This window comes from Solanum verrucosum, unplaced genomic scaffold, assembly GCF_900185275.1.
Source record: "Solanum verrucosum unplaced genomic scaffold, falcon-dt-bn FXZP01000102.1, whole genome shotgun sequence".
NCBI classification, from domain to species: domain Eukaryota; kingdom Viridiplantae; phylum Streptophyta; class Magnoliopsida; order Solanales; family Solanaceae; genus Solanum; species Solanum verrucosum.
In genome coordinates, this window is record NW_026019930.1 from 4,107,624 (window position 1) to 4,251,802 (window position 144,179).

Below are 144,179 nucleotides of genomic sequence, written 5' to 3' on the forward strand. Positions count from 1 at the left end.
ATATAACAATAGTTGTTCACTACTAATTTGACACATGGATTAAGAAACAATAAATAATAGAAATGATTTAATATTTATAAGTCATCTACACATTGAAAAATAAATAGGATTTAATATCAATGGTAAAATAGGCATAACATGATAAATTATTCATTGATTTTATAAATTGGACAAGTATAGTTAAACATCTCAAAATAGTATAGTGGACAAGTAAATATGAACGAATGGAGTATTTATTTAGACAATAGAAACCTTTGATTACTTTATTAAAATGTTCTTTTATGTAATTGTTAACGGAAGGGAATTATATGTACTTTCTTTCGAATATTTCTACATATTTAAAATGTTAATAATATGATATAATTGAGATTTTGTTGAAAAATTGAGTCATAATTCTTTACTATATAATTAATAATGTAAGTTCATACCACAAAATATGGATACCAAACTAAAAATGTCTAACCATATTAAATGATGATATAATATTTTCAAAAATCAAAATTGTTAATACCGATGTACATCCCTGCCTGAATGAGGTACATTTTATTTTCTGGTTAATAAATATTTTAAATTAAATTAAACAAGAGAAAATAATGGAGTAGAAGGAAAGGAAATTCTCCTAATAGGACAAAATACTATTTCTGGTTCAAATAATGACTTTTTTGATTTATAAAGATGTCGGTCTTTTGTCTGTAAAAAACAAAAAACTAAGATTTCCTTTCTGACATTCTCTTTGTGTCAGGGATGTGGGCATACGCCACGTGTACATAATATACCTTAGATCGTCGAATGTAACGAACAACGACCGTAACAGGTTCGGGTCAGTTTCCCGAATCCGGTTCATGTTTCTCTTACGACTTTCATCATCAATGGCAATGATCATCATTTTCATTGCATTTTCTTAATCCCTAAATTCTTTCAATTTTTCATTCAATTTACTGTCACTTTCCCTTACTCTAAATCTTTCTTAATACAACAATTTTCTTCCTCATTTCTTTCAATTTAAACTGAGCTGCTTTTATTTTAACAAAAAACCCAGCTCCCCATTGATCATCGACCCTGTTATTCCAAATGTCGTATTTTTTGAGGATCCATTGAGACATTTTAGCGATCAATTGGTGTGCATTCGGAAAGTTAAAGGAAACCCAAGAGTTTTTTTTTTATGCGATTGATAGAGAAACGGCGCCATTAGATGGCGCTGTTCAGACGATTCTTCTATCGGAAGCCGCCGGATCGGCTTCTAGAGATCTCTGAACGGGTCTATGGTATGTTTTTTCTCCCCAAATCCTGTTGTTTTTTTGATATTTCTCTGTTTTTTTTTTGTTCATATGAGAAGGTGTTCGATGACCTACATTTTTGCAATAATTTTTTCGATTTTGGTTGAAAAAGTTCATTTTTACAGAAACAGGGAACTTTCCCGGGAAAAAAATTTCCAGCTGTTTTAAAAACAAATGCTTATATGATCATATTCATATCATAGTTAGCTACATTTCGAAATGTTTGTGGTTGAGTTTAACAATGAGAATATCACAAATTGCTTAATGAGCTGAAAATGAATATATAGTTTTTAAAAGAATACTGAAAATCTGATGCTCCATCATTTTGGTAGTTTGCCTAGCCATTGTGCTCAGTTGTAGTTACTGTATTTTTTTCAGAATTCTTTGTGGCCATGATTTCTTTACTTCTGTTATTTCTTTTTTCAATCTGCTTTGATATGCTTTTCTTTAAGCCGAGGGTCTATGGGAAACAACCTCTTTACATCCCAAAATAGGGGTGAGGTTTGCATATGCTCTACCCTTCTTAGACCCCGCTTGTGATATTTTGTTGTTGTTGCCGAGCTATTGTGCTCTGTGGCTTGGAAGGTGAACTTCCTTTTACAATTTTGAGTGATATCTGTAGAGCTTACTATCTTTATCAACTTAATGGTGGATGTAACTCGGACCAATAATTTGTGTGGTTGGTTTTATGACTATTGATGCTTTTCTGCTTTTCGTTTTGATTCACACATTGCAGTGTTTGATTGTTGCTTCTCAACGGACGCATTGGACGAATATGAGTACAAGACATACATGGGAGGTATTGTAGCTCAGCTGCAGGATCATTATCCAGATGCTTCTTTCATGGTTTTTAATTTCAAAGAAGGAGATCACAGGAGCCAAATATCAGATATATTAACGCAGTATGATATGACTGTCATGGATTATCCTCGGAAATATGAGGGGTGTCCTGTATTGCCACTGGAGATGATCAAGCACTTCTTGCGATCCAGTGAGAGCTGGCTTTCAATCGAGGGCCAACAAAATGTGCTGTTGATGCACTGTGAGAGGGGAGGGTGGCCTGTACTTGCTTTCATGCTTGCTGGTCTTCTTTTGTACAGAGAACAGTACACCGGTGAGCAGAAGACTCTTGACATGGTATACAGGCAAGCTCCTAGGGAACTTCTTTATGTTTTATCACCTCTGAATCCACAGCCATCTCAGCTTAGATATCTTCACTATATCACCAGAAGAAATATTGGCTTAGATTGGCTGCCATCAGATATACCTTTTGCTTTAGATTGTATTATACTCAGGGTCCTTCCTCAATTTGATGGTGGGAGGGGCTGCCGACTGATGGTTCGTGCCTATGGTTTGGACCCTGCTTCACCGACGTCCAATAGGAGTTCTAAACTCCTCTTTTCAACTTCAAAGACAAAACAACATGGTCACCTCTACCGACAGGTAATGCTAAGCTTCAAATGTTTGAGACTTACAGGTAATTAGCTGAAATCTGATGTATTCTGCTGACTTACCCTCCCCAGGAAGAGTGTGCACTTGTGAAAATAGATATCCACTGTCGTGTTCAAGGAGATGTTGTTCTTGAGTGCATCCATTTGGAAGATGATTTAGTTAGGGAAGTAATGATATTCAGAGCTATGTTTCACACGGCATTTATTCGCTCAAATGTTTTGATGTTAACTCGTGATGAAGTTGATGTCCCATGGGATGCAAAAGACCAATTTTCCAGGGAGTTCAAAGCAGAGGTTTGGTATTTATTCCTCTGAACTTGGCTCTTTTTTCATTATCCTTTAACAGGAACTACAGGAGTTGAGTAATGCTCATTACTGTACCAGGTACTCTTTTCGGATGCTGATGCTCTTCTACCTATTATCACTACTGAAGCACCAGATGAGGAAGATAATGAGACTGAAGGAGCTTCACCGGACGAGTTCTTTGAGGTGGAAGAGATATTCAGCAATGCTGTTGATGGACAGGATGGAAGAGGGGAATCTGATGCCCATTCAGTTCAGGACAGTATGCAGGATGATGACAACATTGAAATATGGAAAGAAGAGTTGGAGCATCATGCCTTTCAAGACTGTGCATTTGTTGAAGGTAATCGCAAACTAGAAGAAAATATGGATTCTACTCAACAAGCATCAAAAACAAATAGTTTAGGGGATAAGGACAACTTGATAAACTCCGAGGCTGTTATTTCTGATGTTTCTAGTCACAAAGACTCAGAAGCAGAAACACCGGGGGAAAGTGTCATGTCACAAGAAGGATATAATAAGCAAGATGTAGAAGGCCCCTTGAGACAGGAGAGGCAGGGCTCACAGTTTACAGCTGATATCAATAAGGGAAAGAATGAAAAGGCACTTTCATCTCTAAAGAAACAACTAGCATCCAACTCCAAACTTGCTGTGGATGGGATTGGACCTAAAAATAAATCTAAACAGAAAGAATCCCTGGGAACTCTGTCGCGACTAGCAAAGCCAAGTGCAGTGTCTCGGTGGATCCCTTCTAATAAAGGTTCTTACGCTAATTCAATGCATGTGGCATATCCAGCATCAAGGTATAAGAGTGCTCCACCTGCGCTTGCTGTTACAAAGGATTCTCAATCTGGGTTTAAATCAAAATCGCCCTCTCCTCGAGCTTCTTCAGAAGCTAAAATTCTAGCTGGAGCAGGTCGTATTCCAAAGAAACGCTCTTCATGTCCTGCATCATTAGACATGTCAACAGTCAAGGACGCACCTGTTGCAATGACCTCTTCATCAGAATCAGTTGAGAGTCAGGCACTTGACCTTCAGGCATCCCCTTCAAGTCCCCTACCTTCATTTCAATATCCAAGTACTTTATCACTTGAATTGCCTCCTATTCAGGAAGTAAGTACTAACACGCCAGCTTCTGCAACGCCACCTGAGTCTTCACAGGAAGACCATATTATAACTGCTTCTTTGACCCACCACTCCTCCCCTCCCCCACCTCCCCCACCCCCACCTCCGCCTTCTCAAATCCTATCACGTAATCAAAATGTCAAATCCTTATCACCACCCCCACCTCCACCTCCACCTCCACCTCCACCTCCACCTCCACCTCCACCATCAAACAGCTTGAGAAAGACTCATAGAGGTAGCTCTCATAGTCAAAATGTCAAATCCTTTTCACCACCACCCCCGCCTCCACCTCCGCCTTCCCCTCCATCATCAAATGGCTTGAGAATGGCTCATATGGGTATCTCTCCTCCCCCACCTTTACCACCCACATTATCTACTGTACTGAAAGTTGGTAGGGTATTGTCACCAACCCCCTCACCCACTTCTTCGCCAAATGTGGCTTGTGCAGCATCCTCCTTGGTAGCAGTAACTCCACCTCCACCTCCACATGCACCCACTGCACCAAAGCTAGAAAGTCTTAGAATATCCACTCCACCACCACCACCTCCTCCCCCTCCCCCTATACCTGCAATTTACAGTGCCCCTCCACCATTTCCAATTGTGCCTGGAGTTTCTTCTTTGCTAACAATGAGTGCTCCACCACCACCACCACCACCACCACCACCACTTCCTTCTTCACCTGAGCTACCTTCTTTACTTGGTGCTTCAGCTTCACCTCCCCCACCTCCTGTGCAGGTTTCTCCTCCTTCACCACCTTCACAGAATGATTCAGTTCCACCTACCTCAACTCCTTCACGAAATGCACCTCTACAATCTTCGCCTCCACCAAGTCCACCTCTATCTACACCTCCACCTCCACCTCCACCTCCACCCCCACCCCCACCTGTTTCAAGAAATTCTCCAATGCAATTTCTGCCTCCACCTCCCCCTCCCCCCCCCTCCACCAAGAAATGATCCGACCCCAACTCAACCTCTATCTCCACCTCTACCTCCACCTCCACACCAACCTGTTTCAAGAAATTCTCCGATATTAATTCTGCCTCCACCTCCACCTCCTCCACCCTTACTTCCTTCAAGAAATGTTTCAGCACCAACTGTCCCTCCCCCTCCCCCTCCTCTTCCTCCACCCCTTCCGTACAATACTCCACCTTCAATTCTTTGTCCTCATTCTCTTTCCACCCCATCTTCTTTATCTAGAGCACCACCACCACCTCCTCCCCTCCTTTGCATGTTGCACCTTTACCATCTCCTCCATTATCAGCAGCTCCACCGCCTCCTCCTCCTCCATTACCAGGAGCTCCACCACCACCTCCAGCTCCTCCTCCCCCACCTTGTGGCATCCTTCCAGTTCCTCAACCTCCATTCTATGGCGGCCCACCAGCTCCACCACCTCCCCCTTACGGTGGCCCATCAGCTCCTCCACCACCCCCTTACGGTGGCCCACCAGTTCCTCCACCTCCCCCTTACGGTGGCCCACCAGCTCCTCCACCACCCCCTTATGGTGGTCCACCAGTTCCTCCACCTCCCTCCTATGGTGGCCCTCCACCTCCTCCACCTCCCCCTGGTGGTGGTCCTCCACCACCTCCTCCTCCCCCTGGTGGTGGAGGACCACCTCCTCCTCCTCCTCCTCCCGGCGGAGCACCACCTCCTCCACCACCTCCAGGAGGTAGAGCACCGGGTCCACCTCCCCCACCACCTCCTGGAGGTAGTGCACCTGGTCCACCTCCCCCTCCTGGAGCTCCAAGAGCACCAGGTGGTGGACCTCCCCCACCACCACCATTTGGCGCTAAAGGACCTGGGGCAGCCGGCAGAGGACTTCCTGCTGGGAGAGCTCCAGCACTTTCACGGTCAAGATCTAATTTAAAACCATTGCACTGGAGCAAGGTAACCAGGGCACTACAGGGAAGCCTATGGGAGGAACTGCAGAGACATGGAGGGCCTCAAGTGTATGTTCCATGCTATTTTAGTTTGACAGTGCTTATATTCAACTCAATTGAAATACTGATAACTTTTGCTCCAAATCAAGTGCACCAGAGTTTGATGTGTCAGAAATTGAGATTCTTTTCTCAGCCACCCCCAAGGCAAGTAGTGCGGGTAAATCTGGAGCAAAGAAGAAGTCTGCTGATTCTAAGCCAGACAAGGTTCAACTGGTAATTAATACTATTCAATGCCTTTCTTCTAGGAACCATCTGCAAAGAATCTAACAAAAAAGGACTGCTATTTATTTTGTTGCTTTATTCTTGCGGCCTCTCCTGGTTCTGTCATGATTATTTCTTTTTTTTCTTTGCCAGATCCTTCTTAGATGATTGACTGTAGTTTCTTTCTATGAAAATTTGACATTAGTTATTTTGAGGAACTCTTTTTCTTTGTTTTATTTCTGTCTCACATGAATTCGTCTTTTCCTAATTACTTTTCTTTGTGTATCTTCGGTAGGTTGACCTAAGAAGGGCAAACAATACAGAGATTATGCTCACAAAGGTGAAAATGCCACTTCCAGACATGATGGTTAGTTTAGTGCTTCTCTTAAATATTTTCTATTTTCTTTATTTTTCTTTTTTGAAGGCCTGTCTCCTTTGTTTTCACAGAAAAATAACTCCCTGTCTTGTTGCGCATGCCCACACACACAGAGGGGGTTGGGGGTTAAGTCATGCAATCTAACTGAATAAGATAGTGGGATTCTATATCTTTGTTTAGGATAGTGAGAGTCTATATCTTCAAATTTTCTGAATTTCACGTCTTTCAGCTCACTTACAAGTCACAGACTGCACTGCAGGTATCAAGTTTTAAACTGCTCATGGCTAATAGTAAAAGGGGAAAGACCGATCCCTTGTCAGTGACCTAACTCAATTATTTGCTTCTTCCAATATCCAACTAGTTTAAACATTTCTTCCAGATCACATCATAGAATTCTAGAGGAAAAAGAATACTAGTGACAAAAGGAAAGCTACCTGGTCATGTAAGCATGGTTCACATAATTCAGACTATGTTTGGGTTATACAGAAAGAAAAACTGATATATTTTAAATGTGTTTGGGGTGCCCAGTCAAACTACCCATCCTTATCAAGTCTAGTATAAGAGACCATTCATTTATTTTTCCTCTTTTCCTTTAAGCTTGAAAAGAATACAGCAATACCTGTAAAGTAGGGGGAATAATTGATATAGATGGGTATTAGCTCTTAATCCAACTTATATTTGTTCATTGGAAAGAGAAAAGAAGAATTTCTCAGGCTGTCGGAATCCTCAGCCTCGGAATGAGGTTGATATGTTAATGTGGAATCTACTTTGTTGTTAATTAGACTTCTCATTGTGGTTCAAATGGTCTAGGACCCCACGCAAGATGATGATAGGACTTTCCTTTCTTCTATTAGTTCTCCTTCATATTTCTACTTTTTCTTTCAACTATTTTGGTCCTTTGATATACAATGTGGCAAATTGCGGCTACATTGTGTCCTTCTTTGTCAAGGTGTACTAGAAATGTGTACAACCTGAAATCAGGGTTAAAGGAGAACAGAAAATAGAGTTAGAAACTTCCTTTCCTCCGTGGTTGTACACACTGGGCTCTAATTCCCTTTCTCTTGAATATTCTTGCTTTGTCCCTTGATGATTTCGGTGTAGAAGGTTGAGGTTTAGAGAACCCCTAATTTTCAAGAAAAGACAAACTTTTATCGAATAAGAAACAGGCCTAAATAAAGAAAAATGCATATCAAGCATGCATATAGCATACCCAACTGGTATTAGATTGGGGCCAAGCTAATTGATTAATATTCATGCTTGTCCTCTAGTCCTCTCTTGTAAAATCAATGACAATGGTTCTGTTATGGCCATAGGCAGCTGCACTGGCAATGGATGAGTCAATTTTAGATGCAGATCAGGTGGAGAATCTGATAAAATTTTGTCCTACGAAAGAAGAGATGGATCTTCTTAAGGTAAAGTTTACTGATCTGAAGATCTTATCCGTCCTGACTTTGATTTCTCGTTCTTTTCTGCTCCTCTACTCCTTTCAGTCTCCTCCCTCTCTCAGTTGATATCTCTGAAAAGTATTATATATTCTTACTTTTAAATGATTGTTTACTAATACAACTACTCAGGGTTACACTGGTGACAAGGAGCTTCTGGGAAAGTGTGAACAGGTTAGACCATCAGTTTTATAGTTCCTATCTAATCACTGCATGATGATGATCTTTGTTTTATGTCATATTTTATAAATGCCTATCGTTTTAAAGTTTTCATCTCTCTTTACTATGATATGTTGTCATGGTTTCTCTATGAAGTTGGGATTGTTTCAGGAAGCATTCAACCATATATTTTGGAACTGAATTTGGTATAAAGAAACCTTTCGTAAACTAAGCCTCTATTTATTCATGATTTTGGGAGAAAGGTTGGCGAACAAGGCTTAAGTAAGAATTTTCCTGTGTCCACTAAGGGGATTGAATATGGTTACATATTTTACCTATTTGGTCTGGTGACAGAAGTTTCAATTTTTCTGAGATTACTTTTCATTAATGAACTAAAGCATAATAAACTTTGTTGGAAGTAAACAAAGGAGTTTTCTCCATTTTGATGCTGAAATCTCCATTGTGAGTGTCAACCTGTCTGATGAAAGAATCATTTACCAAATTCAGTTTGAAACAGATGTCATACAAAGCTTATAACATGAATGAAACAAGAGCTCCTTATGAATTCTAATATTCTGATAGAAAAATTAAGGGCCCTATCCTGTCTAAGTCTAGTATGCATCCGTGCATCGTAACGACCATTATTTGGTCCTAGCTATTTCCTCTCAACGTCTGCTGCTGGTCTCTAGCCTACTGCCGCATTTAAAAGTTTTTACCAACTTCTGTAAAAGCTTTCGGATATGTGACAGTAGTAGATTGTCTATGAGTGTCATAGTGAGAGGGAGGAAAGAAGAGTGTGTCATGTTGATAGGGAGTGCAGAGAATATAAGAGGAGGTGGAAAGCAGAGAGCTAATGAGCATGTTGCATGAATTGGTATTTCGATAATAATAATAATAGAAAGAACTAAGGAAAAAAAGAACAAAAAAAGACCGAAAACGGGTTCTTTGATCTAGAAAATATTTGAACAACTTTGGCAACTGGTAGAATAGAAAGGAGGCCTACACAAATTTGAGGGAACAGAAGAAAGAAGAATGGAGTTGCTTTGACATAGTTTAGAACCTGCACCTCTGATATACTGACATCCATTGACCATTGTGCCACCTTAGTATAATTGGAAGTTGGTCTTTTCCCTTGGCTAGTGAGAATATTTTAACCAGCACAGAAAGCAATGAAAATTAACAATATTAAATAATAAAGTTTGTGAAATCTAAACTGACGAGATCTCATTGACCAAATTTTAATTGCTCAGGCAGTATATGTAGTTCTGACTAAATGATGAACTTATTGAGTTCTAAAAAAATCATTAACAACGGTAGTGGGCTTCCCCTGGTGAAAAAAGATTAATTAATTTGAATCTCAATGTTTTAGAGATAACTGAGTTGAGAGGCCATGGCAGGTGACAGATATTCATGATTATGACGACTTCACCAATGTTAACACCTTCTTATGATTGAATGATTAGAGTGGTCAAAGTCCAATTTATGATGTACTCCCTTGTTCCATTATCACGTTTGGGAAATTCTTGTAAGAATTGTTTCTTTTCCCTGCCATTGGTGGTCTTACAATTTCAAGATTCGAGGAATAGCTGATACTTGCTTTCATTTTACAGTACCTTCTAGCTTAGATCCCATGCTTCTCCGGTGTTCCTGATTTTACCTTTGACTGTCAGTTCTTTTTGGAGTTGATGAAGGTGCCACGAGTAGAGTCGAAATTAAGAGTGTTTCTTTTCAAGATTCAGTTCAAGGCTCAGGTTTGTGTGCATCTAGAGATCTTCTGTACTAAAGTAATTTCTGTGTCATCTAAATTTAGTTTCGTTTCAGGTGACAGACTTCAAGAAAAGCTTAACCACTGTGAACTCTGCATGCGAAGAGGTAATTTGCTAGGTTCTGCATATCTTTTCTTTGTTCTTTCTTTTTATCTTATTTTTAACAAAACTCAATGTGCATGTAGCAGGTCCGAAGTTCTTTAAAATTGAAGGAGATATTGAAGAAAATTTTGTTTCTTGGGAATACGTTAAATCAGGGAACTGCCAGAGGTAAGAATTCCTGTTTTTAAAATGTCTCAGTGAGCATTACTTAACCCTTTTCTTTTTACAACCATTGATGCCCATCATGTAGGTTTTCAAAACCTTCAACACTATCAAATATAAAGTAATGGGGAAACTTTTATTCTAAATACAATAATGGATTTATTTTTTAATGTTGCAACTGGGACTTAATGCTCTTTGGTTTTGGGGAAAATTCAAAACAATAATTGCTTGTTGCTATAATGGGAAATAATTTTTTGATTAATTCAGGGGGAGTTTGGTTTCAATTTTTTATATCATTTTCTACCTAAATAAGTAGCATAAGCATTGACCCTAAGTATGTTGTTTGGTAATCAAAAATTAGTTGAGGTGTCAATATGAATCCTCTATATCCATTCTTCTCCATTGGAGTCCATTTAGTTTCACGATCAGAGTGCAAGCTAAGAAAGTTAAGCCACATTACTCATTAATTTGATATCCTTTGCAAATTTTTGGAAAGATGAATTAATATTCAGGATGCTAACTCATAGTTTTGCTCCAAAGTTAGTCAATTTTACCATTTTGGGATCTGGAAAGCTTAGTGTAAATTCTTATTTTGGAAATATAATCAGTGTTTTATGAGTATAAAGACGAGTATGATTATAATTACTACTGTTTCTTGCACTAAGAACATTATGCTTTATTTATGTGGCTGAATTAGTTCGACGGAACATAAGACCTGATTTCATGTTGAAGTTTGGGTCAACAAAATTTCAAGATTAAATTCCATGTAATTCTTTACTCCAGGTTCTGCCATTGGATTTAAGTTGGACAGTCTTTTGAAGCTCGCTGATACACGTGCTACTAACAACAAGATGACACTCATGCATTATCTTTGCCAGGTACTGTCCGTTTCATCTTTGCTGTTTCCAGAAAGGTTCTTGTGTTCACATGATTCCCCTCTGTTTAATTAATTATTTTTTGAGACGGTAGAATAATTTTATGATGGGGGAGAAAACTCTTGCATGCACGTGGCATACCAAAAAGCAGAGAATCTACAATAAAATATGATTCTCTACCAAGATACCTCAATCTTCTATACAAACTGGAATCTCATGGATGCACGAAAAGGAAATTCAATTGATAAAGTGAAATTGCTGTTACACAATAAATGAATCAGCTGGTCAAGTTAGCTAGTTTTGCCTTATGAGTAGTTAGTTATGCTGTTGGATTAGTTAGAAGCAGTTAGCAAGATAAGATTCTTTCTCATTTCTATATAAGGCATTGTATCATTACAGATTGAATCATCAATTGAATATACAAGTACACTTTCCGATGGAATTCTATTCTTCATCTTCTATCTTTTCATCCACCATAGCTGAATAACTCGAGCTTCTCCGCTAAGCTCTTGTCCAGCTGCTAAAACCTCGGATTCCTTTGAGAATCCCTGTATTTTGGCTAACAATTGCGGATTCTTTTCTGTCCATGAGTTTATTATGGATGAAACTTCACTATAAAAAGGCCACTACACTCCTTCCACCTCCCAGAATCCTAGTTGTCATGCTATATTTGTTTATAGAACAACTCAACCATATTTTGGAAGGTTCCCTCTAAACTTTCGGTCCTTTAGTCCAGTGAGACTCCCGTTCGTGTAACTTCTGAACCTGTTGGACTGTCGTCTCTTTTTTGCTGGAAATGCTATAATTGTTAGGCATTGTGAATCTCAATGCATTATCTCCACACCACTTGTGCCCCCAAAAATTAACCCTGAACCCTTCCCCTGCCATGTAAGTGACTATTACTGAATTTTTCCCCAATCCTTCAAAATGTTCCTCGCAGCCAAAGAGGAGTGTATGTTTTATCTTGTCCTCCATTCTCCTTTCACAAACCCATATTTTCCCTTTGTCATCCCCATCTGTAGAGTCTTCTCTCTATCTCGACTTCAGCCATTTCCCTAACAAGGCCTTGTTAACAACCCGGACATTTTTCACCCCAAGGCTGGACGAACTCTTTGCGTCATTATAGTCTCCCAACGAATCAAGTTAAACCTCCTAGCGTCATTTTCTGAGAACCTAAAAGTTCCCTTAAAGTCATTCCAATTCACCTGTAATGCTGGTTGGTGCTTGTAACAAAGACATAAAGTATGTGAAAATGCTTAATCGTATGCTCTTCATTAGTACTGCATTTCCTCATTTTGACAAATACCTTGTTTTCCATCCTGAGTGCCTCTTTTCTACTTTTTTTTCATCACTGGATTCCGTGTCGCTTGGTCCTTGTTGGAACACCTAGGGCAAACCGATGTAGCTGCTGGGAAGAGCTCCAAACCCAGCAATTAAACACTTGTAATAAATTGCCGATGTTCTCAACTTCACCCACTAGGATGATCCCACACTTTCTAAAGTTGATCTTGAGAGATGACGCCACCTAAGTTACCACCTGTTATTGCTTTATCCATCATTTTTCTCAATGCTTCCATTGCCAAGATGAAAAACATAGGAGATAAAAAAGCATTATTAACTGATTATACTATGTGAGGTTGTCATGTTAACATTATCTCTCTTTTCTCAGGTTCTTGCTTCCAAGACACCAGATCTTTTAGACTTCCATGAAAGTCTTGTAAGCATGGAAGCTGCATCAAAGGTTATCTATCTACCTATCTCTTTCTGCTGATACTTCTTTAATTTATCCAGATTAATTAGAAATTAGTTTATCCTTGCAGATTCAATTGAAGTCTTTGGCAGAAGAAATGCAAGCAATCATCAAGGGGCTGGAAAAAGTTAAGAAGGAACTAGAGTCATCCGCGAATGATGGCCTGGTGTCTGAAATCTTTTGCAAGGTAAGACGGTGCTTGTAAATCTTTCATAAATGATGTCTCAGTTTTATCTGAAATACTGCATTTTTGGACTTCCTAGTTTTCTCCCTCTTCCTGTAGAATTGAAAATTGGATCAAAAAGTCTTTTTTCTGTTGCAAATTTTCCTTTACCAAGAACAGCCTTTCATGTTTGCCCCCCCCGCTCTCTCTCTCTCTCTTTAGAAGGTCCATTTTTTAACCTTAAAGCAGATCAAGCTTTAATAAACAGTTGGCACTTGAATTACTTTAAGCAAATCAAGTCGACCTCTTATGTGATATGTGAGAGTTTTCATTGGTCAAAGTGAAAGTTGGTAATGAGGGATGAGTTGTTTGTCTCATTATATGGTCTTGAGCAATTCTCACCTCATGAACTAGCTTTTGGTTGAGTTAGGCCCATGGTCCATTTTCTTCACAAACGCCTTGGTCTCCCTTTAAGTGTATCGTTTTTACAATTATTCACCTATGATAGTTGATAAAATTAAACGAAGCTTTATGTCTCGATCAGTCCCTAATGGTTTGACAGCAGGATGAAAGTTGTTGCTGTTAGTGAGTAATTTTTCTTATCTGTCTTCACTGACGTATCTCCCCTCTTCCCAAAAAAGAGGGTAACAGTATTCTGGAGAAGTAAAGCACTGCTGTTTGCATTTGGATAGGAGATAACAAAGAATTGTGATTGTCATTTTCTCCTCCTACTTGATTGATTGATAGAATAGTCTTTTAGCGTGCAGCTGCATTTTGATGGACTAGCACTATTTGGCTTTCTCATGTAGTATATCTTTACCTTTTATCATTTTCTACTTTCTTTCCTTCATTCGGTAATTCATTTAACATAAGAGTTGATAGGATTCATTACCATGCGGCTATTAAGTTGCAATCATTTCTTAACTTGAAATTAGTATAATCTGCGCCATCTTTTGGTCCTTATAAGTTTGATTTTCTACGTCCGGTAAACCAGACCTTAAAGGAATTCATTGGTGCATCTGAAGCAGAGGTGGGATCTCTCCGGGATTTGTATTCTGTGGCGGTAATTTCCTTTGCATTTAGTTACCTCTTTGTTGTATTATGTTACAGCATCAATTTCGATAGTGTCAATGATATGTTTTATGGTTGTACTTGATGCACAGGGCAGAAATGCAGATGCACTTGCACTATATTTTAATGAGGATCCCGCCAAATGTCCATTTGAACAAGGTAGCATTTGTACAAAATATTTTATCCCCTCATTGGCCTTCTGGTAACAAAATTGAGCTGATGAAAGTGGTCCCCTAGAGTTGTGAACTTTACATTGTTGCCTTTGATGTCCTTCAGAGTAGTACTACCAAATATGAAAACATAGTAGGTGCATTACAGGCACGCGACTGCTAATTGTCTTGGAAATAGAAACCTTTTCATAATATACTCTGCCTGTTTCAGAGGAAGATAATGTTAGCTTCTATTAAGACTATGCCAGACATGGATCTGCCAACAAGATTTCTAAGTTATCAGACTTGATAGATCTAGCATATGTGGAGATGTTTCCTAGTAGAGGTTTACATTGTCAAGGGGTGTGCCAAACCATTCGGGGCATACTGTGTATGGAACTCAAACTATCCTTTCTAGTTAAAATGAGCTAACATTAATCAAATCAGCATTTGACTAGTTTGTACCACCTGGTATTTAAGTTACATGCAAAGAGTTTACTAGAGAAATTCTGAATTTATGTCGGCATTGAATTTTATTCAATCCGGTGCATCTTATTCCATATATGCTTCATTTATGCATCGTTATTCTCATTTCTGTGCTAGTGCTTTTGAAGGTTTGACTCCTAATTGTTTGTTGTGTGGTATCTGTTTCATACTTTGCAGTCACTGCAACCCTCTTAAATTTTGTGAGGTTATTCCGGAAAGCCCATGAGGAGAACTTGAAGCAAGCTGAACAAGACAAGAAGAAAGTTCAGAAGGAAGCCGAAATGGAGAATGCAGAAAAGAAGCAGCTTAAAAAAGAAGGATGAGAAGTAAATGGGGATGATTCATGCTTCAGGGAATTTTTGGAGTCATGTGGCCTCTGTCTGTTGGTTAACTAAGGACATTGGTCTTAAGTCAAACCATAAGCCTCCAATATTGATCTATCGGCTTTGGCTTTCTCTGGGCTCAAGAAAGAACGTCGAACATTAAAGCTCGTGAACCTGCAAATAGCAGAAGTGCTTTGCAGAGGGAAACTGAAAAGGACACATTCTTGTCTGGGCTCTTGGAGTGCTTTGCAGAGAGAAGCTCAAGAAAACACACTGTCGTCTGAGCTCTTGGATGATGCAAGGAACCCGTTGGTCCAATAATCGATCGCCTGGATTTTGTTATTGACGGGTGATCATGACTGCCGTCCGTCCTGGAGCGTGTGCTGCATGATTAAACAGCGAAATGCATCTAAAGAATGTAAATTTGGGTATGCATTTGTTGAACATGCACGATGGAGTCGTTGTCAGTGCAAATGTAGTTACTCAAGTGTTGGCGTGTTCACTCTGATGGAGATTATGCCATGCAAAATGTAAATTGGAAGTGTGACATGAATAGTTTGTACAAAGCTCAACTAACCCCTGTATTTAGATCTCTAGTTGATTCTTTTCATTGTAACATAGAAACGGGTTCCTTGTCAGGGGAATCCAACACGGAAAGTTGTACAGAAAGCATAGAAGAGGATAGAAATAGGTATTTTTAGCAATAGCAATGTAACAATATGTAGGCTGTAGGATTAGTTTCCCACCTTCCTTGGAATCAAATTTTGGAAAATAATATGATATCTTCATTCATTGATCTTGAAGTCTTGTTATTTTTCATACTTGGACGTCCACGTGTTACTCAAGAACACCTTGTAATCTTGATAATCTACTGTTTGAATTTCCAATATTTGGAAGGAAATTTGCCACTTTGTTGATCTTCTTGAAGCTATATTTACTCCTGTAGGAACCTATATTTGGACGAATTCACATGAGAACTGAATAATACATGATACAGAATCAGTTGAATTACTCAGTAAATTCAAGAAAGCTCCTCTAAGTTCTTTATCAACAGTACTGCATGGTGATCTCTGTCTTCAATCTCAATTTGATAAGGAAAACATCCTTCTTCATCCATCTGGCAACTCGTTTTACAGCATTCGAAGAAAAGACAGCTAGAAATGGTATCAAGAACCAGAAGAATGGCATACAAATAAGCAATGAACATTCCTTCCAAAACAATAGCAGAAAAGCCTGTTCTTTTATGATGATAAGCTTTGACAATTCTGTATTGGTATAGAACTTCAACTGCAGCCAAGGCCAAGTTGAAAATCAGGGCTAAGGATAATGCTGTTGCATTTTTCCCTTTGATTAAAAAACTAGCCTTGAGAATTGCCATATACCCTCCTATGTTCTCCAGTCCTGATAATACCAGTGCCAAGTTGCAGATGATCAAAGTGCTGGCTAAAATGATCGAACAAATTATTGCTCCTGTTGCTGAAATAAAGAGAATGGATCTTGGAGATGAAAGGTCAAATCCGTAATTAAAGATATTGAAGGCGAAAAATAGGAGAGTAAAACAAGTTGCATTTGCTGAGATGATGACTATTGAGTTGCAAAGTTGAGTGAGAAGAAGGGAACTGTAGAGTGAGCAAAAAGAAGAAAATGCAGGTTTCTTGGATGATTTCTGATCACTGAGAGCTTCAACCACGGATGCCTTTGCGAAAAGAAGAGAGGTAAGGGTGAAAGGAAATGCAAGAAAAGAGATTGCAAAGGTTTGAGAAAGCTTGGAATTCAAAAGGGTGAAGAGTTTTGAAGAGGATGGTAATCCTGCTTCATCAAATAGAGAATGCAGGTGATCATGGAATGCTCGAAGGAAACACGTTGAGGGGACGAATGCTTGTAGAAGAAGAACCGAGGCAGCAAAAGGGAACGCGAGGACTGCTGCTATTGTAGTGTAAAATTGGTAATTCTGCAGGAAGATAAAGATTGATCTTCTGATAATCTTGCCAGTCCCCTGCATTGGAACAGATGAATAGTCTTTCATATTGGTATTATTGAGGCAATGGAGTAGGCAATGATGTTTCCTCCTCTGTTTCAGAAGCAATCTCATTCTTCACAGTAGTTAAGAAAGAGATTTCTTTGCAGATGCAGTAGAGTTGTTTCTGTTTTGTTTTGTTTGGGCTCATTGTTAGTTTTGTCCTTGTGATCTCCAAAACATATCAAGTATTAGTTGGCTTAACTTTGTATTTAAAAAGAAAGACTGCGGTGGGGGTGGGGGGAGGTTGGTGTAAAGAAGGGACATTACCAAAGACGTGAAAAAATAGATAACATCATTAACAATGAGAACCTTAGCAATGTTTTTGGCTTTTCTATTGTTTTGCTTGCTGATGGAAAAGATAGGCCCTTTTAAATGGCTTGGAATATACTTCAACGTACAATGAACCAACTATTTATATAGGAATCATTTAAGGTAAGGGAACACCTTTACCTTCATGCGCTGACTTCATTCTAGCATATATAATAAGTAAACTGCAATCTTATTTCTCCTGCTAATCTTATTTGAAAAACAAAACCATCTTAACTGTGATGATTAATATACACTAAAGGGTAGGGTTGTGAAAGAGGACTTTGCATGATCAGTGTGAGAGAAGCGTTTATCCCATGGACAAAGCAAGCATGATGAACAAATTGGGGAAGCACCACAATGACAAAGAAACAGTCATTTCTGTGATCGCCTGCCGGTCAAAAACCCTCTGAGGTTTGTGGCTCCACAAGCCAAACCATTTGATGCCAAAATATAACAAAGAGAGTGATCCCAATGCTTGCATTTCATGACTAGCTAAAATAGGGTATTAAATCCTGTCCTTGGGCATTCAAAATAGTTACTAACCATTTATTTGGTCACGCCAACTGCTGAATACATATTGCATTATGAGATGAAACAGAACTTAATCATTACAACAAAGTCTCAGAAATATCTAAAAGATTACCATATGATCAGTCTATTACATGCCATCTCATTAATTTCATATGGTAAACTTCATGAAACTTCCCTCAGAGAATGTCAGTGATGTCGTTACTTTTTGCACTGTGAAAGTGCATTGTGCTCTGCTTCCCTCGTTCCAACATGGATCTAAGAACTTTTACTTCCAGGGACATAACATGGCAAAACCATAGCACCTGCCACACATAAGATCTCATGTCCAGGGTGCTCTCAAGAGTTTCCACTTAAGCTCTAAATCACAGGACTGAAAGTGATAGGGAGCAGGAATAACATTCAATCTCATTGCACACCCGATAGTGCATGTAGGCCACAGATGCCGTTGATTGGCAGCGGAAAGCAAGCTTGTGCCATTTGTGTGCATGTAGAACAAGGCGTCATTCTGCATTCATCCATGAGCGTACATCTCCGTCCCAGGGAATTCTGATAATACAAGAGAAAACTATCACAAAGTTGCAATCAACTGAGTCCAGGGGCGTATCTAAAGGGGGTGCCATGGGTTCACGTGAACCCATGCTCCCCTCTCTAGATTATATATAATAGTGTTATATTTTTAAGAAAATATTTAAATATAGATGTGTGAACCCACGTTCAAAGTATCATATAATAATACGATGATACTTGGGTGCACCTCTCTAGGTGAGGACAAAAATTTAAATCTTATATCTATCTTGTCTTTTTGAATAACACCTCTTCAAGTGGTTATCGGTTACACTTTTGGCTTTTCAACTAATTCTTCTTTTGTTTTTTCCTTTAATTTTTGAAAATTTTCAAGCGTGTTACATAAAATATTCCTAAAAATTTTAGCATGATAAAATTCTTATATAGTTAAATTAAATGTGTGCATTAAAATTTAAAACGAGTAGTATTATATATTTTTGACCTATAATTTTTAAAATTTAATGGTTCATATTAAGAACCTAAAAGTCAAACCGATCAAGTTTATACTTAACATTCATTTTTTCGTAATTGTGCACCCATCTTACCGAAATTCTGAATACGCCTCCATGTTCACAGATCATCCTCGTGTGAAGAATCCAAATATTCTATTTGTACTTCCTCCTCTTCCTCTTCTTCAACATCGTCATTGCCTGCTGAAGAAGGTTGCCCATTGACATCTACATTCACACCATTGGCCTTCCTTACAAACTGTCCCCTCAAACGTGGTCTCTGCTCTGCCAGTTGCTTCCGGTTAATATACCTAATCTTCTTGTCAAAACATCTTTCCTTTCTCTTCTGTCTAAACTTCATCAAAGCTGTCTCTCTTAGATCAACTTTGCTCACCTTGATTTCAGCAGAAGATGAACTGCCAAATGAATGCCACGGATGTGCTGCTGGCAATTGACCTGGTTGAAAGCACATGCCGATCGGGTAGAAAGGATGTGATGATATTCCATGCATATGAGGATATCGCGGCATATAATTGTATTGAGGCAACATAGCTGAATTAGCATGATTATGGAGATGTTGCAGGCTCTCGTGATAAATTTGAGTTGATGGCATCATGACTTGATTCATTACTCCTGAAATATAATAGGGATAAGGAGTTTGTGCATGAAAACTGGAAACACCATGCTGAGCCTCATTTTTGAGATGCATATGCACCTGAGAGAATTCCTCCATTTTTGAGTTCCTGTGATGTGGAAATTCCTGTGATAAAGGGGGAGTACATGACCTCTCAATAGATAAAGACTTTGGAATATTGTTGCTTTTTGGATAGCCATCACCTTGCAAGTGACTTTCTACATCTCCAGTGACTTGTATGTTAGTATCAATGTGTTCATGTCCTCCCAATGAAGTCTTTTCTTCAATCCCCAATTGCTGAGGCACACTTCCATGGATAGAGGTTGGGCTTTGGCCATTGCTTTTCGGCAAGCTTGACTTGACATATGTAAAGAAGGCAGAAGACTCACCTATCTTCAATTCACTCTTCTTAGGAAATAGTGAAATTTCTCCTGTTAAACATATGCATATGCCAGATGAAACTCATTTGAAGATATAGAAAAGTTGCATCTCTCAAAAAGTATTCAGTTTCTATAAGCATATAAAGCAAGACATATCACCTAGTAATCAATTTTAGAACCTGTTAAATTGACTGACACAAGAATTTCGTTTCACGTGATTATAATCCAAATAAAACCAGAACACATGGAACAGCTACTACCATCAAGTTGCTTACAACACTTCACTATGTACAGGCATTTCTACATCAGTAAACAAGAACTTAATAACTGCTCTAATATGCTTCATATGGAGTATAGCATTCTCTTAGTATCTACCTCAGACTTTTGGCACGGTATTATAGCGCGTACTTATCTATTTTTCCTGTATATATGCCAAATCTACATGCTACATAAAGCTTACTTCTGCTTTCTTATTCACTCTTAGCTTTCTTAGGCATGCCTTGTAACTTCTAAATAGTATAACTTCAAACGCAAAAGCAACAGGAAAAATACTCAAGTTCCTAGAAACTTAGATAACAGTCAAGGACGAAGGGAAAGAAAATCTCACTCACCACCATTTCCAACAGGCTCAATATTCATTACTTATTACAGTTTTTTTTTTTTTTTTTTTTTTTTGGGGGGGGGGGGGGGGGGTAAGACACTGCTGGAAAGGGTTTTGAGCCATATAACAACTTGACAACTAATAGCTATACCTTCAAATATACTGTTGCGTTCTCTATCTTATAGGGTCGAGTAAACATGACATAGTGGAAGATAAGATTATATTATCCAAATGAAATAATGTCCTTTTCAGTGATGATGATTTACTTATTTGTTTTCTAAATGAAGATTGTTCTCATTTTCATCAACTATCAACATGTAATTTTAGATAAATACTTCCATTAAGATCTTCAAAATCATGTGAACCACTGACCTGTCCTTTGATCATCAGTTCCTGGTGCATCAGGCTGATGCTCAAATGGAACTACAACTGCAGTCTCTACGGGAGCAGCATCAGTTGAAGGAATAGACTGAAAACATAGAAAATGACAGACAATAAATGCACAAGATACACATGTTAGTTCAACAATGTTTGATCAAGAAGCAACTTTGCCTAACAACATTTGTCATCTGTAGCTACAGAACACGATCTGTCACTAATACATTTTGGACTAAGGAGCACTTGGTGATTGCTGCTCAAAATAGAATGTATTATCCAGGTATTGGGACAATAGAACTGCAAGTTACCGCAATTTATACAAAAGGTGCATTTATTATCTGTAGCTACAAAACATAACTTCTCACTAGTAGACCTCAAGGAGAAACTGGTGCTGCTACCAAGAATAAAAGGTACCATCCATGTTTTGGGATATCAGAATTGCAAGTTACTGCAATTTATATTAGAAGTCTTTGACTTTTTTTTAATTATAATAAGTCTGAGTTTTATCCACAAACACCCCAGAACATGTCATTTTTGAATGAAACATCCCTCACAAGCTAACCCTAATATAAGAATGTACAACTAGCAATGAAATATGAACTGGCTGAATTACCAAAGGTCAACAAATTTTCTATCAGTTTATCTAGAGGAGAAAGCAGTGTATCCAACCTGTAGATTGCAGGTATTAATATGTTTAACACCCTCCCCCTTTAGGAAAACCCCAAAATAAAAGGCATACTACCACTTCATATATGCTTTTAGCTCAGCTTTCCACTCTCAAGTCTTAAGTGCCGAAGCTTGACATTTTAGGTTTCTAACACCAAGGGATTGGGGGGCAGCTACGTTGGTGAGCACCCTGCCTTTCACATTGTAGGTGGAGGATTCAAATCCCATCAGTAGAGTAGCAACCTCTCCCCTTCCCCCTTTCCCTCTCCTTCCTGATGTACTAAGAAAATACCAAAAAAGCGAAATTTTAAGACCCCAAAAGAACAAGTCATGAGATGGCATTCATCAATGATATTAGCATCTTGAATTTTGGTGATTACATAAAAGTGCTAGAAAGGCTTTCAAAAGTAACTTTAAAAGAACTTGCTTCTCCACCTTATATCTTGCTTCTTCTTGCAGCATAGTAGAGGGACACATTTCTGGATTAATACACTTCCTTGACTTATCGTCGGTGTCATCCGATAAAAGAGTAGTGCTATTTGTATTAGGATCACTGGGCTCTGATACAACCAAATTGAAGTCATAACTTAAGATGTTCTTCTCTGCTAGTCCGAGCTGTACATGAAACAAAGCAATATTAAATGATTATTGCAGAGATGTTGACATAGAATGTTTGAAGATCACAAACATTAAAAAGTGGTACAAGGATAACTTCATTCACATGCAGCCTAAATAACAAAAAAATAAACAACAAAATGGGTGAGGGTTCCAACATTGTTTCCATTCATATTAGAACAAGCAACAATAAATATATTTAAACCTATGAGGGAAAAGATATTCATCAAAGATTTGTCCATATCAGTCACTCTCACATGCTTCCCTACCCTAAACTTCCAGATATCCTTGCTATAAATAAATATTTCAAGTAAAAATAAAAAGATTTTGAAAAGCAAACAGTAAAACAGAGAAAAGATTAAGTGATTGAATAAGTACGTGCCATTCTCCTTCTTCTCCACATGTGTGTCCACAAGTTCAATAGCTCATTAGTTCTGAGAGGCTTTACCAGGTAGTCAGCTGCTCCAAATTTCAGGCACTTGATAACAATAGAGACTTCATCTTGTGATGACATCACTACAAAAGAAAACGAAACAGTATATTTGACCACACTCATAAGTACATTTCGAGGTAGTGTGCAATTTACAGAAACTTCAGCTTACTGATCACTGGAATGCGTCGCAACTGCTTATCCCTCATAATGTACTTCAACATCTTAAATCCTTTAGACATAGGAAGGTCAACTTCTGAAAGGATGAGATCAATATGAGGTCCTTCTGCATTCAATGCATCAATCACCTGTCTGGGTGACCTCACTGATATCACTGCAATGCAACAATCATCACAATTAGTCATAGGATCATTAAAAAGCTGAGTCTAGAACTACTGTGTAGCAAGCAACTGAAGATTGAACTAACATCAGAAAACAAGAGTAACTTACTAACATCAACTCCTCTCAGTCGCCCCTAATCCCCAATGTTTCCCTCTTAAGGCTTTCTTCCATTATACATTTTTCCTTTTTCTCCTTCATGTATTTCTTTTATTGTTTTTCTCCGGGTTTTGGGAGGGAAGGGGAGGAGAAAAACTCTGGATATTGAACCTCTAACAAGTTGCAAAACTAAACTTCCCCCATATTCAAACAAAAATCTAGAGTAAAAACCTTGAAAACCAAGGTTCATATCCCAACAAAGGTGACACAAGGTGAATTTTTCTCATCTGCCTAGCAACCTAGCTACTTGATGTGCTGATAAGAGGTGATCAGTTGAGGTGCAACCTAGCTAGCAGAGACACGTCGTTATCAAGTTATACAAATAAAATTAAAACTCTGCAATAAGTTAAAGAGGAGAAATCTTCTATTGCTATCATAATGGATCATAGGTTATTCGAAAATGAATAGAATTTGTGGGAGAACTACAACGCTTTGTGAAGCTTACTATGCTCTAAAACAAAATTCATCCCAGAAATATATTATTTGAAAATTTTAAGTATATCCTTTGGAAATTGTCCCTATGCAATGCGTAAACAATTGCACTGACTGACTAAGACCCAAAATGCACCACATTCCTACGTTGACAACCCATTGGATTCAAATAGAAAGAACACATATTCCCCCTAAAATGACAAAAGACAGGCCGATGGGAGAAGGAACAAAATACATGGAAAATAATCTCACGCTTCAAACTTAAATTCAAGTCAAAGAAATCATACTCTGAAGAGTGCCTAAGGTGCTTAAAACTCTTTGACCCCCGAAGTTGAAGTATCCTACTTTCACGCAATTCAAAGGGGGCTATTTTTTAAACAAATAATGCAAAGTGACAAAGTCAAAAGATGCATTAACAAAAGAAGGCAAGCTCAAGCAAATGATATCAATTACCAATCTGAATTTTATCACATAAAAACTAATTCAGAAACTACAAACACCACAATGTGAATTAATCATTAGAATTGGATATTACCTTGATAAGAACATTTGCACAAGAGCGTAAAAACTTCGTCCGAGCTTTTGGCATCGTTATCACACAGCAAAATCCTAACTTTACTCCTGTCAATAAACCCATCCCCTGTCCTCACAGTCTCATTCTTCTCCAAAACCACCACACAAAAAATTAGGGTTCTAATACAACCATAGCTCTCCCAAAACTGTTATTGGAGAACTTCCATTACAATTACTTCCCGCTCCACTACAGGGATAAAAAAAACTACCATAATTAAAGTTATGGCTGCCAGATCAGCACAGCATCATCTTGCTGATCACGTAGTCATCCAATCCAATTCATTTAGCAACCAACCGTTACGCTGAGCACGGTACAACAAGAAAGCAGAGCAATCAATCTAGAAACTTCGGCTATTTCTGTTTCACCAAGTCCCCAGCAGCCGCCGACCGATATATACCGGTCGGAACTCGGAATCACCAATCAAAATAAACGTAAAAATATCCCCGTTGACGGACCGATCGGCGCACTTTAGCATGTAATCCTCCGGTAACTCTGTTTCACTAATATAGGAGATATTGGATACCACTGTCGCCAAAAAAAAAAAATGTCGCCGGCCGAATCAGGCGCAAGTTAGCAAAGTACGGTGCACGGTAGCAATGTAATTTTTCTGCTACTCAGTGAGTTTTCCTATCTTATTAAACAATAAACAAGTCCATGCAGACAGCAGAGTCGGTCAGAAAAAAGATTAGTCTTAGAGTCGGTCAGAAACAGGGGCGGCTCTACAGCTTTGCAAAAAAAGCAATTGCCTTACGCCCCAAAATTTGAGAGGCCTCATTTTAAAAAATAATAATAGGTTATAAGTATTTTTTTTTAAAAAAATATAAATTATTATTTGTAGAAAATAAAAACTTTTTATAAAAGAACAAAAAAGTAATAGACGTTTGACAAATTATGAATACTATGCCTCAAGAAAGATTAAATATATTGACTATAATAAACTTCATAAAAAATATATATTCAAATTTAAGGCCTCCATTCGAATTTGGCTTTAGGCCACCGATTTATTAGAGCCGCCCCTGGTCAGAAAAAAGTTAGTCTTTAGGTGGAATTTGGTGTCGTCTGGCTAATAGCATTAATTGTCAAAATGATCTTTCTGTGGACAAAGTATTTTAAAATCTACAATATAAAATAATATTAATTATTTATATGGTGATAAATTATTTTATTAAAAATAATATAGATTTTTTTAAATCAAATCAATTTTAATTAGAGAGGAAAAGTAATGGCACTTTTGAGCTACAACGGTGAACGCTAATGTGCGCCGCCTCGGCGTACAAGAAACAAGGTTGAAAAATAGTAGTAGAACTGAATAGTAAGTGGAAGGTGGGTTAGGAAAGGGACAAGGTATAAAATGAAATGGATAATTGCGTTTTGAATCCACTAATTATTACTAATGTTTAATTTAAATTTGAGTTTATTTTCTAAATTGACTAGAAAGAATAAGATATTACACGATTAACATGTGATAATCATTAATTATCATATTTAGCAGATTATAGATTATAAAAAATTTCCTTTAATAGATAGCTTACTTATTCCCTTTTACTTGTCACATTGAATTTGATACACTCATTAACATTGTTATTTATCATATTACATTTATTAATTGATGGTTAAGTCACAAAAATTAAAAATAATTTAGAAAATAAGTGATTTTTTAAATTTTGGTTTCTCACCTGTGTTTGGTGTGTGCATTGGAGTTCTCGATTACTCCGAAATCGCGCTGCATAGGATCCCATTCTGAGGGAAGCGCTCTGTGCCCAATGCCTACTATTGTGGATTCATGTCACATAGAGTCTTAAAACGAGCTAAGCTTTTCTACCAAAGATTATTTCATATCTAAAACTTGAACTCGAAACCTTCAATTAAGGAAGGAACATTTTCATTAGTTGTAGCACATTCTATGGTGGTGAAAATAAGTGATTCATATTCAAGATAAAACATGAAAAAATAATTTTTTCTTAATATATTAAAAATAACATATAAAAATACAAATTTATTTTTGGAAGGATAAACAAATAAAAGTAAACAGGCATAAGTAAATTCGGATGAGGAATGAAAAAATATACTCCCTCGGTCCCTATATATGATATTTTTTGGATTTCGAGATTCAAATTGATAGTAAGTTTTTCACAAATCTTTTGAATTATTAATTATTGTGACTTATAATACATTTTACATAATTTATAAATATATAAATTTTATTTTTAAAAAATAAAGATTTTGTGCATAAATTTTCGATCAAACTTAAACTATTTAACTCTTAAAAATGAAAGCATGAGATAAATTTTGATAACGAAAATAATATTGAGGCGGCGCTTCTAAAAATGGGTCGGCGGCGGTGGGTACCGATGGTGAAAAGAAGGGTTGATTATGAAAGGGAGTGGAGTGACTATACGCCGACACGTGAGCGGCAACAAATATCTATATCTTTTCTTATTGGTTTAATTTTGTTGGAATAAAACTAAAAACCGTCCTTTTTCCCTTTTATTGACACGTCTCCCCACTTTCTTTTTCCAACTGTTTTTTAGCTAAATATCTTCTCTATCGTCTTGTTGCAACGAATTTTATTCTTGTTTATTTATATTTTTTTGAAAAAAAATAATATGAAATAGTTTGTTTGTACTTTGTAGTAAAATGAAAAATTCTCTTATTATAAGAGTCACAAAATAAAATAGTTATATATAAAATTATTAAGTAAAGTATATAGTATGCATATGTTGAAATTGGCATAAACATGATTGTTATTTTCTGATGGAAACAAAATTAGATATTTCTGTATAGTCACATGTATAAACAAGTCAGCTATGTTTAAAACCTTTATGGATTTCATTTTGTCAACTGTAGTACTCATTAAAACTTGTGCAATTATAACCTATCTTGCTCGGACCCTCAAACTCGTGTTGAATCTTGCATGAATGGAAGATCTGTCACACACACATTACAATAGTTTTAACAAGTCTGAGCAACATAGCTTATAACACCATTTTTTTCTTATTTACATTCCCAGTTGACACCATCTACATCTCTCTGTTACCTTCACTCAGAGCAAGAAAGAATAAGCATTAACAAGAAGCAACAGACAGTGTCCTTTATAATGATCAACCAATTGTGGAAGATGTTGAGAAACTAATACAGAACATTATATTGTTAATTTCCTTGACTTGGTAATAATATTATTATGCTTAAGGAATAGTACAGTAATATAACACATTTAACATCACTAAGAGAATCTCATTAATATACTAACTGTGATGAGCCTTTTCTCTTCATGTGTGTCCATAGTTTCATTAGCTCATTACTGCTCAATGGTTTGACAAGATAATCTGTTGCTCCAAGCATCAAACCCTTCAAGACTAGACAGATCTCGTCTTCATCCAACATCACTTCCACACACAAAATGAAATGAGACATTAGACGAAAAGAAAGGATACCTTGTACATGATCTCTACTATTCTGAGTAGAAAAATAAAATGGAAAAGAGCTTACTGATCACTGGAATCTGTTTTAAATTGATGTCCGGCTTGATGAAATTGAAAATCTTTGCGCCATTGGAAATAAGAAGGGAGGCTTCAGTTAGTATGATGTCTATACATTGCCCGTGAGAGTTCAGTGCATCTAGCGCATCTGCTGCTGAATACACTGGGGTAACTGTGCAGCAAGAAGCAAAAATAGTGAAAAAAATCCAGATTTCTTGATCATTGAGTGGAACATTTAAAATGATGCATTAATCTTCTTTTAAGCAAATAGAGTGAAGATTCCTTGACACAAGAACTCACAATCATGAATTTATATGACGTCCTCCTCTCAAGTTTTAAGAGATAGCAAGACAGTAACGAAAAACCATTCTCTAGGATGAGACTTTTCCTTAATGTTATAGCTAGCTAGGCTAGTTGCTGTTGAATCATGTCACTTACCTAATTAATGACAAGCTTTAATTAGGAAATTTCTCTGTTCCCGTAGGGGAATTAATTTAGTTAATCGTGTATTATTTGATTCTCGCCTTAATCAGATCTCCAAAGGTTAAATTTTTACTTTTTTCGCACTTTTTCCAGCTTCGAAATTCTTCAATAGATGCATTTTCCCCTTTTGTTTGTCTTATCGTAACGAGATGAATGTATGTTTTCGTTGTGAAAATGAAAGATTGTAGCTTTATGTGTGTTCTACTGTTGCCGCCACTGTGGGTTTAGGGTTTCTATGTGGTTGATTGAGCTTCGACCTGCTGAAGACAGTGTTCGGGAGCATAAGAAATGATGATGTTCGAGTTTTGTGACTGTATAGAGTATCATTCGCTTATAAAGTTGTTATTTTTCTGTATGAATTGATAAATAATGCTATAGGAGATTTTTTTGCTAGCAATGCTTTTATACTCAAAAAAGTTGACTTTGCAGTTGGAATGTTCATGTTTGAGTTTTTTTACTATATAAAACATCACTCGTTATAAAGTTGCGATTTTGTTGTATGTTTGATGAATAATACTTTAAGGAGATTCTTTGTGTGTGCGCTTTGTTTTTCCTATCAATACTTCTATACAAGAAATTGACTTTGTAGTAGTTAATGCTGATGTTTTGTGTTTTCTTACTATAGAAAATATCAGTTGGTTATAAAGATGTGATTTTTTTTGTATGTTTGATGAATAATACTTTAGGGAGATTTTTGGTGTGTCTGCTTTTTTTCCTATCAATACTTTTATACTCGTAGAAATTGATTTTGCAGTAGGAATGTTGATGTTTGAGTTTTCTTTTTATAGGAAATATCATTTGGTAAGGAAGTTGATTTTTTTGTATGTTTGATAAGTAATATACTATAGGGAGATCTTTTTTTGTGTGTATGTTTTGTTCATATAAGTATACTTTATGTTTGATGAATAATACAATAGGGAGATTTTTTTGTGTGTCTGTTTTGTTCCTATCAATACTTTTATACACAAAGAAATTGACTTTGAAGTATGAATGCAGTTGTTTGAGTTTTCTTATTAAAGAAAATATCACTCGGTTAATTTTTTGTATGTTTGATGAATAATACTATAGGGATATTTTTTTGTGCGTCTATTTTGTTGTGTGGGCACACTAGGAGTGATATGATTAGGAATGAAGTTATCCGGGAGAAGGTGGGAGTGGCCTCTGTGGTGGACAAGCTGAGGGAAGCGAGACTGAGATGATTTGGACATGTAAAGAGACGGTGCGAAGATGCCCCAGTGAGGAGGTGTGAGGGGCTGGTTGTAGAGGGTACGCGGAGGGGTAGAGGTAGGCCTAAGAAGTATTGGGGAGAGGTGATTAGACAGGACTTGGCTCAGCTTCACATTACCGAAGACATGACTCTAGATAGGAAGGAGTGGAGGTCGCGTATTAAGGTTGAAGGTTAGTAGGGCTAGCGTGTTGTCCTTTCTTGCGAGGGTATGGTTGTTAGCGTGTGTAGTAGTCTTAGCCTTGCACTTGCAGTTCTTGTCTGTGATACCTATAACCTTATGTTGTTTATTGCGTTTCACTTCTCTCATTGTTCTATTGAGGCTACTGTCTCCTCTGTTGATTATTTACTATCTTTCTTATTGGATGGTATGTTTTATACACTGTTTTCCTCGCCTTTAACTTGGATTTGATGTACTTGAGCTGAGGGTCTTTCGGAAACAGCCTCTCTACCTCCACGAGGTAGTGGCAAGGTCTGCGTACACTCTACCCTCCCCAGACCCCACCTAGTGGGATTTCACTGGGTATGTTGTTGTTGTGTATTATTTATGCAGACATTCCATAATACAGGAAAGGGAAAAAGTGGCTCAATATTATCCCACTTAACAAGTCGTGATGGGAGTTTCATACCTAATCTAATACTTTCCCAAAATGGAAAATATAACAGAATGATTTAGAAAAGCAAAGTAGGAAACAACAATAATAATGTATATAATTTTGCATTATAGTATAGAATAAGGTATTGGCAGAAGTATTACCCTGGTAACAACATTTCTTTAGAAGGGCTAACACTTCCTGGCAACTCTCAACATCAGTGTCACAAAGAAGAACCCTCACACTGCTCAAATCCATCAGATCATTGGTCATAACTTGATCTCTGTTACAACCATTTTCACTTACAATAATGCTCTCACCCCTGTCCATTGACACTACTCACTCGAGAGTTTGGAAGAAGTAGTTACTGTATAATCTGGCAACGAGGACTCTCAATATTCTATCGAAACTATGTTTGTTATATACATGAGCTATATCCAACAGGAAGTTTGGTATACCAAATTTATAAAGCAGGCCTAACCTCTAGTTGGCAATATGTGTTTGTCCCGTGTGCTGCATTTGTTTGAAAGAAAATTAGGATTAGCCAAAATTAGCAGAAAGGAAAACTAAAGTGGTTTTTCTAATTCCATTTGCGGTTTGTGTAACTGCAATTTCTTTCCCTTCGTAGCAAATCTGAAGAGAAGAACCCTCATACTCTCAGCCACTAATGTTCATACTCATCGCTTATCAAAGATGGAGGTTCTCTAAGGAGATTGATTATATGCATCTATAACAGCAAACGAGTTGAGATATTGCTGATCAGCAAGAACAGAGTTTAGTAGTTATGATTGTCATGATCACCACGGAAAAAAGTTTGGCCAGAGCTTCTCACAGAACACAAGTTTTTAGCAATGGGGACCATTTAGAAGCATCACATGTGTTTGTTTATGCATGGTAGGAAGGGAGAAGTCAGTCAGCTTTCCTTCTGAAAGCACAAATTCCTCTTTGGCACCAAACAAAAACAAAAGCAATGCAAAAGATAGCCACCAATCTACTCATTTTTTCGTCAGCTTCACGTGTTGGAGAAAATCGAAATACTTATCTTTGGATCAACCTAACCAATTTGAAATCCAATGAAAGACAATATAATCAACTGATCTAGTGAAGCAAACGTATCTGTGAAAAATCATACACTTACTTTACTACTAATGTTGTGGACACTGGGGGAGGGAACTTTTGAGGATTGACTTCGTGATCACCGATGATCACGAATTAGAAACACTTCGACTGATTTTCTGACTAGCAAAAACATGTGTATGTACTTTTCCAGGTACAAACTGCATCATAATTCATCGTTGCACCTAAAAACATAAGATGATGTCATAAGCACAACACTATCAAACTACGTATATATGCAAGTATGCAACAATGCTTAAATTTCATCATGTTTTTCGTTATATGAAACTTCACTTGACCATGTCCTTACATTTATGGTAGCAACAACACGCAAGAAAAGAACAAGTAGAAGCAAAATCATTTTTGTTCTTCCAAAGCACCCAAGGTTGTGGCCCGGTGGTCAATAAAGTTGGTTAAGAAATCTCATATTCAAAACATTAGGTGATTTCTTTCGATTACTTGATACCTATTGCTAGTGGGAAGTAACACGTATCTAATAGAATTAGTTGAAAAGGTTATCAAAAAGGAAAAAAATTGTTTCTGGTTTATAACAAAATGAAATTAAGCAGAATCACTTGTACATATATGAATAAAGAGAGAGCTTAGCTTAATTTAAATGAACATGTTAGAATAGCCTATATTTTGTTGACAGATAATGAGGTGTTCCCCTTAATTTTCTCGAGCAATTCTCACCTCATGATCTGAGTTTTTGAGTCGAGTTAGACTCAAAGTCCATTTTATTTACATGTTTAAGAGATATACCCATCATTATTCTCGATTTACCCAATATTGGTCATGTTTTCCACGCTCCAAATATCTAACTGATCTCTAATCCCATGAATTTGGAATTTCAAAAGTTTTTCTATACCTTCTAGTTGTTTTGAACTATGAGATGAATGAATAGAAAAAAATGTGTAATTTGATGAAGTGAGAAACTGTAGTTTAAAATTGTATAGGGTGTTTGTTTCATTGTTTAATATAAAAAGATTAATTATTTTATTACGGACATCATATTTCAAATATTGTCTAAAAGAGTGACTAGCATCATTAGCAGAAGAAGTACTAAAAGCAGAACAAGTAATGGAGATGTAGATATGGAATCAGCAATGTCAAAGTATTCTTCTCAGAACTTGAAAACCCTTTTCCGCATAAAGTCCCCAGTCATTTCAAGAACCATTGTAGCGTTGCCATTTTCAACTTCCCCTTCTTCATCTGCCGCAATTCTCAATGCCAAGACCTGTAGCGAAGCCATGCGGCTTTTCAATTCAACAATCTTAAGAACAGACCCAACAAAGGATCTTACATTACACTCAGCCATTATTCATTATTTAACCCGAGCAAGATTGTATCTTGACGCCAGATGTTTGATAAAACGACTCATTGAAAATCTTAGAAAAAACAGCAACCCCAGAAAGGTTTGTTCTTTAATTTTCAATGATCTTGGTAAAATAGACTCTGGGTCTAGCTGTAATGTGTTTGGGGTGTTGATTATTGCGTTATCTGAAATGGGTTCTGTTGATGACGCTTACTGGGTGTACCAAAAGATGGGAAAGTTACCTCCTTTGCATGCTTGTAATGCTCTTTTACATGGGTATGTAGAAATGGGTAAGTTTGAATTCATGTGGGATGTTTATAGGGATATGCTATCCTTTGGGTTATGTCCTAGTGTAGTGACATATGGAGTATTGATTGATGCATGCTGTCTGAAAGGTGAGATTTTGAAAGCTAAAACACTATATGATGAGATGGTTGAGAAAGGGATTCAAACAAATGTTGTGACATACACCACTCTGATACGTGGGTTTTGCAATCAGAATAAGATACAGGAAGCTGAAAGCATATTCAGCAAAATGGGGGAGATGGGAGTTATGCCTAATCTTTGCACTTATAATACTCTAATGGATGGCTATAGCAAGAAGGCTGATACTGGAAGAGCCTTTCAACTTTATCAAAAAATGTTGAAGCATGGAATTCTTCCAAATGTTGTTACTTTTGGTACCTTGATCGACCCGCTTTGCAAAGTGGGTGAAGTAATAACAGCAAGAAATTTATTAGCATGTATGGTAAAGTTTGGGGTAGGTCCCAATTTACTTATCTATAATTGTCTGATTGATGGCTGTTGCAATTGGTATGATATGTCAACTGCACTAGAGATGCATTCTGAGATGGAAAAGCTTGGTATTTCTCCAGATGTTGTGACTTATGGTACACTGATAAAGGGTTATTGTAAGCTGGGGAAAGTGGACGAAGCTGAGAGGTTTTTGCTGAAAATGGGCGCAACAGGGGTGGTCGTGAACTCTGTGATTTATAATCAGCTGATTGATAGGTATTGCAAGGATAGAAATATGGAGAAGGCTTTGGCATTGTGTTCTCAGATGATAGAGAAAGGTGTCAAGCCCAATGTACTCACTTTCTCTATATTGATAGATGGTTTTGGTAAGATAGGGGATCTAGAAGCTGCAATGGGTGTCTATACTGAAATGATTATTAAAGGCTTGAAGCCTGATGTGGTTGCTTATACAGCGTTGATTGATGGTCATTTCAAAAAAGGAAACACAAAAGCTGCTCTAAGGCTACATAAGGAGATGGTGGAGGCTGGAGTTGCTCCTAACGCTTTGACTTTTACTTGTTTGGTTGATGGATTTCTCAAGAATGGAATGATTAGTGAAGCAATCAATTTTTTCTTGAAAATAAGCAGTTCTGGATCTACAGGAGTCGAAGTAGACTGCAGTAATGGTGTTCTTTCTTTCCCCAACAATGTTACTTATTCTGCGTTAATCCATGGTCTATGCAAAGATGGGCAGTATTTCAAAGCCAATAAGTTTTTCGTGGATCTACGACGCAATGGTCTGTATCCAGATTTATCCACTTATGCCATGATGATACAACGTCATTTCGAGACCAGGCACATAACTCGTGTCATGATGCTAAAGGCAGATATGTTAAAGACTGGTTTTATGCCTAATCTTTTCATGTACAAAATCTTGCTCAAGGGCTACCAAGACATGGTTGATCTCAGTTCAACTCGTAAGTGTTATGAGGAATTAAAAGATTCAGGTCTAGTTTCTTCTGGAGCATCTCTAATGCAAAACCTCCAGGATCATGTACATAGCAGTTACTAATTATTATGTTAAAGAGGCATCCTTATCTGTAAAATTCAGTATCTTCTGAGTAGCACGAGCCTTTTGAGTTGTGCTGATTATAGATGAATATCTCTGGGGAGCTATCGATTTTGCAGTTATGGAAAAGAGTGAAGAGCAACTGAAGTGAGCAACCTCAGACTTCTTGATTGGAGGAGCATCACTAAGGCGCAAGTGTACCCTCGGATTACAACTGTAGCAAAACTTTGGAATATGCAAAATTTCATAGTTTTCAATGGCCATTATCCTGCAGATGCTATGGCAGGAGATGACCGTGGAGAGGCTGGATCTGATATTGAATGAGTTGTCCGAAATCTGATGATATGGAATAGTATGCACAACCAATAAGAGGCAGGAAACGCGGAATCCCATGTTGGCGAGCCTCCTGGCCTAAATTGTTCTGGCATCAAGTTTTTGGTCTTAGAATCAAGGAGAAAAACATAGATCTTGATGATACAACTTCATAACTGCAAAACATTGTAAGTTCAAATAAATACAACTCTTATTCAAGTCTGCAGCTAGAGCTGATTTTGAAGCTAAGCGCTCGCAGATGTAAATTACTTGATACTTCCATTCATGTTTCTTTGTGTTGGAGTTCTTTGAGAGAGCTTCTAATATCTGTTTGAATATACTCTGGTTCCTCTTCTAGTTGCCTAGTTTCACATAGTATATACATACAGATTCAAGTCCCACAAAAGAAAAAAGATTAAAACGACTTTATCCTATCTTAACTACCTAATTATAATCAGAACTCTCTATAATAATCCTCTATAATATATTTCATTATATTATGTTTCTATGCAGCCAAAAAATATAGTTATAAAGAAGTTTGACGGTAATTTCTTAGTTTCTTATGAACTATGTTACACTACACTCTGATAACATGGAAAAAAAAAACTTTAAGCTATCATTATATATGAGTCAGAGCATTTTCTCATAACGTTTATCAAATTGGGGATGGATACTGCTCATTATACTATGAATTTAATTGGTTTTTGATGAGGTCAATGTCGACATAACGATATATAGTAGGGAACACGTGAAAATGTATGATAACATATTTTTATTAAGGAAAAACCCAATAATATTTTAGTGTTTAAATATATGGAGAATTGTTTGACGTGAGCCCTTATGATTGGTAGAACATTCTACAAAATAAAAAATGTAGATCACAAGTGATCATGACCTTAGTTTGTTAATTAATTTGTTAATCCCTTGGGGACAAACATATCGTTTTAGTATTTTATATGATAATTAAAGTGGATATTCATGTGATTTCATTTTAAAATTCACCTATCTTTTGCTCTAATTTTAGGTTAAATCGTAGGAAGATCTCGAGATATTTAAATAAAATAAAATAATAAACGTTATAGATTCCAAAATTCAAATCTTGAAATCTATATATAGTAGTAAAAGAACAGCATATCGACAAATTTTGTTCATGATCTTAGGATTAATGTATGTAACGTGCACTTCTCAATTATATTTATCATATATATATGGTGACATCGGGAGGTTAACTTTTTTCAATAATAAATATGGTTACTTTTGGGAAAATTGATATGTAGATTAATTGTTGGTAGTAAACAAGCAAAATATATACTCCACATCCCAAAAAGAGACTATTTTCTTGTTAGTCCGTTAATTCCTAAAGAATTATTTTTTAAAGTTAAAAATTATTTAACTTTATCTTCTCATTTTACATCTGATGACAAATGCATCAAATTTTATAGTCGTACAAAAATGGTATGACACGTTACGTTTCAAAAGATTTATAATCACATAAATACTATGACACATTTAAACATCAAGTTTCAATGTTTTCTTTCTTTTTTTCTTGAATGTCATACTCAGTCAAATTAACGTCATACGAATTGAAATGCAAGGAATATTCCATTGTTTAGGGACATCACTGCATATTCTATAAGAATTTAGTATATGTTTGATTGAAATGGATTTTTTGTTAGTAATATAGTATTATTTCTTTTTGTATGTACCTCATATGTTTCTATCTGATGGTAAAGAAGAAGACTCTTTAACACTGTTTTCATTGTGACGAAAAGGAATATTAATTATATTGTTCCTTGCATATTGGCCAACAGATTGTAATCGTGAATTTTATATTGAAAAAATCAGTAGTGGGGTGAGTATGACAAAAAGTAAGAATATTGTGGCGTCACAATAGAATGTTTGCCCAAAAGTTGATTTAGCAAATTGACATGTGTGTGAAAATCTAATGTTTTATCCTTAATCAAGGTTTTGAGTTCGAGTCTCCTTAGGTATGAAATTATCTTTGTTAAGGAGCATTTTATCTCTCGATGTGAAATTTTTCGATGTAAATCTAAATTTATTCAGACTCTAATGTGAGTATCAGACACCAAGATATAGAGTAGAGTGGGGCGGGACAAGGTAGAGCGAAGCATAGCAAGACGAGAGTGAATTTAATTCGTCTTATCCTATCTTGTTTAGATATGTTTATTACTATTTAGGATTGATTCTGTCCTTGTTATGTGGGGATAGTAAATGGTGACGACTGAAGTATCGTGATTGATATTTTAACTCGCTTGATTCAACCTCTTTTAACATATATTAAAAATTAATGTTTTTTTTGGGATAAAAATTGATGAAGTATGACATAGGTGGTGATTGCAAAACAGACCACTAATAATATATGATATTATTTAATTTATCTTTCCAATTTATTCGATATACTTTTAGTTATAATCAGACATGTATTTTTGTAACTTGTTTTGATCACAAGTTCTAGGAAAAAATTCTTAATTAATTTCATACCTAATCAAATATTGTCGTGTGAAAATATTTGTTCCATGCTTAATTAGTAGGAGCAAATGATATATAGCAAACGTTGAGAAAATTTGCATCATAATAAAAAACTTATGAAACAAAAGTTGTTTTCCTCCTTTATTTGTTTTCTAGACATTAAAATAACCAAACGTCCACAACGATTTTTTCTTGTGTAGAAAATATTACTATATGACATGTAAAATACTTGAAAGTTTTTGACTATCACAAAAAGAAAGATTAAAAAAACGACAAATCACACCTCATATCGAAGTGGATATGTGAGTATTTCAATTTAGTTGTCCAATTTTAACTTGAGTAGCAATTAAAATAAATTTTATGATTTTAAATGTATAAAATATATTATAATATCTTTTAATCGTATAATCTTAAATATATTGCGTAGAAAATTAAAATTAAAGCTTTACTTTAAAAAAAAAACAAATTGAAACAAAGGAATACAATTTTTATTTTTTTTACAAAATATAGTTTGGTTGATTAGGATGAGGTTGACTTGCAAATTTTTGTTGTGTTTAGGAATAAAGGGAAAGGGGATTAATTAAAGTGACCCTTTTAGAACATTAAGAAGAATATGAGTATCTTTAATTTTCTTTCTTTCTGTTTTTTTTTTTTTTTTTTTTTTATCAAAAGAGGAATGTTACCTGATTTTACTATTACTTATAGGAGAGAAATTTCTTTTGGGAAATACTATCAAATAATGTCAAGATTAAACAGGCAATATTCTTAAATGTGCTTCGTTACAAATTGATAAAAAAGATAGCTAGGTGCACTAAAGCTCTCGTTATGCATAGGATCCAGAGAATGACCTGACCACATAGGCCTATTACACGCAATCTTACATTGATTTTCAATCGACAACAAATAATAAAAGGATGAAAGTACAATTAGTATATAAGATACTATTTTTGAATCATGACATATAACTAAATACAAATAGTAGAGATGGAAGAGAGTATAGTTTTTCCATAGAAAAAAACACAGTAAAAAAGATCACAACGTCACCAACTTTGATCTCCCACAGTTACATGCTTACACCATTCACTACTAAATTTATATAACTTCAACATCACCATCTAATAAGTTGCCCATGAGAAGCAAACTTGAGAAACAAAAAGCAACAAAACATTAGCATACTGATAGTATTTGTGCGATAGATTTAACTTATATTCACTGACAGTATAAATGAATCTTTACACCATCAATGCAACAACCCATGCACATACAATTCATTCCAGTCCAGAATAACTAAAGTTGTACCTCTTCTCATCTTTTTTTTTTTTTTTCAACTTATTTGACATTTCTGTTTCAAGATAATTCAGCAACTCCAGAGACAATCAAGACCCTGTAATCCAATCATACCTGCTGATGGCACCTGATCTTCAAGAAACCTTCTTTTCATTTCAAGATTTGAGACAACTGAGGGAATTTCAGTATTCATATCAGTGCTAATTACCCCTGTTACTTGGGGTACATTAAAAATGTCCTCTTTCTTGAAATTCAGACCATAGTTGTCAAGTGAAGTCCTTAGAAGAATTGAAGGATCTTGAACCCCAAATGAACCTGGATTATTTGTAGTGAATGGGGCTATTTGGTTACAAGAAAATGTATTTGGAACTAGAGAAGTTGTAGGAAAACTATCCATTGGATTTGACAGAAGAGGGAAACAATTGTTTTGAGCAGTGAGAAAATTGGAGAAGCAGTGCACGTGGCTGGATTTCGAAGCAGTACCAGAATCTGTCAATGGTGGCTGAAATGAATTCCCCATTTCATTTTCATTTGAATTCAATTTCAAAAGCCCTGAAATGTGGATTTTCTTTCCACCACTGCTCTTTTGAAACACTCTGCAAATCACCCATTCATTCTACAAAACACCAAAAAAAGAATCTTTAATTGAAAAACAACAACAAACATATCGACTGTAATTTCATAAGTGGAGTCTGTAGAGAACAGAATGTATGCAGACCTTACCTCTACCTCGTTACGAGATAGAGAGGTTGCTTGAATCTTGATTATGTGTACCTTTGCTGTCTTTGGCAGGTTGTGAAGAGACAATTTTCCTTCTAATCTAAATTCATGAATAACCCAATTTGTCTTTTCACCTTTTGGAGCTCTCCCTTTGTAGAAAACCAGAGTTTTCTTCATACCAACCAATGATTTTCCTCTGTAAATCTCTCTGTCTTTTCCAGTAGCTTTCCAATACCCTGCAGCAGTTGCCCTGTTTGTCCTCAGCCCTGTTGGATACTTCTTGTCTCTCACACAGAAAAAATACCATTCTTTTTCCCCCATTTTCGCCTTCCCTACATTCAAACACACAACAAAAATCAAGTTGAGATCGGCTATATGAATCTCGCTTCATTAAAAAAAATAAAAAATGAATAACACTTACATGGAAGATCCCATGGTTCAACTTTGTTCAAATCAACATCACCAATAGCAATAGCAATGAAATTAGTATCCACAACTTTGTTAGACAAATAATGAGTAATCAATTCTTCATCAGTTGGATGGAATCGAAATCCAGGTGGCAACTCCATCTGATCATCATCCTTAACAACTCCGGAATAATTCTCCATCTTTTTTATGATCAAGAATAAATTACTTCCGCCTTAATACATACATATACACTACAATCTTTTCATGACCACCGATTCACCAGCTGGCTTTGAAATAAAGTGATAAAAAATGGGGTTTTTTTGCCAAACAGATTAAAGAAAACCAGGAGCTAGAATACTAAATCAAGAATGGAGAAGATGGAAAAAATTTTAGGATAGAGAGAATCCATGGGAACTAACCTGAAAGATTGAAAAAAAGAAGTAACAAGAATACAAGGCCATAAATAGAGTTTTTTTGTGTGAGATAGATACGTGAAGTTTAAGGAACTTATAACTATGGAGTGGGGTGGGGGTGGGGGAGAAGGTTGTTTAGGTCTTCTTCTCCTTAACTCTTCCTAACTATGATACAAATATATAATTTGACCAAATACAACTCATCCCTAAAAGTTAAAACCATGCATGTAACAATTTTCAACTGCTTTTGTCATTTTTATTATATGTTCATTTATGTATTTTATATAAGATATATAATTACTAAAGTACTTTTTATTTTATCACTAATGGTATTCAAGTCAATTGACTAATTAATTTAATGGGGGTATTTGCAAGCTTGGACAAATGAATTTGCATTTAAGATCTTTATCATTTTCAACTCATTTCATTGATCATTATTTCACATGTTTGAATGCAAGTAGACCTATAACTATATGGAGGAGACTTATAATTTCTTGAAGCCGATACAAATTTAATTTAAAGTATGTCAGATTGGATGAAAAAGAACCATGTAGCTAGTATATATAGTTAAATCTTCTATTGTGACAGTGTTATTAATTTGTTTCGTTATATTTTGATTATTATAGTGAAATGTTGTTATAAAGGATAGGTGTTATAGAAGGATCATTGTACTAATGGAATAAGTTTTAGTTTTGTTAGTATATTGACTTTAAAATTATTGTATTTTTATTTTTGGATTGAAATGTAGTTATTTAATATCATATTAATTTGTGTTTGGAACTTCTACAGTGTGAATAGTTTATTTTTCCTGCAGTGTGAACAGTTATGTGAAGGCTAAAAACGTTGTTTTCATGGTGGTTCCAACTGTATACCAGAACCATCCAACGTGACTTAATATTAAGTTGTTAAAAAGCAATTAAGAGTGCTTTAAATATGTATCTACCCTCTTATTTTCTGCTAATACAGTTCTATTATTCCCAAATTAACCTTCGTTAAGCCAAAAAATTAAAGTTATATCACATACATTGACATCATGTATATATACTTGAACACTAAAAATACTATTGCATAAAGCTCAAAAGTCGAGTTCTTGGTATGGAAAAAATATTGTTGGGAGCCCTGCCCCCAGAATGAACCTTATATATAATGCGGGATCTGGATATAATCAAATTTTAATAAGGATATCAGACATTAGGTGGAAAATAAAAACGAAAAAATAGTTACAAGTGTATGCAAAATATTTTTATGTACGTGTGAAAAGGACTATGTATCTTCATATAATATATACAAAAATAAGGCTATACATGATGTAACTGAAAATAGATATTAAATCTCATTAATCAAAGTGAATGTGACAATTCTAATAAACACAACTTAATTTGTGCAGACCAGCATTGCGCAGAATCTTCATGCTGTTAGCTTTCAATTTAGCCAAGTCCACTCTTGCCATTTCAAATATAAAATTTGTCAAAAAGGTTTTAAAGTTTGTCACACTTTCAATTGGAAATATTATTTGTACTTAGAATTAGACCTATCTCAAGGCACTATACTCCTAATTCTCTAAGCCCAACTTTTTCTGTTCACTGAAATGGAACTTCACTATCTATTTAAACAAGATTCTACTACTGGTCTACCACTTTGACGCTCAACTAGGGGCGGAGGTAGAAGTTTATAGCTATCGATTCAGTTAAATTCAATAACTTTTTGTAAAATATTGTATTTGAATTTAATTATTTTAGAGCTCGAATTCATTGTTTCACAGAATTCATAAAGTTAAACTTCTCACTAATTCAATTTTTTCTTTACTAGGAGTGTCAAATGAACGTTTTGGTTAGGTCAAAATGTGTTATAAATGGATTGGTACCGAAACGAGTCAAATCAAAATGAGCTAAATAATGTTTCATACTTCATAGTCCAATTCTGATCAAGATTTTAATTTCTTTGTTTGTATTTTTATGATTTGTTTTAATTACCTAACAACTTTTTTTTCATTATTATAGCTATATATAACATATTCAAAAAATATTTTTCTAAACAGATTTTAAACATATTTTTCGTCATTGGTCAATTTATACTAGTTAATAAATGTATGGACAACTTCAACGGATTGGACGATTTTATCACTCCTACTTTATATTGTCAAGTATATGTTTTAGTTAAAAAGCTAATCATCCCTAATTAAGTTAAATTTATGAGAATTCATATGGTTACAATATGGGTCTAGGAAGTTCAGCTAATTAAAGATACTCTTTTGGACTCAACTTGATTAATTGTCTTTATGTAGATGCAAAAAAAGAAAAGAAAAAAAAAGATAAGTATTGAAGTCATCTTTTGTCTTATAAATACTTTGTTATGGTGGGGGTTGTTTAAAAGATGAGTAGCTATATTTCATGTGGGACTTATTCCCATAGTACTTTTGGGCCACTTTTACTATTACTTGCAAATAAATGACAACAAAATAAAACTGTTCTTGTAATTACTAATTAGGACCTTTACCAAAAAGAATCTTGTAAGTTGTAAGTATTTCTTTTTGAGATTTGGCTGTTTCAACATTGATGAAAAAATTAGTAACTTGATCAAAATTAAAGATCAGTAGGCAGATTTGGCTACATTTCAGTAAATATAAGTTGTGAAATAACTCGTCCAATTCAAAATCAATTTTCAACTTTTTATTTTCTATTTTCAAATTAAACTAATATATATTCTATTTTTTTAAAAAATAATTAATCATGACTATATTAAAGAAATCAAATCCAAAATTTTGTTACGACAGACTCAACTTAGAAGAATAGAAGGCATCGAGTAGAATTGATCCCGAATCATCTGTGACTGTGTGGATGACCATCATCCAAACTAACTGAGTGAAGGGCATTTTTATGAGTTTTGTATGGGTTAATTTAGCGTCCATATGCAATCTAAATTGGATTATGCACAAAATGGCCCATCAATAATTAATATACATCTACTTTAATACACCTACCTTTACCCACCCTAAGTTTGAGCAAGTTGGCCATTTGCTTTAAAAGAAAATGAGAAATTGAAATCCGTTAAGTTGATTTCCATAAGCAAAATTAAGAAGAAAAAAACATAAATCATGTATATGTATATATATAAAGCTAGATTTTAAAAAAAAAGAAGTGATGTGGCACCTCTCAATAGCCAAGGAACCTATTTATGTTTTTTGTAGTTTTTTTTTGACATTTTCTCTAATTTTCTTCAATTATTTTATTTTATAAAATCATCTCCTTAATTCATACCTCTTCAATTACATAAATTCAAATCTTAATCAATTTAATAATACATATAACTCATAACATTTCATATTCATAACCTTCAAATTATTTAATATACAAATTTATAACTCCTAAATATTACACTTATAAAAATCTACTTTGAGACATGTATGATGATTATTTTATTTTCATTTTTCTTATTCTTCATCTTTTGTCTCTTTGATTGGTTAATTTTTTTTTGTCTTCTTTGATCTGATTTTGCAAGAGAGAGATGTATACTGAAGAATCTTAGATATTTTTGCATAGTTTGAATTTACAAGGTAAAATAATTTGACATGTCTAATACTTAAAATTATTTCTTTTTTTCTATTGTAATTATACATATACTATTATTTTTTTGGATTCTTGATGATACAAATCATGGTTTTTTTTTATAGAAAAAATATTTTGTTTTTTTTTCTCTTTTGCTTCTCTTTGTAGTTTTTTGAGATTTTTTCTTTGCTTATTCTTGTAGTTTCTAAAGACTCTGATTGTTTTTACTTTCTTCGTCTCTTTGTAGATTTTGGAGAATTGAATTATGTTATCTTGAGAACATGGTCCTTCTTTCCTCTTCAAATCATAACTAAATATTCTATAATATATTAGCTTGATTAGTTAACTATATTTTTATGTTTTTTTTGTTGTTGTTATTGTAAGGATTGTTATGTTTTTTTTGTTGTTGTCATTGTAAGGATTGTGTATAGTTCTCCAGCCAAATCTCCAATGCAACAAGATATGATTGGTTCCTTATTAATTGGAAAACCGCTAGTATATCTTATTTTTACTAATTTGAAATTCAATTTCGTCTAACAATCTCCTCATGCTCACTAGCTATAAAATTGTCATACAAATATATAATAAAGATAATATAGAGAGTATAAAAAGAACAACTTTCACATATAACAAACATAAAAATTATATTTGTATGTTATAGCTATAGTTTGTATAATTGCGCTCCATAGCAAATTTTATGTCTGCTATGGAGCTTTTGATTTGTATATTCGCTACAAACATCAAATTTTATACAAATTGTTCAGTTTTGTATAAATTCATTTATACATTGTAATTTGTATAATAAGATCTGTATTTGTATAATTATAAGTGTATAAGACGAAAATATATATATATTTGCATTTTTATATACACTTTTCTCTCGCTTTATACAAACACTAACACATTTTATACCGAAGTGTATAAAATGGCTAATTATATACCATAAATGACTAATTGTATACCGAATCAGATGGCAAAAAAGGGGGATATAAACTATGGATATAACATTTAATTTGAATTAATAATTTGCTATTTCCCTAAAAAGAATCCCCAATTGAAATATGAAAAATATCATACAATTCAATTAAAAAACAATTCATTAACACTATGAGCCATTAAGAACCAACACAATATTATATATTAATTTATGAAAAAAATATCATCAAACTAATTATTTTTCTTATATAGCTAAGAATCAAATAAACCAATTCCTCTTATAATTTCATATGTCAGAATCACATAACAATGATATGGTAAACATACATAATTCTAACCATACATTCCTAATTATATTATTTAGATATAAAAATTATTTATAAGTCAAAAAATTGTTTCACAATTTTGAGAATTCAATTAATAAAAAAATCAACTATTTTTTTATTTTATTTTATAACATCCGCAACATTACTCTTTTTTGACAAATTTAAATTTTTTCTTTGATTAACTTTTTGATTCTCGGCCCCTTTTTAATTTGTTTTTAATTAATTTTTCCCTTATTAAATTTCACTCCTATAATATAAAATAAAGAAAAAGTAAAATAAATAAATAAATAAATATATATATATATAAATATTTATTTATTTATTTTACTTTTTCTTTATTTTATATATTAGGTAATGCAAAATATATTGTTCAAAATAATAGTAATTATTAAAAGTAATGTTTATTAGTAGAAGCATATTCATAGACTTTTAATTAATTTGAAATTTCTAAAATAATATAAACAGAAAATATGCCATATAATAAAATTAAACCATAAAAAATGGTGGAGGATTTTACTTAAACACACTTTTGTTTATTAAAAAACATAATGTATTTTTTTTACTTTTTCTCTTATTTTTATCTTAAACTCACACCTCTTCATCTTTCATAACTTCTATACTTAATTAGTACTTATTAGTAATGCTTATAACTTCCAACTTTAAACCTTCATAACCCCCAATCAATTACTTAATGTTCAAGGTTGTGACATCTTAAAATCACATCAAACTAATATTTCTATCCAAATATATTTGTTTTGGGCTTAATTGTCATCTACTTTAATTTTGTAGTGCAAAAGCTATCGACAAAGACTACTTTGTGTAGTTATTTTTATTTCTAATAAGGAGGATACAAAATAAGATATATAAAAGAGAAAAATTGATTTGGATTTTTTTAATGAAATTATAAGAGAAAGATCATTAATAAAAGTTAGCATAAAAAACAATTCTCGAAAAACATTAAAATGTGTTTGTGGATACACTTAGCGGCGGGAGATTATCAAAATTATTATGAAGTTATTTTTGAATTTTCAATAAAATATATATCATGAAAAATATAAGAAAAATTAATTAAGAGAATTAATTTTTGACATTTTGCAAAAAATAGTAAAAAGCTAAAGACAAGCTAATTTGATTATGTTAGGATACGATGATAATTGTTACTTTTAAAAAAATATATAAATTAGTAAAAAAGTTAAAAACAAGCTAACTTGATTCTTTTAAGATACGATGCTAACTGTTACTATTTTCTTAGTGAAATTAAATAAGCAAATATGAAAAAATGAAAAAGAAAATATGAAAAAAAAGAGAATCGAAAAATACTGTTGAAATAAATTCAAAGAAACATAGAATTATAGGAGAGAATTTATTAAGGGACAAATTAATAGAGATAATTATTCCAAATATACTTATTACTTAACCATTGATCCTCCATTATAATTATTCTAAATATTTACTTAACTCTTTTCTCTTACACTTTAATTATATGGAAATATTATTTATTAATAATTATAAATATTCCTATTATTTGTGAACAATTTTTTTTTTATATATATTTACATTATTTTTAAAAAATCCAAAAGTCTAATTATAAGCTTTTATTAGATATTATAAGAATTATTTTTTTAATCTTTATAACATAAAACCTTTTATCATTCTTTTATATTTGCTCATTTATTACTTATTTTATTTTGTAATTTAACCACAATATATTGTTTTTTTGTTAATCCTATACCACCAAAAATTATTTTGCAGAACTAAAATCGTGTATCACCCATTTCCTTTTCAAAGAATCAACATATAAAGAAAAAACTTTAAATTTTAATATACAATTGAAATACTCTTCAAATTATTGGTAGATTATCTATTACAAATAATTTTTCATATTTCTAAGAGCGTGTTTGGATGTGTAACTATTTTAATTCTTTTGACATTTTAAAAAAAAATAAATTAAAAGACTAAAAGTCCCACTTTAAAATTTTTGCAAAATATCAAAGGTGGCCATATTTAATTTTGTGAATTCATTCAAATGGATAATAAAACCATAAATTCTTAATTATTATCTTATAACTAACAATAAATAAATAAATAAAAAGATAGGTACTATTCAACCAAAAAAATATAGGTATTAGACCGTGCTAATTTAAGGATTTTTTTTTAATAAAATCAATTCATGAATCAAGTTAAAATTTCAAATCGAAATGTTAAAATTTGTTATCTAATCTATTTGAATTTGAAAATTAAAAAAAAAACTTTAAAACTTTTATACACCGCGCGTAGCGCGGCTAAGTTTACTAGTTATAAAAAAAAAGATGATTTTTTATTATGCACTGTGCATCAATGGTATAATCACTTATGAAGCTTATATCATTAAGGGCATTTGTTTTCATTAAGATTTACACAATCAATTGGTCCTCAACTCTTCATAGATTTTTTATCATTATAATCTTAGAATAAGTGATATTTTTATGTGGGACAATATTCACCATCATTCTATTCGCAATCATCAGCCACCATCATTAATCACCTCTATTATCACAATTACCACCATCATTGTAGACCACCTACGTATTACTATCGTCAACTATCAATCACCTTTGTCATTACAATCATCACTGTCAATCATCACTATCATTCACTACCATATTACCACATTCGTCATTATAATTATATCAATTGTCAGTACCATCATCGCCACCTCCATCTCCATCATTACTAGCACCTCTACCGTCAATTAATGATCCCTACTATCAATCAACTCTATCATCTCAATTAGCATCACACTACCAACTATCATCAACACTTCATCAATCACTACATATTTTTTCGCCATCATCATCCTTGTCGTTATCACTATCGCCACCGCCACCGCCACCGTCACCTACACATCTTTCTATTGACACATTAATGAAGTGGACAAACAATAATAAAAAATTAATTTAATATAGCAGATAAGTAAAAATGAACGAAACGAGTAAGAAGATAAATCTTATAAAAACCTATGTTGCTCGGACTCTTCAAAAATGTCAAGGAGTGCGTGTCGGATTCGTCAAAAATAATATATTTTTTAAGAATGCGATATCGAAAGTGAAGAGTCTGTGCAACTTAGATAAAAACGAACTCTTCCATTTTGGAAAAAATCGATGGGAGTATAAAAAGTGAACTCTTTTATTTTGAGTATATGATAAATATAAATGTATACATTAGAAAACCAATTATGGAAGGGACAGATGTCAAACTTTACCTTTAAATGGAAAATGTAACCTCTTTTGATACTCCATTTAAAGTGGCTTAAATAGTCAAACTAGCTCGTAGAATCGGAGTACAAAAAGGCTTCTCAATGAAGATAAAAAAAAAAAAAAAAAAAAAAACACAAAACTTTAGTGCCGCCACAGCCAATGAAGAGTTGAAGAACCTCACGCAACTTATACACATTCAATTTGATTTAAATTATTACATCGAAAAGAGTTAACGATAATAGATTATAAATCGATTAAACTTTAATAACACTATAGATCGCATATTCAGTGTATTTCCATAAGTCATGGAATCTGAATAAATAGAGTGTACACACATGGGCGTAGGCACATGTATATGAGGGTGTCCAATTCGTTGGAAAAAAATACAGCATATGCAAATAAAATGATACACAAAGTGATTAAATAACATATTTTGGATATCCTTGACATAATAAGTTGTTATTGGCTAGTGGTTTAAAATGTCTTTAATGTGTAGACATCTTTAATGAGTCAATGCTCGCGTGCTCAAATCACACTTGCAACATTTTTTTCTCCTTCTTACAAAGAGCTTTTGTTGTTTAATTTTTGGACCCTCTTCGTGAAATTCCTGGCTCCGCCACTGTATACACACATATTTTATTCTTATCTCATGAAAAAATCTGCAACTCAAATAACACATAATAAAGCAATTTGAAAAAGAAAATACAACCATAAAAGTACTATCCTCTTTTTTTCAAATACACAACTATCATCTATATTTTGGTGCACTAGCCGACTTATCACTATATATAAGATGCCGATTGAGTAGTGTGTTTTGTTTTCTTATGGATGCTAAGCTCTTTTGATTGTATATATCTTGTTGAGTTCCACACTATATTGCGAGTTAATATCTCAAAAGGTCATTCCATTTTATCAATTTATCTAATAAAGTTATTAAACTTTATTTTGTATCAATAAAATCATTCAACTTAGATATTTATATCAAAAAAATCACTATCAAATTTATTATTAAAAAATATTGACTTGACAAAATAAATTATTTTTTAATGCCATGTTAGAAAATTCATTAAGAGATTTTTACGGAAAATACTTTTATGATATTACTTTATATTCAAAAAAAAAAAAAAATCAAATTTCAGAAATAATTTTTCAACACAAGTTTGAATTATTATTTTTTCAAGTTTCAACATAAGCTAACTATACGGTGGAGTTAAAAAGGAAAAAATTTAATGTTTGCTTCTACCGCTACCAATCTCTGTAGCCTGAATCACAATTCCACCGAACAGGCCAACATCATCCAAACACTTATGCTTTTTCTAGTTGAAAATAACACCAATTAATCTTTGTAGCATGAATCTCCACTATCTTTAATTTATTAATTCTATAGAAAAAAATAATTTATTTTATGATGTCAATATTTTCTTTAATAATAAATTTATTTGAGTGATTTTATTGATACAAACGATAAGTTGAGTGATTTTATTGATATGGATGTCTAAGTTAAGTGATTTTATTGATACAAAATAATGTTTAATGACTTTACTAGATAAATACTCAAAATTGAGTGACCTTTTGAGATATTAACTCCTATATTGCACATCACTTTTATATGATTAGGAGATCATATTATATGTTTTATTAGGTACGTGGCTTACTTATAATATGTAATTGCGATTAATTATAACTCTCTTTTAACCAATGGATACAGAAGTACCAGCTTCACAATTCTCATGTTCCTAAGCTTAGTGAGTTATTTTGACTATATTTCATTTAAACACGTTCCAATAATTTATTGGCACCTAAAATTGAAAGAAAATTGTCGAGGTGGAAGAAGGGGAAATATGGGAATGGATTATAAGGTGTGAAATTGAACGCTCATCAATAAGGGAAATTTCAGATAACCAACAAACTAAGCACCTAAGATTTTCTTTATTGTTTAATGATTAAGTAATTAATAGATCATGGTAAGAAAAAACAATAAAATCTATTGCTTTTAATTATGAATCTTAATATCTTATGCTTAAATTCTTTAAAATTACTACAATTATACTTTTTTTGTGAAGTCGACAATAGAACAGCGTAGCACTCTCACCCACTGAGGGAAAAAAAGCTCAATTATTTGAATATATGTTTGGTTCAACTAATGAAGCAATGATGTCATGTTAGTATTGAAAGACACTACTAGTACAAATATTATAAGTATCAAAAAAAAAAAATACTTTCTTAAACTCGATATCAAATCAAAATTACTCAAACAAATTGAAACTGAGTGGTCAAAATATATGCATGTAACGACCGGATTCCGTCGTTATAGAAAAGCCAACGGGGAAAAATTTTGGATCGAAAAACTTTTTCGTAGTAACTTGAAATTTCCCAACCTAGTTCAGACCAGTGGCGGAGCCAGGATTTAGATTGAGGGGTGTCAAAATATAAAGTAGTATGCACACAAAAAATTCAACAAAATAAATTTTACTAATAAAAGCAAAACACAATTACATTATTACAACCGTACTCGACGCGGTTTCATCTCTTGAAATGTTTTTACAATAGTATCATTAGAAATATTAATAAATACATCTTTTTCTACAAAAGGAACTAGACAACCGCTCAAAAGCTCATCATTCATCCGATTCCGCAAGGCATTTTTAATAAACTTCATTGCCGAAAAAGCTCTTTCAACGGATGCAGTGGCAACTGGTAAAAGCAAAGCAAATTTCACTAAGCGGAATACAAGAGGAAAGTTTAGGTTCTTCTTTGTCTCAACTAATTTTCTTGAGAGATCACAAAGTCCATTAAGATTGGAGAACCTTTCATCCATATCACGAACATCAATAATGTAAGTGGCAAGTTGATTCTCAAGAGCATTCATACTAAACTCATCAAAGTCATCAGGATATAACTTAGCCATTCTCATTATTTTTCTTATGTTAAAACTAGAAAATGAGTCAACTGGATTCAAACAAGCAACTCCATGAAGCAAATTAGTAGTCACCTCATTGAAACGATCATTGAGTTCTTGAAGCTGCCAATCAATAATCTTACAAAATACTTCAACACGATAATGATGTAAGACCGTATAATCGGAAGGTTTACGCCTTGATCTTCCAGAATTAACATATGGCTCATCAAAATTAGGTAACAAAATGTTATACTTGATACAAAATGTGGATACCTTATTAATAAGTGCATCCCATCCATCATCTCTTAGCATTTGCAACCTTCTCTTTGCTACTTCAACCAGTAGCATAGCATTTGCAATATCTTGTTCTTTCTTTTGCAAGGATTTATTGAGCTCATCTGTGATTCCTAAGATATCTCTCATCAAATGCAACATAAAAGCAATCTTAAATGTTTGACAAGCTTCGAGATATCCTGTTGTCTTAGCTCTTTCATCGGTAGAATATGCATCAACAACAAGTGCATCAAGAACATCAACAATAGATCCAAACATAAGAATAAAATTGCTAAAAGATTTGTAGTGAGATCCCCAACGAGTATCACCGGCTCTTATAAGACCAAGTTCTTGATGCAAGCCGGTACCGGTTGTAAGTTCACCCCTATCTAATGCCTCTTGAATTCTTTTTTTTTTAGAATCTCGAAATTTATCCATACGCTTAAAAGAAGCTCCCAAAACATTCAAAACATTTGAAACCAATAATACAAGTTCTCCCACTTGAATACATTTTTTGGAAACTGCAACAAGAGTTAATTGAAGTTGATGAGCAAAACAATGAATAGAGTGAGCTGAGATACTTTCTTGCCTAATTAACATTTTAAGGCCATTTGTCTTGCCTTGCATATTACTTGCCCCATCATAACATTGTCCGCGCACATATGATAGACTCAATGAATGTTGAGCAAGTACATTGACAATTTCCCCCTTTAAAGATAAAGCACTAGTATCTTGAACATGTACAATATCAATCAATCGCTCCACCATAAATCCCATTCGATCAACATATCATAAAACGATAGTCATTTGCTCCTTACATGACACATCAAAAGATTCATCAACCAATAAAGAAAAATAGTCACCATTTAATTCCTGGATAATAGCTTTGATGGTTTCTATCTTACATGCAGTGACAATATCTTTTTGAATCATTGGAGAAGTCATTTGGTCATTCTGAGGAGCACATTCCAATACATAATCATAAATTTTATCACAATGTTTCGCATACCATGAGAGAATTTCAAGAAAATTACCTCTATTAAGTGATGATTTAGATTCATCATGACCCCGAAATGCAAATCCTTGATTCAAAAGAAGTCTTACTACATCAATTGAGGCAGACAAGCGAAGCCAATACTCATGCTTAACTTGATCAGATTGTCTCTCAAATGCAGATATAATAGACTGTTGTTGTCGCATTAGATCTCCACTTTTCTTTTTTGCCTGATTATGAGTGCTATTCGGCCCACCAAGATGTTGCTTAAAACTTTTCTTATTATTCCAACTCTTAAACCCTACAGTAGAAAATACTTCACCTCCACCTTGATGAATGTTATCATCTTTAAACAAATAATAATTCAAACAATATGCTGCATCGTTAGTTACACTATATTCCAACCAATCATGATACTCTTTAAACCATTCAGGATTAAAACGACGCATATCTCCATAAAAATCTGTTTGAGGAAAAATATGATTCTCAGGTTGACAAGGACCTTGTCGAAGGTATGCTCTCCTAATTACATCACGATCATTTGGATGATAGTTCAAGATTGGAGTCCTTTTTGCTGGATCAAATTCTAAAGAATTTAAATCAATTTCTTGTCTTTGAGAAGAATGGAGGGGTACTTCTGATTGGTTGGCATTTTTTTACCGTGTAAGTTGACTATTAGAAGCCAAATTTGATTTTGGTACTTGGAAAAAATAGTTCTTCACTGATTTTTGAGACTGAATTGTAAACCAAAAATTTCATGAGAAAAATATATAATTGCTAATGATAAATCAATCATAAACAAAACAAGTAAATATAAATAGAGCATTATGATGGCTGGCATCAACAAATTGGACGAAGAAAAAAAATACAAGGTGTAAGAAAGTAGGAACTTACCGTTGCCATGACCAGGACGTAGATTGACGCCAAGCAATGGCGATTGAAGTCTGAAGACGACTGCACGACGCAGTCAGCGAACAAAGACGATCGTTTTGGACTCTTCCTCTTCAAAACTTTTGATTTTGGAATTGGGGATTTGTTTAATCCCTAGACTCTAAATCCCTAAAGTGTATTTTATTTCTTTTTAAAAAATAAAATATTAAAGTAAACTTAATTTAAGTCAATGGTTTAAAAATTGGAGGAAAAAAACGTTTAGCTATCTACAAACTAAAGACAAAAAAGCTACAGCTGTCTAAAAAGTAAAAAAAAAACGCTGAAAGCCTTTAAAAAAAAAATGGCTTCAGCAAAGTTCGAACTCCCAACGCCTAGGTCAATGACAAGGCAGAACTTTGTTGCCCTTGAACCGCTGAACCAACACTTCAACTTGGTTCAGGAGTGTCAATTCTAATATATATAGGTATAAAAACAGAATTTGACTTACCTATACAACGTAATTTTCCGATGAAGGGGTGTCGCTTGACACCCCTCGAGCAAGGGTAGCTCCGCCCCTGGTTCAGACTTGGACGAAATCGGAGTTATTAACGTCTAGTGAAATATGGTAGCAATTGGGTGATCTAATTATGAATTTGATCACATGAGTAGATAGGTAAGTCATTAAGGAACCCGTACGACTTTACAGAATTGAATTCGGGCAAGTAGAACTCCCGGAATTGATCTTAGCGTGAACGGGTAGTTTCTGAGTTTCGTTGGTTGAAGGCGTGTTGTGAAATGGGGGTATTGGAATTATTAAAACAACTCATTGTTTCGTGCAAGTCGCTTTGGCGGTGATTTCTGTCGCCAGGGCGGGGACGCTATAGCGGGGTGAGGACCGCTGTGGCGGGCCAGATGCGACTTAAAGTCGTAAATAAACCCCAAAAATATTTTATTCTACAATTTTCGAACTTGAGATCTAAGAAACAAACCCAGGGCTTTTCTTGATAGTTTTCCACCATTCTTGAGGCTAAAGGTAAGATTTTAACTGCTCGAATCCATTTTTCAATCCGTAGAACATAATTTAATGGGTAATTATCGATGGGAGAAAGTTTTGATCTGATAATTATGGTGGGAAAAAACCCTAAATTGGGAGATTGGGAATGGGTATGATTTAGGATTGTTAGTAATTCTGGTAATTAGTGATTGTTTATTGATTTCCGTATTATATTGATTGTTTGTAGACCAAGAACAAGCGGAACGAATCCGGAAAGGGAAGGATCAAGTTTCTTAGTGTTTCAAGCTTGTTTCGAGGTAGGTGATGGTTGTAATTCTATGATTGTGTGATGTATGTTCGTTCTTGCTTAATTATGATACATGTATGTATGCGAATGTTGCATTATTAATCACATTAATTGTAAATGAGGATATATGAATGATGAATGTTATGAATCATGACTTGATTGTATGATTATGAGAATGTACTTTGTGATTGTGATTGTGGCTTGTTGAATGGATCGAGTGTTGCGTTCCGACACACTAACTTGGATCGATTGCCACGTTCCGACATAATTATGGGATCGGTTGCCATGTTCTGGCATAATCATTGGATTGGGTACCATGTTCCGGTATGCTAACTGTTTGAGTTTGGGTTCCATGAGAGAACCAGTGATTTGATATAATTGTGTATCTTGAGAAATGTAAAATTGTATCTTGTTCGTAAATGTTGATAATCTTGTATATGTTCGATATATGCATGTGATTATATTGTTGTTTTGGCTTATGTATGTTGCACTTAGTGGGATAGTCGTGTGATCCTACCAGTACATTGTGGTTGTGTACTGATATTGCACTTGCTCTTTCTTTGTTGAGTACAAGGCATCTTCAAGCGGCTATTGACAGACCTGGATTAGAAGATCAGTGGTCGTCGTTCGAATTCAAAGGTGAGCCAGTTCTTCCAGGTTGCCATGAGTTCTCTTTCTGTCTACGTCCACAATTCGGACGTAGATTTTCTAGCTAGTTATTAGTTCATTAGTTTGGGGTTGTAACCCTTCTTGTTTAGACTTGTTGAACTTTAGATGTTTTGGTACATTGACTTTTAGGTTTTAGGTGTATTTTCCGCATTGTTTAGTTGTTAGATCTTTGGAAGTTTATGGGAACTTCAGTCTTTAGCTATTTAACTTGCTTCCGTGACTTAAATACTTTAGTTTTTGGTTTAGTTGCTTGGTTTGGGTTGTAGTAGTGATTCTCCCACCGGAGGGTTAGTGTGGGTGCCAATCACGACAGTCTGGGTCGTGACAATGCACCAATATGATGGATTTACTCCTTATAATTGATACCTCAAAAGACAGAGAGGAAAATTCAAGAATTTGAACTTGATGCAGCATGGATTTAACCATTAATGATTCCAGAACATATTAATTATATTTTGATAGTATATGACTAGACACAAGGTTCCCGTGCAAGCACGGGCCGATAGATGTTACTCTCTTTACTCTATATTAAATGAATTTGTGAGGTAATGAATATCTATTTTAAAAAATGTTTAGGACATAAATTGAACGTCATTTTTCAGTTTTACCCTTTTAGTTATTGTTATACAATTTTTGAAAATATAAATAATTCAAAGTAAAAGTATGAATATGAGCAATTAACTATCTTGAACTTATTACCTAAAAATGTAAATGAAGGTCAAAAAATGAAAAAGAAAAATTCAAACATTTATTTTGAACTTTGAACAATTCACTCGTTTTGAACTAGAATTTATGTAGCATAGATAAAGTGATAAGATTCAACTAAATATTTTATATAATTTCTTTTTAAGAGTGTTAAAAAGGTAATAAAGTTTGTTATATTTAATATTTTGCATGGAACACTTTAAGTAATAAAAAAGAAGATAATAAAATAGAGTAAAAAGTAGGACACACTCATGTTAAGTTATACAAAACTAACAAATAGATTATAAGAAGACTTAAATACCCTCAAAAATAATTTAAGACATCAAGCATACATGTTGAATGTTGATACTGAGGAGCTTACCCACTCTTCTAATAAGTAGAAATGAAAGGAAATTGGATCACGTCACCCATATGGGTTAACCCGGATCCATGTGAAGAGAAATATATATATATATATATATATATATATATATATATAAGGGAAGAGACACAACCATTTGAATAATTGTGTCCCTTCGGAAGAGACAATTATTTGAATAGTTGTGTCCCTTCATTATAAAAAAAGTTCTCACAGGAGAAATCCGAAAAAGAACCCATTCAAATAATTCCGAAGAAAGACTGTTGACAGCAGGTAGAGAGATTGTTTTTCCCTCTTTAAAACACAAGGAAATGCGGGCAGGGTAGAGCTCATGAAATTGAAGCATGTGGTCTCGCCACTATTAGTCTATCTAACTTCTTTGAAAATCTTTCCATTTTCTACAATTCCAAAAGAGCAGACACTTCTTCTGTTCCTTCTCCAATTTCATAAAGTTTGTGGGAAGATTCTTGAAAGGTTTATTTTCAAAAAAATGTTGGAACGAACAGCTGTAACATGTACGATTTTAGATTGTAGCTTTACATGATGTAGTTCGTGTTTATATACATGTGATTGCATTTTCTGAGTAGTCAAACAATATTCAATGATCCTACTAAGTGCTTGATTAGATTCTTCAATATAATTTAATAATATTTAAAATTTTATTAATTATTCATATACTATAAATTGAATATATTTGGTTAAGAATGAGAACGTGTTATATGTTGTACCGAGTGTTTGTTATGGCCTAAAAGGAACTCCCTACTTAATCATTGTGTAGCTTAAAAGAGAGTCAAGCTACAAGGATCTATGTTGGTAACACTTGAAGTGGGCAAGTAAGATAACGTCGGTAGGATATTCAAGAGGAAAGAATAAGAATTAGATAAGACCTAGTCATAAAAAAAAATTGTAGTGTAGGATACCTATACAAATATTTTTTTATGATCGTGATGTTCGGATCAGCTTTTGCGTACCTCGACTAGTTTCAGGAGATAGTTGTCAGTTTCCACCAACAAACAGATACTAGAGTAAGAGTAAAATTTTATATGTAATTATATACAAATATATTTCATCATAGCAATTTACCTAAGATAGCTTATGTTAATTAAACATGTCATATAGTTTAAATTGTAAGAAGATAAAATGATTTAAATCTGCCATACATATAAATTTTAGGCATAAAACTTTTTAAGCATGTGATCTTTTAAATATAATTATATTTGTCTTGTTATAAAAAATCACATTGAGAGTAAAATTTATAGTGGGATGTTTATAAATATATCTCTCTTTTAGGAACATATATACTAATAAGTAATACTCATTCTATCCCAATTCTATTCCAATTTACGTGAGACTTATCGTTTTTCGAGAGTCAAACAGTTTAAGTTTGACCAAAAATTTGCGCGTGGAATCTTCAAAAATTTTGAAATGAAATTTATACATTTGTAAACTACGTAAAAATACTATAAGGCACAACAATTGGCAATTCAAAAAAATTAAAAGACATATGATAAATTTATGGTAAAATAGATTTGTTTGAATCTCAAAATTTGAAAAATGTCACATAAATTGAGACGGAGGGAGTATGAAAATAGTATTGCGTACATTGAAATGGTGTGAGTACAATTTTTGAAAGAAAAGTTCATCAACAAAAATACAAAATCATGCGTGATTAATTACTTTTGGATTGTTGTAAGTTATCTTTTATATTTGTGTCCTTTTTTAAAGAAAAATATTTTATTTTCACCCAAAAAAGTAGACTTTCCACAGAAAAACGATATTTGCTGCTAACATGATAAAAATTGGCCCATGCAGGTCTCGAACCTGCGACCTTCGCGTTATTAGCACGACGCTCTAACCAACTGAGCTAATGGGCCAGATGCTATTCTTTTGTCGTATATTTTTTAAGTAGTAATAACCAGCATTAACTGTTCAGTGTTCCAGACCATGGGCAAACAAAAAAAGTGCTCCAAAAGGAACAAAACCATGGGCTAATAATTGAAGATATTTCACTAATAGAAGATTTTAGATAACAGACCCTTACCCTTCAAAAAAGATTAAGATATAAATCCAAATATTCACCATAACTCTACCTCTGATATTACAAGAAAAAAAAACAAACATACTTTTTCCTGAGTTGAAAAAATGATCTCTTATGACCACTTATAAATTGAATATAAAAAAAGTTTTTAAAATTTCTTATGAGTATAAATAATAATCTATCTTGTTAAAGAGATAAAATTGTAAAAGGTTACAAAATCAAATCTGCATACCGGAAGTGGACCCTTTATGTTGCCATGTTTTTCCCATATCCCAAATTAAAGATATTAATAGTAGTATATATACTTTGTAAAGTAATAAAAAGTGTCATCTTTATTGAGTTGAATGAAAATAAGAAACATGCATGAAGCTGTTTGCTTCGATGAAAATAGTAAAGAGTTGCTGGAATTCTTATCCAAATAATAAAAGAGACAAAGTCTACTACGCAGTGAAACTACATTGACTAACTGCCAAATATGCCTAAAACTCATAATAATATAACACTCATTGGCATTCTCATTATTTGTATTCTTTGCATCTCATCATTTGTTTCAATCATCTAAAACTTAGACAAAATACAAAAAATGCCAACTCAATTACACGCAACCACCTTCTATATATAAACAAACAAGCCTATAATCATTGCCCACACTCTGTTATTAATCATCATCCAAAATCAGTCCTTTTTTAAAAAAAAATAATATCCGCAATAGCTATTATTTTTGGGTACATTGGGTAAGTTTGCTCCTACATATCTAATAGCTTGCAAATTATATAGGAGATGAAAATCGCATAAGAAAAGTATGATGTCACGAGCTTGACTAAGAAGGCGTTGGTAGAGGGACTTATTCATAATCTCTTATCGTAGTGACGGATTCAGAATTTTTAATTAGGGGGTTCGGAAAATAAAAATATAAATGTGTGAACTAGAGTGTAAAGTACAAACTCCAAAGAATTAATTTTTTTAAAAAAAATTAGATAGCTTGCGCATCCAATAGAATCAAACCTGCAAATCAGGGATAGCATTCGCGGCCCAAGTTGCACAGTCTAAAACCACTGAGCTATATCTCTTTTTTGATTGAGGTGGTTCAAAATTAGTATATACAGAAAAATATTGAAAATTTACCTTATGCATATACAATGTAATTTTTTATCGAGGAGATTTAGGTGAATCCCTGACACCCGCATAGGTCCGCCCATTGTTTATGGGCTACCACATACTCATCCTAACTTTTTTGTTAAAATATATTAACATTGAATAAAATTTTAATGGATAAAGCTTGTATTCACTTAAAAATTTATACTGTTGTTTCACGAGAGTAAAGTTACTAATTTTAAGAGTTTATCGGTGTAAGAAAACTTCACACCATCAAATCATTTTTCACCTATAATAAATAACTTATTTTATTTTCAAGATTATAAATCTTTAATAAAAAATTACCTGTAAATGTTTTAAAAAAAATAGTTTCAATTTCAATTAAGTTTAAATCTAATAAGTTGAATCCTTAACTTGATTATTCCTCAACTTTTTAAAGGAAGAGAAGCACAATTTTCATTGGACTTCCTTCTTTCCTGGTCAAAAAGAGCCTCAATTTTTTCCCTTTTTTAGTATTGAAAATGTGTGATTGTTTCTTCTTCTATTAATTTACGGAAGAAAACACCAATCTGTTGTTGCGTGCCCCTAAATCTTTCTTCTTCTATTGGAAAAAAGTTGATTCTTTATCCCCAAGTTAAGGTAATTAACTGTTAGATACTATAGTCTGGCAACTATTTTTTTAGTGTCAATGACAAGTTCTTTGAATACTGGTTTCTCTGTTTCTGTCCCCTGTTTCAATTCCAGAGCCAAAGGGTCTGCTCATCATTGTTATTCAAATGGAAATTTGCAACTTAAAGATTTAACATCTAGAGAATTTCTAGCCAAATCCTTGGATGTATCAGACCATAGACAGGTGCTTTTTATGTTTCATTCTTGTATTTTTCCTCCTTTTTTGAGTTCTGAGATTAAGGATCAGTAAGTGTTTTGTCTAATGTTTTAGGCACAAGTAGAAATTTGTGTTGGCAGTGGTCAGGGATGGTGGGAGAAGACACTTAAATCCAACGTGGTAGAGATCAACTCAGCACAACAACTTGTTGATTCATTGTTAAAGGCTGGTGATAGATTAGTCATAATTGACTTCTACTCTCCTGGCTGTGGAGGTTGCAAGACTTTACATCCTAAGGTATGGTACCAAAATGTTCAAGAATTTCATTTTTTTTTTGCAGCTGTCCAAGTCTTGGTTGATAGAGTTACCTAATATTTTTTGTTGGAAGGAGGTAAATCTAAGATACCTATAAAATTAGTTGAGGCGTGCCAAGATGAACCAGACACCACAGCAATTCTGAATGCAAATTCTGACACCTGCCTTTTAATCATGCTGCTGTTAATAAAATCACTATTGTTACATAATGTTTGCAGATGTGTGAGCTAGCTGAATCAAATCCCAATGCCATATTTCTAAAAGTAAACTATGAAGAACTGAAAAGCATGTGTAATGTTCTTCATATACCTGTCTTGCCCTTCTTCAGATTCTACAAGGGTGCACAAGGCAAAGTTAGTAGCTTCAGCTGTACTAATGCAACAGTAAGTTTTTCTAAAAAAATCTTTGATTTGTCACATTACTGCTAAAGAAAAGTGTATCTTCTCATTGTAGAACTTGTACTTGTGCAGATAAAGAAATTTAAAGATGCAGTAGCAAGGTATGGGGATGAAGGGTGTAGCTTCAGTCCAGCAAAAGGTCTTGAGGAATCTGAGCTTTTAACTTTAGCCTCAATTGGACAAATATCAAAAAAATCATCATTTGATTCCTCCAGTATTCAGGAGTAGATTCTTTAACCACTTTTAGGAAGTGAAATCAGGAAAAATGGTGGGACTAACTTATAAGGCCGAGAATCTATCAAACCACTTCTCTACACTGCAACGGCAGAGATAAGATCTACATACATATTACAGTTTCCTAACCTTACTTGTACGATTAGGCCAAGTATATTGTTGTAGATAATAATGTACAATAGCAATACTACAAGACGTGAAGCTTTTTGATAAATAATTAAACAATCCATCGATTACAACTCAGTCTCAAACAAACTGAAAAAATATATTTACATTATCACTTATTCAAAATTTTCCAACTTGGACAACATGTATAATCAAAATGATGAAAATCCCGGCATTGAAGGAACTGTGGAAAACACGTCTTTGAGTAACTAGAGGACCATAAATAGTCACCCAATTTTTAGAGTGATCCATCACTAATCCTAATAAATTTGCTGCAACATACTAAAAGAATGCATCAAGACTAACGATGACTAGATGATTATCATGGTAGTTTAACAGTTCATCAATTATGATCCAGCAGTCCATCTGCAAGAAGAAAATCCACCAATGTATCTGATCATTTTTGGTAAAAACAAGCCTTCATCATATGTAAGAAAGTTTATCACATGTGACGCCACTGGAGCCCAACTTATAAGAAGGCTTCAACAGATAGCAACATTCGAATCTCCGTTCTTAATTGACAATCATCAGGCTTATACCAAAAAAAGGTACAAATAGCTGCAAAAAGATGATAATGGAGGAGGTAAAAAAATCCCACACAAGAGAGTAACAGATCAAACTGAAATGTCAAAAAAAAATAAAAATTGTGCCTCAGAGGTAGTGACAATTACGTAACATCATCATCTTTACATATCAAGATAATACGTACAGACACATCACTGGCACTTTTAAGACAATGTGAAGAAAAGCACTTGCATGATTAACTAAAGATGAAGGATCAATTGTGCTTACTGCAACCTCTGAAAAATCAAAGAAAAACAGAACAAAATTGTATGTGTATTAACTGGTGACCTTAGAGGATTTTCATTTTGAGTTATGATGATATGATACAATTTCAAAATAACAAAGCCAAAGAAGCAGCATCAGAGAAAAGTCAAATAAATTCAAGTGCTTATAACTTGCTGAGAAGGTTGATAATGCCAATCACTAGCTATCACTTCGTATGTAACAAATACAATGTGATCGGTGTGCAAAGCCAACAACTCTTTCTTAACCAAAAATGCAACTAAAAGCAGAGATTTTATAAGAGAGGTTATTCAAGCAATAAATTCACCAGGGAACACATAACAGCTGATGTGAAAATGAATGACAGGACCAGAAATACACAACAGGAACTACAGCAATGGTAGTGTACACAGTTGAAAATATCACACAAGTCTCAAGCATCAGAGAGATTCCCATCGACAAATCATCATCCCCAAGAGGGTGCTGATGTCCCTGTCTATTCTATCATCATTGCAAGAACCAAATACAAATAGTAGAGAGGTATGAGTATTAACTGGTGGCCTTAGAGAAGTAGTGCTCACACACTATCATCTTTCTTATTTCTTAATTCTAGTAATATGAACCACAAAGTTACGATTTTAAAATAACAAAGCCAAAGGAGCAGCATAAGAGAAAAGTCAAAAAAATCCCAATGCTTAACTTGCTAAGATGATTGATAGCAACAATCACTAGCTAGTAGCTACCACTGTGTGTGTAACAAATACAACACTATCAATGTGCCAAAGTTCTAACTAGATATGCAATGTGATTGGTGTGCAAATCTCACAAATATATGACTGGGAAGCTCTTTCTAAACCAAAAATGCAACTAAAAGCACAGCGTTATAGGAGAAGTTGTTCAAGCAATAAACTAATCACCAATTATGGGCTATGGAACAGTTAATGTGAAAATGAATAACTACAGCAATGGTTACACAGTTGAAAATAAGACGAGTCTCAAGCATCAGAGAGATTCCCATCGACAAATCATCATCCCCAGAGGGTGCTGATGTCCCTGTCTGTTCTATCATCATTGCAAGGACCAAATGAAATGAAGACTTTAACCCAAAAAAGAGGGAAAAAACTGAAAATAGTTCGAGATTATCACAAGTTTATATTTAAGATAAACAAGTGTATCCTCATATCAAATTCTTTATAAACCACCAACCAAGAATGCAACATCACTGTAAGCATTGAATTAGCAAATTAAATAAGATTCAAACTAAGCTTTTACAACATTATAATCTTGACAACTGCCCCGTGGAATACATACATAATAATAATAACTAAGACTCTTAAGTACTGGAAAAGCAGAGGCATAATGAATTTCAAAAAGGAAATCAACAAAAGGAGTAACATTTCGAAATTCTACGTATTATATAAAGCTTCTTCCTTTGGCAAAAGGATATCAGACCCATTAATTAATGAAGCAAACCCTAAAATAAGGATTGCAAAAATTTACGAAAACATAAGGAATTGATAAAGCCTCAAGCCTCAGATTAAAAGTTGTTTCATAGTGAATACTCAAAGTATATTTAATGCCATCATAGACAGAGGCGCGCAGATTTGAGCTGATAGATGCAGCCAAGAAACAAAATTTACCACAATCTAAGGGGCATAAGAAAACACAAAAACTAAGAATCACAACAACAAAAATACAAAGACAATATAAAGATAACAACTGAATCATGAAAAAGAAGCAAATGAGAAGTTGATCCTGGAAAATGTGAGCAGAAAGATTTAGAATGGTGGTGGCTAGGGTTCTTAATGTGAGAATGCTGCCATTTTGGGATTTTATAGGTGCCACTACAGACTCAGGAGGTTTCGGAACTAGGGTTTACTTCAGAATAATTTTACTAAGTTACCCCTGCAACTGTTTGGCTTCTACTTTTCCTGCTTTATTTATCAAAAAATAACCAAATTACCTCTCTAGTATTTTATTGTTTTTTGGTTTCCTATTTGGTATTCGGAGCCTATATTAGAGTCACGACTAAGTTCATTTGGAGGTAGCTCTCCCAATTAAGTTTTCTCTGTATCTAGGGTTTGACTCTGAGACTTTTGATTAAGGGTGAAGTAATCCCACCACTACACCATAATCTAGATTGATATCTTGTAGTATTTGATTTGGCTTCTACTTAAGAGCTCCAGCATGAATAGTTTAGTTCATTTGTAAGTAAACTTTTAAACTCAAGATCGGAATTAAGTTTAATATGATTAATTTGTTTGGTACGGATGGGAAATATTTTTTAATTTTTTCATGTTTTAATTGGTCAAAAATATTTTCTCTAGAAAAACAATCGCCTTTAAAATGAGGAAAAAATAACTTCCTCAATTAAAGTAAGAAAAACAAATTACATAAGTAAATCTAAAGTTCATTATACACCCACCCAGCGTCTCCAACTCCATTTTTCTACATACCAAATGTCACTCCCCGAGCCTACACCCTGGGCGGGACCGGCACTCGGAGACCATTGCTGGCCCCAAGCAAACCCTTGGCCTGACTTTCTTAACTCAGCGAAAACCTAACTCACCAGAATAACTCAATGTCGTGCAAGGACATAAAACAATTTAACTGATAAAAATCTGGCCCAAAAGGGCAACTCAAGTCTCAAAATAGAATATTTACATATATACATAGACGAGAGACGCAATACTAACTGATTGACTGTCTATGAAGCCTCTACAAATACTGAGATGGATGTTGGGACAGACCCCGCAACATCCTAACAAAACAAAACTAGGAACACAAAATAATTGAGTCCTCCAAAAAGCAATGAGGCTCACCACTGACTTTGGAGTGCTCCGCTGGATCAACGGCGTGCAGGATGCTGACCCTGAGTACCTGTGTCTGCATCGTCATAAGATGCAGGCCAACTGGCATCAGTACATTGAATGTACGAGTATGCGAGCTGGAAAGCTAAACCACGACTTAAGCTTGAAAGGAGTACAAGAGAACACTTACCTTAGCTCTGTTCAACTCATGAATAACTGAACTCAATATATAAAACAATAAGACACATGCAATATATAAAGCTTGTAAACTCTTAAAACATGACGTAAAAATCATATTTATAATATCATGAAAATACCATGCTTCCTCTCAAAGTCTACTTGTGCAATGCATGAATGAAGTCTCATACCCCCATCCACACTAAGCAGAACTCCTCGAGGAACCATGCAATTTCTACTGTGGGAGTTTTTCTAACCGACAAACCACCACTATGAATCTGAGTAGTGATACAACATTTTACCTCACGTTGCCCGATGACCATCATATACCTTGCCATGATATAGGAAGCTAACTTTACTAAGTGGATCCACTAGCTTAACTTTACGGATTCATCTAAAAAGTATGACCTATTAACTCCCATGTTGGCTACATGGTTCTTATGGAGAGTTGAGTTAATATGAACTCGCGTCCCCAATTCGGTGCTCGATACTACTCCCAAAAATACTTTAGCTCATAAGTGTTTTAAACACATCCTTCTTTAGTTGAGATAATTACTCAAAATCTAGCCCAAAGGCTCACTTGGAAACGATGTTCCTTTTTCTTAAAGCTAGCCCAAAGGCTCTTTTGAAAATCATAGTCCCTTTCTTACTCAAATGTAAAAACATTTAGAAACTTCTTTGGGAATACATGGTTCCCTAATAGCTTTTGAGAAATGAACTCAACTTACATTCTTGACTTAACTTGAGTCTTGAGACTCTTTACTTAGCTTGAAACTCTAAGCTCTTTGCTTGACTTGAAACTTGAGTCTAAAAAATGAAGTTAAAACGTTTAATAAAGACTCTTGAATAACTTTAAAACTTGCTTAACTTCTAAGCTTAACTTCTAACTTCACTTGACTTCTAACTAACTCTCCTTGGATTGAAATTTTGGATTCAAGGTGTTTGATCACATGTTACGGATGAGTTTTTGACTTTTAGAAGTACCTTGGAGTGTCGGAAACAACTAGGAAACATAGGTACAATACCTAGGAACATGCATAAGAAAGTGGGGGATAAAAGAGAAGTCTTGGCGTCCTTGGGGCTCTGCAAGGCGCGGAGCGCCAGCCCTAAAACTTCAGAGGTGAGTTTGGGGCGCTCTGGCAGGCGCATCGCGCCAGGCCCCCAACCCAGAAATTTCAGCAAGTTCATTTTCTCGTTTTATCACCCTATTTCGCCTAAAATCGAATGGTTTCTTCCCCAATCACTTAGAATCATTAAAAACCCTCAATATACACTAGATTCAACTCATAATTCCATCCGGGAACATGCACCAAACCAACAAGAAACTTCAACAACACAACCACAAACTTCAACCAACACAACCACAACATCAACAACACAATCCAACAACTTCAACAACATATCCAATCTTTTCTCAAAATAATAAAATGAGTTTGGTGTGTGGGGGGAAAGGATCAATCCACACTAAGAACTCACATACCTAGATAGGGATCACCTTCGACGATATCCACAACGATCTTTGACGGAAACTTGTTGATCTCCTGTTTCTTTTCTTCTTCTTCTCCTCTTCTTCACTCAAGAACCCTAACACTTTCTCTTTTAAAATGGGACAAAATGATCCAAATATCAGCCTAACACAACAATATAATCCCAAAAGAAATGGCTAGGGAAAAGACCAAAATGCCCTTAAAATTTTCGGACGAATTCCCTGCCAAATGCCCAACTTTCAATGGCCATAACTCGCTCATACAAACTCGGTGGCGTTGGAAAGATCATTCCACAAGCTTCGCAACCATAACTAGAAATACTCCTAGCTCAGACTGCTCAAAGTTGGCCAAAAACTCACTGATTTCCACACTTTGCCAAATTTTCCAGATTTTTTTGAATTCCTTCCAAAAATGACTATTTCCGATTTTTAAGCCTCTTCATAGATATTTCAAATTACCGGATGTTACACCAAACACACCCATGATATTACTTTTTGTCAAGTAGGCGTTACATGTGATTTCATCTCATGATTGATGAAGCATTTGGACATGCGATTTCATTTCATGAGATGAAATCTCAAATTCTCCAAAAAGCTTGATTTGAGAATTTAATATCACGATTTCACTTTTTATATATATACAAATTGACCCACAAGTTTATACTTTATATATATACAAATAAACCCACCATTTTACATCTACATTATTTTTTTGCTAGAATAACAAAGAAGTGATGAAATATTCACAGAATATGAACATAATGATATACTGACTAATGATATTGACCATGTTCAATTTTATAAAAAAAATAGTTCACTACAACTCATGTTCAGTTGTACATTTTTATTGAACTAAAATTTGGTCAATAAATATTGTATTTTTCTTAGAATAGGTTTGTCTTTTTTTTTTATTTCTCATCCAGTGTCCGGTATCCACATTGTAACCGGACTAAATTCGGATTCGCGCCAGAAAGTCCTACATTGACGGTTAAATCACTCTCTACCAAAGGCGACTCCGTCTGATAGTGTATTATACTTTTATCATGAACTCTTGCTTATTTATAAAATTATACATAAAAGCACTTTTAATAGGTTTCACAACTTACGAGATTTTTATGTTTATAAAATAAATAATATAACTTAGAAGTCCAAATTGCATATCCAAATAGAACATCAACTTTAACTCATATAATTTCATATCATAATTATAAATCACGATTTCATCTCAAATGGTCAAAACGAAACCTAAATTTGTGTCAACTCCCAAACAGAGCGTCTCTTTTTATTTCCTTGGCGTATGTGTTAGGACTTGGGATGACCATAAGGTAACTCACTAGATTTCTTATCGCCTGAAATCTCCACGTGAGACATGTTCTCTTGCGAAAGACTTATAATTAACCAAATGTCAAATTCTTATTCGACAACAACAGATTTCCCAATTAATTCCCCTTATTATTGTTGTTTCTCTTTTACTTAAATGGCAAATATTTGGGTCCCCTCCTAATTTCTTCTAAAACAACACCAACAAAGAAATAGATTCTTTGGATAAGGATAACACACACATTTCTTCTCATTGGCTACTCTCAAATTCACAACCCAATCCCAGTCGTCCAATTCCCATTCAAATAGAAGCACATTTTTTGCATACACAAATTATTCTAGCTCTCACCTAAGTAAACATCAATTATATTGATCATAACTCTAAAATGGCCACCGTAACGACGCAAGCCTCCGCCGCGGTCTTCCGTCCATCCGCCACTAAGACAAGGTTCCTCAGTGGATCATCCGGTAAACTAAACAGAGATGTGTCTTTTAAATCATCAACTTTGTCTTACAATTCATTCAAAATTGAAGCAAAGAAAGGTGAATGGCTTCCAGGCTTAACCTCTCCTACTTACCTTAATGGAAGGTATGTATGTACATTTCACAACGGAATTTATATTTCGAAAAAATGATACAAATGGTCATTTGTCTTTGCTTCATACTGCATGCCTACTAAACAACTTCTAATATAATTGTTGTAGTCTTGCTGGTGACAATGGTTTTGATCCGTTGGGACTCGCGGAGGATCCAGAGAACTTGAGATGGTTCGTTCAGGCTGAGCTAGTGAACGGTCGATGGGCTATGTTGGGTGTTGCAGGGATGTTACTGCCTGAGGTTTTCACTAGCATTGGTCTTCTTAACGTACCAAAATGGTACGATGCTGGAAAATCTGACTACTTTGCATCTTCGTCAACATTGTTTGTGATCGAGTTCATCTTGTTCCACTATGTTGAAATTCGACGTTGGCAAGACATTAAGAACCCTGGAAGTGTGAACCAAGATCCTATTTTCAAGAGCTACAGTTTGCCTCCTAATGAAGTTGGTTATCCAGGTGGCATTTTCAATCCACTCAACTTTGCACCCACATTGGAGGCCAAGGAAAAGGAAATTGCTAATGGTAAGTCACTAATTAACACAATCATCAAGTCCATATAGTATTATTATCAATGTATATAAGTTAAATTCTTTCGTATGATGTTGGATTTGCAGGGAGATTGGCAATGTTAGCATTTTTGGGATTTATAGTGCAACACAATGTGACAGGAAAGGGACCATTTGACAACTTATTGCAGCACATTTCAGACCCATGGCACAATACCATTATCCAAACATTTTCCAACTAGAATGTAATCATGAGTTCGTAATTTTTTTTTATGAAGAAAAAAAAAACAGAGAGATTTATTGTAAACAATGGAACTCTACTGTACAGAGCAACTAAAATTGTATGTCACATTCATTTATATAGTACTACTACAATCATATTTCTTGAAATTTGGCAAGGAGTTTTATTAATTAGCATTGAAAAGAGTAATTACAAAACATAAACATGAAGATGAATAATGCAGTCATTGAAAGATATGCTCCATGAGCTTCACAAATTCACCAAAATCAATTTTTCCATCTCTGTTTTCATCAAATGGTGCAATCATCCTCTTGCAATCCAACACAGATAACTCCAAGAACCCCATCTTGGAAATGACTTTCTTTAATTCTTTTGCATCAATGTAGCCATCTCCATTTTCATCAAACACATCAAATGCTTCTTTAACTTCCTCCAAACTAGGCTCTGTTTTTTCAAATGAATCGAAAACCTCAACCAATTCTACCTCATCAATATTCTTATCCCCATTTTGGTTGCAAAAATTTATTAGTGTGTCGAATACTAACTCAACATCCTCGTCTAATAACTTGTCACTATTGATCACATTCGCATTTGATGAAGTTTCAGCATTCTTATTAGACGGAGTACTAAAAACCAAAAGAATGGCTCGAAAAAACGAAGAAAAAGAAGAACAAAATTCATGAAATGTGATTACTAAACAAAAAAACACGTAACTTAATATAGTTGAATTAAAATGATTTAGTGTTTCAGTATCACCCATCTTGTTTGCCTGAGCTGAGAATGAAAAAATCTTCTCCATGGACTTGTGTTTTCTTTAGATTATTAAGTCTTGAGTAATGCTAAGTCATGAGATGAATGTCTATTTAAAGAGACATTTCAAATGAGTCAAAAATTGGTGGAAACTATGGGGAAAAGAATGTTGAAAATGTTAATAAGTTTCCCACATAGAAAAGAAATTGACAAATTTTGTTGTTTATGGGAGTTGCATCATCAATCGGCATAATTTCTTCCTCGTAATTTACATCACTACTGCTACACCTACATAGGGTAAAGAGTAAACGTTGAAGAAAAAGAAAGAAAAATGTGTTTACACACTCTAAAGTGCAATTGATTTTGAAAAATTCCTGTGTCCAATAATATAATCAATCTAAGTTATACATTGAATCTGCGATTAAAAAAAAAAGTCTTCATGGTCAGTGAAAGAGCCTGTACTTATTTGTATTGAGGTTTCTAATTTATTGTTAATAAAAATCAGTCTAGAGACATAAGTCTTATGCGACAAAGTCGATTTTTATGATATTGAGGAAAATTGATTCTGAATTATCTGAGTGGATGACAATCCTCTAAACCAACTGAGAGTGTAAATTTTGGGTGGTTAAAAGGACTTTTGAGGGACCACGTAGAGGATTAACGATTTTACCGACATTTAAGGGAGGAAGCTTCATAGTAAATATTGGAGATGCTTTCAAGTAAATACTTAACCGTCCTATGAATATCTATATCAAATAATATATGTCTTATTCTTAGAAAAAACCTTAGGATTAAATTTAAAAAATATATACTGTAAAATAAACTAATCTTAATAATACTCCTTTCATCCCTATTTAGTTGTCCATATTTCCTCTTTTAGTTGTCTCTATTTAGTTGTCCATTTTGACAAATCAAGAAAGGACAACAAATTTTTTCCTATTATACTCTTATTTAAAGTGAAAAGTTGTCATAAATAAAGTAAATAAACTTATGAACTTCCCATCATTGTTTAGTTATCTTGAGTGAATTTATTTTGGAAGTAAATTGTACTATAAGGGTAAAATTGTAACTTCACTATGCTAATCATTGTTGCCTTAATCTGTGTATCATTTCTAAAGTGGACAACTAAATAGGGATGGAGGGAGTAATAAATTAAAATAGAACATATATTGCTTAAATATGGCGAAGTAACAAGAAATATTAGTAATGTATGTACATATTAGTAATACTGGTATATTTATTTGGTATATGATTAAAATTATGCATGTATATACTAGTAAAATAAGTATAATTATGGAGATATTAATAATATAGATATTAGTTATGTGGCTATAAGTTATCCCGTCTTCTATTCCACATGAATGAATAGACCAATGCCCTCATGACTTAAACATGTATCAGTAATGTAGATTTCTAAATTGCAAATCAACTATATATTAACTATGAAATTCTTTCATAACTTGTACATATATTAATTACATAATTTTTTAAAATTACAAATCAAACACGATATTAATTTTATATATACATAAATAATTTACCGACTTTAATATTTAAATAATATATCTCCAAACCAGATACAAACAACCCTGGAAAGCAATAATTGGGGTTGAACCCTTCAACATCCTGGAAATCCTTTGTCGTACATCTCTAAGTCTCAATTGTAGTAAATGGGTAATTACCGCTATGATATATATATATATATATATATATATATATATATATATATATATATATGTAATTTCGTTGACGACAGTCAAATCCTTCACGTTGACTTAGTCATGCGCATTTAATTTTAGAGTAAACTATAGTATTAAACTTTTTTGTAATATCCATTACTGAAAAAACATGAAACTAGTTATAGAATATGTCAGTAATTCAGGGTTAATTCAAAGCTAAATAATTTCTAGCAAGATGAATTTTTTTATAATTCACCACTAATTCGTAACTAAATGGTATTAGCATGAATTTTTTGTTATTTTGCTCCCTAGTTTGGTTTGACAATATCATGAATAATTTCGGATGCAAGCATTACATTTTCAGTGATTAGTCTATCAAAAACAAATTGATTTTGATTATCAAATATCAACTTGGTGAGCATAGGATTCAGCCTTTTAGTCATAATTTTGTAGGTATAGTTGTTGAGAATAATAGGCCTGAAATTAAATCATTGAACCTGCAAGCTAAGGTAAGTCAACTTTAGAAATTAGAGCAATCAAATATGTGTAAAGAATTCAGTGAGTTTATTTCCCCTGAAGTAATCAATAACAATGTCTATGATAAAATGCTTAATGATAGGGCAACAAGCTGGATAGAAGATCTCAGGTCCAGAACCTGCTACCTTTGCTCATAGTAAAAAGGGAAAAGGGTTTGAAAAATACTTTAATTTTGGCCGAAATTGTTGTTACGATACCAAACTTTATGGAGGACCTTTTACCCTCTTGCACTATTTAATAGTGTATTTTAAAGGTATATATGTGCCCACGTGGACACATTACTATTTAAAATGATGCAATATTTATGATGTCCACGTAGGCACATATATACCTTTAAAATACACTATTAAATAGTACAAGGGTAAAAGGTCATTTTCAAAGTTTGGTATCGTAACAACAATTTCGATCAAAGTTGGAGTATTTTTTAGACCCTTTTCCCTAGTAAAAACAGCTTCATGTTTTGTTTTTGATCTTGTAAGCTGAAATTAAACAGCTATAAAAATAAAAAAAACACAACCTCAAACAAGTTTTGCAACTCCTTAACCACGAGACTAAACCTTCAACTTATGTCAACACTTGTATATATATTCATTAAATCAAATTTTGACCTTTATATACTATGCAATTTTCCAACGAAGGGGTAGGTAGCTCCACCCCTGTCCAAATGTAATATATACACTAACAAGTTAAAAGAAGTTCCATGGCAAGAAAAGTGTGTCCTTCCACCAACTACTTTTTCTTCGCAAAATAAATAAGAAAAGATGGATGTTCACTTTGTTACACAATAAATATCCTATTGCAGGCAGGGGTGGACCTATGTTGGGTCAATGAACCTATTTCATAAAAAAAATTGCACAGTATATATAAGTATATTAGGATTATCTTCTGAAAAATACAAATATAAATGAAAAATTGACCCATTTAAACAAATGGCAATCCTTGGTAAAGTGGGTTTATTTTTGTAGAAGTGTCCGGGTTCGAAACCAAACAACAACACATTAATTTATTAGTTTTTTTTGTGAATTTCCTTCTTCATATTTGAACCACTTGGTAAAATTTTTGAATCCACCACTAAATTTGTCAGTAACATTTCATTAAAATCCACCAACTAAGATCTTCTTACAGAAAACATGATATTTTTTTCATTTTGATGTTACTTATTATTTTTATCCGCACCACAGAGCCAACAACAAAATATGATAGTGCATGTCCACCACAAACGTTTGGACAATCACATTACATTAATATTTTTGAAATATAATTTTCAAGAAGCTAACTTGGTGGAAAATTCATATTTTATAACACGTTTAATTTTTCATTGATTCGCGATGGAAAAACCCTCCGCTTCTAATAGTGACACTATCAATATTGATATATTGGACATAATAAGTTGTTTGTCTTATTTTCAAATTACTAATTTCACTTATTATGGGCACTTATAATAATGATTAAAAAAAATACACTTAAACTATTATTTTTTTGCGAGTCTCGTATTTTAACTACAAGTTGTTCCCTTTTTCTTTTTGAACTATCATCATTTGTATATTAATACATACCTCGAAGCTAATCAGTCCAACTATCAATTGTTTCCTTTTCCTACCCAAACTATCACCATCTAGGTGTGTATTATTAATACACACCTAGATGGTGATAGTTTGGGTAGGAAAATATAACAATTGATAGTTGGAATGCAAAACTCGCTATTAGTGATAATTCAATTGTGATTTTGATCATTATTTCTTGAGAAAATGGTCAAATGATCTCCCAGTCAATTAGTCAATTCTCGACTACACACTTATGTTTTATGGGGGTCCTATTACCCCTCTGGACATTTTAAAGTGGAATATATTGCCCCTTAAAAGGTCACACCCAGATTTGTGGTAAGTGGTGGGTTGCACGCACGATGCGATGTAAATATATTGTACTTTTTTTTATTAAAATATTATTATTCTACTTTTTTATTCCATTTCCCTTTTATATTTGTTTTCTTTTCTATTTCAGCCAGTGTTTTAAAAGGCGGGGACGTGAGGCGAAGCGTAAGCCTCGAAACGTGGGGCATAAGCCTTACAGAGGAAGTAGTAATATAGGTATAATTATGGAGATATTAGTAATATAGATATTAATTATGTAGTTATAAGTTATTCCATCTTCTATTCCACGTGAATGAATAAACCAATTCCCTCATGACTTAAACATGTTTCAGTAATGAGGATTTCTAAATTGCAAATCAAACATGATAGTATTAATAAATTAATACATAAACAAGTTTCTTCTTTATTAACTATGAAATTCTCATAACTTGTACATATATTAAATACACAAATTTTTAAAATTACAAAGCAAACACAATATTAATTTTATATATACGTAAATAATTTACTGACTTTAATATTTAAATAACTTATCTTCAAACCTGATACAAACAACCTAGAAAGCAATAGTTGGGGTTGAACCCTTCAACTTCCTGGAAATCCTTTGTCGTATACATCTCAATTGTAGTAAATGGGTAATTTACCGCTATGATATATGTGGTTTCGTTGACGACAGTCAAGCCCTTTACTTTGATTTAGAGGGTGTTTGGATTGACTTAAAAGTTGGTTAAATCTATTTTTAAATTTGTTTTTTGATTTTTGAGAGTGTTTGATAAATATATAAAATAAGTCAAAAATGACTTAAAATAAGTTAAGAAGTATGTGACAAAGTCAATAATGACTTGAAATAAGTTTAAAATGACTTAAAATAAGTCAAAAATCAAAAGTATGCCTCTCCTATTTTTTATTTTTTGACTTAAAAATTATTTCAGTTTGATTTTTTTATTTTTGACTTAAAAATTAGTTTTTATGTCAATCCAAACAGGCTCTTAGTCATCCGCATTTAATTTTAGAGTAATCTATACTAAACTCTTTTTGTAATATCAACATGAAACTAGTTATAGAATATGTCAGTAATTCAGAGTTAATTCAAAGCTAAATTTTCTAGAAAGATGATTTTTTTTATAATTCACCACTAATTCGTAACTAAATGGTATTATTATGAATTTTTTGTTATTTTGCTCCCTAGTTTGGTTTGACAATATCATGACAAGCATTACATTAGTCTATCAAAAACGAATTGACTTTGATTATCAAATATCAACTTGGTGAGCATAGGATTCAGCCTTTTAGTCATAATTTTGTAAATGATTTTGTTGGTGTAGTTGTTGAAACTAATGGGCCTGAAATTATATAATTGAACCTGCATGGTGAGTAAACTTAAGAAATTAGAACAATGCTATGTAATTTTCACCTATATATATTATGTATTTAACCACGAGACTATACCTTTAACTTATGTCAAGATGTGTCAACACTTACATATATTCATTAAATCAAATTTTGACCTATATATATTATGAAATTTTCCGACGAAGAGATGTCGATCGACACCCCTTGCTATAGGGTAGCTCCACCCTGTCTAAATGTAATATATACACTAACAAGTTAAAAGAAGTTCCCCGGCTAGAAAAGTGTGTCCTTCCACCAACTACTTTTTCTTCTCAAAATAAATAAGAAAAGATGGATGTTCACTTTGTTGCACAATAAATATCTCATTGCAGGCAGGTAGGGGCGGATCTATGTTGGGTCAATGAACCTATTTCATAAAAAAATTACACAGTATATATAAGTATATTTGGTTTATCTTTTGAAAAATTGACCCGTTTAAACAAATGACAATCCTTGGTAAAGTGGATTTATTTTTGTAGAAGTGTCCCGGTTTGAAACCAGACAACAACACATTAATTTATTAGTTTTTTTTTTTTGTGAATTTTCTTCTTCATATTTGAATCCACTTGGTAAAATTTTTGGATCCGCCAATTTGCCAATAACATTTCATTAAAATCCACAAACTAAGATCTTCTTACAAAAAACATGATATTTTTTTCATTTTGATGTTACTTATTATTTTATCCACACCACAGAGTCAACAACAAAACATGATAGTGCATGTCCACTACAAACGTTTGGACAATCACATTACATTAATACTTTTGAAATATTATTTTCAAGGAGCTAACTTGGTGGAAAATTCATATGTTATAACACGTTTAGTTTTTTATTGATTAGCGATGGAAAAAACCCTCCGCTTCTAATAGTGACTATCAATATTGATATATTGGACATAACAAGTTGTTTGTCTTATTTTCAAATTACTAATTTTGCTTATATGGGCACTTATAATAATGATAAAAAAAAATACACTTAAACTATTATTATTTTTGCGAGTCTTATAGTTTAACTACAAGTTGTTCTCTTTCTTTTTTTGAACTATCATCATTTGTATACTAATACATACCTCAAAGCTAATTAGTCCAACTATCAATTGTTTCCTTTTTCTATCCAAACTATCACCATCTATGTGTGTTTTAATACACACCTAGATGGTAATAATTTGGGTAGGAAAAGGAAATAATTGATAGTTAAAATGCAAAACTCGCTATTAGTGATAATTCAATTTTGATTTTGATCATTATTTCTTACCTAATCTATAGTAACATCAAGGAAATACGGAGATTTGAGATATCTTCACCATAACTTGTCAATGTGAAAAGCAATATTGATGATTTTTCTATGTTTAGCCCATGTAACTGCTTCATTGTTCAAGATTCCTTTGGCTAAAAGCTTCAGGTGAATGCAGCGGAAGCCTTCTAGAAAATATTACACATTAGTGGTAACTAAAAACATTGAAAGCTTGATGTTGGTGATTTACATGTATAAATTTAATTAACAACAAAGAAATGGGAAATCATATATTAACTCTGTTGGTTGAATACCTGAATTTTCATCTTGTTGGTGAGGATTTGATTTCTCAACTTATAATCTCTTCCCCATTGATAAGGTTGAAACTCAAACTCGCGTTTGTAATTAAGTATTGTCATGCACATTAGATCAAGAATTTTGAAACAATGAACAAGGGAACATTCAACATTACAAACGTAGTTTTGAGTTTCAACCTTATCATGAGTACTCTCATTTGATTCACTTAAAGTGCACAGTGAAGTATATACTATGATCTTATTATTTGGTTTATTTATAAACAAGGTCCACAGGATGAACTATTTATAGAGGAAACATATAGCATAAAATCAATGGTGTGTGATGGAGAATCCTTTTCGACCCATGACATCAAGGAAATTTTTTTATTAGAAAATTACACTACATATATTATTATCTGAATGTTTTAATCATGCATGCTTATTAAAATTTTCAAGTACGTTGATTCACGAGATATATAGGGAAAGTCCTGAAAGGGGAACAATACATAAGATAAAAAACAAAATTGATATGTACTAATATTGGTCCACTACTCTCACCAAGTAAGAAAACAAATCAAATATAGAGAAAAGAATACACTAATCAACAACAAATATTACACATTTCTTTTTGTTTGTTTCATTTACTGGTCCCAATCAACAATAATTTTAAGTTTCTTTTTCTTTGTTTCATTTTTAGTGGTTCTATTTTGTGGAATATGGGCTAAACATGTAAGTATCTCACAAGACGGATCTAACATTTAAAATTTATAAATTTTGAATTGATAACAAACTCATAGCTCTATCTTGGTTATCATGTTTGCAATTAAATTTTTTAATATATATATATATTCTAATACAAAATGTAAAATCTAAGAAAAAGTTATTATATCCTTCTAAACTTGTTATATCATGACCAGTTAAATGAGTTAGATGCTAACTAGACAAGGATTATGTGAGATGAATAAATGGCCGCAAATTTGAGACAAAGAATAAAAATGATGTCAGTATTTAAGTAACACGTAACTCATAACACTATTTATATTTCAACCACATAAGGGAAATTATTTAAGTTTTATAATTTAGTATATATCATAATTGAATCATTATATTTGAGTGGAATTTTATAATATAAAGAATATAAATATCTGATTTTCCGCTTCACAATATAGGAATAAGGTTGTATATATACTATTCTTTTTAAATCTCACTTATAAAATTATATTGAATATATTATTGTTATTGATATTGATATTAGATTTTATGATACAAGAATTATATTCTTTTCAAATCTCACTTATAAAATTATATTGAATATATTATTGTTATTGTTATTGTTATTGATATTAGATTTTATGATACAAGAATTATATTTTATAACCGAATCATATTACAAGTGTTGAATGTAATTTATTTTTAAGAGTCATAGCTGATAGTTTGAAGAGTAAAATTCGCGTAAAGTTAATAGTTTAAATGTGCTTTTGACCATTATCTCCGATCTAAATAGTAACATTAAGTAATTATGAAGATTAGAGATATATACATTCAACTTGTGAAGGTGAAAAGAAGGATTGATGATTCTTCTATGTTTAGCCCATTTATCTGCTTCATAGTTCAAGATTCCTTGGCCTAGCAGCTTCATGAGTGGCTTAAAAACATTGATAGTTTGATCTGTAATTATATGACACAAACAAAAATGTTGGTGATGTATACATCTAATTAACAATAAAGAAATGAAAAGTCGTAGTATATGAACTTTCACCTTATCGATGAAAATTCGATTTTCTAACTTGTAATCATGAATCTCTAACAATTCAAGCAGATGAACAAATCATTTTAGCTGATAGTACTACTGATAAGGTTGACATTTGAAACCGAGTTTGTGATTAATTGTCATTTGCCATGCATATTGAATCAAGAATTTGAAACACGGTTTACAAGAGAACATCCAACATTACAAACACGGTTTCAGTTTCAACCTTATTAGAAGAACCAGTGTATAGTAAGTTATATACTATGATCTTGTTATTTGGTGAATGTATAAATAAGGTCCTTTAGAATGAACTATTTATAGTGGAAACATATAGCATAAAATTATTTTTTTGGTTGGGAGTGAACTATGACCCCTGTAGCATGGCACCGGGCGCCTGAAGGAATGCTCAAACTAAATATTGACGGTTCCTTTGATCAAAACTCGAAAATGGGTGGAACCGGTGGAGTTATAAGGGACCATCTAGGCAGTTGGATTGCAGGGTTTTCTTGCAAAGTAAAAGTCGTTAATGCCCATCATGTGGAACTACTAGCTTTGCTCCATGGTTTGAATCACAGAAAATAAACATTAATTATTTGCTCGTGGAGATCGACTCTCAGGTATTACTTAACACCTTAGAAAGTACTAAACCAATACACTCACACATTTATTCGGATTGCAGGTCAATGCTCCTCCTGATGGGAGGATCAACAATAAAGCATATAATGAGGGAGGCTAACTCATCAGTAGCAGACTTATTAGCAGAATATGAAAGGAAGACTATGGATCCAAATATGCCTATGAACAAGTTGTTTGTTTTTGAAGCATCTCCCTCCTTTACACTAAAAGCTCTTGAAGGAGATGCAAATGGAACTATATCGTTTAGATCAGTTCCTTTTTGTATGGATGAACCTACTATTTAATAAATAAATCCTTCCAATTTCAAAGAAAAAAAATAGCATAAAATTATTGATGTGTTGATGGAAAATCCCTATTCAATTACTAGTAGCATCGAGGGGTAACATTTAAGATTTTTTTACTAAATAAATAGTACTAGTATATTATTATCGTAACTTTTTAATCATGCATGGTGACTACATTTTCCAAGTGCCATTATATCGAAGGAACAATACAATAACATAAAAACAAAATTGATTTGTATCAATATTGGTCCACTACTCTCACCAAGTAAATAATCAACACTAGTTACAGATTTCTTTTTGTTTGTTTCATATAGTGGTCCTAATCAAATGTAATTTCAAATTTCTTTTAGTTTGTTTCATTTTTAGTGGTCCTATTTTGTGGAATATGGGCTAAACGTGTTAGTGTTTAATGGGAAAATTAGCAATTAAGTCATAATATCTAACATAATTAGTCAAAATAACAATACTTTAAAATATTTATTTAAAATGGCAGAATGACAATATTTTTATAAATAATATGTATTCAGATTTTAGTATTTAAAATTAATTTCATTTATGGAAAAAGTCCTATATTGGACCAAATTATATATCAATAACCGTTTAAAGAAAAAAAAAATTAAACCAATACACATTAACCTTTTTTCAACTCCATTCACATTTCTTCCCCACTTTTCACGTCTTCCCCACCTTTAACGTTTCAAGTTTATCTTTCTTCAAGGTGCTAAATTGTTGTTCATCAAGAAATCTTCTTTATTGTTAAATGAAATCTATTTATTAATTCAAGCAGATTTCTCGATTGGCAAGGTAATTTCCATTATCCATTTTGATTTATTTTGATTTGATGTTTAAATCACCGATTCTATATATTACGGTTTTCCAGTCGAATTTTTCAATTTTTATGTGATTTTGTTTAGTTATTCATCAAATAGTTATGATTTTCAATTTTTTTCGATTTTTTTTGTGATTTTCTTTTAATTTTTCAGATTTTGGAGAATCTAGAAATTCATATGTATGTTTATTTTGTTTGATATTTAATACATTCTAATTTTTGATAATTTCGAAATTCAAATTATCAAAAATTTTGTTTTCATATTTGAGATTTACTAGATTGTAGTAACTACATTAGCACACATACATCATATATTATTTGATTTTTTTATACATTCATATTTAATAATTTTGAATTTTGCTTATAGGGTTACTAATGCACAAGTGAATACAGATTCAGATTCGGTTTTGATGGAAAAAAATCAGAAAAAAGAACATAGTAGATGAAGAAGAAGAAGAAAGACAATCAAATAAAAAGGTTACAAAATTGTATTCATACCACAATTGTATTCATATTAATTTTTGTTTGTCAATTGTTTTTCTTTTACTCATCATTTGTATTTTTATTTTAAAATATTGTATTTCTTTTTTAGTTTGTAGTAATTTAAATAGGTATATAATGTATTTGTCACAATTCTATATGTTATGATTGAATACATAATTTATAGAATTGTGACGAATACATTATAAGAAGGGAAATGGAAACTTATTGGTATTCATTTTTTCGTTTGAAATACAAAATCATACTAAAATACAACCTGATATTTGAAATACAAACTTAGTAAGACATATTTTGTATTTTATTTGGCTAAAGCAATATAGTTTTATGAATACATAATATATAAAATCGTGCGACGAATATATCACAAGAAGGGGAATACAAAATTATTGGTATTCATTCTGCGTTTGATATACAAAATGATATTGAAATACAACCTGATATTTGAAATAAAAACTAAGCTAGAAAATACTTTCTGCAAATTTAAAGTGAAATAATAATATAACAAAATTGGATATTGAAATATAAATACAATTTATTTTGAATAAACTTATTCTATGTATTCATCGCAACTGTATTTTTCAATATCATTTCGATCTACAACTAATTTGTATTTATATTTTGGTATATACTACACAACTGCCTTTATTTGTGTACTTGAACTAGAATGCCAAAGAGTTGTATTCATCATAAATCAATACCAACATTTTTTGTATTTTAAATTAGTTATACATATCATTAGGTATCCGAATACATTTCAGATGAACACATATTCAAAGAAGTTCAAACATTTAAATATCCAAAACAGAGGGCATTAGAAATTTTCCAACACTTCCACTCATATAAGATATAAAATACAAACTACTGTTTTCAAAAAAAAAATTGAAATTCTTACAAAGAAAAAAATGCTAGAAAGAAAAATGACAACATATGCTCTTTCAAAAACGTAACTGATGTTAAATTTTAAAAAAAATTACCTTTTTTGAAATTTTTTGTTCCATGATTTTCTCTATTCAGTTATTAATTATTTGTATTCTTTCAAATTAATCAAAATAAAATAAATACATAACTCAATCCTTAACAAATTAAAATATTGACATTTTAAATAAATAGTGAAACTATTGCTAAGGAGTCCCATTAAAAGCTAAAATATTATTGTTTTGAAAATTTTCCCGTGTTTAATTACAAGAATTCAAGAAGGATCTACACGTAACAAAAATACTTGGGTGAATTTATATATATGATAGAGCTAAAATTTAAAATGTATGCCCCTACATATATCACAATCAGTTAAATGGATTAGATGTTAACTCGATCAAGAATTATAATAAGATAAATTAACGGTCTTAAATTTGAGACTTGAGAATTAAAAAAAAAGAGTGATTAGTTTAGTCTGGTTCAAATACTTCCTCTTTCTTTTCTCTTTCTTTTTATTTGGTTTACCCTTTTTTTTAGTAACTTTCACACATAGCAAACATAAAAATCATATTTGTATGTTATAGTTATAGTTATAGTTATAGTTTGTATAATTGCGCTCCATAGCAAACTTTATGTTTGTTATGGAGCATCAGTTTGTATAACTTGTTGGCAATGCTTCAGATTTGTATAATTTCGCTGGCAGACCATTTGTATAAATCATTGTCAGCCTCTCGTTTGTATAAATCGCTGGCAACCTGTCAATTCAATTTTATGTGTTTGTATATCTGCATAAAATTCGAATTTGTATATAATTGAATCGAAATAAAATATTTGTATACCAAATCTCTTTCTCTCTCTTTATACAACACAAATTATACATTGTAATTTGTATAATCTGTGTTTGTATAAAGCGAGAAAGAGAGAAAGACAAAAGAGAATTGGGTAGGGGAAGATCTGTATTTGTATAATTATAAGTGTATAAGACGAAAATATATGTATTATTTGTATTTGTATATACAGTTTTCTCTCACTTTATACAAACACATTTGTATAAATGCGAGAGAGGCGAGGGAGAGACTGGCGAGAGTGGCGAGCGAGAAACCTAGGAAGAGAGGCGAATGGCAATAATTTGCTACGAGTTACAATTAAATCAAATCGTGGTTATAGCATTTAATTTGAATTAATAGTTTGCTATTATTACAATTTTCCTTTTTTTATTAGTGTGAATTGGGGGGTTTCAAGTGGAATAACCTCCGAGAAACTCTACGGGAATTACCATTTGAAAATGGGTTGGATTCATCTTTAAGAATTCTATTTTTTATTTGGTAATTTCAATGTGGATAGATATTCTTTATTTCAAGATTTATCGACGTCTAGAGATATCCTTTATTTCAAGATTTAGAGATATCATTTATTTCAAAATTTATCGATGAAGCGTAGTCTTATCAAAACTTAAAGATGAGACTTGAAATATTCATAAGAATAGAACTTTCATATTTGCAATTTTGTGACTTTTTTTTTTGCAGATTTAATTTGTGAGAGTAATTGAATGTGTCAATTTATTTGCAATTTTTTTTATCAAGTATGAAAAAATACAGTACAATCACAAAATAAATTTAAAAATGTGATTGTATTTTATCAAAATTATGATTACAATTACGTGCATGTCACGACCCAAGCCTAGGGCCTAGACGTGACCGGCGAATGGGGAACCCGAAGGAACCCCAAACAAGCCTCATAGCGTATCATTACACATCCTTGGTCGCGGAAGCAATTAAAATGACCATAAGCAATAAGCATAATCAAAGGGGGAAATCGGGACTAAGGGAGCAAGAGAAAAAAAGAAGAAATGGTACATAAATACCATAGATGAGTCAAGCTCAAGCATAATACACAACTTGTCCAACACCACCTCTAAACATGAGTACTTAGCGGGGGCCAAGACAAACTACCGGGCTCACCCTCATAGTCAAAACATAACTAAAAAGAAAAGTCTTATACATAGCAAAAGATCATGAGCAACGTCCCCGGAATGGAGGACTCACCAATAACCTTGATAGGAAATCGTATTAGCCACGCGGAAGAGGATGGTCAAGCGGTGCTCCGGTCCCTACATGGTGACATCATGTAGGCATAGAGTATGCGTTAGTACGTTTGAATGTACTAAGTATGTGGGATGCAATGCAATGCTACAATAGATAGACATCATAGGAAAAATGCATAATCATACCCGATAGATAGCACATAAATGAAATGATGTATATAATGACGCTTACATAAAAATCATATTTAGTGGGACGTAGTACATGTGTGGTGAGTGACCATCAATATAGTATTTCCAAGGCCTACCACCCCCTTGGAGAGGCGAAAGAGGTACAAACCCCTCAATGTGGTTACCCGGGCCTACCACCCCCCGAGCTAGGGACCAAGGTACCAACCCCTCGATATGGTTATACGGGCCTACTACCCCCCGTACTAGGCAACCAAGGTACAAACCCCTCGATACGGTTATACGGGCCTACTACCCCCCGTACTAGGCAACCAAGGTACCAACCCCTTGATACGGTTACCCGGGCCTACAACCCCCCGAGCTAGGCTTGGTCGACTCACACACTATATAGAGAAAATCATATACATGTATCCATTTCATCATCATTTCAATACTTATATAATCATCCGACTCATAGGACGTACATTGGACCTTCCATTTCATAAGAATTCTATAAATGGCATTTTATCAAACATATGGTGGGCTACTTGTTCATGTAAATAAAATCATGTGTTTCAAGAGTACTAAGTCCAACCAATTTCAAAATCCATATAAAACAGCCCACCAACAACATACATATATATATACATATATAACAACCTTCATAATTTGATCATGGAGGCATGAAAACCATAAACATCATATAATCATTCCATTTCATGATAATATACAAAAATAGACCATAATAGGATGTGTAGTAATAATTCCATAATTCAAGAGTTCATAAATGATCATAAGGACCCATAAACTTGAAGTAAAATAGAGGATAAATGGTTGGACTTGTGGAAAGGAAGGTTTCCACAATCAATCCACATACCTCAACTTTGGAGAATTCTTGATGAAGATTGGAATGGAGAATTGCTTGAGATTGAATCTTGAATCCGGAATTAAAGCTTGGGATCCTTGAATTTGGTTGATGATCTTGGTGGAATTTTTGGAGAGGGTTTAGAGAGAGTTTTTGGATGTTTGAGAAATGTTTTAGAGACTTGGAATGAACTAATGATATATAGGGAATATCATATGCCCTTTTGGAAAAAAAATTGTCCAACACTTAGAAAAATTAATGGGGCGGGTGAACAGTGTTTCGGCTTACTGGAAATGGCACTTTTCTGCCGGCGAGGTTTTACGAAAATGGTCATAACTCCTTCATCCTAACTCGGAATGAGGTGAAACAAATTGCGTTGGAAAGCTAACTCACAGAGCTTTAATTTTGATAGTTTGAGCTCCTTCCAGTTCCTTGTGTGCTGAGAGATATGCCCCTTTAAAGTTGACCCTCAAAATCGCATTTTTTTGCGATTTTCGAAATTTGATACGGTTGTTCTAAAATTCGGGTTAGACCCATTTCCCACTCAATTTGACCCCCTGAATAAGAATATGAAGTCGAATTTCCGAAATCATGCACGGATTTTGAGATATATGGAAATTACAATTATAGGTGTTTCCGAAGCACATTTTCGGGCATTTTTGGGGTCGTTTCAATATCTCCCCCTTGGGAACATTCGTCCCCGAATGTTAAAGAAACATACATGAGAGACACAAACATGGTAATTTCAGCCCACATAAGGATGCAACAATGCACTTACACCTTATTTCAAAAACCTCAACATAATTGTAAAACCACAATAAACCAATTGTCAACTTAAACATGAATGTATGCAATGACATTATCATGTTTAGTGATGTTCAAGGAGAAACTACCTTCTCCTAGTCATAACACACCAACATCAACATTTCTCATGTTCATAGGAGGAACTACCTTCTCCTAGTCATTACATAGTCCATACATCATTAAGCACATATGCAAGTTTCCATGTTCAATAGCACTCTTTCAAGGAGGAACTTCTCAACTCCTTACTAAGACATGCTCATACCTTATTTTCATGAAGTACAATAGATCACTTATAACCAATGCACTACAACATGAGGGAAACAACTCATACAACTCATCTTTCTTCAAAAACACAAGTTTTTATGGAAATGCGCAAACCTCATTAATTCACATAAACATGGGAGGAACTACCTCCTCTACTCTTTAGGAAAGTTTCCACCACATAAGGAGCTAACATTCCATTTCATAAGAACACATTCAAGCATGTTCATTTAATTCACATCATCAAGTCAAGTATGCCATATTACACACAATGCACAACTTAGGAGAAAAAAATCTCCATTTAAAACACACATCATACAACATGAGAGAATAGGACTACTTCTACGAACTCAATATGCATGCAACTTAGACATATTCCGTTTCATTGGAGGAATTTCCTCCTTCAACTCAAATCATGCTTATCATATGATCTTCGGCCAATTATGCAATTACTTCTTAAAAGCACATTTAAACCATTCACCTCATGAATCACATAGGTTACTTACTCTAATTGCCTATCAACATGAGGGGCATGAAACATGAAAACTCATTTTTATCTCAAAACATGAATTCTCAAAAACATACCTTTCATAAGGAAATCATCAGAATATAAAAATCACACATGACTTCTAAAACATAACATAGGCCCATCTAGGAACTCTTGGTCTCAAGCTAGAATAGGAATGGAAGAAAGAGATGAGGATGTTGGGATTTCAACAAATCATGCTTTTTAAGCACACCATCCCCTCCTTAGGAGGAAGCCCTCACTACAACCCTCAAGAAAACTTTTTCCAAGCACTCCTAAAGACATAACCAAACTCACATTTTGCCATTTTTGCAAAAGTCTATGGTCCTCAACATCTAGCCATACCACCCTTATATGACACAATCAAACACCAAATCCATAATAGGAAGAAATTGTACCCAAATGTCATCTACTCAACAAGGTGATAACTAGTACACACTCAAGGGCCCCATATTCTTCTAACCATCCGAGCCCTATCATCAATAAAAACACACCAAGTATGCAACCCATCCATACTAAGAGTCACATCAAGGCTTAACATGCCAAGTTTCACTAAGTCAACAAGAGTATTCCTAGGGGAACAAGGTAAGAGATATTCTTCACAAACCCCTTTTTTTTCTAACTTTAAACCACTAACCGGGGTAAAATCCGAAAAAGGTTCTATTAACTCATCCGGAGAACTCTAAGCCTCATAGCCTCATAAGGCATCATACAAGATAAGGTAGTACCGGAAATCAACATAACACTTACTCTCATATGAAATTACCACATACCGGTACCTTCATCCCAAAAATTCTTCCAAGTCAACCCTAGTAGCATCCTTTTCTAAGGCCGTCACTAGGATATCACTCAAGATCTCATATGAATCTACCAATTCGGGTCTAGATTGCTCCAATTCACTAAACCACATAAGGTGAGAATTCAAGCAAACCTATCTCATAAACATCAAGGACACTCAATAACCTTACCATCTAAGCATATTATCCCGCATTGGGGTAAGCCTAAACTATCTCATTACACAACATGATTCTCAAACCAATGAGGATCTCACTCCTACCCTCTTTTAAAGGAGCTTAATCACTCAACATCTCTAGGTACCACTTAAGAATCACTATTCGTCAAAATCCAACACATCATAAAACTCATAAGGACTAAGTTGAGTTATACTAATCACTCACATATGGCCATAACTAAACCCATGAATATTAAGGACGACACAAAAAAAAAAAATTCGCGATATTCTCTTTATCAAGTCACGAAAGACAAGTATTACTAAGATTACTCCTACAAGGTTCATCACCTTAGATAACTCCTTTATAAACTCTAGAGGATCTTCCTCTATCTTTGGCCCATGGAATTTCCGCAATTCAATAAAACATAAAACACATACCGGAACCCTTAAGATCCACTACCACTCACTCTTTGAGACTTACGGGTAGACATCCTTTCTTGGTTAAACCTTAGAGGAACTTAGAGGAATTTTGACCAAGAAACCTTTCTCTTTTTCACTAAAGTTGGATTAAGACAACTCTAGACCATGTCAACCCTTATCACCACTTTTGGTGGGGTCTACCAACCAACTATGCCTAGGTATTATCTAAGCACCCTACTTAAGTGACCATACTTAAGATCAATCTTAAAATACAACAACTAACCCTTTGAAGTTGGTCAACACTTATACTTCTTATTCTTCACCTTAACTAGATGGTACATGCAACCCTCAAAGTCAACTTCAAAACACAACATAATCCCGACCTAGGGCATATAATTTCTTTTCCCATCTCCACTCTCGGATAGGCTCCTTTGGGAATCAACAATTTGACCATATGGGTTCTACCATCAACTAAACATAACCTCACAATTACCTTGCTAGGTAGGCACACTATCTCCCCCTTTGGAGTAAGCCTACACAAGTTCTTCTAACCAACACAAAGACAATTATGAAGCATTAATCACACAAAATACAACTTCATAATCTATTCCATCAAAGCTCACAAGTCACATAGCCATAATTGGCATTACAACCACTCGCTCCTTCTAGCAAGAACCCTTCAACTGGTCCAACTTTAAACACCATAAGACAAGGAATAAGAGAGAGAGCTTATAGATCTATGGCACGACTTAGAGAATGAAGAAGTGAAACATTTCCTAAAACGTCTCATAGCCTCCTACTCATAGTTGTGGTGCACAACACAACCATGAATCGGACTCTAATCAACGCGGTGTGTTGGACTCCGAGGATCTATCAACCTAGTGCTCTGATACCAAGTTTGTCACGACCCAAGCCTAGGGCCTAGACGTGACCGGCGAATGGGGAACCCGAAGGAACCCCAAACAAGCCTCATAGCGTATCATTACACATCCTTGGTCGCGGAAGCAATTAAAATGACCATAAGCAATAAGCATAATCAAAGGGGGAAATCGGGACTAAGGGAGCAAGAGAAAAAAAGAAGAAATGGTACATAAATACCATAGATGAGTCAAGCTCAAGCATAATACACAACTTGTCCAACACCACCTCTAAACATGAGTACTTAGCGGGGGCCAAGACAAACTACCGGGCTCACCCTCATAGTCAAAACATAACTAAAAAGAAAAGTCTTATACATAGCAAAAGATCATGAGCAACGTCCCCGGAATGGAGGACTCACCAATAACCTTGATAGGAAATCGTATTAGCCACGCGGAGGAGGATGGTCAAGCGGTGCTCCGGTCCCTACATGGTGACATCATGTAGGCATAGAGTATGCGTTAGTACGTTTGAATGTACTAAGTATGTGGGATGCAATGCAATGCTACAATAGATAGACATCATAGGAAAAATGCATAATCATACCCGATAGATAGCACATAAATGAAATGATGTATATAATGACGCTTACATAAAAATCATATTTAGTGGGACGTAGTACATGTGTGGTGAGTGACCATCAATATAGTATTTCCAAGGCCTACCACCCCCTTGGAGAGGCGAAAGAGGTACAAACCCCTCAATGTGGTTACCCGGGCCTACCACCCCCCGAGCTAGGGACCAAGGTACCAACCCCTCGATATGGTTATACGGGCCTACTACCCCCCGTACTAGGCAACCAAGGTACAAACCCCTCGATACGGTTATACGGGCCTACTACCCCCCGTACTAGGCAACCAAGGTACCAACCCCTTGATACGGTTACCCGGGCCTACAACCCCCCGAGCTAGGCTTGGTCGACTCACACACTATATAGAGAAAATCATATACATGTATCCATTTCATCATCATTTCAATACTTATATAATCATCCGACTCATAGGACGTACATTGGACCTTCCATTTCATAAGAATTCTATAAATGGCATTTTATCAAACATATGGTGGGCTACTTGTTCATGTAAATAAAATCATGTGTTTCAAGAGTACTAAGTCCAACCAATTTCAAAATCCATATAAAACAGCCCACCAACAACATACATATATATATACATATATAACAACCTTCATAATTTGATCATGGAGGCATGAAAACCATAAACATCATATAATCATTCCATTTCATGATAATATACAAAAATAGACCATAATAGGATGTGTAGTAATAATTCCATAATTCAAGAGTTCATAAATGATCATAAGGACCCATAAACTTGAAGTAAAATAGAGGATAAATGGTTGGACTTGTGGAAAGGAAGGTTTCCACAATCAACCCACATACCTCAACTTTGGAGAATTCTTGATGAAGATTGGAATGGAGAATTGCTTGAGATTGAATCTTGAATCCGGAATTAAAGCTTGGGATCCTTGAATTTGGTTGATGATCTTGGTGGAATTTTGGAGAGGGTTTAGAGAGAGTTTTTGGATGTTTGAGAAATGTTTTAGAGACTTGGAATGAACTAATGATATATAGGGAATATCATATGCCCTTTTGGAAAAAAAATTGTCCAACACTTAGAAAAATTAATGGGGCGGGTGAACAGTGTTTCGGCTTACTGGAAATGGCACTTTTCTGCCGGCGAGGTTTTACGAAAATGGTCATAACTCCTTCATCCTAACTCGGAATGAGGTGAAACAAATTGCGTTGGAAAGCTAACTCACAGAGCTTTAATTTTGATAGTTTGAGCTCCTTCCAGTTCCTTGTGTGCTGAGAGATATGCCCCTTTAAAGTTGACCCTCAAAATCGCATTTTTTTGCGATTTTCGAAATTTGATACGGTTGTTCTAAAATTCGGGTTAGACTCATTTCCCACTCAATTTGACCCCCTGAATAAGAATATGAAGTCGAATTTCCGAAATGATGCACGGATTTTGAGATATATGGAAATTACAATTTTAGGTGTTTCCGAAGCACATTTTCGGGCATTTTTGGGGTCGTTTCAATATCTCCCCCTTGGGAACATTCGTCCCCGAATGTTAAAGAAACATACATGAGAGACACAAACATGGTAATTTCAGCCCACATAAGGATGCAACAATGCACTTACACCTTATTTCAAAAACCTCAACATAATTGTAAAACCACAATAAACCAATTGTCAACTTAAACATGAATGTATGCAATGACATTATCATGTTTAGTGATGTTCAAGGAGAAACTACCTTCTCCTAGTCATAACACACCAACATCAACATTTCTCATGTTCATAGGAGGAACTACCTTCTCCTAGTCATTACATAGTCCATACATCATTAAGCACATATGCAAGTTTCCATGTTCAATAGCACTCTTTCAAGGAGGAACTTCTCAACTCCTTACTAAGACATGCTCATACCTTATTTTCATGAAGTACAATAGATCACTTATAACCAATGCACTACAACATGAGGGAAACAACTCATACAACTCATCTTTCTTCAAAAACACAAGTTTTTATGGAAATGCGCAAACCTCATTAATTCACATAAACATGGGAGGAACTACCTCCTCTACTCTTTAGGAAAGTTTCCACCACATAAGGAGCTAACATTCCATTTCATAAGAACACATTCAAGCATGTTCATTTAATTCACATCATCAAGTCAAGTATGCCATATTACACACAATGCACAACTTAGGAGAAAAAAATCTCCATTTAAAACACACATCATACAACATGAGAGAATAGGACTACTTCTACGAACTCAATATGCATGCAACTTAGACATATTCCGTTTCATTGGAGGAATTTCCTCCTTCAACTCAAATCATGCTTATCATATGATCTTCGGCCAATTATGCAATTACTTCTTAAAAGCACATTTAAACCATTCACCTCATGAATCACATAGGTTACTTACTCTAATTGCCTATCAACATGAGGGGCATGAAACATGAAAACTCATTTTTATCTCAAAACATGAATTCTCAAAAACATACCTTTCATAAGGAAATCATCAGAATATAAAAATCACACATGACTTCTAAAACATAACATAGGCCCATCTAGGAACTCTTGGTCTCAAGCTAGAATAGGAATGGAAGAAAGAGATGAGGATGTTGGGATTTCAACAAATCATGCTTTTTAAGCACACCATCCCCTCCTTAGGAGGAAGCCCTCACTACAACCCTCAAGAAAACTTTTTCCAAGCACTCCTAAAGACATAACCAAACTCACATTTTGCCATTTTTGCAAAAGTCTATGGTCCTCAACATCTAGCCATACCACCCTTATATGACACAATCAAACACCAAATCCATAATAGGAAGAAATTGTACCCAAATGTCATCCTACTCAACAAGGTGATAACTAGTACACACTCAAGGGCCCCATATTCTTCTAACCATCCGAGCCCTATCATCAATAAAAACACACCAAGTATGCAACCCATCCATACTAAGAGTCACATCAAGGCTTAACATGCCAAGTTTCACTAAGTCAACAAGAGTATTCCTAGGGGAACAAGGTAAGAGATATTCTTCACAAACCCCTTTTTTTTCTAACTTTAAACCACTAACCGGGGTAAAATCCGAAAAAGGTTCTATTAACTCATCCGGAGAACTCTAAGCCTCATAGCCTCATAAGGCATCATACAAGATAAGGTAGTACCGGAAATCAACATAACACTTACTCTCATATGAAATTACCACATACCGGTACCTTCATCCCAAAAATTCTTCCAAGTCAACCCTAGTAGCATCCTTTTCTAAGGCCGTCACTAGGATATCACTCAAGATCTCATATGAATCTACCAATTCGGGTCTAGATTGCTCCAATTCACTAAACCACATAAGGTGAGAATTCAAGCAAACCTATCTCATAAACATCAAGGACACTCAATAACCTTACCATCTAAGCATATTATCCCGCATTGGGGTAAGCCTAAACTATCTCATTACACAACATGATTCTCAAACCAATGAGGATCTCACTCCTACCCTCTTTTAAAGGAGCTTAATCACTCAACATCTCTAGGTACCACTTAAGAATCACTATTCGTCAAAATCCAACACATCATAAAACTCATAAGGACTAAGTTGAGTTATACTAATCACTCACATATGGCCATAACTAAACCCATGAATATTAAGGACGACACAAAAAAAAAAAATCGCGATATTCTCTTTATCAAGTCACGAAAGACAAGTATTACTAAGATTACTCCTACAAGGTTCATCACCTTAGATAACTCCTTTATAAACTCTAGAGGATCTTCCTCTATCTTTGGCCCATGGAATTTCCGCAATTCAATAAAACATAAAACACATACCGGAACCCTTAAGATCCACTACCACTCACTCTTTGAGACTTACGGGTAGACATCCTTTCTTGGTTAAACCTTAGAGGAACTTAGAGGAATTTTGACCAAGAAACCTTTCTCTTTTTCACTAAAGTTGGATTAAGACAACTCTAGACCATGTCAACCCTTATCACCACTTTTGGTGGGGTCTACCAACCAACTATGCCTAGGTATTATCTAAGCACCCTACTTAAGTGACCATACTTAAGATCAATCTTAAAATACAACAACTAACCCTTTGAAGTTGGTCAACACTTATACTTCTTATTCTTCACCTTAACTAGATGGTACATGCAACCCTCAAAGTCAACTTCAAAACACAACATAATCCCGACCTAGGGCATATAATTTCTTTTCCCATCTCCACTCTCGGATAGGCTCCTTTGGGAATCAACAATTTGACCATATGGGTTCTACCATCAACTAAACATAACCTCACAATTACCTTGCTAGGTAGGCACACTATCTCCCCCTTTGGAGTAAGCCTACACAAGTTCTTCTAACCAACACAAAGACAATTATGAAGCATTAATCACACAAAATACAACTTCATAATCTATTCCATCAAAGCTCACAAGTCACATAGCCATAATTGGCATTACAACCACTCGCTCCTTCTAGCAAGAACCCTTCAACTGGTCCAACTTTAAACACCATAAGACAAGGAATAAGAGAGAGAGCTTATAGATCTATGGCACGACTTAGAGAATGAAGAAGTGAAACATTTCCTAAAACGTCTCATAGCCTCCTACTCATAGTTGTGGTGCACAACACAACCATGAATCGGACTCTAATCAACGCGGTGTGTTGGACTCCGAGGATCTATCAACCTAGTGCTCTGATACCAAGTTTGTCACGACCCAAGCCTAGGGCCTAGACGTGACCGGCGAATGGGGAACCCGAAGGAACCCCAAACAAGCCTCATAGCGTATCATTACACATCCTTGGTCGCGGAAGCAATTAAAATGACCATAAGCAATAAGCATAATCAAAGGGGGAAATCGGGACTAAGGGAGCAAGAGAAAAAAAGAAGAAATGGTACATAAATACCATAGATGAGTCAAGCTCAAGCATAATACACAACTTGTCCAACACCACCTCTAAACATGAGTACTTAGCGGGGGCCAAGACAAACTACCGGGCTCACCCTCATAGTCAAAACATAACTAAAAAGAAAAGTCTTATACATAGCAAAAGATCATGAGCAACGTCCCCGGAATGGAGGACTCACCAATAACCTTGATAGGAAATCGTATTAGCCACGCGGAGGAGGATGGTCAAGCGGTGCTCCGGTCCCTACATGGTGACATCATGTAGGCATAGAGTATGCGTTAGTACGTTTGAATGTACTAAGTATGTGGGATGCAATGCAATGCTACAATAGATAGACATCATAGGAAAAATGCATAATCATACCCGATAGATAGCACATAAATGAAATGATGTATATAATGACGCTTACATAAAAATCATATTTAGTGGGACGTAGTACATGTGTGGTGAGTGACCATCAATATAGTATTTCCAAGGCCTACCACCCCCTTGGAGAGGCGAAAGAGGTACAAACCCCTCAATGTGGTTACCCGGGCCTACCACCCCCCGAGCTAGGGACCAAGGTACCAACCCCTCGATATGGTTATACGGGCCTACTACCCCCCGTACTAGGCAACCAAGGTACAAACCCCTCGATACGGTTATACGGGCCTACTACCCCCCGTACTAGGCAACCAAGGTACCAACCCCTTGATACGGTTACCCGGGCCTACAACCCCCCGAGCTAGGCTTGGTCGACTCACACACTATATAGAGAAAATCATATACATGTATCCATTTCATCATCATTTCAATACTTATATAATCATCCGACTCATAGGACGTACATTGGACCTTCCATTTCATAAGAATTCTATAAATGGCATTTTATCAAACATATGGTGGGCTACTTGTTCATGTAAATAAAATCATGTGTTTCAAGAGTACTAAGTCCAACCAATTTCAAAATCCATATAAAACAGCCCACCAACAACATACATATATATATACATATATAACAACCTTCATAATTTGATCATGGAGGCATGAAAACCATAAACATCATATAATCATTCCATTTCATGATAATATACAAAAATAGACCATAATAGGATGTGTAGTAATAATTCCATAATTCAAGAGTTCATAAATGATCATAAGGACCCATAAACTTGAAGTAAAATAGAGGATAAATGGTTGGACTTGTGGAAAGGAAGGTTTCCACAATCAACCCACATACCTCAACTTTGGAGAATTCTTGATGAAGATTGGAATGGAGAATTGCTTGAGATTGAATCTTGAATCCGGAATTAAAGCTTGGGATCCTTGAATTTGGTTGATGATCTTGGTGGAATTTTGGAGAGGGTTTAGAGAGAGTTTTTGGATGTTTGAGAAATGTTTTAGAGACTTGGAATGAACTAATGATATATAGGGAATATCATATGCCCTTTTGGAAAAAAAATTGTCCAACACTTAGAAAAATTAATGGGGCGGGTGAACAGTGTTTCGGCTTACTGGAAATGGCACTTTTCTGCCGGCGAGGTTTTACGAAAATGGTCATAACTCCTTCATCCTAACTCGGAATGAGGTGAAACAAATTGCGTTGGAAAGCTAACTCACAGAGCTTTAATTTTGATAGTTTGAGCTCCTTCCAGTTCCTTGTGTGCTGAGAGATATGCCCCTTTAAAGTTGACCCTCAAAATCGCATTTTTTTGCGATTTTCGAAATTTGATACGGTTGTTCTAAAATTCGGGTTAGACTCATTTCCCACTCAATTTGACCCCCTGAATAAGAATATGAAGTCGAATTTCCGAAATGATGCACGGATTTTGAGATATATGGAAATTACAATTTTAGGTGTTTCCGAAGCACATTTTCGGGCATTTTTGGGGTCGTTTCAATATCTCCCCCTTGGGAACATTCGTCCCCGAATGTTAAAGAAACATACATGAGAGACACAAACATGGTAATTTCAGCCCACATAAGGATGCAACAATGCACTTACACCTTATTTCAAAAACCTCAACATAATTGTAAAACCACAATAAACCAATTGTCAACTTAAACATGAATGTATGCAATGACATTATCATGTTTAGTGATGTTCAAGGAGAAACTACCTTCTCCTAGTCATAACACACCAACATCAACATTTCTCATGTTCATAGGAGGAACTACCTTCTCCTAGTCATTACATAGTCCATACATCATTAAGCACATATGCAAGTTTCCATGTTCAATAGCACTCTTTCAAGGAGGAACTTCTCAACTCCTTACTAAGACATGCTCATACCTTATTTTCATGAAGTACAATAGATCACTTATAACCAATGCACTACAACATGAGGGAAACAACTCATACAACTCATCTTTCTTCAAAAACACAAGTTTTTATGGAAATGCGCAAACCTCATTAATTCACATAAACATGGGAGGAACTACCTCCTCTACTCTTTAGGAAAGTTTCCACCACATAAGGAGCTAACATTCCATTTCATAAGAACACATTCAAGCATGTTCATTTAATTCACATCATCAAGTCAAGTATGCCATATTACACACAATGCACAACTTAGGAGAAAAAAAATCTCCATTTAAAACACACATCATACAACATGAGAGAATAGGACTACTTCTACGAACTCAATATGCATGCAACTTAGACATATTCCGTTTCATTGGAGGAATTTCCTCCTTCAACTCAAATCATGCTTATCATATGATCTTCGGCCAATTATGCAATTACTTCTTAAAAGCACATTTAAACCATTCACCTCATGAATCACATAGGTTACTTACTCTAATTGCCTATCAACATGAGGGGCATGAAACATGAAAACTCATTTTTATCTCAAAACATGAATTCTCAAAAACATACCTTTCATAAGGAAATCATCAGAATATAAAAATCACACATGACTTCTAAAACATAACATAGGCCCATCTAGGAACTCTTGGTCTCAAGCTAGAATAGGAATGGAAGAAAGAGATGAGGATGTTGGGATTTCAACAAATCATGCTTTTTAAGCACACCATCCCCTCCTTAGGAGGAAGCCCTCACTACAACCCTCAAGAAAACTTTTTCCAAGCACTCCTAAAGACATAACCAAACTCACATTTTGCCATTTTTGCAAAAGTCTATGGTCCTCAACATCTAGCCATACCACCCTTATATGACACAATCAAACACCAAATCCATAATAGGAAGAAATTGTACCCAAATGTCATCCTACTCAACAAGGTGATAACTAGTACACACTCAAGGGCCCCATATTCTTCTAACCATCCGAGCCCTATCATCAATAAAAACACACCAAGTATGCAACCCATCCATACTAAGAGTCACATCAAGGCTTAACATGCCAAGTTTCACTAAGTCAACAAGAGTATTCCTAGGGGAACAAGGTAAGAGATATTCTTCACAAACCCCTTTTTTTTCTAACTTTAAACCACTAACCGGGGTAAAATCCGAAAAAGGTTCTATTAACTCATCCGGAGAACTCTAAGCCTCATAGCCTCATAAGGCATCATACAAGATAAGGTAGTACCGGAAATCAACATAACACTTACTCTCATATGAAATTACCACATACCGGTACCTTCATCCCAAAAATTCTTCCAAGTCAACCCTAGTAGCATCCTTTTCTAAGGCCGTCACTAGGATATCACTCAAGATCTCATATGAATCTACCAATTCGGGTCTAGATTGCTCCAATTCACTAAACCACATAAGGTGAGAATTCAAGCAAACCTATCTCATAAACATCAAGGACACTCAATAACCTTACCATCTAAGCATATTATCCCGCATTGGGGTAAGCCTAAACTATCTCATTACACAACATGATTCTCAAACCAATGAGGATCTCACTCCTACCCTCTTTTAAAGGAGCTTAATCACTCAACATCTCTAGGTACCACTTAAGAATCACTATTCGTCAAAATCCAACACATCATAAAACTCATAAGGACTAAGTTGAGTTATACTAATCACTCACATATGGCCATAACTAAACCCATGAATATTAAGGACGACACAAAAAAAAAAAAATCGCGATATTCTCTTTATCAAGTCACGAAAGACAAGTATTACTAAGATTACTCCTACAAGGTTCATCACCTTAGATAACTCCTTTATAAACTCTAGAGGATCTTCCTCTATCTTTGGCCCATGGAATTTCCGCAATTCAATAAAACATAAAACACATACCGGAACCCTTAAGATCCACTACCACTCACTCTTTGAGACTTACGGGTAGACATCCTTTCTTGGTTAAACCTTAGAGGAACTTAGAGGAATTTTGACCAAGAAACCTTTCTCTTTTTCACTAAAGTTGGATTAAGACAACTCTAGACCATGTCAACCCTTATCACCACTTTTGGTGGGGTCTACCAACCAACTATGCCTAGGTATTATCTAAGCACCCTACTTAAGTGACCATACTTAAGATCAATCTTAAAATACAACAACTAACCCTTTGAAGTTGGTCAACACTTATACTTCTTATTCTTCACCTTAACTAGATGGTACATGCAACCCTCAAAGTCAACTTCAAAACACAACATAATCCCGACCTAGGGCATATAATTTCTTTTCCCATCTCCACTCTCGGATAGGCTCCTTTGGGAATCAACAATTTGACCATATGGGTTCTACCATCAACTAAACATAACCTCACAATTACCTTGCTAGGTAGGCACACTATCTCCCCCTTTGGAGTAAGCCTACACAAGTTCTTCTAACCAACACAAAGACAATTATGAAGCATTAATCACACAAAATACAACTTCATAATCTATTCCATCAAAGCTCACAAGTCACATAGCCATAATTGGCATTACAACCACTCGCTCCTTCTAGCAAGAACCCTTCAACTGGTCCAACTTTAAACACCATAAGACAAGGAATAAGAGAGAGAGCTTATAGATCTATGGCACGACTTAGAGAATGAAGAAGTGAAACATTTCCTAAAACGTCTCATAGCCTCCTACTCATAGTTGTGGTGCACAACACAACCATGAATCGGACTCTAATCAACGCGGTGTGTTGGACTCCGAGGATCTATCAACCTAGTGCTCTGATACCAAGTTTGTCACGACCCAAGCCTAGGGCCTAGACGTGACCGGCGAATGGGGAACCCGAAGGAACCCCAAACAAGCCTCATAGCGTATCATTACACATCCTTGGTCGCGGAAGCAATTAAAATGACCATAAGCAATAAGCATAATCAAAGGGGGAAATCGGGACTAAGGGAGCAAGAGAAAAAAAGAAGAAATGGTACATAAATACCATAGATGAGTCAAGCTCAAGCATAATACACAACTTGTCCAACACCACCTCTAAACATGAGTACTTAGCGGGGGCCAAGACAAACTACCGGGCTCACCCTCATAGTCAAAACATAACTAAAAAGAAAAGTCTTATACATAGCAAAAGATCATGAGCAACGTCCCCGGAATGGAGGACTCACCAATAACCTTGATAGGAAATCGTATTAGCCACGCGGAGGAGGATGGTCAAGCGGTGCTCCGGTCCCTACATGGTGACATCATGTAGGCATAGAGTATGCGTTAGTACGTTTGAATGTACTAAGTATGTGGGATGCAATGCAATGCTACAATAGATAGACATCATAGGAAAAATGCATAATCATACCCGATAGATAGCACATAAATGAAATGATGTATATAATGACGCTTACATAAAAATCATATTTAGTGGGACGTAGTACATGTGTGGTGAGTGACCATCAATATAGTATTTCCAAGGCCTACCACCCCCTTGGAGAGGCGAAAGAGGTACAAACCCCTCAATGTGGTTACCCGGGCCTACCACCCCCCGAGCTAGGGACCAAGGTACCAACCCCTCGATATGGTTATACGGGCCTACTACCCCCCGTACTAGGCAACCAAGGTACAAACCCCTCGATACGGTTATACGGGCCTACTACCCCCCGTACTAGGCAACCAAGGTACCAACCCCTTGATACGGTTACCCGGGCCTACAACCCCCCGAGCTAGGCTTGGTCGACTCACACACTATATAGAGAAAATCATATACATGTATCCATTTCATCATCATTTCAATACTTATATAATCATCCGACTCATAGGACGTACATTGGACCTTCCATTTCATAAGAATTCTATAAATGACATTTTATCAAACATATGGTGGGCTACTTGTTCATGTAAATAAAATCATGTGTTTCAAGAGTACTAAGTCCAACCAATTTCAAAATCCATATAAAACAGCCCACCAACAACATACATATATATATACATATATAACAACCTTCATAATTTGATCATGGAGGCATGAAAACCATAAACATCATATAATCATTCCATTTCATGATAATATACAAAAATAGACCATAATAGGATGTGTAGTAATAATTCCATAATTCAAGAGTTCATAAATGATCATAAGGACCCATAAACTTGGAGTAAAATAGAGGATAAATGGTTGGACTTGTGGAAAGGAAGGTTTCCACAATCAACCCACATACCTCAACTTTGGAGAATTCTTGATGAAGATTGGAATGGAGAATTGCTTGAGATTGAATCTTGAATCCGGAATTAAAGCTTGGGATCCTTGAATTTGGTTGATGATCTTGGTGGAATTTTGGAGAGGGTTTAGAGAGAGTTTTTGGATGTTTGAGAAATGTTTTAGAGACTTGGAATGAACTAATGATATATAGGGAATATCATATGCCCTTTTGGAAAAAAAATTGTCCAACACTTAGAAAAATTAATGGGGCGGGTGAACAGTGTTTCGGCTTACTGGAAATGGCACTTTTCTGCCGGCGAGGTTTTACGAAAATGGTTATAACTCCTTCATCCTAACTCGGAATGAGGCGAAACAAATTGCGTTGGAAAGCTAACTCACAGAGCTTTAATTTTGATAGTTTGAGCTCCTTCCAGTTCCTTGTGTGCTGAGAGATATGCCCCTTTAAAGTTGACCCTCAAAATCGCATTTTTTTGCGATTTTCGAAATTTGATACGGTTGTTCTAAAATTCGGGTTAGACTCATTTTCCACTCAATTTGACCCCCTGAATAAGAATATGAAGTCGAATTTCCGAAATGATGCACGGATTTTGAGATATATGGAAATTACAATTTTAGGTGTTTCCGAAGCACATTTTCGGGCATTTTTGGGGTCGTTTCACCCGTACTCCTTAACTTTAAGTCCAAAATTTTACCAAGTCTGAATCAACTGTATGGGCATTTTCTATGGCCTGTAATTCTTCCTACAACCAATCTTGCTCAATCGTAGACCCAACTTTGAAAACTAAAATTTTCCTAAATCTCAACTTAGTTCCTACGAACGTTATCTATGACTTATAGATGCTCCTACGAACTATAGATGAGTCTCATGGGTTTGAAGAAATATCCAAACAAATGAAAGCTTTCCTTTCCAATTTGACTTTCCAATTTCGGTGTTACAAGAATACTAATGGTTGGCTTGAGTACCACATCGATACATAATAATAATGGTTGGCTCGAATGCCACGCCTAGTATGTACTAATAATGGATTGCTCGGATACCATGCCAGTACACTAACAATTTGTGTGTGAGTTCCATGAGAGACTGAGTTTATTTATTATGTTATATTTGTGACATGTTAGTCAATGAGTGGCCGGGTTTGTGTTTAATTATTGGGATGGTTCTTGTATATACCATATTTACATGTTAAATACTTTGGATAATTTTTAAGGATCCTTGTTACATGAAAAAGGTGAGATGGACGCAGATATGAATTTGTGTGATCATGTGGGACATGCTTCATCTAAACGTTAAGTTTGGGGTTGAGTGTTTTCCTATATAAGTATTAGAGTAGGTGCTTGCACGATTTGGTGAGTTGGGTTGTTACACTAATAAAAATAAATTCTAGAAACTAGAACAATAGTAATCTCTACCTAAGTTACTGTTTAAATTTTAGAGAGAATCAGTTGTTCAGAACTCATTGACCCTCTCCATTATTCTCCCCTGATAGAATGAATATCAAAGAGACTAATGCCACAAACAATGGGAAGAAAGTAAAGATGTATGATAAATGATTAAATATTAGCTAAATAACCCTAAAACAACAAAGAAAATCACATAGTTACATGCTAAAACAATATAAAATCAATCACTTAAATACTTAAGTAGTAGTGAATTACTATTGTTCACCTTAATCTCTTACATAGTGGCATATTTAATAGTTTATATGAACTAACTTTAGGTTGGACATTAATTAATTAACTATTTTCTAGCTCTCCATGATGCAACCTAGGACTAGGACCAGGGTTACCCTTGGATGCATTATCTGTGTTGCATATAAACCATCCAACAGAAGAGGGATTCCTCTCACAATCATATGTCATTAACTTGACTTTCATTCTTTCATAAATCGTAGCATATGAGGCCATTTCATGGATAAATTTTACAATAAAGGGAAGAAGATAAAGTTATGATTGGAATAACTTATCTCATGAATTACGTTCTCATAAGGGAACTATCCACCATGAAGATTAGTGTTTCTTATCTTCCATATAAACCATAATATCATAACAGGTACTATAACCATAATAGTCCTAACCTTTAGGCAGATTGTTTGTCAAAAGGTACCTTGACATGAGAAAATATTGAAGTTGTAAATTTCTTTTTTAGGGGGCCACTGTTTCACTATGTAAGATTTCTTTTTGGTAGGAATTATAAAATTTTAGATAATCTTAAATATAGGGGACATAGAACTATGTGAGATTATTTTTTATCTTCTTATGTTGTATATGTCAATTTCATTCACCCTAAATTAGAAAAAATAATAAATTAATATGCATTAAATTCTAAGTGAATTTGGATGAGCGGGGGTGGGTGGGTGCCCCATGCCTCCTTAGAGTTCATCTATATAATAAATAAATCATGTTCAATGTTCTTCATCCAATAACAATTTTTTACCTACTCAAATATCTTTTTACTCAGCTATTTTCTTTATTTTTATATGTTATAAGTCTTCATAAGTCATCCCCTACCCCTCTACTCTCACACAAACCATCAATAGCCTTTATTTAAAAACATTTTTTACTTCTTGAGATTTTCTTGCTCCATGCTCCATTTTTTACAACTACTAAATATAATTTTATATAAATCTAATATGATTGGTATTAATTGGGATATAAGCACCGTTATAAGAAGTTTCAAAATTAATAAATTTGAAAGTGTTGTAGCTCCTAGATCAGGCTTGGATCTCTTAATTATCAAAATTATGATTGAAATTCTCTTGACATACTTTTACATTTGACATGACTAATTTGAATTTCTTTCTTGAATGTTTCCTATGAATTTTCTAGTTCCTTATCGGAAAAACCCAAATGATCAATCTTTCATGATCATCAACACCACAAACCCCATTCATGTGATTGCCAATCAAGTTATCATGAATCCAAATGGTAAACAACAAATTTTATGATTCGTTCAATCAACGTTACTATTATGTAAAATATACTCATAAAATAATAAATAAGATGAGGCAAAAAGTTTACATGTTTCTATACAATCACAAATATAATTGTTATAGAAGATCAAGTCATTCTTGTGGTGCTACAACAATTGTTGGTACATAAGCTAGCTCAGCAGCTGGTGATAAAAGAGGAAGAAAGGTTTGTTGGCTAAGATGAGCTTGCTGAAAGGATCGTAGCATTTGTCGATTATCATTTTGATTCATGATAGTCGGATCAACAATTACAGGAATGAGAGTTGGGGGATTGATGATCTCTAAAGATTGATAATATAGAAAGTATTTAGGAAAGCAATCCAAATTAGTCATGTTAACATCTTTCAAGAGAATTTCAATTATCATTTTCATAATTCAGAGACTCTATGCCTGATCAAGAAGCTACAACATTTTAGACTTATTAATTTTGAAGCTTCCTACAACCACCCGTATATATCTCAATTGTTATCACCCATATCAGATCGAAATAAAATTATATCTAGTTAACTACAAAATAAATGAAGTACAAAGCAAGAAATTATTACAAAATGAAAATTATTCATACCAAAAAAAGAAGATAGTTATGTTTTGTGTGAGAGGGGAGCGGGGGAAGAGGGATGACTTATAAAGAACAATAACATAAAAGAACAAAGAAAATAAAGGAACTCAAAAGGGGAACCTACCCACCCTCACTCATCCACGCTCACTTAGAATTTAATGTATATTAATTTTTTTGCTGTTTTATGGTTTGATAAAATATGTTAAAAGGGGCGGTTGGTACAAATGAAAATATTTTTCAATCTTTTTGTTACTCAAAACTTTTGATAAACTCTTTTTTTAAGATAGAAAAAAATGACTTCTCTGCTAATAAAACAAATCTTCATAACTGACATTTATTATCTTTTTCCTACCCTCCAACACATCCGGCCATAGATCCCCACCACCCTACACCTTACCTTCACCCTCTAGAACCCCCGTAGCTTCCATTTCCATCACCCTACACCTTACTTTCCACCCTCTACACTCATAGAGTTTTTCTAGAAAACATTTTCATTCATACCAAACACAACAAAAACTCATGTTTTTTCTTCATGGATTATTGGCTTAATTATTTATATGTATCTATAATCATGATGATGATAATTAAACTTGTATATATGAATTTTGTGTGACAGATGGTCTAAGGTTGGACTCTCATACATCTTCATGGAAAATTCAGCTGAGCAAAAGGCAACAACTATAAAAAGATTCAGTGATACTACAGTGAATGTGGGGAGAAAAGATCCTAGATGGGTTTAGGGCACGATCATGTGTCGTAATTGAGAAACAAGATGTTGCTGCTACAAGATCACATGTTACTACAAGCTTGACTAATGGCTTTATTAATTTTCTGTAGCCTTGTCTTTTGGCTTCCTCCAAACCCTAACAAGTTATGAGTTTAACTCCCTTTGCTAAGTGCGTCAATCATGGTTTTGCTACCTACATTTCAGTTGAAGATGTTCAAATTTCTGAGAACTACACTCGCATTGTGATTCAGTCTCCTAGATACCGAGTTATTCATAGGTATATATATTTACATGATCTCAATCTCTGTCTGTTATGATACTATATATCTCGATCTCTGTTTGTTCTAATAATCATGAATATATATACACACTATAAGAAAAGTTCGAATTACATGGGGATTTTCTTGAGGATTAGTATGAAAATTTACACGAAAATAATTTTTCTGCGGATTTTCATTCTAATCCCCAGGAAAATTCCCATTTAATTCACACTTTTCTTATAGTGACAGGTACATGGACTGTGAGTTGGATCCAACATCCTTCTGAAACTCCATTGTCATCTTCAATCATGTCTATCTCAGTTTTCTTTGTAGGAACAAGATCTAAAATCGGAACGTTAACATTGAGATCTTTGATCATGTCTATCTCAGTTTCCTCTGTAGTAACAAGATCTAAAATTGGAACATTAACATTGGCAATGGAATGTTAGAAGATGTCAATGTTAACGTTCCGATTTTAGATCTTGTTCCTACAGAGGAAACTGAGATAGAAATGATCGAATATGCCAATGTTAACGTTCCAATTTTAGACCTTGTTCCTACAAAGGAAACTGAGATAGAAATGATCGAAGATGACAATGGAGTTTCTGGAGGATGTTGGATCCAACTCACAGTCCATGTACCTGTATATATATTCATGACTATCAGAACAGACAGAGATCGAGATATATAGTATCTGAACAGACAGAGATCAATATCATGTAAATATATATTCCTATGAATAACTCGGTGTCTAGGAGAATGAATTAGAACGCGAGTGTAGTTCTTAGAAGTTTGAACATCTTCAAGTGAAATGTAGGCGGCAAAACCATGATTGACGCACTTAGCAAAGGGAGTTAAACTCATAACTGGTAAGGGTTTGGAGGAAGCCAAAAGACAAGGCTGCAGAAAATCAATTAAGCCATGAGTGAAGCTTGTAGTAGCATTTGATCTTGTAGCAGCATTAGCTTCTTTCTCAATTACGACACGTGATCGTGCCCTAAACCCATCTAGGATCTCTTTTCTCCCCACATTCATTGTAGTATCAATGAATCTTTTTATAATTGTTGTCTTTTGCTCAGCTAAATTTTCCATGACGATGTATAAGAGTCTAACCTTAGACCATCTGCCACACAAACTTCATATATACAAGTTTAATTATCATCATAATGATTATAGATACATATAAATAATTAAGCCAATAATCCATGAAGAAAAAAACATGAGTTTTTGTTGTGTTTGGTACGAAAGAAAATGTTTTCTAGAAAAACTCTATGAGTGTAAAGGGTGGAAGGTAAGGTGTGGGGTGATGGAGATGGAAGCTACGGGGATGCTAGAGGGTAAAGGTAAGGTGTAGGGTTGTGGGGATCGATGGCCGGATGGGTTGGAGGGTAGGAAAAAGATAATAAACGTCAATTATCAAGATTTGTTTTATTAACATAGAAGTCATTTTTTTCAATTTTAAAAAAAAAAGAGTTTATCGAAAGTTTTGAGTGACAAAAAAATTGAAAAATATTTTCATTCGTATGAATCGCACCCTTGAAGCCATGTTTAAGTTTGATAAAATAGTTCCCTTCAACCATTTTGGATCCAATTTTTCCCCATCAAATCATAATGAAACCAAATTCTTGACTCATATTTCCACCGAACATTGACCACACCATAGTATTTCTCTCTATTCATCTTCTCCTTTCCTGAAAGAGAATGTCTTCACTATTACAATTCAGAATCTCAAGTCATGATGACACCTACAACATTCCACCAGTGGGTAAGTCAACCATATCCCAGGATGTATAAACCTTGAATTCTTATCCCTTAGGAATTTCCAAATTTCTATTCTCCCAAATCGATTGAGAACCAAATTTTTCTGAGATTTTGAAATCTATATAAAACCATCAAGTCTCCACTGTTTTAAATGGGGAAGGGACACCCAAAAGGCTAGAATCTCCTTTACTTGAGTAGGTTTTGGACACGTTGTCCTCAGCCTAATAATTGTGAAAATTATTAACTTTTAAGCATTTCTCTTTTCTTTGTTATTTTTGAGTTGAAGATCAGAGGTGGAATTGTTTCTGGTTTTCTGAATAATCTGTGTGTTCAAAGTAAGTTTTTTTATTTAATCAGACGAGCTTAAACCAAGTTTCTGGCTCCTAAGATCATGTAATAATTTAGTATTCTACTTTGTCTTTTCGTCTTAAACATTGTTTTGAGACTTGAAATATGTTAATATTTATGGTTAGTTTTAGTGTTTAACAGAGGATAATAAGAATTGATTGAAGAAGAAAAGGGAAAAGTGATTTCTATTGATAAATGAGACTGAATAAATACATCGCAGCTTAACTAAGATGATGTAAAGTAATGCTAAAAATATGCTAAAATTAAGTTATTCTTTGTTGAAATTGAGGAACTAATACTTAAAGTAACTAACATAGTTTTAAACAAACTAGGAAACAGAAAATAGCTAAAATAAAGTTATTGTTTGCTGAAATTGAGGAACAAATACTTAACAATAACTAACAGAGTTTTAAACAAACTAGGGAATACAAAATAGCTAAACTATAACAATTTATTCTGGTGTGCACTTCCTAAATATTCTTATTCCCTACGTCATCTTCTAGCTTGAATTTAGGTCATGTAATTCTAGAAGACAAATGTAACATTCCTCATGGTTCAAGAAATGCATAGTCCAAGTGTAACACCTCGAACTTCCATCAATTTTAGTTTTGGGTCAAATTCAAACAATCATATCTTTTAGAACATAAAGAGTTAGGTGAACCATGGCCTATAAAACTGAAGGCCTCTGAGTCCTCTTTCCAATGCCACCAAGTTTACTAAATTCAAGCTACGAATAAAAAGTTATGACTGTTTGAGTGAAGGCTCTCTAGTTAAGACATTTCATCCGTTTGAGAAAGGGGTATTTTGGTCTTTTCCATACCCCACTAGGCTTGACCACGTTTTCTCACCCAATTTAGGGGTCTAATCAGACTCTAAATTATTTTTTAACATTCCTAAACACTTAGAATTTTAGGGCAAAGTTTCAAAAAGAGAAAAAGATGGGTTCTAACTGTTCATTTAACGGTTTAGAAATTTCTCCAAGGACAATCGTTCTTTCCAGGGTATGTGTTGTTTCTCATAGTATTTTTCACGCCCTGAGCCTACACCCTGGATGTAGCTAGCCCTTGAGAACCATCGCTGGTCCCTAAGCGAACCCTAGCCAACCCTTAGCCTAGCTCACTACTCAGTGGAAGACTTACTCAACAAAAGAAGAACTTCAATTGCAAAGATTTAACTCATAAGGTAACAACAACAGCTTAACCCAAAGTATGTCTTGAGCTATGTTATGATACAACGTAGACCACACCCTAATATTTCTCTCTATTCATCTTCTCCTTTCCTGAAAGAGAATTTCTTCACTATTACAATTCAGAATCTCAAGTCATGATGACACCTACAACATTCCACCAGTGGGTAAGTCAACCATATCCCAGGATGTATAAAAATTGAATTCTTATCCCTTAGGAATTTCCAAATTTCTATTCTCCCAAATCGATTGAGAACCAAATTGTTCTGAGATTTTGAAATCTATATAAAACCATCATGTCTCCACTGTTTTAAATGGGGGAAGGGACACCCAAAAGGCTAGAATCTCCTTTACTTGAGTAGGTTTTGGACACGTTGTCCTCAGCCTAATAATTGTGAAAATTATTAACTTCTAAGCATTTCTCTTTTCTTTGTTATTTTTGAGTTGAAGATCAGAGGTGGAATTGTTTCTGGTTTTCTGAATAATCTGTGTGTTCAAAGTAAGTTTTTTTATTTAATCAGACGAGCTTAAACCAAGTTTCTGGCTCCTAAGATCATGTAATAATTTAGTATTCTACTTTGTCTTTTCGTCTTAAACATTGTTTTGAGACTTGAAATATGTTAATATTTATGGTTAGTTTTAGTGTTTAACAGAGGATAATAAGAGTTGATTGAAGAAGAAAAGGGAAAAATGATTTCTACTGATAAATGAGACTAAATAAATACATCACAGCTTAACTAAGATGATGTAAAGTAATGCTAAAAATATGCTAAAATTAAGTTATTCTTTGTTGAAATTGAGGAACTAATACTTAAAGTAACTAACATAGTTTTAAACAAACTAGGAAACAGAAAATAGCTAAAATAAAGTTATTGTTTGCTGAAATTGAGGAACAAATACTTAACAATAACTAACAGAGTTTTAAACAAACTAGGGAATACAAAATAGCTAAACTATAACAATTTATTCTGGTGTGCACTTCCTAAATATTCTTATTCCCTACGTCATCTTCTAGCTTGAATTTAGGTCATGTAATTCTAGAAGACAAATGTAACACTCCTCATGGTTCAAGAAATGCATAGTCCAAGTGTAACACCTCGAACTTCCATCAATTTTAGTTTTGGGTCAAATTCAAACAATCATATCTTTTAGAACATAAAGAGTTAGGTGAACCATGGCCTATAAAACTGAAGGCCTCTGAGTCCTCTTTCCAATGCCACCAAGTTTACTAAATTCAAGCTACAAATAAAAAGTTATGACTGTTTGAGTGAAGGCTCTCTAGTTAAGACATTTCATCCTTTTGAGAAAGGGGTATTTTGGTCTTTTCCATACCCCACTAGGCTTGACCACGTTTTCTCACCCAATTTAGGGGTCTAATCAGACTCTAAATTATTTTTTCACATTCCTAAACACTTAGAATTTTAGGGCGAAGTTTCAAAAAGAGAAAAAGATGGGTTCTAACCGTTCATTTAATGGTTTAGAAATTTCTCCAAGAACAATCGTTCTTTCCAGGGTATGTGTTGTTTCTCATAGTATTTTCACGCCCTGAGCCTACACCCTGGATGTAGCTAGCCCTTGAGAACCATCGCTGGTCCCTAAGCGAACCCTAGCCAACCCTTAGCCTAGCTCACTACTCAGTGGAAGCCTTACTCAACAAAAGAAGTACTTCAATTGCAAAGATTTAACTCATAAGGTAACAACAACAGCTTAACCCAAAGTATGTCTTGAAATACTCAAAGCAACTCATCTCAAAACATCACAAAGGAAATAGTGAAAGACTCCTCAACTAGTACTGTCTATGATGCCTCTAAATACTACGATAGATGTCGGAACAAGACCAACAACATCTTAACCAAACTGAAATATAAATGTGGAACGTACGAGAAAGCAAGGAGGCTCACCAAAGCGAACTGGAATACAAAGGTATCAACGAAGCACCTGTTGATGACCCTAAATACCTGTATCTGCATCATAAAAAGATATAGGTCAAATGACATCAGTTCATTGAATGTACAAGCATGTAAGGGGAAAACTGAAAGTAATAGTTAACTTAACCGATAACGTGGGAAGACAATACTCACCTCAAACTCATCTCCAATATGAAAGCAATAGTAGGAAATGCAATATTTAAAGCTTTTAAAATAGTTGATATCAACTCAAATGTATAAAAATACAATAACATACTCTTTACTCTTATTTGGGATATTCTCTAAGCGACAACCATCACTATGAGCTATGTTATGATACAACATCTTACCCATGCTACTAGAATTGTCCTATACTTTGTTGGGGTATAGAATACCTCAACTAAGTGGATCCATCCACTAAGCTATTCTTAAAAGCAATAAGAAATCATCTAAAAAGGATGATCCTTTACCCATGTTGGCATACATAGTTTATGAGGATTATGAATTGTCTGAACTCATCCCTATATCGGTGCTCAATACTACTCCCAATAATATATAACTCATGCTCAAATGTTTAAAACATAAATCTTTCTCAATTTGAGGTAATTATTCAAAAGACTCTCTTAAAAGAGGTAATACTGTGAAACTTCTCTGAACTCGTAGCTCATTTAGAAATTGATGTTTCTCTCTTTTAAATGTAAAAGTATATCATTTTTGGAATACTTAATTCCCTTATACTCATTTTGAAACGTGAAAGAAAACTCTTCTCATTCTCATAATCATTTACTCAAGATTTAGTTGTAAACTATAATCAATTTAAAGAATTCTCAAAGTGACTCAAACGGAACTCTTGACTTTCCTCTTAACTTTAGTTTAATTCGAAATGTGAATTAAGACATGTGATTATGATATGTAAGATCACTCAAGAATTACAGAAGTCTTTAAGAGTTCCTATTAAGAAGAGAACGTACACATGATTTGAATAAACATATACGGAAAGAAGGACGGAAGTGTAAGGACCTGGCGACCCCGGCGCACTAAGTGGTGCAGGGCGCCATCCCCCAAATTACCTAGCAGTGTTTGGGGTGCACTTCTAGCGCAGTGTGCCAGAACGCAAACTACTGGCCAGTAGTTTGGGCGCTATGGCTGGCGCGACGCTCCACCCCTTTACTTAGAAACACGATGTATTTTCTTGTCAAAGTTCAGGTCCTAACTCATCTAGAATCGAATGATCTCCTCAAAACTCTCTTTGATTCATAAACCCAATACAAATTCAATGAAATCCCACACATAATCTATCAAGAAGCATCACTCATTTGCAAAATCCTCACCTCAAAACTCAAAATCTCCATCGTTAAAGAATGGGGCTAAAACTCAAGAACTTCTCAAGAATCTCAATATACACAATCTCATGGACAAATTGATGAATGAAATTACATGATTGGCGTTAGGGCGAACAAACTGAACACTATGAGAAGCCTACATACCTCGAAAGAACCCTTTTTCTTGGCAAAATTCCTTAACCTTTGATTGAACGCTTGGAAACCCTCTTTTCATCTTCTTGAAACTTCGCCCTAAAATTGTAAGCGTTTTGTAATGTGAAAAATAACTTAGCATCTGATTAGACCCTTAACTTGGGTGAGGAAAAACGTGGTCAAGTCGTGTGGGGTAAGGAAAAGACCAAAGTACCCCTTTCCCAAACGGATGAAAAGCCTTAACTGGGTAGTCTTCACTAAAATAATCATAACTTTTTACTCGCACCTTCAAATTTAGCAAACTTGGTGGCGTAAGAAAGAGGACTCAAAGACCTTCGTTTGAAGACTAACATTTCCATCAGTTTTAGTTTTGGATCAACTTCAAATGACCATATTTTTTAGCACATAAAGAGTTAGGTGGCCCATCATATATCAAATGGAAGGTCTTTTAGTCTTCTTTCCAACACTACCAAGTTTGACAAATTTCGAGCTCCTAGTTAAATGTTATGACTGTTTAAGTGAATCCTTTCTAGTTAAGGCATTTCATCCATTTGAGAAAGGTGGAATTTTGGTATTTTCCTTACCCCACTAGGCTTGAACACACTTTTCTCACCCAATTTAGGGGTCTAATTAGATGCTAAGTTATTTTTCACATTCCTAAATACTAAAATTTTTAGGGTGAAGTTTCAAGAAGATGAAAAAAGGGTTTTCAAGGGTTGAGGAATTTCGCCAAGAAAAATAATTTTTTTCCAGTATGTGAGGTTTTCCATAGTAATGGACTTGTTCATCCTCACGCCAAACATTTAATTATTCCATTAATTTATCCATGACATCATTTATGTAAAGATTCTTGAGTAGTTCTTGACTTTTAGCCTCATTCTTTAACATTGGAGGTTTTATGTTCTTGAGGTAAGTGTCTTGCGAATAAGTGGTGTTTCTTGATAGAATTTGGGTGGTATTTCAATGAATTTGTGCTGGGTTTATGAATCAAAGTGAATTTGTAAGAAAACAATTGATTCTATATGAGTTAGGACCCAAAATTGAACAAGAAAATTCGTGAACAATCTGGTTACTGGGTGGGGAAGAGCCCCCCTAAAGCGCCAGGAACTTGGCGCTTCAGCTTTGGGGTTGGCGCCCTGTACCTACAGTATGCCCCAAAGCATCCCCAGGACTGTTGAGGTTAGCACGACGCGCCACTACTAGGCCAGGGTCGCCTGACCCTTTTCTTCTCCATTTTTTGTCCTGTATGTGTTCTTTCAAATCATGTATTCGCTCTCTTCTTGATATTAACTCTTAATGTCTTTATTAATCCTTGAGAGATCCTGCATATCCTGATCACATCTCTTAATTTAATTTACAGATCAAAATTTAAGTGAAGTTAAGAGGAAAGTTCAAGAGGTTCTTTTGAGTCAAATTTACTTACTCTTTTGCAATTAACTATAGTTTTGAATTAAATCTTTAGTAAATGAGTATGAGAATGAAAGGAGTTATATTTAATATTTCAAAATGAGTATAAGGGAACTAAGTATTCCGAAGTGTAACACTTTTACCTTTAAAAGAGCGAAATATTAATTTCTAAATGAGTTTAGAGAAGTTTCAGAGTATTACCTCTTTTAAGAGGATCTTTTGAGTAACTACCTCCAATTAAGAAAGAGTTATGTTTTATACATTTGAGCACGAATTATATATTATTGGGAGTAGTACTGAGCACTGACAAGGGACCTCACTTTTTAGACAACTCCTTATTGCTTTTAAGCATAGCTTAGTGGATCAACTTAGTTGAGGTGTTCTATACCACGGCAAGGTATAGGACAGTTCTGGCAGCCTGAGCGCGACGCTGTATCATCACATAGCTCATAGTGATGGTTGTCGGTTAGAGAATCTCCCAAATAAGAGTAAAGAGTATGTTATTGTATTTTTATACATTTCAGTTTATATCTTCTGTTCTAAAAGCTTAAATATTGCACTTATTACTATTTCATTCATATTGTACTTGAGTTTAAGGTGAGTATTGTCTTGCCATGTTATTAGTTCAATTATATTTGTTTTAGTTTTCCCCTTATATGCTCGTACATTCAATTTACTAATGTCGTTCGACCTGCACCATTTAATGATGCAGATAGAGGTGTTCAAGGTCATCAACAGGCGCTGCGTTTATACCATTTGTATTCCAGCTAGTTTTGGTAAGCCTCCTTACTTTCAGGAGGACTTCACGCTATCATTATTGTTTTATTGAGTTGTCGAGGATCGTGTCACGATAGCTTTCGTAGTATTTAGAGGTTTCCTATATAGTTCGAAGTTGAGGAGCCTCTCCCTATTTCCAATGTTGATGTTTTGAGACTTTGAGTCACATATTTATGTTTAATTAAATATTTCACACATTTAATGAATTGGGTTATTGTTGAGATGCTTTGAGTTAATTGTTGGTAGTTGGAGTCTCCATTTTTCTTGAGTAAGTCTTCCACTAAGTAGTCAGCCAGACCAAGGGTTCGCTTGTGGAGCAGCGATAGTTTCAAGTACCGGCAATGTCCAAGATATAGGCTCAGGGCATGACACCAAGCTTCATTCTAAGGAATTCAATCATATTAACATGAAATGGCTTGGTGAACATTAGTATTTTAATCTTTCGACTTGCAATAAACCAACTTCACCTCTCTGTCTGCTTGCACTTCCTTGAGATAGTACAATTTGATATTTAAATGTTTTGTTTTTCCAGGAAAAACTAGATTATGAGAAAATTCCATGGCTGTCTGATAATCCACAAACACTTTCGTGCTTTCTTATTGCTCCAGATCAAGATCTAACATAATCTTACTTAGTCAAAGTGCTTGATTAACAAATGATATTACAACTTTAAATTCAGCTTCTGCAATTGTCTGTGCCATGATATCTTGATTCTTTTTTAGCACCATGAAAATCATCCCGAATCAAAGATAAAACAATTACCCGAAGTGATTTTCATGTCATCATTTGACCCAACCCAATCACTATCATAAGACCCTTGCAAGTTGAAGTTCTGACTTTTCCTGAACCTAACACCATTATCCAAAGTTCCCTTGACTGTGCCACAATACCTTGCTTTTTTTAGAATCATGAAAAACATCCCGACCCAAGAATAAAGCAATCACCTGAAGTGCTTATGATGTCATGGTCTGACCCAGCACAATCACTATCAGAATACCCTTGCAAGTTGAAGTTGTAACTTTTCCCGAACCTAACACCGTATTCCAAAGTTCCCTTCGACATACCTTATCATTCTTTTGGCTGCTTTCATGTGCATTTCACTTGCATAATTCAAAAATCTAGATAAGACACTTAATGCTTGCAGAATATCGGGTCTCATGGTAGTGAGATACATGAGATATCCAACCATACTTCCATAACTTGCCTCGTCAACCTTGTCACTACCATCAGCTTTTCTTTCTGATTCATTAGAGTGTTCATAGGTTTGAAATCTTCCATTTTGAACTTCTTCATTGTATCCCTTGCATATTTCTTTTTACAAATGAACACTTCATTGTGGGTTTGACAAATCTCCATTCCAAGAAAGTAAGACATTTCTCCGTAAACTATCATTTCGAACACTTTCTTCATCTCTACCTTGAATTCATCTTTCATTTCAAGGTTGTTTCCTATTACAAGAAGATCCTCGACATAAAGTGATATAAGCATAATATTAGAATCTCTTCTTTCAATAAATAAAGTTGATTCTCTTAGGCATTTCTTAAAACCTAAGACTTGCAAGTGATCATCAATTCGACTGTACCAAGCCCTTGGAGCTTTTTTTAAACCATAAATGGCTTTCTTGAATAGATACACTTTGTCGTCATGCCCCTTTATCAAAAAAATTAAGGTTGCTCCACATAAATTTGCTCATGTAGAAAACCATTTTTTAAAAATGGACTTGACATCTGATTGAAAGATTTTCCAACCTTTTTGAGCAGCAATAGCTAGTAACAACCTTATAGTATCAATCCTAGCAACTGGAGAAACGGTTTCTGAATAATCAACTCCAAAAATTTGTGAGTAACTTTTCACAACAAGTCTTGCTTTGAGTTTGTTAAAAGATCCATCAACATTCAATTTCGTGTAATAAACCCACTTCACACCAATGATCTTCCTATGTTATGGTTTTACTAAAAGCTGCCAGGTCTCTATCTTCTCAATAATTGCAAGCTCCTCTTCTATTACAGCTTTCCACTTGGGATCGGAAACGACTTCTTAAAATCTAGAAGGCTCCAAAATGGCCAATTGCATCTCTGGTGTATGTCAGAGTGCGACCTTGTTCCTCTCACATATTTATCATCAATGTTCTCATTTGAATCTATTAGATTTCTTGTGATCTGCTTCTGGTTAATTTCTTCCTAGTCCCATTACTTATTCTCCATAAAAAATACATCTCTGATTACCATAATTTTTTCTGTATAAGGCTGAAAAAACCTGTAAGCTTTGGAGATTGTACTATAACCAATAAAGACTCCAAGTTCAACTTTCTTATCTAACTTGTCCCTCTTAACCCGTGTAATATGTGAGAAGCACAAACAACCAAAGATTATTAAGTTTTGTAAGGATGGATTATACCCATGTCATGCCTCAAAAGGTGTCTATTCCTTCACGATTTTTGTAGGCAACCAATTTAGGAAAAAAACAACAGTGTTAGTTGCTTCTATCCATAAATGTTTTGGTAGGCCCTTCTCACATAAAAAGCATCTCGACATCTCCATTATCGATCTGTTCTTCCTTTCACTATTTTATTGCGGAGTATATCAAACAATGAGTTGACGCGCAAATCCTGCATTTTCACAAAACGTTTTAAATCGATCAGATGTGTACTCGGTACCATTATCTGATCTAAGCATTTGAATCCTGCAACCACTTTGATTTTGTACCAAAGTTTGAATTTCCAAAACACTTCAGGTACTTTAGATTTGAACATGAAAATATAAATCCAACGCATTTGTGTCATATCATTAATGAATGCTATAAAATATTTACTTATGTTAAGAGAAGCAGTCCTATCTGGTCCATACAAATAAGTATGGACTAATTGAAGCTTCACTGATGCTCTCCGGGTTACCTTGGCAAAAGGCATCCTACTTTGCTTTTCCAATTTACATGTGTTGCAAGTTGCATGTTCACCCTCCATAAGTGGTACTCCTCGAAACCATGTCTTTCTTCAACATGCGCAAGAGTGCCCTGTGATGAAAATGTTTGAGTGTCTTGTGCCATATATTTGTTGTCATCTCTTGGCTCGATAGGCAGCCAACTTTTCCTCCATTGGATCAAAGGAAAAATTATTTCCTCTCATTTTAACTTGACAGATTTGTTAGCCCTTTGGATCAAATATCACACACTTTTTATCCTCAAATTTAATATTAAAACCATTTTCCAAAAGTTGCCCTACATTGAACAAATTTTGATCAAGTTCAGGAAAAAAAAAGTACATATGAGATTAACTTTGTACTTGAGTAGCTTTCAATAGCTTTTGTGCCTTTCCCTTTGTCTAGAAGATGATCCCTATTAACAATTATGACTTTAGAGATTGCAAATCTTTCTAACTCTCTAAAAATTTCCTCATCATGAGTCATATGATTTGTACAACTGCTATCAATTAACCAGTTTTCGCTTAAACTTCTACTTGCAAAGGAAGTAGCCACAAACAATTGATGTGTTTCTTGTTCGTCAACAATTTGAGCTCAATTTAATTGTTATGGTCCTTTTTCTTTGCAAAAAAATATCAGAATGACAAAGATTATGACACTTTATGTATCTCATATCATGTTTTTCCAACATTTGAAGTGTGGATGATTTCTCTTCCCACAATGCTGACATGGTGGATATTTTTTTACTTTTGTTATCGTTTCTAGAATTGCTATCAGTTGCACAAACTTCTGTTTATGTAGCATAGCTATTCTTAACTTCTGCTTCCTACCTTTGCCTCTAACATTGAATTGATGCCTTGCTTGCAAAGCTCCTTCAACAGTTTCCTCGTTACTTAACATTCATCTTTGTTCATGTGCTTGCAAGAAGTTTAAAAGTTCCACCAAAGTAATGTTTGACAAATCTTTTGTATTTTCCAGTGAAGCTATTGTTGCTTCAAACTTTTCAGGTAAAGTAACAAGGATTTTCTACACAATCCCTGTATCGTAAAGTTAGACACCAAGTAACTTTACCTTATTAGCCAAACTAAAAAGTTTATCTGAGTACTCTTTAATTGTATCAGATTTCTTTATTTTTTTCATTTCAAATTCCCTCACCAGGTTTAAGACCTTCATTCCTCGAATTCTTTTATCTCCATAATGTTCCTTTTTCAGAAAGTCCCGTATTTCCTTAGCTGATTTTAGAGTCATGATTCTGGAAAAATAGTAGGAGATACTACAACATAGAGACATGCCTTCACCTTCAACTTCCTGGCCTTCTTTTTTTTATGAGTTTTAATCTGAGCAATTGTAGGATTGCATGGTAAAAAAGGAACTTCATAATCCTCCTCTACTGCCTCCCAAAGATCAAATACATCCATTTAGGCTTCCATCCTAACAACCCAAATCTGTTAGTTTTCTTCATCAAAAACTGGCAGAGCAAAGCTAGTTTTATGGAATGGTTTAATTAGGTTTGTGTTTTACTCAATATAACTCACAAATTCTTACAAGTCCCTTAAGAACTAAAGGACTCTAATACTAATGTTAGTGTTTAATAGAGGAGAATAAGAACTGATTCAAGAACAAAAAGGAAAAAAGTGATTTCTATTGTTAAATGAGACTGAATAAATACATCACATCTTAACTAAGATGATGTAAAGTAATGCTAAAAAATCTATTAAAACTAAGTTATTTTTTGCTGAAATTGAGGAACTAATACTGAATAGTAACTAACAGAGTTTTACACAAACTAGGAAACAAAAAATGGCTAAAATATAGCAATTTATTGTGGTGTGCACTTCCTCAATATTCTTTTGCCCTCCTTCATCTTTTAACTTGAATTTAGGTCATGTAGTTGTAGAAGACAACTGCAACAATTAGTTTTAGTTTGATTTCTCTATTTCCTTGCTTGAAGAATCAAAAAGAAACTTTTTTATCCTCACTCTCTCGTTTAATTTATTCCCTTATGTTTTTATTTATGTTTCATATAAATCACATGTTTTATGTGAAAAATCTTTGTGTTCAATGTTTAGTCTTTACCTTCTTATGTATTAATTTTATCGAAGCATGACTCATATGCTTATCTTTAGTATCCTTGCCTCGTTTGAATTAGCTAATTTTATCTCACTACGAGTAGAAAAATGATTCATAATGTAAAAGAGAAGGAGAAATTATGCATGTTATTGTAGAAGCTTGACTCGTGTCTCTAGATTTCGGTGTTGAAGGCTTAATTATTTATGCATTCTATTTTGATTTTTTAAAGTTTGAATTTGAGACTCGATTTAGACTTCTTAATTACTTATGTTTTGTATTTTTTTCTTTAAATAAATAATTATTTGGATAAGAGATTGTCATACCTATTGGTGGAATCGAAATATGTGTCATATTATGACCTCAATTTTTTGACTGTGACAAATACCTAAAGGGAGACAAAGTCGGGGAACATGTTCTTGCTATTAGACAATTGGCATTTTGTTTCAGCTTATTATTTTTACTGTTTTTTACTTATTTCAGTTTAGTGCTTCCTATTTATAGCTAGACTTAGTCATCTTTGGTTGCTTAACTTTTTGAAGTTAGTGGCCCCTTTTATGACTGTTAGTGGCACATGTTCTTATTCAGTTTTAACATCTACTTTGTAAGCTGTTACTAGATAGGAAATGGTTAGGTTTTTCCGTGGATAAATTTAGATCTGCTACAAATTAATGCATTGTTGGAATTTCATAAGTTCACTCTGTTTTTATTCTTCAAATCAATTTCTTGAGTGTTTGTGTTTTAACAGTTGCATCAGAGCCGCAATTTGATCTTACATGACCAAAAAATTTTAACCTACAACACAAAATGACATCCAAAAACCTACCTTTAAATCCACCATTCACTTTCACTAGTGAAAATTACAAAATCTGGTCAGTGAAGATGCAAGGTTTTCTGGAAGCCTATGAACTTTGGGAAACTGTGACAGAAGATAAACCACTTGCTGCTCTACCAACAAATCCTACCTTGGCTTAGATCAAATCTAACAATGAAGAGAAGGTAAATAAATCTAAAGCCAAGTCGCTTATGTAGAATACTGTGGCAGATTCTGTGTGTTATAGAATCATGACTTGTAAAATAGCAAAAGAGGCTTGGGGTAGGTTGAAAGAAGAATAACAAGTCAATGTTAGAACACGTCAAATGCAAGTGTTTAACCTAAAAGGGAGTTTGAGTCCTTGAATATGCAGGAAGGTGAAACAATTAGTAAGTATGCTGATCAAATCTCCTTAATTGTTAATAACATTAGACTTCTTGTTGAAGAATTTACAGAAAAACAAATCATGGAGAAAGTTCTTGTCACTCTTCGTGAGAGATTTGAATCTAAGATATCCTCTCTTGAAGAATCCAAAGACCAGGGTAAACTTTCATAAGGTGAACTAATGAGTGGTCTTCAAGCACAAGAGCGAAGAAGGACTATGAGACAGGACAAGTTCACTGAAGGAGCTTTCTCTATACAAAAGAAAATTTCCAGTAAAGAAAAGCAAAAGTTCAACCAAAAGAATAAGGGCAAGCATGATTGAGGAAACAATAGTGGTGATGTGAAGAAGAAGTTCCCTCCGTGCAAACATTGTAAACGAACTACACATCTGGAGAAGTACTGTTGGTGGAGAATCAATGCAATATGTGGCAACTGCAAGCAGACATGGCGCATATCCAAGTTCTGCAACTCAGGAGAAAAGGCCTCTGAAGCTTTGCAAGCATAAGCAGCAAATGCACATGGCAAGCAATTCTTTGTAGTTTCATACTTTTTAATTAATGAATCCTCTGATTCATGTCTTCTTGATAGCGGTTGCACACATCACTTGTGCAATGATGCTGAAATATTCAAATTCCTTGATGATACTTACAAATCTAAAGTAAAAGTGGGAAATAATGAGGCAATAGAAGTAAAATGCAGAGGTACAACGTCTATGTCAACAATATCAGGTATGAAAACTATTCCTGAAGTTCTATACATGCCTGATATGAGTTAAAATTTGTTGAGTGTTGGATGATGTTTGCGTAATCAAGGACACAACTTCTGATGCAAGTGTCAACGATCGTGCAATAGTATAGTAACCCAACCAATGGTTGGGATCGTCCTAAGAGAGTGGTTTTGAGAATTAATAGAAAAGTAAAAATTAGTTCTAACTAGTCGTAGCTAAAGACATTGACGATTACAAACATTGTAAATTAAAGGGGGACCCAAGAGTGTCAATTAACAAGGGGGGGTTGTCACCAGTAAGGCAAAAACAACAAAATAACAATGGTTTCTAAGTAATAAGAGGGGATCCTTGGGATGTGATAGGAATATGGGTTAAGCTAGATTATTGGGTACATGCTTTCGATAGAAGATTCGTAGAGTATTTTTGACTAGGCTAAGCTTTAAGGGGGATAAGCTCTCTCTCAAACAACTGACCTCGTTTCAAATGCATTCCTCTCGGACACCCACTTGCCGTATGAAGACCAGCCTACGCCTTAACCCACTCAATCTCTCAAGCTGAGTGTGTGGACATGGGACTAGGGTTCACTCTCTCGAGCTGAACCTCATATCGACCCACTCACATTGGCCATCAATCTAGTGGCTTTAGTTTTACAACTTCTCTGTCGAGCAAGCTAAAAACACATAAATAAGCTTGTATTTGCAACTACAAATTCATTAAATTCATCCATAACCACTAAACGAAATCACATTTAAACTACGAATAGACTATTAAACAAGCAAGGCCTAACAATTATCTTAACCCATATTCGCTAAATCACACCCAGAGAATTGGGGTTTTTAGCCACACATCAAGAGATAGAAATTTATACCTAAATGAGCTAGAATTCAAATGGGTATGAAGATTTTAGTCTTGTTACAAGCCAAGAATGAAGAAATCAAGAGACCCAAGTCCAAATCCTTGGAGATGAAACCCTTTTCTTCTTCAAGTCTTCATAACCCTCTCAAACTTAGAGCAAAATATCAAAAAGTACTATTCTATATGAAGACTATCACAATTGTTCGACTCTAAGTGAAAATTATAATAATTGTTCCACACTAAAACTAAAACTCTAACTAGTATTTAAAGTTTTTATAAATTTGTGCTGCAGTGGATCAATCGGCGTCGTTAGTCGGAATCACCGATCAACTTGGCGATTCGTCCTTTGGTGTAGTTCATCACCTTCTTACACCAGCCTTCAACATCGTCGTGCTCTGGGTTATTGGGCGACATGGTACTGCTTCGCGAAACTTCTCGGCGATGTGCTGACTGCTTCCTTTTTTCGCCGACTTGAACCTTTCCTTCAGGGCTCAGCATACTGGAACAAAAAGCAAAGTAAGACACTTCGGTGACTCGCCAAGTAGACTCGGCGATTGTCAGGCCTTCATTTCTTCTTTCTTTTCAGCATTTTTGTTCCTTTTTATGATGCAGTGTCCATGCTTTCCTTAAAACATCAAATACCTGAAACTTAAGGGTTTTCATCAGTTATTGATATAAAATAAGCATTTGAGGACACCATTTCTATTAAAATATAGCCCTAAATGAGTTCAATTTGTGGACTCATCAACACCCCCAACGAATCTAATGCTCACAATACTTGCTTCAAATGTAAGTTCAAGATCAACTATAGTGTTAAAATGCCCTTACACAAAGAATGATTCCATATTCACACAATGGTTCCACAGTTTAAAGCTTTGGAATCGGATGCAACGCTCACACTCACAAAGAAGAACATAATGCATAATTTCACCCATACGTTTGCTCGTATTTTCTAATCAACATTTGTTTCAGCTCACTCAAGATCAAAATGGTCTTTTCAAGGCTTGTAATGGGGCTTAGTGCAAAGGTATGGTCATTTAGGCTCAGTGACTTTCATCCTCATGAGGTGTGATGCTCAAAACACTTCCTTTCCTTTCTCCTTCATCATTTTCATTAGTGCTTATAAGTCATCCTATTATTTACTTTCCAAGAATTTTTTGGAAACCCCCTTTTCATTTTTCAACTTTATTCCACAACTTTTCTTTTTCATTTTTTTTCTTTCTCTTTTCTGTCTTTCTTTTTATATGGAGGGGTTCCATTTTTCTCAAAACCATGGGTAGGAGGGACATTCTTGCACTTCTTGACTTGCCTCTATCTTTTCACCACACCCCCAACTTAGGCAATAATATAATCTAGACATACTGGAAAAATGCTGAAAACATACTGCGAATGAACAGAAATGGATTCAATGACCAAGAACACAACATGCTAAGACCGAATACTGAAATATAACTGAAAACATGGTCCAATGCAATAAAGTCTGAATGTGGGAGCTAGTAATAACCGACATAAAACCACGTGGGCTAAACTTGGATTCCGATGTATACGACCCATCGAAAGGACCCAATATACCTTGCCAAGGGTATAAAGGCATGAATTACAAGATCACTAAATATAATCCCCACAGAGAGTACTTATTTACCTATGGGGCACGTAGTTCTGGGACTATACGAGTACGCTAAACCCTAGTTCACTCAATCTAAGCCTACTCCTAACTAGAAATTTGAATAAACAACATAATTGAACTATACTAGATAGCTCAATATTCTGACATGCTAATTGAGAATGCAATATTTTAGTACTAGTAACAAAACATTCAAAATCTGAGGCATGTATATATTATGTGTATCTGACCTAGCTAGTGTAATTCTTGAACTAAATGAATCTACACCACTAGGGTTATGAGTTTCATGCAAAAAGCTAAGCACAATGTCTCGAAAACATCATATTATGATTTGGAGTACCATAACTGCTAAATCAGAACAATTTATCTAAAGTTCTAGAACCCCTAAGTCTAAACAATACAAAGGGAGTCAAGATTTTAACTGAATTCTAGGGACCTAATGGATGAAAGGAACCTACTAGTGAAATCCCACATACCTGTTGACGAATTTCACGAAAAAATCTTTTGATTTCAGGGCTGGACCCGAAGGAAACCTGTTGCATTCTTGAAGAGGGTTGCTCGACTTTTCTCTCTTATTTTGCTCTAAGATCGATGAATTTTTGGTGAAAGATCAATTAGGGTAGGTTTTGATTAAGTTAATAGGCTTAAACTAAACAGAACTATGTAATTTAGGTGTCCAACGTATAGGGGAAAAGACCAAACAACCCTTGACTTAAAATCTGGTGAGGCCGACCACGGGCCCTATGACGGACTATCAAAAGGACCACGGACTGTCAAGTCGGTCATAGTCCTTGGTTGAGTGGCTGCTGGTTCTGGGTGGTCCAACCACGAGCCCTACCACGGCCCGTGTGAAAAACCACAAACCGTAAAGGCGACCGTTGTTCTCCACTTGGGCTGGGGTCTGGTGGCTCAAGTCCACAAACCCTCCCATGGCCCATCATCAAGGCCACGGCCCGTGGAGGGCTCCGTGGTCTGACGCCGGAGCTTGGGAGGTTCTGCCTCACCCCTAGGAGCCTTCGCACGTCTTGTGAGGTGGTCCACAGCCCGTGATGGGATATATGGTCCACCACCTCTGGGGTGTGAACCATGGGTAGGCAACGGACCATGGTTACTTTCACGGTCCGTGAAACCTGTCGTAGTCCACTATTTTCTAGTGTTTTTATGTTGCAACTTCTACGTCTAATTTTTGAGGTGTTACAAGTTTGAATACATTATATTTGATTTTGTGAAATATATTCATTTCTAGAATATATTGAACTATTGTAAGAGTTTTTGAACTACTATACACATATTTAGAATACTGCTTTATAAGTATGTGTATGTACACAAGACATATTATCTTTTATAGTTGATTTCAAATCTATATATTTGGATTACTTATTAGCTAATTTAATGCTTGAGATTATTTATTGCAAAACAATATTGTTGTTTTCTAATTAGAAATTGTGTCATATAAATATTTTATAGACAAAATAATATTACGACACTTAAAAGTGTAGCCATAGGACTGTCAATTGTGTAGCATATTCCATGTAAATTGTGGTATGCATATGGGAAAACACTACACTTCAAAGTATTGTCATACATAAGATATTAAAGACAACACTTTAAAATCGTGGGCAAAAGGGAAGCAAAGGCCACACTTGAAAGTGTAGTTGTATGAGATAGAAATGTTGCTATATGAGGTACTGCAAAGCGTGTCCTTTTTGCCTTTTAGGCTATGATTTTAAGTATAGCTGAATAAGGTAACACTTGAAAAGTGTCGCCTAAACTCTAAGGTTACGCTTCTTTCTGCTACCCCTAGAAAAGTGTGGCTTAAAGTGAAAAAGTGTGGCCTTTTATCAAAGGCAATACTTTTTCATAGTTTAGGCCACACTTTTCTCGGGTGGTTGTAGACATAAAATGTTGTAGTGTCATACTACACTTTTATGCTTTTTTTATATGCAACACCTAGCAAGATTCATCACCATCGATCTTCACTCATTCAAGACCCTTTTGTTGTTCAGATTGTTGTGAGCCCTTCACATCTGGAGGCTTGCTGTTTTTCCTTATGTATTTATTGTCTACATATTTTGTATTTTGTTAGATATTTATGTTTTGTATAACTCTACTTCTGTCTTTAGATGCTCTAGTACCTACAATACTAGGTTTGAGGTTTGGTTCCTTGTATACATTTCATATTTTTCAGTCCCTTTTTATAGTAAGGACCATAAAGATGCGATTTCGGGTCCTGGCATTTATAAAAAGAATTTTCCAAATGTTTATAAAGGTAGAAATTATAGAAATCTATATATTATATTCATATAAAGATATATTATTTTATAATAAATGGAAAAATTTCCTTACAATGATTTTTAAAATATTTTTAATTTTGTAAAACAGTTATTACAATGTTGTTTGAGATTGAAGAAACTTAAAAAATTAATTAGAATGTGAAGGGTCAAAATTAGGTGTAAACAAGCCTCCATTGTTTTCTTTTTAAAAACATACATCACTAAAGTTTTGGAATTTTTGAAGCATTATGTCACAGACTTAAACTTCAACTAACACTCCGTGCGGCACTTGACAACTTACTCATAACTCTTTCACGATATTTGAAGCTCAAGTAAACCTTTTCAAACATAGATCGCTAAGAGAATGAACAAAGATGCAAGAGCATTTGTAAAAAGCCTATTTGTATTGCTTGGAGAATGCCTTACACTTGCTTGCTTCAATTTCAAATGAGAGACTTCTATTTATAATACTCTCCTAGGGGATAAAGTGTAAATAAAAATTACTATACAAGTCCCTACATATTTGCAATCTAGTCCCGCTACTAGAATTAGGTACAAGCCTAGAGAATTCTAAAGCCTTCCAAAAATTCTTCTCGTGTATTCTAGAGTTTTCCACAAACTTCTCCAAGACTCTAGATCCTTCCCAAATAGGCTAGCTCACTTATACTTTAATTTTATGCCTAAGTGGGATGACAAAGTGGCGGTTCAGGACACTCTCCCCAGTTGATGCCGCTACGACTACGGAGCATCGCTTCTACATGGAAAACCAAGTCTTGTCTTCACCATGAGTAACTCCGCACACGAGAGTTGGTGGTGTATTGATTGTCTTGAGGTGGGTGTTACATGGAATGTAACTCAATTCTAACTTTGTTTATTCTGTCTTGGTCATGATGTTAGCCTCCGCACCTTTGTTGATCATAGCACGAGTGGGTAGTCCATCGATTGTGATGTCTACATATTGTGCATCGTATTCTTTCGGCCTCTCTCATTGCTTTGTTATAGCTCTACATAGTCCAATCAAGTCCAACTGCTTCATATCTAAACCTTGCTCTGGGTCTTGTCTATCTTTCTCCTTCCATTCGCATAATATGGTACCAAGTTCTTCTGTTCAAGGAATTTTTCATAGCCATGTGGCCCACTGCATATGCAACAACTGTTTCTCTTTGTAGCCTCTACCTTCCTCTCCGTATCGCTTTGACGTCCAGACTTCTTGCCATCAGACTTTTAACTGTTATGATTCATAGGATGTGGCTGCTGCTCCTTGATTTCGCCACAATCTCTCCACCCTTGGTCATGACTATCTCTCATCTCCTCTCTTTTGGCTCGGTCAGGGTTTTTCATGCCTAAAGTCTGTCAAAGCTTCATCCTGCATGATACCTTTATCAATAGTCCTGACATGTCACCATTCCAACTCCTTCATGGCTCATTTTTCAGCCCATCCATGAAGTGGAAGAACATATCTTCATCTATGAGTGTTGGAATCTGGAGCCTGAGGGTGGTGATCTTCTTCATGGATTCTGTGTGCTGCCTATCTGCTTTAGCTTCCTAAACTTACGCTTCGCCCCATATATATGCTGTTAGGAAAGAAAGCCTTATTGAACTCCAATCGGAATTTCTCCCATGTGTTGATGGTGCAAAGCCCATTCCCTATTTTTGACTCATTTCGCCTCCACGACAACATGGCCATCTCCAACAGGTACAACACCACAATATTGATCTTTCTCTTATCACTTTTCACCTTTTTGCAGTTAAATTAATTCTCCAAATTCCATAGGAAATTCTCTACCTCATGTACGTATACAATGCCTTTGAACATTGTTCATTTGGGAGCCTAAATCTTAGCCTCCATATCTCCATTGGGTATTGAAGATCCTTAAGCTTCCATTCTTCCTTTGAGAGCTTCCATCTCAGCTTCATTGTTTCGATTGTGGTTACTGCCTTCATGAGCAGACACTCCAATGAAGTGATGATTTCCTTCATCTCACACTCTACATGATTACGCGCCTCTAACTGTTTGTGGATGTTGTCATTCTCTTCGAGGGTGAAGTCCTCGAGAATCATAAACTTGCCGTCGACCTTGTTCAAGCACTTTCCTAAGATCTACACAACATGACTCACCATGTCAACCCTCGCGATCCTCTCTACTCCAAGCAGACTTCGACTAACGCTCCATGTGACACATGACGACTTAGTGATGTATCATTTACGATCTTATAATCTCAAGTAAGTCTTTCCAAATATAGATCAGTAAGACGATGAAGAAAGAAACAAGAGAGTTTGTAATAATGCTTTTTGTATTGATTGGAGAATGCTTTGCACTTGCTTGGTTGAGTTTCAAATGAGATCCCTTCTATTTATATTACTCTTCTAAGGGCTAAAGTATAAACAAAAAGTTATTATACAAGTCCCTATATATTTACAATCTAGTCCCTCTAGGATTGTCTAGAGAATTGTAAAACCTTCCAAGAATTCTTCTTCAGTATTCTACGGTCTTCCAAAAGCCTCTCTAAGAATCTAGCTTATTTCCCCTTAGAATATATCACTTATGCTTTGATTTTATGCCTATGTGGGATGACAAAGTGGCATCACGACAATTAGCTAATACTTCATTAAAGTTTGTGACAACTTCTTATGTGATATGGTCATGAGGAACCTTTTTTTTTAATTGAAATATGCATTTTGTCAAAATTTGATTAGCAAAACAAAAAACTATACAAAGGATCGGCCCAAAAGCCAAAGCCCAACAAAAATGATAAAAAATAAAAAGGTAAGAAAATCAAACAGAGAAACAAAACACGAAACACAAACCTAAAATTGAAGTCAGAGAGGCACTAGATGCTTCTAGTGAAATCTTCGACAATCAAAGCATCAGAGAAGTTGTAGGAGATATTAGAGAATTTAAAGCTTCCACGATGAAGCCATGCGACCAAACCAATAAAGCTTAGCCTCTACACTTGTTGAAGAGAAATCGATGCTTGTTCACTATGTCAAATTAACTCCCTCAGGTAATTTTATCATCAATAACTAGTTTTCCTTTCTTGGATGTATCCTTTAATGGGTTCTATCTCACAAGAGTGATTAATTCCACCATCTATGTTTAAATGCTTTAAAGTCTAATTCATCATTTTTTACAGGAGGTGATTTAAGGAAATCTAAATCTACACCCATCAAGAGCCTAAAAAACTCATTGTTTGTTTTATCTGGTAAGTATAACTCCAGTATCTCTATTGTTGTATCATATTGACTTGCTTGAATTTTTGTCGATGGAAAATCACTGAGATTGTATGAAATCTAAGTAAAATTGTAGATCTTTACTTCTATCTAGATATCACACATTTTTTATTTTAGCAAACACTAAATTAGAAGACATAAACTATACTTTTCCTATAGCTTACCCTTGATTAAAAAAAGCTTCAAAAAGATTATTTTTATGATCTGTCCTATCTTTATGAGTAAAAAAAGAAAAAGAAAATTGATTTGGGCCGCTAAAGCGGGATCAGGGGTCCGATTAGACAACTATAGCGCGATAAGACATTTTAAATATAGAAAACCCCCTAAAATTACCCATAATCACCCAAGAATGTTTTTGGAGAAAAAAAGAGTGACCTAGGGAAAATTTCAGTAGGATTTCATGAGGAATGTTCATAAAGGTGAGCAATATGATTCCCTACTTTTGTAGTTCGCTTATTAGGTCTTACAAAAATATTTGTGGCATGATGATAGGGTTTGAATTCACTCTAAGGTTAAGAAAATCCAGGTTTATGAGGATTTTAGGGTGTAAGACCTTTAGTTGTTCATAAAAGAGGAAATTCTTGATTTTATTTACCATAATGTGTTAGAGTAATCAAAAGATTGATAATCCTTGATAAATTAATAGTGTGGAAATCATGAGGTTAGCCTAGAGTTTTGGATTATAATAAAATATGGAATATTTATGCCATTTGTGATTGATTTGGTATTGTATTATTATTTTAGATCAAGAACAAAGCCTCACAAAAGGAGTCAAAATTTGCAATCAGACTTCAGGAGTTGCTTGGTGCTCAGGTATACTCAATTTACTTAATTAAATAGTTAGACTTGTATTCTATTTCATAATATTCTTGTGGATGGATGAGAGGTTTCATGCATAGGCCTTTGTGCATGCTGGAAGCGTAAAAGTTATTGTTATTACTATCAAAGTGGGGAAAGATAATGAATAAGGGTTAGTTTTTCTAGTTCTTGATTTTTAACCTTGAATTTTCTCTTTGGGGTTGTTTGGTGGTGATTTTAAGGTTAAGTATTATGGAATTGTTGAATTATAGCCATTTTTGGGACTTGTGATAATCAAGGGGAACTAAATGAATGGGAAGAGTATTAATCGATGGACTAGGAAGGTATTTTCATGTTAATGAATGTGTAGTAATAATGGGGTCCAATATTGGGCTATTTATATATAGGTGTATATATGTATGTGTGTGTTCATATTGATTGTTCCAAGTTAAATGTTTGTGTAATGCATGCTCAAGAAATAAAGGGTGAATGTGAAATGACTTCATGTTTATAATCTCATGATGCAATGAACCTATTTAATTTACACATGGCTTCAATTGGGGTTGTTCATTGTGATTTTGATTGTGTATGTTGTTTGTGATTAGTGGTTTGCTCGGGTAACACACTAGTATATAATACTAATGGTTGACTCGAGTAACACACTAATAAAAAATACTAATAGTTGGCTTGCATACCACGCCTGGTATGTACTAACAATGGTTGACTTAGATACCACACAGATATAGTATCAATTTGTGTATGGGTCTCATGAGAGAACTATGTTTAATTATTGTGTTATATTTGTCACGTGTTGGTCCATAAATGGTTGGGTTTGTGTTTAAATGATGGGATGGTTCTTATGTAGATCATATTTTCATGTTAAAAACTACAAATGATATTTTATGAACACTTGAGTGGTTCGGGTTACTTGAAAGGTGAGTTGGAATCATATATGGATTTACGTGTGATCATGTGGAACATTATGTTTGTGGTTAATGGTTCTCCTATCTAGGTGTTAGAGTAGGTGCACGTATGACAAGTGGGTCGGATCGTGACAATTTGGTATCAGATCCCACATGTGTTATCATATGGGACGTTAAGTTTGGGGTTATGGGATCATGACAATTTGGTATTAGAGTCCATATTGGATCATTACGCTATAAATCATTTTAGAAACTTGTGTCACTTCTTCACTCCTTTTGTGTGGCGTGTCTCTTGTCATATGAGGTGAGTCCAATTGTATCTCGGGATTCCTATTGGTTTCTCGGCGAGGTAAACTAGATTCCATTGTAACAGCTGAAGGGACTCAAGCAAGGAAAGATTAGAATCGGGAAGGTTTCAATTGGTATCTGGCTTTAATAGTCATGTCAATGCTTGTGTGATCAGTTTGTGGTCATTAATGATATGAATATGAGGTAATGAACCTGACTTTCCATAACAATATAACTTAATGATTGTTACTTTGTGCATTGTATTTCCTGAATTTTTTGCATGTGCTAGAAGTGTAATTACTTGTATTTGTATGATATTATGGACAAGAAAAGTACTTAAATTAAATTATGTGTGATGAATTAATGATAAATTTCAAAATGATTTATTGCACGTGTTTTGGTATAGTCCAGTCTTATAATTTAATGGTTATGTTATTGATTGGAAGTGTCATGTTAAACTGGCACGGACTTACCATTGGTACATATGGTAAGGGAAAAGGATAAATTGTGACAGTGGGGAAACTCTGATTTTGGAACAGTTGGTATTGGTTGGGAACCATAGGGAAGAGGCTTTCTGGTATGATAGAGAGAATGTGATATTATGCACTACTTTCTAGTGTTATTCATAATTAATTTTGTGAGAAGGTGGTGTTACGTGCCTAATTATTTGTTGGTGGATATGATCTGGGGGTTTGTGTTGAATCTATGATGCACATATCTAGGATACCTCTATCTCAGATTGATCTTGCGATTATATTATTAATAGTTATGTGTTTCAAGAGTTGGTAGGGATAAGGAAATGGAAAACAATTCTTATTTTAGAAAATTTATGGGCTGAACTCATCAAGGCTACATAGCGCGACTGGGCCACTATAGTAGGAGTTTTTCTGCTATGAATGTAGTCATGATAGTGGTGTGTCAGTCTCTATAATGGAAATGGTGAGGTAGAATCTGAACTTTGTTTCCCCTATTTTTGCATTGCATTTCCAAACAATTAAAATATCCAGTGTGAGTTCATATCAGTGTGAAATAACATAAATGCGTCCGAAATAATGTGGTGTTCGGAAACGCTCGTAATTCCACCCTTGATGCGTGTGGGACCCTTAGTCTTAGTTTTTGGGTTTGTGTTCCTCAGGTTGATGATTTAATTCAAAACGTGTTGGTAGAATATCATGATTCATGGGTTTTGATTCATCCGGGTCTAACCAAGATGTTTCAAAATTTTAGGCAACTCTATGTTAACCTGGATTGAAGAGGGACCCAGTGGAGTAAGTGTCCAAGTGTTATAATTGTCCGCAGATGGAATATCAGACTAGATGCCTACATAGTTTTCTTCAAGAGATGCCCATTCTTGAATGAAAATGAAAAATAATAGCCATGGACTTCGTGGTGGGTCTTCCTAAAGCTTTGCAGAAGTATGATTCGATTTACACCATTGAGATCATTTCTTACCATTGTGCGAGTTCTCATAAAAAAATACTTATCACTTCAGTATAAATACAACATCCTGTGAGACAGTTTATGCAAGGGGATATAGATTTCTCATTGGGTTGTTTGAAGCATGTGAGGTGAAGCCTCTATGCATTGACATGATAAAGGAAGCTTAGAACAAGGTGAGGGGTATCAAAACCAAGTTGATGGCAACTCAAAGTAGAAACAAGGAGTATGCAGATTGCAATGTATGGGATATGGCATTTCAGGTTGGTGAACATGTTTTATTGAATGTGCCACCAATGAAAGGTGTGATGAGCATCTGTAAGTAGGGCAAGCATAGCCCTCGACATATTGGGTTATTTGAGGTTCTTAACAATGTAGGGCCAGTAGTGTATAAGTTAGCTTGCCACCAAGTTATTTATATTCCATTCAGTGTTCCATGCATCCATGCTGAAAAGGTACCACGGGATGGGGAGTACATTATCAAGTGAGACTTAATAGTGCTATACAAGGATCTACAATATGAAGAAGATTCAGTTGCTATGCTTTATTATGATGTCCAAAAGTTGAGAATAGAGGCAATTAGATTGGTAAAGGTTTTATAAAAGCATCATATAGTTGAGTAAGCTACTTGAGAAAGCGAGGATGACCTAGGGGACAAACATCCTCATTAGTTTGAGGAGTCGGGCACTACTTTCCTCTTGACATAGCCCAGTTGTTTCTTGTGTGATCGATCGGGAACGAGCAATTGGTAAATTAGTATCTATTGTAACAACTTGTCATGTCATTACGAGTAAGAAAAATAGTCGGTCCAGGCTACTATAGTGGGGTAAATTGTTGTAAATGTAGGAAAAACCCCTAAAATTGCCCATATTCATCCAAGAACATTTTCGATAAGAAAAAAAAGGGTGATCTAAGGCAAATTTAACAGTTTTTCGTGAGGAATTTTCGAAAAGGTAAGCAATTTGATCCCTTACTTTTGTAATATAAGTTTTAGGCCTTAGAGAAGATATTTGTGACCGTGTGGGGGGGGGGGGAGGGTTGAATTCATCCTAAGGTAGGGAAAATGTGATTTTTTGAAGATTTTAGGGTGTAACACCTTGGGTAGTTCTTAAAAAAAGCAATTTTTGATTTTATTTACCATAAGGCACTAGTGTAACCATGATTTTGATAATCCTAGATGAATTAATACTGGGAAAGACCTAGATTAGGTGGGAAACTCATCAGGTTGACCTAGCATTTGGGATTATGATATAATTTGAAAATATTTAGGCCATTTGTGATCGATTTTGTATTGTATTATTAATTTACGCCAAAAATAAGCTTAAAACTACACAAAAGGAGACAAAGTTAAAATCATCCTTAAATCATAACTTCATCATTTCATAAAATATGCACAAAATCTCATATCAATTCATGATCATTGTTCATAGTTCATAATTAAATTCAAAACATACAACATGGGTCCGTATGAAATCAATTATAAATCATGTAATTAGGTTAAATAATGCAAAATAAGATAGAACAAAATCAATTGAATCATAATAAAAAGGATCCATGAAGATTTACATAAAACCCTAATTGAATTGGAGATTGGAGTTCTTTTGGGACCCAATGGACTAAAGGATTCCATTGGTGAATTCCCACGACCTTGATAATCAAATAACAAAAAGAAATGGATATTGAGGCCTTGAATCCTTTGAAAATCTAGTTCTTCACCTAGAAGGTTAAGAGAGATTAGGGAATTTTAAGTGAATGGAAGAAATTAGGCTTAGTTTGTAAGAGTAAAAAAGGTTATATGGAAGTTATAGGTCCAAAAAATATTAGTTTAGGTTTCGGTGGGTAGAAAATGACCAAAACACCCTCAATTTAGAAACTACCAAACTTACCTACGGTTTCGACCTGTGGTCCATAGACCTTTCTACGCCCCATACTAGTCAATCGTCGAATCACTTACTGGGGCCTAAAATCTTAGGCAATTCCTACGAGTCAGTCTTACGACTTGTCAGCTAGTCTACAGTCCGTACACCTTACCTGTAGTCTTCAACTTTGAGTCCAAAATTTTACCAAGTCTGAATCAACTCTACGGGCACTTTCTATGGCCTGTAATTCATTATACGACCCATCCTGCTCAATCGTAGACCCAAATTTGAAAACTCAAATTTTCCTAAATCTTAACTTAGTTCCTACGAACTCTATCTATGACTCATAGATGCTCCTACGAACTGTAGATGGGTCTCATGGGTTTGAAGAAATAGCCAAACAAATGAAAGCTTTCCTTTCCAATTTGACTTTCCAATTTCGGTGTTACAGGAATACTAATGGTTGGCTGGAGTACCACATTAATACATAATACTACTGGTTGTCTCGAATGCCACACCTAGTATATACTAATAATGGTTTGCTCGGATACCATGCTAGTACACTAACAGTTTATGTGTAAGTTCCATGAGAGACTGAGTTTATTTATTATGTTATATTTGTGACATGTTAGTCCATGAGTGGCCGGGCTTGCATTTAAATATTGGGATGGTTCTTGCATATACCATATTTACATGTCAAATACTTTGGATGATTTTTAAGAATCCTTGTTACATGAAAAAGGTGAGATGGACTCAGATATGAATTTGTGTGTGATCATGTGGGACATGCTTCATCTGAAGGTTAAGTTTGGGTTGAGTGTTTTCCTATATAAGTATTAGAGTAGGTACCCACACGGTTTGGTGAGTTGGGTTGTTACACTAATAAAAATAAATTTTAGAAACTAGAACCATAGTAATCTCTATGCATGTTAATCTCTATGCATGTTAAAACAATAGTAAAGATGTATGATAAATGAGTAAATATTAGCTAAATAACCCTAAAACAACAAAGAAAATCACATAGTTGCATGTTAAAACAATATAAAATCAATCACTTAAATACTTAAGTAGTAGTCAATTACTATTGTTCACCTCAATCTCTTACCTAGTGGCATATTTAACAGTTTATATGAACTAACTTTAGGTTGGTCATTAATTGATTAACTATTTTCCAGCTCTCCATGATGCAACCTATGTGATAAATGAACATTGATATAGAGTTATTTGTTTTTAATTTGAGTAAGTCTTAAATGAGGCAAACTCATTTAAAACATGTTCATGGTTCACTTTGCTAGAAGTGGAATATCTTAAAAATTATCTATCATGTATATACCTGTAAAATGAACAGATAAGATGGCAAAAAAATTAGGCAGTGTGTTGCCTTCCCTAAGAGTGTGTTTTAACTGAATTGGGTCATCATCCTTTACTATGTTTACAACTTCAACCTCATTCACAACACTCTACAGCACTTTCTATCTTCTTTTCTATATATTGAGCATGACAAGTTAGTCGATGAATATTACCTCTATCATTACAAAACTAAACCCCTTCTCTAATTGTTACTACTTCAGTAATAAGATTTTTGAAATCAATAATTCTCCTTCCTTTCACCCCTAAAATAATTCTCTCACTATTTTTGACACAAATAGCATTAGCACTAGGACCAGGGTTACCCTTGGATGCATTATCTGTGTTGCATATAAACCATCCAACAGAAGAGGGATTCCTCTCACAATCATATGTCATTAACTTGACTTTTATTCTTCCGTAAATCGTAGCATATGAGGCCATTTCATGGATAAATTTTACAATAAAGGGAAGTCTAAGATAAAGTTATGATTGGAATAACTTATCTCATGAATTACCTTCTCATAAGGGAACTATCCACCATGAAGATTAGTGTTTCTTATCTAACATATAAACCATAATATCATAACAGGTACTATAACCATAATAGTCCTAACCTTTAGGCAAATTGTTTGTCAAAAGGGACCTTGACATGAGAAAATATTGAAGTTGTAAATTTCATTATTAGGGGTCTCTGTTTCACTATTTAAAATTTCGTTTTGGTGGGAATTATTAAATTTTAGATAATCTTAAATATAGGGGACATAGAATTATCTGAGATTAGTTTTTATCTTCTTATGTTGTATATGTCAATTTCATTCACCCTAAATTAGAAAAGAATATATTTAATATGCATTAAATTCTAAGTGAATTTGGATGAGCGGGGGTGGGTGGGTGCCCCATGCCTCCTTAGAGTTCATCTATATAATAAATAAATCATGTTCAATGTTCTTCATTCAATAACAATTTTCTACCTACTCAAATATCTTTTTTACTTAGCTATTATCTTTATTTTTATATGTTATAAGTCTTCATAAGTCATCCCCTCCCCCTCTACTCTCACACAAACCATCATTAGCTTTTATTTAAAAATACATTATTTACTTCTTGAGATTTTCTTGCTCCATGCTCCATTTTTTACAACTACTAAATATAATTTTATATAAATCTAATATGAGTGGTAATAATTGGGATATAAGCACGGTTATAAGAAGTTTCAAAATTAATAAATTTAAAAGTGTTGTAGCTCCTAGATTAGGATTGATCTCTTAATTATCAAAATTATGATTGAAATTCTCTTGACATACTTTTACATTTGACATGACTAATTTGAATTTCTTTCTTGATGTTTCCTATGAATTTTCTAGTTTCTTATCGGAAAAACCCAAATGATCAATCTTCCGTGCTCATCAACACCCAAACCCCATTCATGTGATTGCTAATCAAGTTATCATGAATCAAAATGATAACCAACAAATTTTATGATTCGTTCAATCAGCATTACTATTATGTAAAATGTACTCATAAAATAATAAATAAGACGAGGCAAACAGTTTACATGTTTCAATACAATCACAAATAAAATTGTTATAGAAGATCAAGTCATTCTTGTGGTGCTACAACAATTGTTGGTAAATACGGTAGCTCAGCAGTTGGTGGTAAAAGGGGAAGAAAGATTTGTTGGCTAAGATGAGCTTGCTTAAAGGATCGTAGCATTGGTTGATTATCATTTTGATTCATGATAGTCGGATCAACAATTACAGGAATGAGAGTTGAGGGATTGATGATCTCTAAAGATTGATAATTTAGAGAATATTTAGGAAAGCAATCCAAATTAGTCATGTTAACATCTTTCAAGAGAATTTCAATTATCATTTTCATAATTTAGAGACTCTAAGCCTGATCTAGAAGCTACAACATTTTAGACTTATTAATTTTGAAGCTTCCTACAACCGTGTATATATCTTAATTGTTATCACCCAGATCAGATCGAAATAAAATTAAATCTAGTTAACTTCAAAATAAATGAAGTACAAAGCAAGAAAATTTTACAAAATAAAAAATATTCATACAAAAAAATGAAGTTAATTATGTTTTGTGTGAGAGGGGAGCGGGGGAAGAGGGATACTTATAAAGAACAATAACATAAAAGAACAAAGAAAATAAAGGAACTCAAAAGGGGAACCTACGCACCCTCACTCATCCACACTCACTTAGAATTTAATGTATATTAATTTTTTTGGCTATTTTACGGCTTGATAAAATATGTTAAAAGGGGCGGTTGATACGAATGAAATTTTTTTTCAATTTTTTTGTTATTCAAAACTTTTGATAAACTCTTTTTTTTAAGATTTAAAAAAATGACTTATCTACTAATAAAACAAATCTTCATAACTGATGTTTATTATCTTCTTCCTACCCTCCAACACATCCGGCCATCGATCCCCACCACCCTACACCTTACCTTCACCCTCTAGCACCCCCGTAGCTTCCATATCCATCACCCCACACCTACCTTCCACTCTGTACACTATAGAGTTTCTCTAGAAAACAATTTCCTTCGTACCAAACACAACAAAAACTCATGTGTTTTCGTCATGGATTATTGGCTTAATTATTTATATGTATCTATAATCATGATGATGATAATAAAACTTGTATATATGAATTTTGTGTGACAGATGGTCTAAGGTTGGACTCTCATAGATCTTCATGGAAAATTCAGTTGAGCAAAAGGCAGCAACAATAAAAAGATTCATTGATACTATAGTGAATGTGGGGAGAAAAGAGATCCTAGATGGGTTTAGGGCACGATCAAATGTCGTAATTGAGAAATAAGATGTTGCTGCTACAAGATCAAATGCTACCACAAGCATGACTCATGGCTTTATTATTTCTCTGAAGCGTTGTCTTTTGGCTTCCTCCAAACCCTTACCAGTTATGAGTTTAACTCCCTTTGCTAAGTGTGTCAATCATGGTTTTCCCTCCTACATTTCAGTTGAAGATGTTCAAAATTCTGAGAACTACACTCGCGTTGTGATTCATTCTCCTAGATACCGAGTTATTCATAGGTATATATATTTACATGATCTCGATCTTTGTCTGTTCTAATACTATATATCTCGATCTTTGTCTGTTCTAATAATCATTAATATATATACACACTATAAGAAAAGTGTGAATTACATGGGAATTTTCCTGGGGATTAGTATGAAAATTTAAACGAAAATAATTTTTATGCGGATTTTCAAACTAATCCACAGGAAAATTCCCATGTAATTCACACTTTTCTTGTAGTGACAGGTGCATGGACTGTGAGTTGGATATATCATCCTCCTGAAACTCCATTGTCATCTTCTATCATGTCTATCTCAGTTTCCTCTGTAAGAACAAGATCTAAAATCGGAACGTTAACATTGGCATCTTCGATCATGTCTACATCAGTTTCCTCTGTAGGAACAAGATCTAAAATTGGAACGTTAACATTGGCATCTTCTAATATTCTGATGCCAATGTTAACATTTCGATTTTAGATCTTGTAACTACAAAGGAAACTGAGATAGACATGATTGAAGATGCCAATGTTAACGTTCCGATTTTAGATCTTGTTCCTACAAAGGAAACTGAGATAGACATGATCGAAGATGACAATGGAGTTTCTGGAGGATGTTGGAGCCAACTCACAGTCCATGTACCTGTATATATATTCATGACTATCAGAACAGACAGAGATCGAGATATATAGTATCTGAACAAACAGAGATCGAGATCATGTAAATATATATACCAATGAATAACTCACTATCTAGGAGAATGAATCACAACGCGAGTGTTGTTCTCAGAATTTTGAACATCTTCAAGTGAAATGTAGGCGGCAAAACGACGATTGACGCACTTAGCAAAGGGAGTTAAACTCATAACTGGTAAGGGTTTGGAGGAAGCCAAAAGACAAGGCTGCAAAGAATCAATAAACCCATGAGTCAAGCTTGTAGTAGCATTTGATCTTGTAGCAGCAACAACGTTTTACTTAATTACGACACGTGATCGTGCCCTAAACCCTTCTAGAATATATTTTCTCCCCACATTCACTGTAGTATCAATGAATCTTTTTATAATTGTTGCATTTTGCTCAGCTGAATTTTCCATGAAGATGTATGAGAGTCCAACCTTAGACCATTTGTCACACAAACTTCATAAATACAAGTTTAATTATTATCATCATGATTATACATACATATAAATTTAAGCCAATAATCCGTGAAGAAAAAAACATGGGTTTTTGTTGTGTTTGGTACGAAGGAAAATGTTTTCTAGAAAAACTCTATGACTGTAGAGGGTGGAAGGTAAGGTGTGGGGTGATGGAGATGGAAGCTACGGGGATGCTAGAGGGTGAAGGTAAGGTGTAGGGTGGTGGTGATCGATCGTCGAATGTGTTGGAGGGTAGGAAAAAGATAATAAACGTCAGTTATGAAGATTTATTTTATTAGCATAGAAGTCATGTTTTTCAATCTTAAAAAAAAAAGAGTTTATCAAAAGTTTTGAGTAACAAAAAAAATTGAAAAATATTTTCATTCGTATGAACCGTACCCTTGAAACCATGTTTAAGCTTGATAAAATAGTTCCGTCCAACCATTTTGGATCCATTTTTTTCCATCAAATCATAATTAAACCAAATTCTTGACTCATATTTCCTCCAAACATACCCCACACCATAATATTTCTCTTTATTCATCTTTTCCTTTCCCGAAAAAGCATGTCTTCACTATTAAGATTCGAAATATCAAGTCATGATGACACCTAAAGCATTCCACTAGTGGGTAAGTTAACCATATCCCAAAATGTATAAACCTTGAATTCTTATCCCTTAGGAACCCCTAAATTTCTATTCTCCCAAATTGATTGAGAACCAAATTTTTTTGAGATTTTGAAATCTATATAAATCCATCAAGTCTCCACTGTTTTAAATGGGGGAAGGGTCACCCAAAAGCTAGAATTTCCTTTACTTGACTAGGTTTTGGACACTTTGCTCTCAGCCTAATAGTTGTGAAAATTATTAACTTCTAAGCATTTTTCTTTTCTTTGTTATTTTTTAGTTGAAGCTCAGAGGTGGAATTGTTTTGGTTTAATTTTCTGAATAATCTGTGTGTTCAAAGTAATTTTTTTTATTTAAGCAGACGAGCTTAAATCAAATTTCTGGCTCCTAAGATCATGTAATAATTTAGTATTCTACTTTGTCTTTTCGTCTTAAACATTGTTTTGAGACTTGAAATATGTTAAGATTTATGGTTAGTTTTAGTGTTTAACAGAGGAGAATAAGAATTGATTGAAGAAGAAAAGGGAAAAGTGATTTCCATTGATATATGAGACTGAATAAATACATCGCAACTTAACTAAGATGATATAAAGTAATACTAAAAAATATGCTAAAATTAAGTTGTTGTTTGCTGAAATTGAGGAACTAATACTTAAAGTAACTAACAGAGTTTTAAACAAACTAGGAAACAGAAAATAGATAAAATAAAGTTATTGTTTGTTGAAATTGAGGAACTATTACTTAACAATAACTAATAGAGTTTTAAACAAACTAGGAAACACAAAATAGCTAAAATATAGAGATTTATTCTGGTGTGCACTTCCTAAATTTTTCTTATTCCCTACGTCATCTTCTAGCTTGAATTTAGGTCATGTAATTCTAAAAGATAAATGTCACACTCCTCATGGCTCAAGAACTGCATAGTCCAAGTGTAACACCACGAACTTCCATCAATTTTAGTTTTTTTTCAAATTCAAACAATTGTATCTCTTAGAACATAAAGAGTTAGGTGAACCATGACCTATAAAAATGAAGGCCTTTCAGTCCTCTTTCCAATGCCACTATGTTTACTAAATTTCGAGCTACGTATAAAAAGTTATGACTGTTTGAATGAAGCCTCTCTAGTTAAGACATTTCATCCATTTGAGAAACGGGTATTTTGGTCTTTTCCTTACCCACTAGGTTTGACCACATTTTCTCACCCAATTTAGAGGTCTAATCAGACTCTAAGTTATTTTTTCACATTCCTAAACATTTAGAATTTTAGGGCGAAGTTTCAATAGGAGGAAAGATGGGTTCTAACCGTTCATTCAACGGTTGAGAAATTTCGCCAAGAAAAATCATTCTTTCCATGGTATGTGATGTTTCTCACAGTATTTTTCACGGCCTGAGCCTACACCCTGGATGTAGCTAGCCCTTGAGAACAATCGCTGGTCCCTAAGCGAACCCTAGCCCACCCTTGGCCTGGATCACTACTCAGAGGAAGACTTACTCAACAAAAGAAGAACTTCAATCGCAAAGATTTAACTAATAAGGTATCAACAACAGCTTAACCCAAAGTATGTCTTGAAATACTCAAAGCAACTCAAAGTCTCAAAACATCACAAAGGAAATAGTAAAAGACTCATCAACTAGTATTGTCTATGAAGCCTGTAAATACTACGATAGATGTCGGGACAAGACCGACAACATCTTAACCAAACTGAAATATAAATGTGGAACCTACGAGAAAGCAAGGAGGCTCACCAAAGCGAACTGGAATAGAAAGGTATCAACGAAGCGCCTGTTGATGACCCTGAACACGTGTATCTGCATTAAAAAAGATGCAAGTCGAATGACATCAGTGTATTGAATGTATAAGCATGTAAGGGGAAAACTAAAAGTAATAGTTAACTGAACCGATTACGTTGGAAGACAATACTCACCTCAAACTCAACTCCAATACGAAAGCAATAGTAGGAAATGCAATATTTAAAGCTTTTAAAACAGTATATATCAAATCAAATGTATAAAAATACAATAACATACTCTTTACTCTTATTTGGGTGATTCTCTAAGCGACAACCATCGCTATGAGCTATGTTATGATACAACGTCTTGCCCACGCTACTAGAATTGTCCTATACTTTGCTGGGGTATAGAATACCTCAACTAAGTGGATCCATCCACTAAGCTATTCTTAAAAGCAATAAGGAATCATCCAAAAAGTATGATCTTTTACCCATGTTGGCATACACGGTTTATGAGGATTATGAGTTATCTGAACTCATCCCTATATCGGTGCTCAATACTACTCCCAAAAATATATAACTCATGCTCAAATGTTTAAAACATAACTATTTCTCAATTTGATGTAATTATTCAAAAGACTCTCTTAAAAGAGGTAATACTCTGAAACTTCTCTGAACTCGTAGCTCATTTAGAAATCGATGTTTTCTCTCTTTTAAATGTAAAAGTATTACATTTTGGGAATATTTAGTTCCCTTATACTCATTTTGAAACATGAAAGAAAAATCTTCTCATTCTCATACTCATTTACTAAAGATTTAGTTCAAAACTATAATCAATTTAAAGAATTCTCAACGTGACTCCAACGGACCTCTTGACTTTCCTCTTAACTTTAGTTTAATTCGAAATGTGAATTAAGACATGTAAGATCTCTCAAGAATTACAGAAGACTTTAAGAGTTCCTATTAAGAAGAGAACGTGCACATGATTTGAATAAACACATACGGAAAGAAGGACGAAAGAGTAAGGACCTGGCGACCCTGGTGCACTGAGTGGCACAGGGTGCCATCCCCCAAATTACCGAGCAGTGTTTGGGGTGCAATGCTGGCGCAGCGTGCCAGAACTCAATCTACTGGCCAGTAGTTTTGGCGCTATAGCTGGCGCGACGCTCCACCCCTCTGCCTAGAAACCCGACGAATTTTCTTGTCAAATTTCAGGTCCTAACTCATATAGAATCTAATGATTTCCCCCAAACTCTCTTTGATTAATAAACCCAATGCAAATTCAATGAAATCCCACACAAAATCCATCAAGAAGCATCACTCATTCGCAAATTCCTCACCTAAAAACTCAAAACCTCTATTGTTAAAGAATGGGGCTAAAACTCAAGAACTTCTCAAGAATCACAATATAAACAATCTCATGGATGAATTGATGAATGAAATTACATGATTGGCGTCAGGGTGAACAAACTCAACACTATGAGAAGCCTACATTTCTCGAAAGAAACCTTTTTCTTGGCGAAATTCCTTAACCTTTGATTGAACGCTTGAAAACGCTCTTTTAATCTTCTTGAAACTTAGCCCTAAAATTCTAAGCATTTTGTAATGTGAAAAATAACTTAGCATCTGATTAGACCCTTAACTTGGGTGAGGAAAAACTTGGTCAAGTCGTGTGGGGTAAGGAAAAGACCAAAGTACCCCTTTCCCAAACGGATGAAAAGCCTTAACTGGATAGGCTTCACCTAAATAATCATAACTTTTTACTCGCACCTTCAAATTCAGCAAACTTGGTGGCTTTGAAAAGAGGACTCAAAGACATTCGTTTGAAGACTCACATTTCCATCAGTTTTAGTTTTGGACCAACTTCAAATGACTATATTTTTTAGAACATAAAGAGTTAGGTGGCCCATCACATATCAAATGGAAGGTCTTTGAGTTTTCTTTCCAACACCACCAAGTTTGATAAATTTCGAGCTCCGACCTAAATGTTATGGGTGTTTAAGTGAAGCCTTACTAGTTAAGGCGTTTCATCCATTTGAAAAATGGAAATTTTGGTATATTCCTTACCCCACTAGGCTTGAACATGCTTTTCTCACCCAATTTAGGGGTCTAATCAGACGCTAAGTTATTTTTCACATTCCTAAATACTTAAAATTTTAGGGCGAAGTTTCAAGAAGAGGTAAAAAGGGT

General features: G+C 34.5%; 10 protein-coding genes and 4 non-coding genes across 15 annotated transcripts; 4 read left to right on the plus strand and 10 right to left on the minus strand.

Annotated features, from left to right (window-relative positions):
* Nucleotides 1–1,145: 1,145 nt before the first annotated feature.
* LOC125832048 (formin-like protein 20) lies at nt 1,146–15,578 on the plus strand. Its single transcript, XM_049511181.1, has 19 exons — nt 1,146–1,265; nt 2,014–2,720; nt 2,801–3,022; nt 3,113–4,283; nt 4,392–5,041; nt 5,354–6,102; nt 6,183–6,306; nt 6,590–6,661; nt 7,984–8,082; nt 8,245–8,286; nt 9,942–10,022; nt 10,093–10,143; nt 10,226–10,307; nt 11,085–11,179; nt 12,846–12,917; nt 12,997–13,113; nt 14,084–14,152; nt 14,253–14,319; nt 14,973–15,578. Exons 1-19 carry the CDS (start codon nt 1,193–1,195, stop codon nt 15,116–15,118), a joined length of 4,689 nt encoding a protein of 1,562 aa, XP_049367138.1. The 5' UTR covers nt 1,146–1,192; the 3' UTR covers nt 15,119–15,578.
* A 468-nt stretch (nt 15,579–16,046) lies between these two features.
* LOC125830238 (uncharacterized) lies at nt 16,047–17,144 on the minus strand. Its single transcript, XM_049509451.1, has one exon. The coding sequence runs from the start codon at nt 17,142–17,144 to the stop codon at nt 16,140–16,142; it is 1,005 nt and encodes a 334-aa protein (XP_049365408.1). The 3' UTR covers nt 16,047–16,139.
* Nucleotides 17,145–18,205: 1,061 nt separating this feature from the next.
* On the minus strand, nt 18,206–24,638 carry LOC125830186 (two-component response regulator-like APRR1). 2 transcript variants are annotated; one of them, XM_049509385.1, is made up of 7 exons: nt 24,161–24,638; nt 22,868–23,029; nt 22,648–22,781; nt 22,086–22,265; nt 20,979–21,075; nt 19,108–20,056; nt 18,206–18,568 (listed from the first exon to the last, which is right to left on the minus strand). In XM_049509385.1, the coding sequence occupies exons 2-6, from the start codon at nt 22,935–22,937 to the stop codon at nt 19,113–19,115; spliced, it is 1,425 nt and encodes a 474-aa protein (XP_049365342.1). In that variant the 5' UTR covers nt 22,938–23,029; nt 24,161–24,638; the 3' UTR covers nt 18,206–18,568; nt 19,108–19,112. The 2 variants fall into 2 exon arrangements, with proteins under 2 accessions (XP_049365342.1, XP_049365350.1); XM_049509393.1 differs by lacking the exon at nt 18,206–18,568 and having other exon boundaries at nt 19,166–19,624; nt 19,707–20,056.
* Nucleotides 24,639–32,148: 7,510 nt separating this feature from the next.
* Nucleotides 32,149–34,207, plus strand: LOC125832058 (pentatricopeptide repeat-containing protein At5g61400). Its single transcript, XM_049511192.1, is given in 2 exon segments — nt 32,149–34,173; nt 34,176–34,207. Coding segments are annotated over 2 exon segments (2,016 nt in total). The 5' UTR covers nt 32,149–32,189.
* Nucleotides 34,208–37,948: 3,741 nt separating this feature from the next.
* Nucleotides 37,949–39,894, minus strand: LOC125830228 (NAC domain-containing protein 100-like). Its single transcript, XM_049509439.1, has 3 exons — nt 39,445–39,894; nt 39,078–39,355; nt 37,949–38,919 (listed from the first exon to the last, which is right to left on the minus strand). Exons 1-3 carry the CDS (start codon nt 39,629–39,631, stop codon nt 38,374–38,376), a joined length of 1,011 nt encoding a protein of 336 aa, XP_049365396.1. The 5' UTR covers nt 39,632–39,894; the 3' UTR covers nt 37,949–38,373.
* Nucleotides 39,895–50,387: 10,493 nt separating this feature from the next.
* Nucleotides 50,388–51,836, minus strand: LOC125832066 (uncharacterized). Its single transcript, XM_049511205.1, has one exon. It carries the CDS (start codon nt 51,834–51,836, stop codon nt 50,388–50,390), a length of 1,449 nt encoding a protein of 482 aa, XP_049367162.1.
* Nucleotides 51,837–51,848: 12 nt separating this feature from the next.
* On the minus strand, nt 51,849–52,502 carry LOC125832077 (uncharacterized). The gene has a single exon (XM_049511216.1). The coding sequence runs from the start codon at nt 52,500–52,502 to the stop codon at nt 51,849–51,851; it is 654 nt and encodes a 217-aa protein (XP_049367173.1).
* Nucleotides 52,503–57,756: 5,254 nt separating this feature from the next.
* TRNAI-AAU (transfer RNA isoleucine (anticodon AAU)) lies at nt 57,757–57,830 on the minus strand. Its single transcript has one exon. It is a non-coding gene; the product is annotated as a tRNA-Ile (tRNA).
* Nucleotides 57,831–59,704: 1,874 nt separating this feature from the next.
* LOC125832086 (thioredoxin-like 1-1, chloroplastic) lies at nt 59,705–60,856 on the plus strand. The gene is made up of 4 exons (XM_049511227.1): nt 59,705–59,942; nt 60,030–60,212; nt 60,449–60,613; nt 60,701–60,856. Exons 1-4 carry the CDS (start codon nt 59,778–59,780, stop codon nt 60,854–60,856), a joined length of 669 nt encoding a protein of 222 aa, XP_049367184.1. The 5' UTR covers nt 59,705–59,777.
* A 1,391-nt stretch (nt 60,857–62,247) lies between these two features.
* LOC125832854 (small nucleolar RNA R44/J54/Z268 family) lies at nt 62,248–62,330 on the minus strand. The gene has a single exon (XR_007443269.1). It is a non-coding gene; the product is annotated as a small nucleolar RNA R44/J54/Z268 family (small nucleolar RNA).
* A 479-nt stretch (nt 62,331–62,809) lies between these two features.
* On the minus strand, nt 62,810–62,891 carry LOC125832859 (small nucleolar RNA R44/J54/Z268 family). Its single transcript, XR_007443270.1, has one exon. It is a non-coding gene; the product is annotated as a small nucleolar RNA R44/J54/Z268 family (small nucleolar RNA).
* A 449-nt stretch (nt 62,892–63,340) lies between these two features.
* On the minus strand, nt 63,341–63,408 carry LOC125832849 (small nucleolar RNA Z267). The gene has a single exon (XR_007443267.1). It is a non-coding gene; the product is annotated as a small nucleolar RNA Z267 (small nucleolar RNA).
* A 4,555-nt stretch (nt 63,409–67,963) lies between these two features.
* On the plus strand, nt 67,964–69,100 carry LOC125830274 (chlorophyll a-b binding protein 4, chloroplastic). Its single transcript, XM_049509491.1, has 3 exons — nt 67,964–68,195; nt 68,311–68,726; nt 68,819–69,100. Exons 1-3 carry the CDS (start codon nt 67,993–67,995, stop codon nt 68,950–68,952), a joined length of 753 nt encoding a protein of 250 aa, XP_049365448.1. The 5' UTR covers nt 67,964–67,992; the 3' UTR covers nt 68,953–69,100.
* A 74-nt stretch (nt 69,101–69,174) lies between these two features.
* LOC125830318 (probable calcium-binding protein CML45) lies at nt 69,175–69,759 on the minus strand. The gene has a single exon (XM_049509519.1). The coding sequence runs from the start codon at nt 69,748–69,750 to the stop codon at nt 69,175–69,177; it is 576 nt and encodes a 191-aa protein (XP_049365476.1). The 5' UTR covers nt 69,751–69,759.
* Nucleotides 69,760–144,179: the final 74,420 nt, after the last annotated feature.

Bases quoted from the DNA above. Each gene is read 5' to 3' on its own strand.
- LOC125832048 (XM_049511181.1), top strand. From the start codon at position 1,193: ATGGCGCTGTTCAGACGATTCTTCTATCGGAAGCCGCCGGATCGGCTT. The intron at 10,144-10,225 runs GTAATTTGCTAG...TGCATGTAGCAG, and splicing joins TGAACTCTGCATGCGAAGAG to GTCCGAAGTTCTTTAAAATT. The intron at 13,114-14,083 runs GTAAGACGGTGC...CCGGTAAACCAG, and splicing joins TGTCTGAAATCTTTTGCAAG to ACCTTAAAGGAATTCATTGG.
- LOC125830238 (XM_049509451.1), bottom strand. From the start codon at position 17,144: ATGAAAGACTATTCATCTGTTCCAATGCAGGGGACTGGCAAGATTATC.
- LOC125830186 (XM_049509385.1), bottom strand. From the start codon at position 22,937: ATGTCTAAAGGATTTAAGATGTTGAAGTACATTATGAGGGATAAGCAG. The intron at 22,266-22,647 runs GCACGTACTTAT...TTTCATGTACAG, and splicing joins TGTGGAGAAGAAGGAGAATG to CTCGGACTAGCAGAGAAGAA. The intron at 20,057-20,978 runs GTCAGTGGTTCA...TATGTTTAACAG, and splicing joins AACTGATGATCAAAGGACAG to GAGAAATTTCACTATTTCCT.
- LOC125830228 (XM_049509439.1), bottom strand. From the start codon at position 39,631: ATGGAGAATTATTCCGGAGTTGTTAAGGATGATGATCAGATGGAGTTG. The intron at 39,356-39,444 runs GTAAGTGTTATT...GTTTGAATGTAG, and splicing joins TGAACCATGGGATCTTCCAT to GGAAGGCGAAAATGGGGGAA. The intron at 38,920-39,077 runs GTACACATAATC...GGTGTTTTGTAG, and splicing joins ACCTGCCAAAGACAGCAAAG to AATGAATGGGTGATTTGCAG.
- LOC125832066 (XM_049511205.1), bottom strand. From the start codon at position 51,836: ATGGGATTTATGGTGGAGCGATTGATTGATATTGTACATGTTCAAGAT.
- LOC125832077 (XM_049511216.1), bottom strand. From the start codon at position 52,502: ATGCGTCGTTTTAATCCTGAATGGTTTAAAGAGTATCATGATTGGTTG.
- LOC125832086 (XM_049511227.1), top strand. From the start codon at position 59,778: ATGACAAGTTCTTTGAATACTGGTTTCTCTGTTTCTGTCCCCTGTTTC. The intron at 59,943-60,029 runs GTGCTTTTTATG...CTAATGTTTTAG, and splicing joins ATGTATCAGACCATAGACAG to GCACAAGTAGAAATTTGTGT. The intron at 60,614-60,700 runs GTAAGTTTTTCT...GTACTTGTGCAG, and splicing joins TCAGCTGTACTAATGCAACA to ATAAAGAAATTTAAAGATGC.
- LOC125830274 (XM_049509491.1), top strand. From the start codon at position 67,993: ATGGCCACCGTAACGACGCAAGCCTCCGCCGCGGTCTTCCGTCCATCC. The intron at 68,196-68,310 runs GTATGTATGTAC...TAATTGTTGTAG, and splicing joins CCTACTTACCTTAATGGAAG to TCTTGCTGGTGACAATGGTT. The intron at 68,727-68,818 runs GTAAGTCACTAA...TTGGATTTGCAG, and splicing joins GGAAAAGGAAATTGCTAATG to GGAGATTGGCAATGTTAGCA.
- LOC125830318 (XM_049509519.1), bottom strand. From the start codon at position 69,750: ATGGAGAAGATTTTTTCATTCTCAGCTCAGGCAAACAAGATGGGTGAT.